Source organism: Plectropomus leopardus, chromosome 1, assembly GCF_008729295.1.
Source record: "Plectropomus leopardus isolate mb chromosome 1, YSFRI_Pleo_2.0, whole genome shotgun sequence".
NCBI lineage: Eukaryota > Metazoa > Chordata > Actinopteri > Perciformes > Serranidae > Plectropomus > Plectropomus leopardus.
Window position 1 is genome coordinate 22,979,781 of NC_056463.1, and position 109,262 is coordinate 23,089,042.

The 109,262-nt window shown below is 39.2% G+C and overlaps 2 protein-coding genes across 7 annotated transcripts; both read right to left on the bottom strand.

The window, feature by feature from the left end:
• Positions 1 to 31,119: 31,119 nt before the first annotated feature.
• On the bottom strand, positions 31,120 to 57,265 carry ppfibp2a (PPFIA binding protein 2a). 6 transcript variants are annotated; one of them, XM_042502937.1, is made up of 24 exons: positions 57,190 to 57,265; positions 55,974 to 56,215; positions 51,352 to 51,438; positions 49,475 to 49,588; positions 47,566 to 47,697; positions 44,720 to 45,016; positions 44,289 to 44,381; positions 42,353 to 42,464; positions 42,118 to 42,150; positions 41,427 to 41,488; positions 40,682 to 40,760; positions 40,399 to 40,523; positions 39,900 to 39,967; positions 39,756 to 39,816; positions 38,894 to 39,029; positions 37,592 to 37,733; positions 36,657 to 36,785; positions 36,185 to 36,335; positions 35,857 to 35,968; positions 35,479 to 35,567; positions 32,713 to 32,835; positions 32,296 to 32,421; positions 32,016 to 32,204; positions 31,120 to 31,917 (listed from the first exon to the last, which is right to left on the bottom strand). In XM_042502937.1, the coding sequence occupies exons 1-24, from the start codon at positions 57,251 to 57,253 to the stop codon at positions 31,696 to 31,698; spliced, it is 2,988 nt and encodes a 995-aa protein (XP_042358871.1). In that variant the 5' UTR covers positions 57,254 to 57,265; the 3' UTR covers positions 31,120 to 31,695. The 6 variants fall into 6 exon arrangements, with proteins under 6 accessions (XP_042358871.1, XP_042359096.1, XP_042358950.1 ...); XM_042503162.1 differs by lacking the exon at positions 44,720 to 45,016; XM_042503016.1 differs by lacking the exon at positions 42,118 to 42,150.
• Positions 57,266 to 66,494: 9,229 nt separating this feature from the next.
• On the bottom strand, positions 66,495 to 95,253 carry syt9a (synaptotagmin IXa). Its single transcript, XM_042488510.1, has 7 exons — positions 95,106 to 95,253; positions 82,900 to 83,395; positions 81,908 to 82,463; positions 70,102 to 70,222; positions 69,834 to 70,005; positions 69,511 to 69,640; positions 66,495 to 66,739 (listed from the first exon to the last, which is right to left on the bottom strand). Exons 1-7 carry the CDS (start codon positions 95,251 to 95,253, stop codon positions 66,671 to 66,673), a joined length of 1,692 nt encoding a protein of 563 aa, XP_042344444.1. The 3' UTR covers positions 66,495 to 66,670.
• Positions 95,254 to 109,262: the final 14,009 nt, after the last annotated feature.

Here is a 109,262-nt window from a genome sequence, read left to right on the forward strand (position 1 = left end):
GGCACATAGGAGAGTTCTGCAACCTCACTGCTAGATGCCACTAAATCCTACACACTGATCCTTTAACAATCAACCTGACAAAAAATGGTTAGCCAGTATTTTGTAGAATCTGGGTAATACATATTAAATTTCTAGGCTAATATAAGTATATATTTCTTATTTCAATGCCTTGTACACATGAATGACAACTTTATACAGGCACTGCATAGTACCTTTTCAGGCAGAGCAGAGAGAATAAAATAGTGTCAACTTTGGGCTTTTCAGGGAATGAAAGTTTGGGACTCCCCCCATTTTTTTTTTTACAGAAATGAGTATTTACAGTGAAGAAGCTATGGGTCTTAATGGACTGTGCTCAGTTGGCAGTTTAATTAATCAGCTATAAACCAAATGAAAATGAAAGTAAAGAATTTTGGTTGCAGTTTTACTCTTACTGATGTAAAGCACACTAACTGCGTCGGTTGAGTTTTTTGCAATTTACCTGAATGTTGAATTCAAGCAAAGGTAAAGGATGAGCTTTCTCCAAAATGCAGATTAGCGTTTGCATACCCCAAAGCTCTAAGTATCAATATATGTATTGTACAGAGTAGACAGCTGTGTCTTGTGGCAGGGCATTCTTTAACTCCCTGCAGTGTAACTGACAAAGCCATAGATTTCTCAAAGGAACCTGCTGCTTATGTGAAGGATGACAGATACATTTCGTTGAGAGACTATGCGGAAAGGATTGCTAATAAGCTTTTCCAGATCAATAAATGACTGCATGCTGCAAATTAAACTGTAAATCTCATCAGAGATGGTGAATAATACTAATGTCAAGCACAAGGTAACAAATATGTTTTTACTGCCTTTGGAGATATACTGAAAATTATAACTTCATATTTATAAAAAGAAAATGGGCCAAAGTGAAGGATTGTACAATGGCTGAAATCAGACTAAAAGAATTGTTTTAACTTGACAAAATACAGTACAGGCTTCAGGCTTATGCTGAGTATCCTTGACATACATGAGAAGTCACTTTATGTCTTGGGGCAAAGTGGAGCATGATAACAGAGCATGGCGTCTAATAGCTGGAGCATGAAAAACAGATTCTATGGCAAGCAAGAAAGCACGATGCACAAACAGAGTCTGATTAACCGAGCGTTAACCTCTGTGATATGAGCGGCACGAAGAAAACAGCAAGAGTCCTGTATCAACTTACACTCAAAGTTGTGTATTAAACTATCAGAACATGTTTTAACAAGGAGAGAGCATTGAAATCACTCTGTGTGAGCGTGTGCAGAGCAGGCTGAAGACAGCACTGACATTGTGGTTTTACTTGTTATGTAATGACTTAATTGTGGCCTTGTGACTGGAAAGGAAACAGAATGTTTTGGGGTTTTTTTTTTGGTTTCCACTATACTTTTAGTAATATTAATAGTATATTAAGTACAGATAGCATTCTGTAATTGTGACACATTGACGTTTGTGATCATGGTTTTTGTGTAATCATTCTCCACTCTTCCTAGAAATACACAATATTTCCCTTTCAAGGATTTGATGAAACTGAATCCTTTTTGGGGGAAAATTTGGAATGGCAAGCATTATATTAAAAGAAGATCATGTTCTCAAACTAGTTCTGGTACTCAAAGCTGTCCTACTTGGGAGTATCCCTTGTAGCTGTGGTCATGAGACCTCAGGAGAACGTCTCTGCCCTGTGGCTTCGCACTGACCACGAATGTGAACATGGCCGGGCAGCGACTGGTCAGAACTGTGCCTTTTGGCAAGGCTCGACCATGCTCAGTCTGGAGAATAGAGAGGTTAGCACAATTAGGTTGAAGCTTACCATGGCAGTACATATGTCATGTGTTGTCCCACTTTCTTTTTGTGGTGCTTGTGATGAAACTTCTTTTGCCTTTCCGCTCTGCGGTGTAGGTCCTGGGTCCAGAGGCCAAATCTCTGGTGGGTAGCCATAAGTCACGTCTGGGTTTAGCACATTGCTGAGGCTGGCTGAGGTTCGCTGTGGAACCACAGCCTAATTCACCCAGCACTGTGAGGAGACGGTCCGTCTACAGCCCAGAGCCATGAGCAACCAGTGGCTTTACTGTGGGGCTGCACGCCAGAGATATTATCCCCTCTCCCTTATTACTGTATCACCCCCCTCCTTCCTTTTGGCTCCTGATTGTTTAGTATTTTGTGTGTGTGTTTAATTTTCTGTTGAGTTTTGGGGCTTTGCCTTACATGTGTTTTCTGCTGTATTTTCTCAAGTTAATGTGTTATTTAATGTTCTATTTTTAAATGCACTCCAGTATCATTTATTAGCCTTCATATCTGCTCGCTATCCAGGCAGACTCGCTAAGCTGTGCTTTATCTACCGCTGTAATAAACACATGTGACAGGGTTTCGCTGCCAAATGACAAGTGAGATAAATGTGTGTGTGAACATTTCACTCAAGTGCTTTACAATACTTGAAAAGATAATCCATTTTCAAGGAGAGAGGAGTGGGTGGGAGAGTTTGGGGTTTAAACAGCACAATAATCTCCCTATATCTCCTCGTCGACACGGCACACTCTCTCCCCACCACTTACTGGAGATATGTGGATGTGATAACAGAGTAAACATACTCGGGCTGCATGTTCCAGCGCGCACACACACACACACACACACACACACACAAACACACACACACACACACAGACACAGACACACACACACACACAGACACACACACCCACACACACACACACACACACACACAAACACACACGCTCCTTTCAAATCATTCCCTGGTGCCACCGCAGCTACTTTACAAATAATGGCCCCCATGTGTGTTCAGGGCTCCAAGGCTGTGTGAGGCAGGGGGACTGGGCTCTGTGCCCAGTCTGAAACCCTGTCAAGATCACTGTAAATTTCTCCTCGTTTTCAGCAGCTGTAATTTAAGGGCCAGATGTGGAGGAGACTGAGGACAGAGTCAGATAAACAGCTTGTTGCATATTTCTTTTTCATGCATACTATTCTACATGGATATCTGTCCACTGCACACTCTTTAGTCAAAGAAAATTCTTTCATACATAGGGTTGTCTGCTATGCAGTACACAGTATGTAATATATACACTAGAATGTGACAGCTCATGTCTGCGTTTGTCTTTTTTCTTTTTAACACACAAACTGCCTGTTTTAACTAGTGTTTGTGTTTGTATGTGTGTGCATATATTTTTATTTGGCTGCAAATAGAAAAATATACAAAATAAAATAATACGCTGCTTCACACATTCACTGGGATCTAAAGCACACCCTCCTTATTTCAAAAACAGAGAGGCACAAGTTTTCACTAACTAACACTGACATACCACCTGGTGTCATAAATATCAGTACAGCGGCTCCATTACTGTATATGTGACAGTGCGTTCCCCTGCCACTAATGGTCCAAGTTTCCTCAGCTTGAAAAATTCACAGTGGCGCCCATTGAGACATTGGCAGTGTAAACAGTGGGTTGTACCAGGGAAAATGATGTTAAGTCCTTGAAAATCCACGCTAATTGGAAATATAATGGAGGATGAAGGGACACTGCTGGACTAGGTGGGAGGCCTGATGAATGTGTGTGGACTGAATATGTAGAGGAATCTCTCATGTATTTTGGCAAGGAGGGGCAGCCTACTGCTCAGGCCGTGTGAGAAAAGTCACACTTTATAAGTCTAGAGTGACCGCAGCGGGACACAGAGTGGTAGGTCACAGCGGACTGTAGATCTGACCAGGTAAACATACACATTTGAGTTTTTTTTAACTGTAACAAAGAGTAACTGTTTTGTTAACTGACTTTAAATTTACATTGTTTTATTTATTTTGCTGTTGTTTTGCTAACTGTAGATTGCACTACACTCCTTCTACTTGAATGGAACAAAGTCTTGCATTACTTTTATTTTGGAGAGTTTTTATATCAGACTGTAAAACACAGATTACCAGTTAAGACTGGGCTATTTTTTGTTGGACAATAATGCCCTGCTGTGTATGACAAGTTTTAAAATGTTATTTTCAGTAAATTCATTGTTGTATTTATTGAGTAATAAAAAAAAAAGTTAGATCAATTAAAAAAATAATAGATAGATTAATTGATTAATTGTAAAAATAATTGATAGATTTATTAATAAAAAAAATAATTGTTAGGTGCAGCCTTAATATATACAAGCATTTATTCAGCTGACAGTAAACGCGAATCAAACATAAAATTTAAACTTGGCAACAGAAATAACACATGATCACACTCATTGATTTCCCATTCATTGTTCGAAACAACAGTGCTGAGTAGAACCATATTGTGCTACCAAGAACAGCCTGTTGAGGGTTGTGATATTGTTTGGCATGATTTGATGGAAAATAAGTCAAGTGGCAACAGACAAGTAAAATGAGTCGATTAAGGTAATTCCACCGACATCAACATATAAAAATACCATTTAAAACATGGTAAACATTTAGGGTGAGGAGCTTTTAAAATCCATGCTTTCAACAATCCTTGAAGAACCCTTTGAAGAACAAGGTTCTCCAGAGGGTTCTAAGTTAAACCTCAGCCCTTCAGGGCGAACCCTCAGCAAGAAACGCGTTTCTTAGAGTGTACCTCTGTTTTAATTTAAAACCTGATCAAGATGATCACTTGCACATTTATTGTCTGAGAATGTAATACATATTCAATAGAGATTATTATGTATATCTTTACTGTAGAATGTATTTCTAATCAGGTCTTTGTCTATGTGCATTGAAGCGTGACCTATACCAGGCCCAACGTGCACATTTTAGTGCACCCCCCACCTCCTCCTTTTCATTTCATTTCATCCTGTGGTGCTGCCAGTCTCAGCTCACAGCTTCTACATACACACAAGATTAATGCTGCTTAATTAAGAGTACAAAGTGACTAATTGGGGGCGCATGTCAGAGGTATATGTGTAATTTCCACATCGGTAATGATAAGTTTGGGGAGATCCCTAGTGTCAGAACATATTTAATTGCAGCAGGGATTTATAGCATTGGTTGTTAATGCCAGGGTAATTACAGATGTAGAGAGACACGTGAAAAACACACACACACACACACACACACACACACACACACACGTAATGAACAAACACACATATACATAAGCATTTTTAAATCAAGTGTATGTCTTTAACCTTTGTGTAGCCAATATAGTCTTAAAATTTCCTAAAATGAGCACTCAGACACTCAGACTAAGTGCAATGCATTTTTGTACACGAATCATGCAAGCATTATATTCTGCCACTACTGAGTGCATTATAAAAGTAGCGAAAATTAGACATAATAAGGTAAAGGTAAACTTACGGTCAAGTCTAGTCAAGCTAGCAAGTTTCCATCATGTGTCACAACATGAAACATAAAGCTTTGTGTAAATAGCAGTTTAGAGGGAAGAAACACAAAACAGTAATTTGGGTAGAAATGAAATCATCACAGTTGCAAATGCCTTTGCATTTGGGTAAAAAGGGCTTTTGAGGTTAATGCAAATGCCTCCCCTAGTTTCACATTCCATGCGTGGAATCCATATTTAAATACGATGATATCAAGCTTGTTTTCACAAAGGTTGAGAACACCAGTGTTCATGTAAACGGATGGCGGTCTTCCACTCTTAAATGTAATGGAAAACTTGTTCTAAACCAGATTTGTGCAAACAAAATCTACGTGGAAGGAGAAAGAATCTAGTCTTTATTTTTTTTCTAGTTTTGTCTCAGTGAGTCATAATGATTCTGTCAGAGGCAATCAACTGCTGTGTCTGTTGAAACGGAGGAGCAGTCTAAATAAAACCATGGTTTTATATACCCACGCACATCCACTCAAGCAGTGTCTCCATGTCCAGTGTGTGTGTATGCTGTGCATGATACATTGTGCGCTTCACAAATCTGCGTGTGCGTTTGTGTCTGTGTTTGTGTGCATCCTGTAAAAATGGTTGCTACATTGGCCATGGCCAGACAGTCTGTGACCACACAGAGAGTAGCAGCAGGAGGTCGACACCTCCCTGGTTTACAGCCTTCTGAGGAGGGAGCCTCATTTTCTCCCGGTGCTGGCTTCACTCTTTATTTTTCTGCTTATAGTACGAGCGCTAATATTAGATCAGCCGGGACTGCAGCTCGATAGAAAATGCTTTATGCTTGTTAAAATAATTGCTCTCAGTTTTCCAACTCATAAAATTGCCTTTGTAATTCGGTGGGGAATGTATCTTCTGAGACAATCACTCTCACGCCAGAGCGATGGCAACAGTTTTAATTAGTGGCATCGAATTTCCACAGAAATGAATCCTGGGTGCTGCACAGAGCGGTAATTGTTGAGGTAATAGTCTTATTAATTCTGCCACACTTAAGGGGGCAAACAGCAACGCAACTCCAACTCCCCCCCCCACATGCACCTCTTCAGGGGCAATTTCGGCATTCCGACTTAATGGAATTCAACTCACTGAATACATGGATAATCATTTTTTGTACTCTCTTGCTGTAGTTCTCGCAGTATGGAAACATGCTGTCGGATGCCGGCAGAGACCTACTGTGCTGCTTACAAAGGCCACGGCTCTGTTAGTCCTCCTGAAAAATTCCACCTAGAATTCCTTTGTGCCACGGGGCTCCTAGCTGTACGCTGGTTGCTACAGAGGGCTTTCACAAGCATGGACCCTACTGGTGTAATCCCATAATCCTACTGCACAGGGGTCTCAGAACTGGGGTGGAAAGTGGGGTGGGGTAGTGTGCTTTAATTAAGATCTGAAAAGGAGGCAATAATGTTGATGAACAGAGGAGAGAAATTCAAGTAATGGGTGGAACTTGAGAAAAAACAGTATGTGTAAGAGCCACTGTGTGCACACTTTTACATAAGATCCCATGTGTAAAGCTTACGGTGGATATTAAGCACACAGTTAAACACTTAATGACGTACTTATTTTGTTGAGGACAGTAGCTATCTTGAAATACTGCTGATACAGAATATTTCATTTATTGCCAGGGATTAAAAAACAGTTTCTAAATTGAATGTTGGAGGCCAACACTCAACGGGTATATGCTTAATGAAAAGCCTACTCTTCAATACAAATCACCTTATTTACCTCTTCTGTCCTCTCTTGTTGTGTCTGATTTCATTTCCTTCAGTTAGTCGGCATTATTGCCTCCTCTCTTGTGCTATTGATTTTGGTGAATATGGTTATTACAACATAAAACCCTTTCAGTCTCCATCTATTCATTGCACTGTAAGAAGCAGGCTGGGAGAAAAAAAAGAGTAGTAACCAATCTCATCTCCAAATTACATTCACTTTAGCTGGAAAACATTTATTTCTGTGTAGACAATCAATATCACTTACAGAATAATTGGAATGTTATTAATCTCGCAATATTCCTGTGTGGGTGGATATTATCCTACTATGGATGTGTGGTGCTGGCAAACAGGAGAGATATGTTATTATTTGTTTAAAAGTGCTTTCAGTTTATATTTTAGTTACCCACATGCAAAATATATTCACATTGTAAAACATTTGCAGGAAAATTCATAAGTATAGGACTTTCTTCAACCCCACCTCAGTGTCTTACCATTTTGAACTTGGGTAAACTGTCACAGGCCTCTGAGGCCAGGCAACAGGAAGCACCTGGGGTGCTCTTGGAGCTGGCAGCAATACCAGAGCAACTCTAATCCAATCACAGACTGACAGCAGGGCGGCTTCAGCTCTGCCTGATGGATATTGCTCCTGTCAACACCAGGCCGCAGATCCATAGTTCTCCTGTTTTGGTTGTCTGACTGTCTCACTTGTATTTTTCAATGTACAATATTAATGTCTATGACTGCAAGCACGCACATGTTTAAATTTCAGTGTGTGTTAGGTATGCTCTCTATAATGGCTTGCTTTACAAAAGTCAAGCCCACAATGTTTAGTTTCCTGATCATTAGGTCATCCTATAGGCTCTGACCACTGGGGACTTGCAAAAAAAAGTTTTCCAATAACAATATTCTCTCATCTGGAATGACAGTATATTTTCACATTTTAAAAAGCCGTAATTTGATACCTTGAATAAGACAACACATTAGCACTGAAGATAGCTAGCTACTGACAAAGCACAGAAAATAAAAAGACATATTCCCACTTGGGTCACCCATAGTGGTACCCAACCATGCCATCTTAGCCAAATAATTCTGTAGTGGGTTTATTTTTCTATTTATTAATTTAATTTATTCATTTCAGAGCCCCACCACAGCAACACACTTGCTGTATCAGAGTAGTGGTCTTATTGAGACAAATGGATATGCTCGCCCAGACAAGCAGGAAAGCAGCGTTAGTTTACATGCTGGTAGCGAGAAGTTAATAAAAGATTAATTATAACCCCAAATTTAAAGGGATAGTTAATATCTTTTGAAGAAGGGCTGTATGAGGTACATTTCCATAGTCAGTATATTTAATACAGTAGATGGTGGTCGGCACACCCAGATTTTGGAGAAGCAAGCAGGAGTACTGCCATGGAAGCTATCCAATGTAGCCCACTTCCACGAGCAAGGGCAGCAGCAAAAAGTATTTGAGTTACCTTAAGAGGTCCCACCCAAAAAAACCAAATGATATCAGTGTGCGCTATTCTGAGAATAGTTTCACAGCTCTACATCGCCATTAGACGATGGGGAAACTGTTAATGCCTTAATTTCCAAAAACAATAATTTAATAATTTTGACTCACTGAACACGAGAGCTGCTGGTCTACAGCAGCCTCAATCAGTTAGTTTGTGTCATTGTGTCACTTTGGTGAATGCATGTGTTTAATGATGATATACAACGGTTTGGCGTTGAAGAGAGCAGTAATGACTTCATTTTACCATTGGAACAGACAGACTGACAGACAGGTAGGGCAGTGAAAATATTCTAAATAAATCTTTTACTTAAAATGATAATGACTTCTGGTGTTGGACTCTTGTTGGTAGCTAAAATAAGTGTTTTAACTGCCCCTATCTGCGGCAGTACATTACTTAGTCTCCATGTCAGTACTCCAGTCTGCTTCTCCAAACTGAGGGCCCGCTGACTGAAATCTACTATATGTAATGCCCTGACTATGAGTAAGCATCTCATAAAACTCCACCTCAAAAGATCTGAACTATCCCTTAAACCTCACACAGAGAAAGAAGTGAAATGAAAAAATATGACCACAGTAATCTCCCATTACTGTTACTCCCTTAAATATTATTTCACCTTGTTTAAAACGGCTTATTTCTTTATACTCACAGCAACACCAAATGAGACACTCATAACGAAAGAATCATACAAGGCCAAAGGCCACATGTTCATTCATACTGAAATGCCTCCCTTATCAGAGTACAATGTTGTAATCACATGACATGCACAGTTGACCCGGACAAGAGTTTTTTTTTTTACTGACTGATAAAATCTAATTACATCTCAAAGGTTCCCAAGCAGGAGCAGCAGGAGGAAACACCCCTGTTACAGTCATAATATGATGGTGTGTTGCTGTCTTCCTGTAGACGGTATGTTGCAGTTCAAGCTATTGTTATAAAAAGTGAGGGAAGAGCCACCGAAGGATTGCTTTCTCATACACAAAATATACTGATATCCAGTGACAATATTTACCATCTATGTAATCCATGTAGGACTAGCATTTTAGAATGCATACACTTAGGAAAACCTTTTTGTGCATAGAAGGCCAAAATGGACAAAAATATTAATCTGCATAACTTGAATATGACATAAAACCTAACATAAGAACGCCTCAGTGAGATAGTTTAGCTTAATTCTTGCTACAACTGCCTGATGAGTCTACAGGGTAAAGAAAAACTTTGCCTCAGCCAGGAACCCTTGTAATTAGGTGTACTGCTGGCTAGGCCTATTGTAATACAAAACTACATGACTACTTATTCTAAAGTCTTGCAAACCCACAGCTAAAAGGATAATAGCCTGGCCTTAGAGCGAAACATAGCTGAGGCACGGAATAAGAGATATTTAGTCCAATTGCTCCACTGAATGCAGAAACAAAATCAAATAGGTGTAAATTAAGAGATTGGTTAATTACACTGGCTGCGAGTGCGAACCAGTTAATAAGAGCAAGTTGAAGACTAGATGATTCCCCGGTGAGCAGGCAGGATTACCTCTGTAATCTCTTCTGTCACATATAGTGATGCCCCAAATCTCCGCTCGCTCTGAGGAGCATTCAACCCGTCAATTGAAATGAAAGAGGCCTTAACCAACACGCCTCTCCCACTCACTCGGCTGTGTAGCCTCCACTGATGGTGTGTACGCTAAAGCTGGAAGATCAGAGTCTACTGAGGTGCAGGGTGAGCCTGATTCTCATATTCCTTTAAAGTAGAGAAAGACGTGCACCCTTTTGGCCATGTGTGCGTGTGTCTGTGTGTGTGTGTGTAAGAGAGAGAGAGAGAGAGAGAGAAAGAGGGAGCAAGTATGTTCTCACTGAATAGGCTATGAGTTCCTCTTTCTTGCAACATCAATCTCAGATGTCTGCAAACTATCTTCTACCACGTTGTATGAAGTATGCAAAATGATTTAAATATTTTCACACAGAAAAAAATAACTGAAATGAAATACTACAGATAAGTCATGTTAACAGTGGACTAAGGAAATGTAATAGCTCTGGCAATATGCTAATATTCCAATCCCCAGTTGGAGTTAAGGGACTGAGGGTAGGAGCCCTGTTTCTCTTATGCATTATCATAAATCATAGTAGGCCTATTTAGTCATTCAATACCACACTGTCCCCTAGGACCGTAATCTGTTTACAGGAGCACTGCAGCTTTGCATAGTACTTTCAAATCCATACCAAATGCATTTTTAATTGGTAAATAAATGCAAAATGCATGCTAACAGGCAATTGTAGCAGTGCTCCTGAATGCTTAAATATGGTTCTAAGCATGATGTTCACATTATGGATTTTGCATCACCATGTGTTTCCAAGGTGATTTATAATCAGCCAAGCATCCAGTCTCTGTTGTAGCATAATGGAAGGTCTTGAACCGAGCTATGACTTCATCACATTTCAACATGAAAAGTGAAGATTTCACAGAGTCTCTGAAGGATATCCAACTCCTTATGTTTCTTTTTTTAAAGACCACAGTAAGTCATACAGGTTCTATTCATTATCAGCACTCACCAGGATCAACATTATCTGTGCCAGAGCATATGAATATAACAAGGTTTTTACACGATGCCATAACTCTCTCATCACAACTTTCCCAATACCGCTGCTTCGTCAGTGAAACACCACATTAAAATATGTTGTGCTAGATTCACTCCTTTGTCAGTTTTGGATGTTCATAAACAGTTTGTCAATTTACATTCGTTACAAACTTTGTGTCTTTTCAAAATGCATTTCCAAATTCACAGGAAATGTACAGTTTCTGCTCATGTAAATGCCGACAGTCTTTGTCATAATAAACTCACAGCGTAGGTAAAATACTTCATTAGTACGTTCACAAAAGTCCATGGTTTCACACAGGAAATGAACAGTGGAGTTGGTTTGACTCAACCACCTCCGCTCCTGCCTACCCAGTGCTAACTGTCTTGCTCTTATATTGCAGTAGTTGCCTGCTGCACCAAATAACAGCTGCTGCCTGGGTGCTGAATGGTTCTTCTATGCGTCAGTGTGTGCCGGTGAGGTCCACTAACAAAGAATCAGTAATTTATGAGTTAAGAGTGACAGCACGCTGACGATACAGTAGGTAGCCAGCTAAAATAATTTTGCAAAGAGCAATCATTTTGTCAGCTTCTTTCCTCTTGTATAAAGTAACCACAACATTACATGCACAATGCAGTCGGCTCGCTACTTTAAAAAAAAAAAAAAAATGTTGTGTTTAAGTGATAGCAACAGGTTTCCATATTTCAAATGGAGAGAAATTAAAAAATCAGAAGAAGGGGCACCTGGTGGCTCAGTGGATAGAGCAGGCGCCCCATGTATAGAGGCTGTGTCCTTGTTTTTTGTGGACCTTATTGTATGTGTTACCTCTCTGTTTATTTTCTGCTAAGGGACAGATGTGTCATTCAGTTGTTTTTTGTTGCACTGACTGGGTTATTTTTTTAATTTTTTTATTTTTTTAAGCAGGACCGATAACATGCTTTAAAAATGTGACTACTGTTCCAGAGCCACCCAGAGCTCAAAGGCCAAAGCACGGCACCATGTGCTGCAGCACATGATTCTGTCACAGGCCGGGGCATAAAGAGCATAAATATGTGATTGCGCAACAGTTATCACAGATGATGTTGAGGGAAAGGAAACCCAATTGCTTTCTTTTGTTCACAGATTAATCCTGAAATCACAGTATCAGTACTGACTTTAAACCTTTTCCTTTTAAATATGTGATATTTATACCAGCCATCAATCCAGTTCCCCTAAACATTACCACTTGTGGTATTTCATTCAGTGTGACATTTATCTGCATGTGTCACGTTTTGTATTTAATTCTTCTCTATTTGAGGTGATATTTGTTAAGAATGAATGCAAACAGAGGTTTTTTCAAGCTACAGTGGTCTTTTTTTAGCCAGATTTAAAATGACTATATAATTTATGAATATAATGACTTTACAGCAATCAGTTACTATTATGGCACCATAACACTATCCTGTCAATAATCCTGGACGTACTCCAAAAGGACACAGTGTCTATAAATTAGGTCCAAAGTCGAAACATTCCCTTTTATTACTTTAATTGGGGGAAAATGAAGATAGACATGTATAGCATTGCAGGAACAGGCAGTAGTTACCCTGACTTTATAGTTTAACAGCTACTTTTGTTTTATATTAAATGACGCTTATCAGGTTTACAGACAACAACCGTGCTAAACAGTATCCAAAAGTGGTTCTTTGGCTTGTAATCATAGGGGAACCTGTTTTAGTGCTATATGGCAGCCATCCTTTAATGGTGCCTTTGCTAAATAGTGCTATATATACAACTATGCACAGGTACCACCATATTGTTTCAAATTTTTAGAGCCATGAGGACCTTTGAATGATGCCAGATATTACAATTAATGATGCAGTATGCTTACAAATAACAGTTTCATTTAAAACATGAAGGATTACTAATCATGCCATTCAAAAGTTTGGCTTAAAATATTCAGAATCATGTACTTAATGCTTACTGAGAAACACAATATGTTACCTTTTCCAAACCTGGAATATTTTCATGCACATTTGGCAAAAAGGTCACTGCTTTTAGTATTGATTTTATTTTTCCCCCAGTTAACTAAACTAAACTTAACTGGGCTGACGAACTAGAGAACCATTAAAGCAGTGGTTCCCAATTTGTGGGTCGCATATCCATTTTGAATGGACCTCAAGTGACTAGTCAACATGTCAAGTTTTTTAAAAAAAAACTCACTTAATTTTGAAGTAGAGTGAATTCCTGGCTGAGAGATTTTATTTTGAAGTGCTGTTTCTATTTCTCTTTCTTTTCTTACATTATGTTTTATTTCCTTGTGTCCTAAGCATGTAGTTTACATTTTGTGAAGTAAGATTGAAAATGTGGTACTTAATCTAATGTTCGGACCTTGAACAGATGACTCTTCTAATTCTTGAGCTCAGTTTAGTTTAGTTTCCTGGGGCAGAAACCATTAGAGAAATTCAAGCCATGCCAAAGGACTGCTGTGGAATCAATATTTCTGCATTTACTATGAAAATACATTTTTATGAAACTTGGTGGATGCAGCCATCTGCATCAGATTGATAATAATATTTATTTTGCAAGAAACAAAAAACATTCATTCACTGCACATATTATAATATCATTCTTCTTTGATTTCTGCTAAGAAATGGTTTAGGAAGGAAGATGGTGGTGACATGCCATTTGTATAGCACTGGCAGTAAATCAATACAGCCAAAGATTTAAGATACTGTCCTTATCATGCTTTTATCACATCCTTATCAAAATATGAGCTCCTAGAGCCTCGTGGGGGATCAATGAACATTCCTACTGCTACTGAAACAAACACAAGGGCATCCTGAGCTGTACCCATTCTTATCTTAACAAGTAATCGCATGCTTATCATCCATTATTTCTTCATTGATCAAAATCAGATTCCTTAAAATCTGCTTCACCTCAACCACTGGAGAGTAAATCTTTCCCTTAATATCAATGACCACTCTTTAAGAAAAGGATCCTGCAGTTACACACAACTCTTATGCTCATAAAAATACGCAGCTCCAGTGTAAAACATGTTGCTTTAGAGTACATGAGTGAACTCAGTGACACTGTTTTACCAAGAAACAGTGTCTTATCTAAAGCTGTGTAAAGCTGGTGTCAGACATGAGATTCTGGTAAATGATCGACCACAGTCGATTTAACAGTGTGGTTAACCCAGTCAATACCCAGGGGGAAAACATGATGTGTTATGATAGTTTTAAAAATGCTAGCAAGCATAGGTTATGTACTGCAGTGTTATTCAGTTACAAATTCAATTGGGCAGAATTTCAAAACCTGGAAATGCAGACTCTTTCAGCAGCATATTCAAAATGTTTTGTTGTTGTTGTTGTTGTTGTTGTTGGTAACAAGAAATTTTAAACAAGTACATGACTCACCCTCTGTACCTACACGATCAGCCAAGTTAGCGATTAGCTAGCTATGAAGTATTGGGTAAAAGAGAGGCCGTTAAGGTTTAGGTAAGGGTTACATTTCATTACTTATTCAATAGCTCTGCTAACAAGCCCATGCTGCTAGCTCTCTGCACCTTCACCTTTCATGTTAGAGAGTTTGTCGGGTTGTGTTGTGTACGCAACAAACAGAATGTGTCTGCAGCTATACTCGTCTCAAAGTTATGATTGTATACCAGTCTGAACATCCTGCCTGATGGGTACTGCTCATATGTAACTAACACATCAGAAGATGTCTCACCCCTTAGCTACATCCTTACACTTTTGGGTTCTATTATCATACTGGTATTATGTGTGTTGGGCCCCTCGCCGTTGCTTTCTGGGCAGGATGTGGCCCATGGGCCCAATGTACTGTATTCAGAAGTAGTATCACATAATCACATATTTAATGCTACTGAAATAAGTATGCTGAAAACACTATTAATTAGTACACCTCTTATGTTGGTTCTCTTCCTAAGTCATGCTACCAAAGCTTATACAGTGCAATGAGGTGCTACAGCTGTAAGCACCTAAATGACATCCAGTGTAGTTGTAACAGCAAAACTAGAATAGATGCACATGAGTGGGTGTATGCCGTTCATTAGTGCTAACTGCCATTGGCTGTATAGACACAAAGATGCCTGCACAAATATCAGCGATTCAGCGACTGATTTCTTCCTCACAATCACACTTTATTTTTATGCTCATTTACTTTTCAACATAGAGAGAACAAGAGCACTTAAGAAAATACCCTGTACTGGTGTATTTGTTATTACAGATTTTACTGCAAGAGCTCCAAAGTCACATTAACCATTAAAGAGCAAATGTGTGTGTGTGTTTGTGTGTGTGTGTGTGGCAGAAAAGGGTGGTAGACAGCTTACACAGACCCAACAGCATATCACCTCGTCTGTCAATCAAGCCACAGGGGAGGTGAAGGGTAAGGAGGAGACAGGCACGCTGGCTAATCATTTTGTAATCAGGCGTCAAAACAAAACAAAAAAATGTTTATCTGATCAGCGCGGGCGGCTGCCAGAGTTGACATGGATGTTTTTTTCCTCCTGTGTCATCATGTCAGGGCTAATGGACAGTGGTAAGGAGGGGAGATAATTACTTTTGACGACGCTCCCGCTAATTTCCCATTTATATGGAGTCCCTTTTTCTCCTCTGCCATCGGCCAGGCGGGTGAGATGCTTGGCTGCTGTTTGCATCAGATCCATCACAATATCTACACCATGTCTGTGCATATCAAAACATTTGGATGCTATTGTCTCCTTTCTTAATTGTTTTTTTTAAGGTGAGGTAGGGGACAAAAAGAACATATTCACTTTACATATGATAAAAATACATTCCTTTCCATGTGTCTTGGTCCGTCAGGTTTTCTGACCTCTTTCAGCCATGACTGCTGATTTTGTAGGTTTTGAACAAGTTTTAGTTGAATTATGGTTATTTTTGGTTTTTATTTATGGTTATATTTTTTTCTCAAATGTAGGTGCCAACAGGAGATAAATAAAATACCGGAGCGTACCAAACCAACATGGCTCCTCAAGAAAGAAACAAAAGTCAAATTTATCTCCAATTCTTATTACATTTACGGACATGGTTGTTTTCTATGGTGTGTCTTTCCCATGGCAAGATATAACTGATACCGTCAACACCTCTGTCGAAATGTAGGAACATTTTAAGTCTGTGTTTATACTCTCTTTCTCAGACACACCAAACACACAGGGTTACAAAGCATTGCTTCTCAAAAAGCAAAAGTTGTCAGTTAAACATTATATTTGGCCACTGCTACCTTCGAAAGGTTGACCAACACAGTCACAGGGGTCTTGAGTTGTGACACCAGCTGTCCTACACCTAATAAAAGCTCTCTGAATGGCAGACAGGCATCAGAGAGGTTGCTGCTCTGAAGAGGGGAGGACTTTCTTTCACTGTGTGTGAGTGACACTTTGTCACCAGGCACACAGTCACAACCTCTGTCACTTTTCTTTGCTCTGGCTGTACTCATGTTGACGTCACATCTCACCGGCAATTTCTATTTCATGTGAACTCTTGAACTCTGGCCTCCTCATTTTGTCCTCAGCCTGACTTTTGGTAAAGGTTCTGTAAAACAGCCATGCTCTGTATCATGTAATAGATTCTCAATGATATATCATGTAATGATATAGAGGAGCAAAGACGTCCTGAGCAGAGAATGAAGTCATGCTACCTCTCAGTGTTGTAGTCTGAGCTTCTCTGTGGTTTGTTGCGGTTTGTTTGTTATATGGTAGTTATTGCTGATATCGGGACAGTGGCGTTAAAGGAGCGTAGCGTCCACCCTCTGGTTCCACCCTGATTACCACCATTGACTCTGTCAGCACTGTTACTGTTGTTCAGCACCATTTATGGAGATAGCACAGTTAGCTGCTTGCCACCAGCTCAGCCATCTTCATGTTGTAAAAAGTGTCTAAACAGCTCACATTCTCAAACTTTGCATATAGCCCCTTTACTGTACATTTTGCCTTATTTAAAACGTATCAGATAGATGTACAAGCTAACTGATCATCATGCAACTCATATATGGTATATGCTCAATTTTACATCTACGCTTTTATGCTCAGAGGTTAGAGTGGGTCGTCTAAAAACTCCTTTTTAGAAAATGGCTTTTAATTAGCTTTCATTCATTTGCTTATTCTCACATTTTCATTCATTGTCTTTTATGTTTGTTTCCATTTTTAGCTGCTTTGAATTTATTCTAATTTTGTTATTGCACTGCATATTTTTCCATGTCTGTAAAGCTCTTTGTAAACTTGTTCTTCAAAGGTTCTATTTAAATTATTATTATTATTATTATTATTATTATTTATTATTATTATTATTGTTAGTAATAATAATAATAATAAGAATAATGATAATATTCTTAAGTAGTATTAATTCAGTTGGCAGTTCAATCCCCTTCTCCTACTGTCGATGAGTTGTTTTACACATTTGTCAAGCTCTTTGGATAAAAGTGCTACATATATGCAGTTTAATTATAAATAACATATTAATGAAAGAAATAAAATATTGTAGGTGCTGCCTAGTATACCTCATATTTCTAAAACTACAATTATTATACAAACAGTGGATAGTGTTTGAAGAAAATTCTGAGGTTATCCCTTACAAATTTCCCTCAACTAGGTTTAAATCTAAACCCCTGACAGCTGGCTCTGAGACCCAGCGAACCCCTCCTTAAACCCTTTTACATTATTATATGTTATCCTAATGGTAGCAGTCAGCGTACTTAATACCAGTATTGGGCCTGATAAACGATGGGCCTCCTGGCTGATATATGTGGAAGGGCCAAAAGTGAAGAGGGACATTTTATTCTTGGCCATCAATCTGGCCAGGATCTGTGGGCACTAGTGGAGATGGTGGTAATTCATTTTAAAAGGGGCTCAGTGGGCTACGAGGGGCCCTAAGGGGTGGTGATGGGTCCTCGCCCTATGATTGAGATTCTGAAAGTGGAGCTGTTTTATGGGATTCTTAATTTAGAGAGGCAGGCACTGCCATAGATGCCTTGTCAGTGAAGGAAAGGGGCAAAGGGGCATTCGCGGCTGACCTCTAAGGGGGACATTAATTAACCACAAGTTGAACAGTTTCAGCTCACTATGTGTGTGCACATCTTCAGGGAAATAAGGAGTGAAAGATGCATTCAATATGCATTTTAGGATTTTCTAGACAAAAGGAAATTATCTGTTACTATGTTGAGCTACTGTGAGCCATGTAGGTGTATTCAGGGTCTTAAATGATTTATATTGGTCATCTATCTTTGATTGAATGGGAAGTGGTGACATCCATATACCTTGTAGGTCATAGATACAGTATAAATGATGATACACGACAAGCTTGTCCCCAGCGTCTCCTCACAGTCCATATAGGGAATAATAATCAATCTTTCTGCCACAGGCTCTCTGGAAAAGTAGCTGTTGTTGAAGTTAACAGCACTACCTTGATGCTCAAACAGTGAGTCCATAAGGGGTTGATTCTTTCAGGAACGGCTCTTAGAAATCAAGAGATTGATAAGCATTTAAGCATGACACCAATCAATCAGAGAGACAAATCCTGTGTGTCACTCGGTGCTGTGTGCTATTCTATGGGAGACAGGCTTTCTCCTTGCATGCAAACAATGTCCCCCAATTTGTCAGACACACAATAACAGCCCTGGCAGTCCCCATTTGCATCACTGTGTGAACAACAAATGTAATTGATCACGATATTGATTATAGTATTTGGAGAAAAGAGATGTCCCTAGAGAACAGTTGAGGCAGTTGAACAATCAGATCCTTAGATTTATCTTCTTCTTATCTTCTTTGACCTTTCTGAAGAAATCTAGAATTTCTTTAAGTAAGAAAGAGTAAACGTAATGAAGTGTCACTTGGTTTGGACTCCTGAAGAAAGATACAAATATAGAGGATATAAAAATAAAGGAGAAAGATTCTGTTCATATAATAAATGTCAAGAGTTTTATTCCACAGATGATGAACTTTAATATCTCTTGTTGTCACATTTCTTATCTTATCATACAAGCCCTAAAACAACAAGGAAACTGGTTACCAATAAACATTTTGCATTATGTAATGCAAGTAACTTCTACGACCACATGGTGCTGTAATCATGAACAAGATGACGCTATGATCACGTAAAGATCGAGACCAAAGTTAGATAGTTAGATGGAGTCAAAGATAAGAGCAAGTACAGACTCTGTCCTCTTGCACCTGCAATTTTGTTTTAAGCCCATTCTTTATTAGTAAATGACCACCCCTTATCTGATGAGTTAGATGGTTTATTCAAGAAATTGTGGAGGACATGGGTGAAATGCTCTGCTACAATTCAGCATCAGGTAGAACCAGGAGAAGATGGACTGATGGATGGACATTAGACTGGCAGCAATAGAGACAGAGCACACTTAAGTTCGTCCACACTGAATCAGAAGATAAGTCATCATTCACCATTAACTTTGTATTCGGTTAAGGTGCCTTCTTGTTAGGGCTATTAATTAACTGAATTTCAATTTCAATTACAATTTTGACTTCACTTGATTATCAAAACAAGCAAACAACCAAAAATGTCCAAATGCTTCAATGTGGTGGAATGCAAGAGGGTGAGGAACCCAGTGTTAAGTTTTTATCAGCTGCTGAACCAAAAAATTTGAACCTTCAATAAGACAAAAGAAGAAATTGGCAACAAGGCATTAGAAGGGAAAACAGTGGGCTCATGATGCCCGTGTCAAATGTGTGCAGCAAATATTGATAATTTGGCCAGAAAGACTGTAGAGGTTGGACTGGTTTGATCTTTATTAGGTTGCATGATGAGCTTTCGTGGTGATTTGATCAAAATAGTCTTAAATATCAGAAATATTTCACTTCTGGCCATTTAGTGTGATAATCTCTCTAAGATAACATTGGACATTGAGATAGGCTAACAATACTGAGTTTGACATAAGTAGAAACCTCTAAGGCTAAAAAATGAAGCTAGTGCACAAGTGCCCAAAACTGCAGTTCCTTGAGGGGCCACTTGAGGCAGGTGTTAAAGTGACTCAAACCTCATCGATCCCCATGTTAAAATGGCCAACTTAACAGCAGAAATAAACACAATAATGGTTTTGGCCTCCACAGCTAATTTCCTTAAGACGACTGAACAGGGGGTGAAACTTTGATATAACTCACCCTGTGAGAATATGATTAAGGCTGAAAGGCGTGCATAATTAAGGGCATGGCTGTTTTGGGGGACAGGTTGTTTGCAAGGTGTTGCCACAGTCTATGAGTCGGTGCACCCCTATCTGCTCTACAGTTTCACCTTCTCGTCCATATGGTCCCTTATGGCCCAAAAAATCCACATACATAAAAGTCCACATCCCAATGGATGATGTCACATTGGTTACATCAATTATTCTTATGCATTCTATGGTTTGCTAGTATAACGTTACCTCTCTTATAGAGATAAAATGCTAAAATAATCATTTTGCATACTGGAATCTAATGTTTTTAGCAAGCTACAGGCATTCTGTTAGTGCTAAGGTGTTAGTGTTGCATTTTGTGGCTCTGATGTTTTTCCCCTCTGATGGGCCTGGTTTTCAGAGTATGACATGTTGCACTCTGTCTCTTTGGACTGGACAAAGCTCTGGATGGGGGCAAAAAGAGGGAGACAGAAGAGACAGTGTCTTGCGTTCATCACATCAGTGCGGCTAATAATGTCAAAATAACTTCCGCAGTTGACTGAAGTTGTAGAGTTGAAGACACTAACCGTCTTATCCAAGAGGCCTCTTCACTTCTGCCGCCAGTCAGCAGAACAAATGATGCAGTCGCACCACTTGTTTGAGTCAGCCAGCAAACAGGGTAACTCTCTAATTGAAGATGTACATCACACTGCAACAGTTGCATATTATTAACACACAAAACAAGGGCCAATTGATCATTAGTGCATCAATATCTAGTTTGCATAAAATTATTTCCTTTAAATAGTCTGTGTTTGAGGTGACCCAGGGTTGGCTCATCAATAATGTAAATGAGCCATTAGGGCATTAAGAGGCTGTCTGTGGGAATGACAGACCACCAGGCATCAGTGAGTTAATATCCAATACAGCACTCTCTGTCACACAAGCCAAGGCTAGGCTGATTATAGACACAAATTGCACCTACCTAAAGCCTAGTCCTTTTTTTTACAGTTTAAGTTAAAGTGTTAAAGTTTAAGTGTGACAGTGGTTCACAGAAGTTGTTAAGGTCTTTGATATCAAATTACACATCTTTAATATCTTACATTCTTCAGGTTTACTTACAAACTGTTGTCTTTGTCACAGTTTCAAATAAACAAAAAAGTGATCAGAGATGATTACAAATGCAATCTACTCCTGAGGAGAATTCCCAATGAAGCAGTCAGAGCTCATCTCAGACTGTGCCCTTTGCCTCAATCCATAAGTGCTGCTGGCTGCCACCTGCAACCTTGAGACTCCCCCTCCTCCCCCCGGTCTCCCCTCCACTCTTCTCCATGTCTGCCAATAATAAGGAGCCAGATGAAGTGGCAGTGAGAGGAAATGTTTACCATGAAATTGGTTGTGTCATCTTTAGAATCTGTGATGCAAGCCGCAGAGAGGGATATCAATGCAATCCATCACACCATTGATCCTCGTAGGATAAAGGATTCAAACTCAAAGCCTAAAGGTTATTTAGACAAGAAAAGTCTGTCAGTCTGCAGCAAGTTGCTGTTTTTAGACAATGGTGCAGTAGAATAGAGTAACCCCAAGCCTAAATATACTTAAGTTTGAACTTAACAAGACAAAAACTGCAGGTATTTTTATTCAGCTTCAGTGTGTTCATGGGTGCCCCAGACAAAAGACCTGTGGGCACCGACATGCAAAAGGCCCAACCCCCCTCTTCTAGACAGGAGCAAGATACACAGACACTTTAGTGGTTTTGTTTGTTGTTGTTTTTGTCTAGTTTTGTTTCTTTTTCGGACGTTTTGTGTCTGTAGTCTTTTCGTCGCAGTGCGTCTTTTTTGGGTTTTTTAGTGTCTCTTCGTAGTCAGTTTGTGCCTCTTTGAGGCAACATTGTGGGGTTTTTTAGTCAATTTGTGTTTGTAATCAGTCATTTTTGGTCTCTTTGTAGTCAATGTTGTATTTTTTAGATCATTTTGTGTTTTCATTTTGGTAATTATTTAGTCCTTGTAATCTTTTTTGGTCTCTTTGAGGCTGTTGGGTTTTTTTAGACAATGTTGAGTCTCTTTTGTTGGTTTTGTCTCTTTGCAGTTCCTTTGCATGTCTTTGTGGTATTTTTGTGTCTTTCCTGGTCAGTACCTCTTAATTTGAATGACGTTTTGCTTGTGAAGGCTAATGGAGCCCCTTGCACTTTAGGCCCTTGAATCTGTGTCCAGTAATGCATCCATGAGTATATATATTTTTGTAGGACAAATCTCTCTATCTTCCTCTGTGCATACTTTAAATACAGGAACAGGCTGTTTCATATCTGGTGAAGTACATGGCTAAATTAAGACACACAGCAAACTCTGTTGGTATTGGTGGCAAAGAAAACATTTGTTTCCACCCCCCACTGCCAGTAGAGATGCTTGTGGAAGTCTTGGCAACTCGTGTGTGGATTGAAAATTCACTCAGTGTGTTTTAATTAAGTTCAGACATTGATCAGTGAAACAGAATAAACATTTACTCTTTATATGAAAAATAGTTGTGTATATGGTATTGGAAAAAGTTATACCATAAGTTCTTCTGTGGAAAGTATAACCTGACATGTCATTTACACTTAGACATGAATCTGTATTGGTCCACGTCAGAGTGGGAGCATAAATCAAGCCTATATTTGGGATGGTAGGATAATGATATACAGTAACAGCTAAAATAATATGATCATATGTCTCAGTGTGAGTGGGCCATATCTTTACCTGCCTTGCCACTCAGTGCCCATGCTCTGCCATCATCCCTGAATGCTAGCTCACGAGGGGGCTCGTTAGCCTACTATTACAGATGTGACAAGCACACCATAATAGCCCAATTATCCCAAAATGCCAAATTTTACTCCAAAGGAGAAGGAGTGAGTAGTGATTAATGGTGAACACTTAAGGGGAAGAGTTAGACAACGCTGTTGGATAGGAGGAAATATGTATCAGGCTGCCACCACTACAGATGCTTCCTCCCTCCTGACAACTGCAATTCATTTGAGATGCTATTAACATGCATAATTATGCTAATCAAGCAGTAATTAAGTGCCAATTCATCAGAGACCATTTTTTGTCTGTAATTTCATCAAGCATGGCTGTTGGGGTTTGTTTTTTCTTGCATATTTCTTTATACAATATTGCCCAAATGAGGCACTCTCATTTCATCTAACAGCCCCTTTGCTGTATGTTTTTGAAGTTTGTAAACAGGATGTGTTGGAGATGGGATGTAATGTATCCCATCTCTAACATTTCATTTATACAAGAGGTTCATAAAACCACAGCACATGGCGAATTCATGAATAAATGCAATGAAGGTCTTCCTGAACCTGAATGACAAAATACCCAATTATCAGTGCTTTCCAAAACAACCCGTATGATCATTCAGAAAACAGTTTATATGAATGTTTGCTGATGTGCCACCCCTTAGGTTCAAGGAAAAGTTTGACATGTTGGGAAATAGGCTTATTTGCTTTCTGGCTGAGAGTTAGATGAAAAGATTGATACCACACTCTTGTTTGTTTGTTTAATATGAAGCTTTTTTATAGTAAGCAGCCAGTGAACTTAGCAAAAAGACTGAAAGTGGGCGAAACAGCTAGCCTGGCTCTGCCGGTGCCTTAAATGCTTGCTAGTTAGCAAGTCAGGCTTGACCTGTCAATTTGTGCTTTTCAATCTTTAAAACCCCATCTGGCTTTCCTAAGGGAGTGCATTTGCTCAGTTGTCGTGGTGATGGTTTAGTTGTACTGTAGTACTTGACATCTGATATATGTGCAACACTTTCACCAAACTGCTCTGCTCCAGTATCAGCAGCGTCATCCAAAACATCAATGACATCTGCTCAGACACTTCCTATTTTAAGGCAGCAGAAGATGATTGTGCCATTGACCAACAATAACCTGGTCTAAAGTCAATAACGCGGTAGTTTCCTGCTGTTTGAAAGGCACATTATTCAGGTAGTTAGATTTGCAGGTGGTGAAAATTATGCATTATTAATGAGAGAAATATCACTTGCATTCTCTAAAATGTGAACATAGCAGAGTGCAGAGCAGAGGTGCTGAGCTACTGGCCACTACTGAAAAATGCAAAGGGCCCCAACTGACTCCAGTGCCCCATTTGCTTCAAGCCTGAAGGAATGGCACCGGGCTATGAAGCCACTTTGACAGAGTGGCCAAAACATTTAATTTCAATTTCCGGGTCTGTTACGTGATGCCATTTTGCCCAAAAAGACTTTTTCTCATAGACTTACATTTTAAAAGTAATGTATGTAAATCACCAGGTAATTGATTATTTTTAGGTACATCTACTTTGGAGTGTGAACACTTAAATGGCCTTTACTTAAATCAGTATGTGTGAAAAAACATAAACTCATTTATAGAGTTATTTTTCCAAACATTATTTATGTGAGTGAGCCTTATACCGAGCTTTTGGGAGCGGGGTTTAAGGATACGCTTGTGCACTTGCTCTATTGACCCTATGATGCAGAAGATCCAAGTAATTTAATACCTGGAAGTCAAGCTTTTTTTGCTTTTATGCGCACTGAGTGCATAAACTTACATAGGAACACGTCTATGATTTTCATTTGATGCATTTAGTCATTGCTCACATTGAATAAGACCGCGTAGTCACTGACATCTCATGTGGCTTTTCCAGCTCAATTGCTTGTGGCCAGCTTCAGATTTATCTGTGTCATCCGTTCACTCTAAATACCCTTCATTGTGATATTTCAATTGCAGTGTTACAATGTTATGAAAAAAGTACATACGTTTTGACTAACGGAAGCTTCTGCCATCTGTTCTGAATTGATTTTTTTGGAAACAATGGAAGTACATTACTTCTGGTCGGTGTGGTAAACCTGCAATGAAACAGGTATTGCAACTAATGGTTGAAAACGCAGGATATACAGCACAGTATGTATAAATACATACACCATGTCGCAGTTTTACTTAGCAACACTTCAAGGGTGTTTTTACTTTCATCACCTGTCCTCTGCTCACATGAACCTACTCGTTGAGTCTCTCTTCGTGTCCCTGTATTGGGCTTCGAAAAATAAGAATACACCAACCCACATAAAGATGTGCAGTTTGCATCCTCTAAAAGCTGTCTGAAACAAAGTATCTATTGGTTGGTACACATCTGTGAGTTTAATTCCCAAATATTTGTATCATTCACAGCGAAAACTGTCATTCTCCGTTATTTTCCATATCTCTGCCCCTGCTTCACTACACAATGCCACCATGTCCTCTTAAACTGTGTGGCACATATGAAATGTTATCCACAATGGCATTTCTCTGTCCAGTTTCACCCAGAGAGTCAGACAGGTGTTCTCATTGGACATGAAAGCCTCTGGTGATGCATGTCAGTCTTGATCACCCATGATGATGGCCTGAGGTAAGGAAACTGCTTCCATTCCTCTGACATGGGAACTCTTTTGAGTTTCAGCACTTTTGTGATAGTTTTGGCAGCCAGAGCAACCGTTCAGATATTGAGGTGGACAGTTGCAACTCCCTTTTTGTCAGTCGTATATGTTTCAATTTCAAGATCCTTTTCCTCGACTATTACAGAACTTGTCATTTTACTTCCTGTCTACCTGTGTGTGTCTCAGACTATTTGCAAATATCCCCGTTCTCTATTCCTATGCCAACAATGTGTCACTTGACCTAAAGGTTGATCTTTGTATAGAAGTCTGGGGTCCTGTTCATCCCAGTGTGTGATGTATATAATGGGTGGAAAACCACCACACTAACATAACTGAGAGCAGTAATATTTGATTAAATGTGATAAGCCAAAAAGAATCCACCTTCTGTTATATTCATTAAGAGTGACGAAGCTTGATAATGTCATATATACATGTATGCGAGCTAAAATGATTTGTCTATTAATCGATGAGCCAATAAACAGAAAATTAATCGTCAACTATATTGCTAATCGATTAATCTTTCTGTCATTTTTCAAGCAAAAATGTCAAAAAATGCCTGGTTCTAGCTAATTAAATATGAACAATTAAAAGAAACAATTTGAAGAAGTTAGTTTGGGCTTTGGGAATTTTTCACTTTTTTATTATTCTTTTTTTTTTTTTTTTTTTACATTTTATAGACAAAACAATTGGTTAATTGTGAGAATATTCAGCAGATTAATTAATAACAAAAATAATTGTTTGTTGCTGCCCTAACATGAACATCATAACTGTAACACCTATCTGTTGTGGATTTTGTTTTACGTTATATTTGATAAGAGAGACTTTAACAAATGCCCAGATGTGGACTAAATGACCAAAGTGGTGACACAATGCTCAATCTTTGGTGGGTTGAAGGACTCCTTAAATGTCTCTATAATTGTGTTATCTCTTAATGACTGATGTCTGCTCTCGCTTTTAATGAACTGGCCACATTTTTTGAGGCAATGAAAAAGCCTGTCCAGTAACTAAGCAAGAGAGGGAGCATGTTGCCCTGGCTACCAATAAATAGGCCTCTTGGCGCCAAGTGGGCTGATCATAACCAAACTCTTCTACATTAGTTCCCCAAATCACGCCCCATCACTCTTATTTTGGCCTGCCACTGTCAGGGTTTCTAAGTGGTGAGTTCAGATCGTCGGCCAATAATTGAAGGAGATTTATAGCCCCTGAATTCCAGAGTAAATGGTATAAAATAACGTCTAAACCAGATAAGGCTTTTACATGGGATGCAGTCAGCATGGAGAGCAAACAGAGAGAAACAGCCTGGCTGATGGTGGCTGGCTGTACAGGAGGAGATGGGCTCTGAGGTTTGATGGGGCAGAAGAAGGCTCATGCAGACGGCTGGCTGCTCCTTTTGACGGCGTGTCAGGGTTGGCTCGCAAGCTGCTCTGCCGCATCTGGATGATGCAGTCATCATTGTGGCAGGCCTGTCAGAACAAACTGGTGCGCTGGAGACGGATACAGCTTTAGTGGCAGGATGGGGAGTACGCAACACATGCACCACCCTAACATCGAATATGTTCCCCAAACTGGCAAGCTGGTGGCAAGTTAATGACAGGAACGACCAGTGACATCATATAAAAACATGATTACGCTCCACTAAAGACATCTGAGTGAGTCCATAGATCAAACAGACAGGGTGATGACTCAAAGCACTAACACACTGGCTTCTGGCATTACTTTAAACAGGAGCCTTGGTAACAGAATAAAAGTCTGCCTCTATAATTTTAATGGAAAATTTCACCACAAATAGAAGATACAGAATAAATAAACATTACTCTCTCTCACACATACACAGAGAAAAGATGAGACAGAAGAGAGAGGGCTCAGGCATTGCCAAGAGGGGAGTTTCTGTTGCATCACCAATGCAGTGTTTTTATTTGTGATGTATTCAAATGAATTGGCAGTCTCAGTGGGAGAATAATGTGTAATCATTAGCAAAGGGTTTGCAAATTATTTATGCTACGTAAACCATGATAATTTACTTCCACTTCTTTTTCTTATACTGCCATTAACAAGTAACTTGGAAACCAATAAATGTCACAATCGCTTTCACTTAATTAAAACAATAGGTATCATATTACAAGGTAAGATGTCAGTCATACCACAGTCTCCTGCACATAGCAATTTACTGCTAAAGTGTTATGAGAGACGGTGACACAAATAATAGCTATTAAACTGTCAGCAGTGGAGGCTGGATTACATTACTGAAATTAGCTAAGATGCAATATTATAAACAATGCCATCTTCTCTTAACATATGCGTACATACACATCGATAAACCCACATGAATACACACACAGCAGAATGGAGAACACAATTTAGATAGCAAGGTACATTTACAGCCATGTTTTATCTTTTTGAAATGCTTTAACCCTTTGAAACCTGAGCAAATTGGTTTGATTATCTTTAAAAAAAAAAACATGGGGAAATGGCAACAGGCAACTTAACAAGACATAAAAATCAGCAAAGAATTAGTAAACACATCATAAGAAAATTTCCTGAAAATAAGCAGAAAAAACAAACAAACAAGAAAATTACCTTAAAAAGTGCTGAAATTATATATATATATATATATATATATATATATATATATATATATATATATATATATATATATGTTTAATTGTTTCTTCCTGTAATATGAAATTAAATATAAAATTATTCTAATTATAAATACAGTTTTCTGGACATTTTCCCCTATTTTTTGAATAGTTTTCTAATAATCCTGCCTTCTATTTTAAAAGGTATATTTTGGCAATATTTTGCTAGCTTTTACTACTGTCTTGCAATTTGTTTGACATTTCTTGCCAAGTTGATCATTGCCTTTTCCCCCAAGTTTTTGAAAGATATCAAAACAATTTGCTCACTCAGGTTTCATAAAGGGTCTGAACACAGCACACGAAAACTTTCAAAGGGTTAATGCATGCTTGTTTGTATTTTTGAGATTGATCATTTTATTTTGCCTAATTAAAGGAATAGTTCACCCATAAATTGACCATTTTTTTAAATCAATTAGTCAAAAACTTCGTTTTTCTCAAATGCCTCCATGGAAAACAGCGAAAATATTGATTTATTTATTGATTGGGGGCCAAGTATAAGAACAGCAAAACTACATCAAAACTTCCATTTACAAACTCTCACACAACTCGAGCAGTATAATCCAGTCATTTATTCAGCATGTGTTTTTGCTTAAAAACAAAACAAAAAAAACCCTTTGTATTGGAGTCTGGCTTTTAGGAGAGCAGAGATAAGTTTCAGTGAGACTGTAGCGAAAATACATCAGCAATGAGCAATACCTGGATTATGCTGCACGAGTTCTGCAAGAGTTTGTAAGCAGATGTTTTAATGCAATTTTTGCTGTTGTTAACTTTGGTCCCTAATCACATACATCAGTATGTTTGCAGGTTTCCATGGAGGCATGCCACAAACTCAAAGATTTCTGTATGAAAACACTATAACATGGCATGACTGATATACAAATGGTCATTTTGCGGGTGACGTTTCCCTTGAAGAGTCCAGAATTGCTTTTAATATTTAGTTGCTAATCCTGGACTGTCCATCATCCACCTGGCCAATGCACAAATGACACAGAGCTCTCATTTGTACCACAGTGAACTGAGCCCAGTATTCTTCTTGTCATGTCCTTTGTGCTGGCATGACACCATGTTCCAGTTTGTCCAGCTCATAGAGTAATTACAAATGTAGTTATGCACTCTCACTACACATAAAGGAAAAAAACACTAAGGCAAAATGACAAACAAGTTAACCCTCAGTGGTGCACCTCAGTGAGTCAACTGTGAAGGTTCAGCACTGGTAGCTTTTTATGGCACACGACATATCCACAGGCAACACTGACATCTGCTGGTTTAAAATGAGGATTTTCTTTACCTTAAACATTTACTAAATGTGCATATGCTGTCTTTCATCATAAGTGTCATACACTTCCCCGTCACTAAAAAACATTTTTGTAGTACTCTTACCTCCACTGTATTCAGCTGTCACATTTGCAAATCCCACTATTCCAGTCCTCATTCCTAATGTCCTCTGTTTTCCATTTAACACGGATCAATTAAGTTGCGTTGCACACTTATCAGCAGGACTAATTTATTTATGAACCTGTCATTTGTAATCATTGATCCGGATGTTTACCGTTAGGGAACTAATGATATGCAGAGGTAAAAGATTCCCTAATTATTGTGTTTTGTCTAATTGAGGCTGTGTGTTTCTGCAGGAGGGTTCAGAGGGGAGCTGACTGCGGCCCTGCCTGCCACACTAACAGACGCGCCTGCAGAATCTGAGTAGATTTATTTATTTAGACTTCATTTCATTACAGCACTTAGGCTGTGTAAAATGCAATACTCTGACCAAAACTGGTTCTGTCTCATTTAGCAAGCACAGTAACTGCAAAAAAAACTACAACACACTGGGAGTGGATAAAGTGAACGTTGGTTAAAAGCATGCAAATAGCAAACTAGAGGCAAATTTAGCTCCAGTCAAGGCAATCGTCTTAACGTCTTATTACGTGTTTGAGCCACAGTATTTTAATAAATGCCATATCAACACCACTCTACTCTGCTTGAAATGGCGATTTAGGGTTCTTCCTTCACTCCAGTCAAAAGAATTAGATATTAACCCTTTGAAACCTGGAGCAACATTGCTTCTCATGTTCTGCTTTCAGAGGCCTTTCAAAGGCATAGTTGACATCAAAATGAAGGTGGTCCGGGAAAAGGAGGCAGAAGTAGCTGTAAGGAAGTAGGGAAGGGGCCACCGGCCCACATCTGTTCAAAGTACCAGATTGCTGTATCATGACTAGTTATTGTTTACCAATAAAATTGTCAAAATTAGTTTCCTCACACTTGAACAAAAATTGAAAAAATACAAAAATGCATAGACATAGTATTCACTCTCTACTATGTTTTATCAAGATTTTCATTTTTTCTGACATACTAGACTTAAAATAGTGAGAGCTGTATATTGTATATTGTATTTTATGTTTCATATTATAAACTCAAACCACAAAACATCTTTTTGGGTTTAACAACATTCACAGCACAGCTGTCTATAACTGCCTCAGTTTAAATGAAAGCTCTTAATATTCACGAGAGTATGGTGTATTTTTGCATTTTTGTTTTTTGACCAACAGTGGGCAGTCTTTGATCAACTCATGTCGAGATCTGAGCGCCATCCTGAGGAGATGTCTCATTCACTACATGAAATTTACTGCAACAATGCCAATCATTTTCAGAAATTAAAAATTCTCTAAACATAAACTTGAAAACATCATTTTCTCATATTAGTCTTGTATACTGTAACTGAGCTAAAATTTAAATATGATTCGTGTGAGCATGTAAACAGCAGATGGCAACAAAAGCATCTGCTTTGATTATCCAAAAAAATTACAATAAGACAGCTGACCTCATGTTTATTTTATTATTGCATATTCACAATGTTCTTATGAAACAGGGTTTGAGTTGCAGAATTTTAAGTTATACAAAATCAGATGGTGCAGAGGAGTAAGTCTACTGTCAAAAAAATGAAATGATTTAATTTGGGGATTTTATTTGTCAGTCAAAGAGAATGAATGAGAGACATCGTTGAAGTAGTCAATCCAAATATATAACAAGAACAGGTTGTCAGTATTCTAACTAAATCTCCAGATGTTTAGATACAAAATAGTCAGTAAAATGCATTGTTTTAAAGCAAAAGTATAAGCTTTGGAATCCATCTGTGTAAGGAATGCAGAGAGCAGCTTTCATAAAACACAATATCACCATTCATCACCATTTTAGATGAATTTTGCTAAAGCAACATCTGGTTACAAATACATTAACAACAATTAACATCACCTGTTTAACACAGCATCTTTGCAGCCCATCCAGCAAATCACAACATGGAGTCATCTTGGGTACATTTCTGCATCCAAATTTCCACTGTTTCACAAAGTCACTTAGTGAGTGAGAGGAAAGCGTGCTGTATTTTTTGAAAAATTATTGTTTTGGGCTATTCGCCTGAGCTTTTACGCCCGTGTGCTCCCGCCTCTCAGCCTGTCTGTCCAAGGTGGGGCTGAGGCTCCTGAGTGCAGCAGAAGGTAAGCGAGAAACCCCGTTCACTGTGAGCGCTCCACTGTCTATTGGGCAGATATAGTCTGCAGATTCATCAAGTCTCCTCTTTCTGAGGTGACTGAATTGGGTGAAGCCCAGCTTCTTTGGCTGAAAACACACAAAAAGTTAACCCCATAAATAAATCATTTAGATTTTTTCTGTTGCAACAACGACAGAACATTTTGATTCTTAGATCATGCTGTTACCTTTACTTTCGCCGTGGTAGTGAGAGGTACATGGCCTGTGGCGTTGCCATATTCTCGCTTCTCCTGCGTGGCCTGATGCCCCACCAGGGCAGAGAAGGCGGTGGCAAGGTGGCGGCGGAGCAAAGTCTTCTGTGGAGGAATATTTAACAGCAGGGCCAAAGTCTCAGAGCTGAAGCGTGGCTCTAGGATCTATGGAAGAGCGTAGTGACAGCAGGAATATATTTAGGTCTCCAGGCGTGTAATACCAGTGTGACTTGTAGACAAAAGGTCCAGTACTTACAATCAGCCCACCATGGACGCCACTGCCCCGTAGATTAGGAGCATACTCTGCAAGATCCACTGCCCTCAGCCACTCCATCACGCGATGGTTAGACCACTGCACCACCTCTGACGGAGAGGGCTGTTTCTGAAGAAGGTAAATATATATATAAATTAACTGGAATTATACCTCTTTTATCTGATTCTTAAATGTTTGGCCCTTCTTCTAAATATGTGGGCAGAGTGAAGCTTAAACAGAACCAGGACTTTGGAAACAAAATGCTCTGTTTGGATTCATTTCATGTTTGTCTGTCGCCATCTTGTGGACAACAGTTGTTATGACAGCTGCTCACCATCTAACATTAACAAAGACAACTACTTTATACAGTTTAGCCTGGCACAATCCACAAGTTGAGCTCTAGTTTTTCTCGTAGCTTACCTCTTCCCCCGGCCTACGTCGAAGACAGTTGGGGTTGAACTTGTTGGCATGGAGAACATGGATGGCACATTTAATACTGAGATGATGAAGCTGGCTGGTGACCTTCAGAGTCAAGAGGTCATTCTGAGTGAAAAGCAAAAGAAAGTCAGTGAACGTTATGAAAATTATACAAATTCATGACATTGTTTTATTTTATGTTTAATTCTGGAATTTAAAGGTCCAGTCTTTAGGGTTTAAGGGGGATATATTGATAGAAAGTGAATATAATAAGAGGATGATTTTCTTTAGTGTATAATGTTCTGAAAGTAAGAATTGTGTTTTTTATTTATTTTTATTGCTTTAAAGTATTAGCCGTTTATATCTATAAGTGAAAGTTAAGAGGTTTTGAAGTGGGGCTGTGTAAGACGCTCATGTAGGCTATAGTTATCGTAGGCCTATCACATACAGTAGACAGGGCATGCACCCCAAAGCTCAGCATAATACTGTGGGTTCATATCAACACTTTACAATTTTCGCCACTTTAACCCTTGCAAACCTGGATCTACATCAGTTTTCTTGTGCCACGTTCAGACTCCCTTTTTATAACCCATAAGACCCTTTGAAAACCCTTTGATGTCTTTTGAAAACATAGGGCAAAAAAGGCACTGACCAACTTGGCAAGGAATTTCCCATAAATTGCAGGAAATTTTACCTAAAAATTTATTTGAAAAAAAATGCTGAGTTATTAGAAAATACTACAGAAAGTTTGGGAAAATGTCCAGACAGCTATATTTATATATAATAATTACATATCTAACATTATATTACAAAAAACTGTATATAAACCAATACATATATTTTTAAAATATACATTTTTTCAGCACTTTTTTCTTGTTTGCCTTTGCAATCTTTTTACCTTTTTACTTTTTTTGTGCCAATTTTGGGGCCATGTCTTGTTATGTAACATGTTGTATTCTATGTCTTTAAAAGAAATCAAAACAATTTGCTTAAGTTTCAAAGGGTTAATAAAACCTGCCTACAAATGATCGCTGCTTTACCTCGCGGTCACACAGCCCTTTCTTTTGGCGCTACATTTTTCAACCGCATAACAACCGTATCCCTACGCAGACGCCCACCTGAGCCGTGCACGGTATTAGGCCGCCGATCAGCTGTTTGAGTCAAACTTTCGGCGGGTTATCGATGAAAAAACAAATACAAGAGTGATAAAGAGGGCGACGACGACATGGCTACTATCGCGGAGACGAGGGGACACTTACACACCGGAGTACGAGAGAAAACGTTTTAAAAGGAGATTGAACAGGCCGAAAATGTGACATAAAAGGGAAATGCGTGGAGGCTTTGTGTGCCAGCAGAAGCTAACTGTGGACTGTAAACACACAACCTCAGGATCCGACTGAGTATCAACGTGCCAGCACCTCACACTTCACTGGTTGTTTGGTGAGTCGTTTCATACGTTTGTATCTTGATGTTTGGGTACAGCGGTGCTCTCCTGTGTATCTGTGGTTTATTTGGATGTGGTTTTATTATCCTCATGAAAGAAATAGTAAATGCAAACGCAGAGTTATCTCAGTCTTGCAGGTAAAGTGTTGATATATGTGTCAAGTGTAACTTTATTTGAACAGCCCAGAAAAAAAACACTAGCATGCAAAATCTTCAGAAATGTGACGTTTAGTTAGCACTTTCTGACAGGCAGCAGGATAATAGCGTGCACGGCTCAGGGGTCCTCTGCAGGAAGACGGAAGTTGTGCGGTTGATGTTAACCCCTGAGCTGGGCTTTACGGTGCGCCGATATCCAGCTTCTACTATCACTTTTACAGCCCCCCGGGGTGACGAGCATTGTCATAAGGACATTTTTTTAAAACGTGAAACCGCTTTATTCAGTGTTTTTACCGGTTTAAATCACCTGATGCCTTTGTTTTGAAAAGGGGTCGGCCTGGCTGATTATTGGGGCCAAGATTTGTAATTTTGCCCATTATCTGAATCGATATTTTATTTTAATGATTGCTGATAAAATTGATAAATTAAAAAGTGCAAAGAAAGCGTTAGGCATGAGAGGAACTTTTACTTTGTAGAACCTCAGAGAGATATTTTTATTTATTCATTTTTTGCTTGAATTTTCACTTGACTTTATACAAAATGTTGCTGGGAACTTGCTGTAGCCTATATGATGTTGAAGTTTTGATTAAATGTTTGCTAAAGGCATTTAAACAAAGTTTTGTGTTGGAGCTTGTTATATTCCAAATTCTAAATATTGACAGAAAGATTTTCATTGTCATTGTAAATGCACATCTATTCCAAATATTGATTGTCGGTCTCATTAACTACTAATAATCCTTATTGGTATTGGCCCTGAAAATCCAATGTCGGTCAACCCCTCCAGTTTTGAATTGGAGGAGATCTGCGGATGATTCTGCTCGAGTAAAAACCTCCTGAAGGTCAGCACACATTAGGTGCTGGGTAGCAGCCTGTCTGCAATGAGCCCAACAGCATCAGTGAAACACTGATTTGTAACATGCAAGTGATTAATTCAGTGTTATTACTGGATTTAATCATCTTGTCTAGTTTGTTTTGGAGAGGAGCGGAGAAGAGAAGGAATTCTAACTGGGAGTTCAGGCTTGGCACACAAAATGAGTTTCAGTGTGCTGAAACCTACAATTCTCACTACTAGATGGCACTAAATCCTACACACTGCTCCTTTAAATGAATATATTTACAGCCCTGTGCTTTAATAGATGGCGTTACAGTACATGCGGGGTTAAGTCTTACCACTGTGAGGTATTGTATCATTCGACCATCCACTCGGGCTTCATGGAAATTGTCTTTATACTGAGGCAAACCGATGTCATCCAACCAACCTAAATGGGTGAAAATCAGACATTAACTCAATTCACTGTCTAAACTTTTGCGTGCTGAATCATCAGCTGTCTAAACATATTTACTAAAACTGCTCACTTAAAATAGCCTGCAGTTCCTGGTTTCGAATGCTGGCTATATTTGCATTTTTTATAATACATTTACATCTCACACTGTACATGTCTTTGTTTGGTTCGGTTCACCAGAGGTCTCATTGTCTGTTCGTAGATCATATTCAAATGAGAACACGCAGCTCGAGAAGTAAAATATTCCATGTAGAAAGAGTCTTACGAGTGACCCAGATGTAGTCCAGCTCTGACGATTTCTCTATAACTTTAGTGGTGAATGCCTTCAGAGCGAGCTGTAGCTTCTTCCTGTGCAGTGGATTCTTCATGCCCATCTCCTGGGGTCAGAAAGGATGTTGTTAGAAACAAACTAAATTTTGTGGTATAATCAGTGGTTTACCCACACACCATGCAGCTTGGTGTAGCCTAATAAAACTTCCAGTTTATCTGTGAATATTTTTTCTGCTACAATCTCATGGTTAGATCGGTAAATGCACGACAATTGAGTTTTGAATTCAAGATATTTCCAGTTTATTTTAAAGTGGCATTCATACCTTTTCAAAGTCCTGGGGTGTGGCAGACAGCAGAGTCTGTCCATTTTCAACCCACTGCCTGGTGAGATTGACGTACTGGCCTAGTCCATAGTCCTCTAGCCAGCCACACACCTGCTCCTTGGTCCACTGGCTGAATGGAATATTCATATCACTGAAATTTAAAACAAAGAAGCACAAATCAGATTATTTTTTATAAATGTATTGCAAAAGTATTTAAAATCATCTCCTTATTTCATAAATCACACAATACATTTAAAACAGAATTTGTTACACTGAGGCCTTTCCAAAAGCCCTCAAGACACTTTCTTTTGGTATTGAAGGATATGGTGGAAGTGAGTGATGAGGCAGGAATACCACACAAGATTATAAAAAACAGCAAAGCATAACAGCGACCAAGCTGATACAAAACCCTTAAACGCCTAGAAAAGGAGTTCTGTACTGCCAGGTCAGGCAGAGGCACACTGAACTTTACCGTGCAGAGTTAAAAGATTCGGGGGTCCTGGTCAGTCTGGGTCCTGCTGTTGCACGCAGTCCTCCTCTTTTAAACTGACCGCCATCTGGATCCGCTGCCTGGAGCCCTCCAGACTGGGTTCTTCGAAGTCTGTATGTGCGAGGGTAAACAGTAAAATGATTATAGATGTGACAAAAGTGGTACATTTATATGTTGTTGTTGATAATTATAAACAATAAGATGCAAGATAAAGGTGAAATCAGAAATACTTATAAAACTTAAAGTCAGTTACAGTAATCCTTATTCAGCATCTGATATTTGTGTGTAATTGTGTAATTTCAGTTATTGTATAGTGTTTACTTGGCAAGTATAATAGTAGGGCAAGTGAAGTAGTAGAAGACAGTTTAATATATGCATAACCTATTTATTAATGAAAAAAATCTTTCTATATTTTCCTCTCTTTATGTTACAAAGACCTATATATTTTAATTATAAGGCTGTCAAATAATAATTTTATTATATTGTGATTAATCGCAGATTTTGATGGTTAATCTCAATTAATCATTTTTTATTATTGATATGTTTTCAGTGCTTAGTTTTTTTTAAAACAGTGTGACGTGATTGGCACCACTGGACTCCGCAGGTCATATACTTTCATAACCAGCGTTACAACTCAGCCCAGTACAGCCTCTTAAAAACAGGAATGTCGGTAAAGCGATTTAAAAAAAAATAAAAATGGACCTTAATCATGCGATTAATCGTATTAACGCTGATGATGCTAATATTACGCGCAATTGAAAATATTCTATCTAAACCATGTTATTTAGACTTGCTGTACATAATCATACATAAACTTCATTAAGGTCTATTTAATGTTTAAGTTCCTTTTTTTTTGCCCTGTACTGTAATTTGTGTTGGCGCATTGTTGATGTATCACTGTATTTCCCCAAACTCACTTTCCCCAGAGTCTCTTAAAGCTCCTGTTATTCTTCATGTATTCTGGTGAGCCCACAGCTCGTTGGCCCGCCTGTGTGTTTGCTCCCGAATGAACGGGGGAATTATCGCTTGAAGTGCTGTCATCAACTTTCTCCGGCTTTCCTGTAAGAGGTTACAAAAACCACAGTTAGTGTAATACTACCAAGTACTAATATGGTTCAAACTGTGTGAAAGGCTACTTAGATGCAACATGTCATAGATGCATTTGATTGGTGAAAAAAAGGCAGTTTACTTGTGATAATTAGAGCAGACATAAACTCCCTGTAATCTTGCCAAAAACAAAAAAAACCCATAAACAATGGGGACGATTAAACAATCTAAATTAAAAGTTTACTGTTGTTTAGGCATTGTTAAGGACGAAATCTTGCTGGCTGAGTAAAAAGCAGTAAGTGCAGTTTTTTTTCTTTTCTTGCATACCAAACAGAACACTAAGAGCTAAGTAGTGCATGTGTGGCCGCCTCTTTTTATAGTACTTCTCTCAGCAGAGGGAGCACAGGTTACAGTTGAGTTAAGCAAATAATTCATCGGTTAATGCCCCATGAAAAAATAAAGGGTTTGAGCTAAATATTACAAGGTGTGATGTGTATGATACGGGCTGCAGTCAGAACGCAGCAGGGTGGGGCTTAAGTTAAAACTGGTCAGTGAAGCTGAGGCAGGGTGGAGCTGGGATGAATGTGGTCAATCAGAGCAGGAGAGAGGGTGTGTTCGCTAAGGGAAGTCTATCCCATGATCCATCTGCTCTGTCAGTAGCCCCTGCAATTAGATGTGATCAAAGGTACAGTGGTCGTCTGGTCAAAGGAGAGTGGTTTGCTCCAAATATGAAAACTGCCGTTGCTCATGGGAATTGCTGGCCTCGTGACCATTTCACATAAGAAAGAAGTCTGAACCTGCGTCAGGGGTTATTACTGCAAACTATCCAAGGCTGTAGCCAAGAAATCAATATTGGGTGGAGGGACCAAATCTGCAAGGGTGTGGTTGCGGTACCATAATGTGAAAATATATTTCCTACTATATTTTTATCATGCTACTCCTTTCCTGTGTGTCATAAGCAAGTACAGCTATACAGTATATTGTGCAATACGCATACAGCTTAACATAAATGATTGACTCATTACTCAGACTTCATGGGGGATACCTGACAAATATAGTTATGTAGATAGATATTCACGTGAGTTTTCTATGTCCCTGTGTACTGGGCACGGCAACACAGCTTGGACAAACCACACGTAAAACAGCAGTACAGCTCATATGTGTGCATTTACTTTGGCTGGAGTCTCCATCTTCGCTCCCATCTGGAGACCTCTGACTGTGGATTTCACTGCTGTCTCTGCTCTCATTCTGCTCTGAAAGAGAGGAATTCACCGGCAGCGTCTGACTTCTGGTGTCATCCAGACCACTCTGGGAAACCACACAGATACAAATAGAAGAGACAGTAACTATAAATAAATGTACCAATTTTCTTGCTATTTTAATGGGAGTTTAAACATAGAAGAGTTGGCTACTCTAAAAGTAAGATAACCCTCAGAAAGCAGTCAAAATCGAACAGAATTTTATCCATAAGGTTAAGCATTGTCCAAAAAAAAATATTGTGTATAATGTAAAAGCCATCACATTTTTCAATAACCAAATTGTAATTTAACTACTACAGAATTGTGTGGTACTTTGCAAATTGTCCTACAAAACATGACAACAACTCACACAACAAGTTAACAAATTACATATACTGAAAAAATACTTTTTTAAGGAAAATACATGTTTAGGAAACAACATTTTCATTAGGTGAATGCAAAAATAATTATTTTGATTATAAGTTTAAGTAATAATAATAATAAAAAAATAATAATAATAACCATTTCTGGTGGCGACTCGCGAAGGTAGCAACATTGAATAAACCTGTTGACTAATTCCGCCAATCCCAAAAATGTACAAAACCCTGTACTTAACAAATGCGCAAATTTTAAGTTCTCTCATGTACCAATATATCTTGTAAATGTATCTTGTAAATACTGTAGGAAAATAGATAAATAAAAAAGCAAAAGAAGCATTCTGGGTTGATTATGATCTACATTAAAGAAGAAATGACAAATTATTGGCCTGTTAGGCTAAATGTTGATCACAAAATACCTTTTGTAAAGGTCCATTTGGCAGATCATTCAAGCTACTTGATAAAGTATGTGGTTCTGTTCTGAGAAGATAAAAGTACAATAATTTTAGAAATTATACTTAGAAATATTGGAGATGTCCACTGATGAAAAGCTGCATCACTACCTGGAATCACTGTCCTTCTGCGCTGATGAAGTAGATGTTTGCTGGGAGGAAGAACTGCTTATGGAAACCTGTGATGAGTAAAGAAAATAAAATTAAAATTATGTCCATACAAACAAAACACTTAAACAAGATGCTGTTTGCACTAGCGTTGTTAAAAATATCTATTTATGGTTACCTATCAATTATGCATGTTTGAAACCGTTTCAGTACTCATTTTCATTGATACAAAACCAGCTGCACTTTCAAACTCTCGCTTATTGTTGATATTTACTACAGTCATTCTGCTGTTCTCTGCTACTAACCAAGAAAAGAAAAGCCATTGTTTTCATGGTATAGTCTTATTATATTTATCTTTTGACATTTTTTAAAACAATTTTATGCCTTCAATGTCAATTTTTCATCTTTTGGTTTCGAAAATGGTACTGAAATTCAGTATTTTTCAGGGTATTATTTCAAAGTTAGAAACTCTAGCAGTGTGACAAGATAAGTTTGCACTCACTTCAGACTTTACATCCTCAGATTTTGTACTGGCAGAGTCAGCATTCTTCATCAGTACATGCTCCTCTTCCTCACTGCTGCTCGATGGAGTCCTGCCATTTGACAATGAACGAACAGCAGATGGAGCTACAGTAACAAAGAGAAACAAATACCTTTTCCGTAACTCAAGCAGTGTACAAAACTGTTCGAAAGGGAAGTGTGGAAGCTTTTACTCTTCTTAAAATTGTTGCTAATGTAATGCAGATGACACAAGGGAAGGACAAATGAGCGAATAAGCTGTTTACCTTGCCTTGTGGTGTGAGTGACTTCTCTGAATTGCTTGCACTGATTCAGGAGCAGAGTGAGCTCCTCAATGCGTCGGTCCTGAAGAAAACAGAGGAAACCCATTTAAGATGTTTATCTAAGGTTAGGAAACACACATATGGACCATCGGCTTCACTCAACTACTGACCGAAATGCCACACAAACGTCCCACTTTCACCATATGGCCTTTACATCAAAGTAGTGAATAGGGAGGGTTTGACACAGGCCTGGCTGGAAATCTTAGTTGTGGTAACCAGCTGCGTGCAGTGTGTGTTTTTTGAAGTGGTGCCCATGCCTGGTTTTGTCATGGTTCTCTTAATGCAGCGCGCTCCAAAATTAGGCTTGGCAGGTCGAGGCCTACTTAAGTGTGGCTTTGCCTGAAATGGCCCGCCTTGGGGTGTGTGGACGTGTGTGTCTTCAGTAGTACGCCACATGTAGGCCCGTGTCTGTGAGTCTTTAAAGTCCAAGATTCTCTGGGAGGGAGAAGACAAAAGCCCCTCTGTGCTATAAATGGTCGGAGGGCGGCGCCTCGGAGAAATGACAACATCTAAAAACAGTTACCTTCTAACCTTTTAAACAGCATGATGATAGCAATTCTTTATGCAGGCTGGTGAGACACTTTACATTGTAGTAAACTGATGACAACACACACACACATTGCTCTGTGCTGCATAATCACATCCAGCTGTGTTGACCAGAAGGCCAAGGTTTCCACTGGTAACTTACCTTTTCATCATTGGCAGCCACCAGTGACTTCATTCCACTCCTCAGCCTCTGCAGCTCCTGGTCTATAAAGAGAAACCCCACACTGATCATTAATCTGTATCGGCAGCTGCCCATGCCTCATAAATTAGCGTCTTGTATGGACACGTAGTGACGCATGGTTATTTTGAAAGAAAGAAAAGGCAAAATACATGCTAGCATGTTGTAGATTTATTCCTCACCAGAGTGCCATCCAAACCATGTATATTTAGATTCCCCCAAGCCCTTTTTTAATCTACCATTCATAGCTTTAGCCATGTCAGCGTTTACATATTTGGGCCCACAGTCCGTGGACACTTCCTTTGTAACCACTGCAGGCACACAGGCAGCATTGCTGGTGAGTGACAGTGATTATACCGGGCGAGTGCCCCAGAGATGTGTTTATCTATGACAGACAAAATTAAGAACAAACAAGACTTTATGCTCTCAGGAATCCATGACAGCATAAATGGAATGACAGAGCCAAAGGGAGGATAGATAGTGCATCGAGTAATTTTTGGAAACCAGTTGGTGATTGTCAGCGTTGCCCCTCAGAGCACAAGGAAACAAAAGATAATAAAATAAAGAGGCATGTCTGGAGTAAGGAAATAAATGAAAGATCAAAGTTAGACATGGCCCGGGGGTTTAAAATGATTTTCATTAGGTTCAGGCTTACATTTGGTGTTTAGCCTCTTCCTGTACATCTCCTCTGAGAGAGACAGAGAGACAGAGACCCATGATGAGACAGTTTATAAAGGGCCGAGAGACTTTTCCCACAGCTGTTACTGTGAGTTAATGTATGCAAAAAAGCAGCCGTTACCATGTCACCTCTTAGGCTGGGTAACTTTGTCACAATGACAGGCTGCTGTTGGCAGGTCGGTGGAGGGCTCAAGGCTGGGTGCTTTGCTTACCTCTCTCCGAGCTCTCGGGGGATAGAGAGGGTCTGGCCAGCAGCTGAGTGTGCAAGCTCTCGATCTCAGCGTTCTTACTGAGCAGGAGCTGCTGAAGGCTGCTGATCTCTGCCTGGAGGTGCCACACAGTGAGAGGAAACTTAGCAGAATGCATGCATGCAATTCTGTGCACTGTATGTGCCAACACATGTCATGATAAAACATCTTTCCTATTGACAAAAACAAGACATTTACATGCAGTGAGTGCACGTGCCCCCACTTGAAACACAAATATCTCACCACTATACATAAAACACCCACAACAAAGCACAGCAATCCTTTTTGAGTATAAAGGGGCCAAATATTGGGCCACTTCTGTTTGGAGTTCATAGGTTGTTTTGAAGTAGGTTGCAGATAAAGAAAAAACAGATGGCAGTAAGTTAAGGTTCAGGCTGTTCTCTGTGCCAGTGTGTTCTGTTTGTGTGTTGTGTAGAAAAAAAGGAAGGTGAAAAAATAACCTTTTTGCCTCATTTACTCCCCATCTCACTTTATCAAAACACTGATCCCTACTGGTTTGTTTAAAAAGCTAGAGTTAGATACATAAACACACACATAAAGATATTTTTATATAGTCCAGTATCTGCCATATCAACATCTGTAGCCAATTATTCCAGTGTGCACGCACGTTTTCCGAGCTTGATTCCAAAAACATATTTGCCTAGCGATTTGCTACCAGAAGCTAAAGCTCAAGAAGTAAAGTGAAATGTAATACATGTTCATTTTACAATTCTAGGTAAACATCCAGGTACTGTAAAGATTCAAATGGGACAGGGCTTAACAATGAGGATTGCCTAATTGCCCAGGGCAAGTAAAATCCCATGGCAGGCTAGTAAATCTAGTAACTCACTTGCCCAATTGGGCAGGCGGTTAAAAAGAATTGAGCACTTTGTTTTTCTGTAGCTGATAATGGGAGTAGCCAAAGAGTGAGCCGTCTCACTTTCTTCTGTTAGGGGTTGAACATGCGCCATACAAATCAGGCACTCCTGCGAAAATGGCGACAGGTTTAGTTTGAATTTCAGTTATCCTGGAAACAGGAGTATAGCTGGGTGGCATTGGAGGATGTGGGTGAAACCTTTGCTATGTATTGCGCAGTTTTCCATAAGTTTGAGTGCAAGGTGAATAACTTCATTGGCATATGAAGTTTCTGTTATTTTATAGCTGCTAAACTATAAACTATAACTAAAACAATATGTGTAGGGGCAAGTAACAATTAATTCTGGCTAAGTAGATTTCCGACCCACTTGACTGATCTAACAAGTGAAGAAACAACATTGGCGTCGAACCTTGCAGATGGTAATACAGTTTTTACATACACAAGCAACAAACCAGGTGTACCTTATTTGAGAACTACTGAAAGTATTGAAGTATGTGGATAATTCCAACCTTTAAAAAATGTCAGGCAACATTTATATGATGAAGTAGTAAATTCAAACAACTGTTTGAGTGGGCAGCTCAGTAAAATATATCTAATACAAAGACACAGGCAGATATTGTACCGGAAGGGGAAGACCACAAGAAAGACTGAGCAAGAGATGATGAAACAATGGGAAAGATAATGATTTTATCAAAAGGGCAAGAGCAAGTAAAATTTCTCAAGAAAGTCTGTGAAGTTAGTGCCATGGGATCATGCCAACATATACAAGTAGGGCAATAAAAAGGGGACTAAGCCATCATTAAATCTATGTCTACAGGACTTTAAAATAGAAGGTGAAATCGTTCTCAGACTTCTTAAGAAAACATAGGTGAATGTGCAAGACAGAATGACTCACTTAACTGGAAGGAACATCTGGTTTGGACAGCATTTAGGAAAGTTGAGCGGACAGTTAGCAGTGGAATTTGGGCACTGATGGTGTACTGCAAAGTCTAGACGCCATGAAAAATCAGAACTTTCTTTTACCTTTGTTACTTTGAGTTTCTTCTCGTACTGTATCTTCTGATCCTCCAAGTGCTCCACTTTGTCCTTGAGAATCCTGAGCTCTTTCAGTAAGACCTAAAACAGAACGTATGGGAGGAGTTAGCTGAAATATTTAGGTGATGTTAGTAAATCTGCACGTTGTTCTTTCATAAAGCGCAATGTTAAATATTACACAACTTGCACTCTATTAGTTGTGACACATACTTGTGCATAACTGATAAATGCAATTTTTCAGATCGAGTTGCACAATAACATTAATTGCTGCTTTAGTGAGCACAGGAACATTTGGTGCTGCACAGGATTTTTAGTGAGTGCTTGTGTCATTTGCATCTGAAGCTGAGGATTACACACACTTAGTGAGACAACCCATGCTGCACATAACATTACAAGTCATGCAGGCAGGCTGTGCCTACACTTTCTTCTCCGAAGTGGTTCTGGTGCTCTGCATCTGAGCTACCCTCTTCCAGACCGCATGTGTTCCCATCAGGCCCATTTGGAACCTCCTCTAGTTTGTGTGTCACCCCTGAGGATCTGTCACAGGACGGCCCGGGATTTGAGCCCTCGCCCTCAGTGGACTCAGTGGGGCAGGCCACTGGAGAGCTGCCATCAGCTGGGATTTCTAAGGCCTTTTTCTCCTGGATCTTGGTATTGATCTCCTTCTGAAACCTGCACATCTGCTCCTGCAGCTCACTAATGAAATTCACTACAGTCTGACAGATGCAGTGGGGGAAAAGAATTGAGAGAAATACTCAGAAAGAGAAGAGGAAATACTGTAAAGTAGGTGTTTATGTAGTTGTTTGTGTGTGAATACATCGTTTTAGGAGTGATCTTTCAAATCAGTTTTTCCTCATGACTACATAATGTGATATTTTAAATCCAGAGAAAGTGTAGATTTGGTCTTGAGCCTGAACACATAGTGGCCCAGAGAAACAAACACATTCTCATCCCAACTCGTCAAATATTCCCTCTTTGACAGTGGACCTAGACGTCAAAATATGACACACCCAGGTACCCTTCTGTCAGTTTTAAACGTTGAGGTACAGCATATCAATTAACGCCTGTTCCATTGAGTCTTTTCAAAATAAACTTCAATTCAGGTTTACTTCCTTAGGTTTAGGCAACAAAAGCACGTGGTTAGGTTTACAAAAAACATCATGGTTTGGCTTAAAATAAGTACAGTTGTTATTAACATCATGTAATGTCAGGTGACACGTGTCACCACTGTAGCATGCTATAGACACTAGCACATTAACTCCACTGACTTTGGTTTCACATGGGAAATAAACAGCGGGCTCCCAGGTGAAAGTCCAGAGTTTGTTTGACCCATTCACCTCCCCACCTCCCCCACCCCTCCGCAGACTTGTTGCCGGTTAAACTGCTGCCAGTCAGTGCGTTGCATATTGCTGTTAAGGGTGCCTCTGTGTGTCAGTGTCTTAACACTGATATCCACTGACAAAGCAACAGTTTTTGAGGAGTTGGGTTGTTGTCTGCTGCATCAACAATTGCCATCACCCAGTACATATCATTGCGAAAGTTGCCTCTTCGCATCGGTGTCTTACACAGACATCACTGAAAATATGCAGCATTTAATGAGTTGGGAGTGAGGACGGGCTGGAGAAAGACAGATCCTCGACTGGTGCCCATAAACAGACATGTAATCTCATCTGGTCTAAACATATTATTTTTTGTTTGTTCATGAGCCTGAATCGTTGCCTTGACCATAAATCTATTAACACTTTACTGTTCCATACTCAAGAGTTCAGGCATATTCAGTTTAGGTTCTCTGCATTGATAAATCACAAAAGGGGTGAGCAGGTTTGCTACCCTTTAGAGGTGATCTGTGCCCATGTTCCTTCAAAAAGAGTGTAAACAGCAGCCAAGCTATGCCCGGACTGTGGACAGAGGAAGTCTCACTTGGGGTCCAGTACAGCGGATATGACAGATGATATGGAGTGCCTGCGTGGCTAAATTTAACTGTGAGCTTACTGGCTCCACAGCAAGGAGGCTTCCACTTTGTGTGTGTGTGTGTGTGCATGCATGTGTGAACATGTAAATGTGTGGACATGTTTGTGTAGTAGAGGCAGCACGTGGGAGGCCAGTAAATAGCATTTTTTTCCCTTTTCTCCTTAAGTCTAAGCAGCTGTTGTAGGGAAAGTTGTACACACGACGAAAGCAGGATTAAGAAGTGTTGAAACATTGCTGTCTACGAAGTCACACATACAGTATGCCATTTCTTTTTATGAAGAAATACCAAAACCAAATCCATATAAACACTTGAGCATAATTAAGTATATCTTTTTCATGAATACAGTTCAGATGTTTTTGGGAGCATGCTTCCAGTTAGGAAGAGGGTTCTCTTTTTCAGAATGGCCAAGTCAACCTTTACCCACCACCGAGAACAAAATTCTCTGAGCTGAAGCCTACACACACTCATATTTGGCCCGCAATCCATCATGCCAGCTTTGCTATGCAGAAACTCTTTTAACCTGCGTACACAAAGGCTCTTTGACCAGCAGTGTTTTGACAGTAACTACATATATTATAGTATCCTGCCTGCTGCTTTCCCTGCTTCCCCTTTCTCAAATTTATATGGTCAATGAATGCCCAGGAAGTCTGCTGGTAACCTAACACATTGCTCTTAAGCAAATACATGATTCACTTTGAACTGACAAAAAATTTAAACCCTTTCGGAGACCTTTTTTTCCTGTGGACTTTGCCCAGGAACAACTAGCCATGGTTTGGGCAAATGTTCCCCTCCATCCGTCCAGAAAGTGTTTATGATCTTCCATAAAATCAGCAGCTGACTTCAAGGTTAGATCCATCAGAACACAAGACAGATTTTTGTGTGTACCCTCGTCATTCCTGGCAGAGTTAGGCTCAAATTTCCGAGGACTAAAGTGAAACAGAAGTTGCTGAGGATTTTGGCTAAACTAATTCCTCCTTGTAAACAGTCCTCAGTGAACAAACTGGAAGAACGTTTGGTTATGAGGCATTCACATTAAGCAAATTTGCTAATTACAGAAGTATCATCAGAGTGAAATGATTCCCTCAAACTAAGTACATCGTGCCACTAATTAAAGAAAAGCAAGTAAATCAAGTCCAACTGGCACTGCTCAACAGGGCAATCTTGTTTTGATGAATATATATTAGCTTTAAACACATTCTTACAAACAAAACAAACATACCTACAGGCTGTATTATAAATTAAAAATACAATACCATAAGAAAAAGGCAGAATTGGCTCAGAGAAAACCCCTACCTCCGCTTTGTGCTGCCTTTCAGCCCCATGGCCCTGTTTTCCCTCCATGTCTGCCAGCTTTAATTTCAGGTAGGAAACCTCCCCCATAAGATTCAGCTTCTGGCTTTCCAGTGACGTCCTATGCAGGAGCTCCTGTCATCAACAACACACAGCAAGCGCATGAGGCAACACAACAGACACACAGGTACATACAAACATACATGAATACATAATCCTTTAAATGACACGCGGCACTCAATACTTACTGAACAAAGACGGCATTAAGTATGAGGCACAGCAAGCTTCCACTGCTGTAATGACGGTCCCCTCAGACAAACCCACTGGTTTCAGACGCTGTTTGAGTGGCTAAATATACACAACCCATGACCACTATTTATAATGCCTATTTCACAGCTCTCTCAAAGTACACACACAGCAGAGGGGGAGAGAGAGTGAGAGAGAACGATACCAGAAGCATGCAAAACATTCATAGAAACAACATTAAAATAACTTTGACAGGTGCATTTTCCTGTCACTTTGAACTGCTGCCAATCAAACCTGGTGCTGTGGGAGACTATGGGTCAGCTGTAGTTCTGTGACTATCTCTTCTGAATGGCTGTCAGCCTTGAGAGTTAAGCCACTACTATGCGGGCAGATGTATTACTAATTTAGTTGATGTCAAGCAGGTGCTAAATCACTTAAAGTCCAGAATTGAGCATCGGAGGCAGGCAAACAGTACATATGGATACATCCATTTAAAACTCCGGCTTTGGAAAAATATCTGGGCTTCTTCTCGAGTATACACATGGAAAATATTAGAGCTTTGTCACCAGGAAGAGATTTACGGCTCACGTCCAAAGCCTCATAATGACCATGTCTCCAAGAAACCAGCCCTGGCTGCCCTTTGATACACTGCACACAAACAGCACTGAGCGTAGAAGTAGACACCGAGAGCTTTAAGTTTTACAACTCATCAGATAGTTAAAAGACACATTCCTGGCGCTCAGTACATTTGTCAGAATAGGTTGAAGCAGTCTAGTTTAGTGGAAATTTCGCAAGAGCAGCAAGTGTAAAGTACATTGATTTCTGTGTACCTGGTTCATCTTATTCCACGGTCTGACTGCAGCAAAAGAAGAGTAAGTGTGTTTCCCTCATGGATGCAATGGTTTCAAATGTCTTGTAGTTTTAGACGATTTCAGTTTCATGCATCCATTCCATTCAGTGTCCTCTGTGGTGTTTAGCCGTCTCTTGTAGAGCAAACAACTGAAAGTTGCACACACACACACACACACACACACACACACATACACACACACACACACACACTTCGAACTCTCAAAGAAGCACCACCCCTGTTCTTTTTCCCTCCCATCTCTCCACCTTTTTCAGCTGTTCCTCACTTACTCATTTGTCCCTCTCTCCTTTCCTCTGTCTCTCTCTTTCTCTCTCCTTCTGTCTCTCTCTGTGTGTGTGTGTGTGTGTGTGTGTGTGTGTGTTTGCGCACGTGTGCATGTAGGGTCCTTGTTGTTTCACATTGGGGGTGTGGCCAATGCTGTAATCACCTGCCCAGACAGACCAGTCTGGCCCTGCATAAACACTTTGAGACACTGCCGTGGAATGAGTCGGAGTGTCCCAAATATTTTGGTTGTCAAGGTAATCTGCAGCCAGAAACAGTGGAATCTGAGCTAGGAATTCACTCTCAGGAATGTGAAGTTTATGAGAAAATATCTGCAGAAGAATCCTCTTTAAAAGAAAGATAGATAGTCTGGGACCCTGTCACATGTTATTTAACGGAAAAACAACATTGATATAAAAACTCTGGATGTAATGGAAGTCAGAGTTTCCTGATTTTGGTCCAGTATACATCAAGCATTTTGGTTTTTGGTATTGACAAAGTCCATTGTAAGTTGTTTTGGCACAAGGTCAGTACCTGCTGTAGCATCTCCTCTGTGGAGTTGAGTTTGTGCTGATGCTCCACTAAAGAACTCTGTAGATCGCTGATCTTGGCTCCTTGAGCTTCCACCTGGTCTGTCAGCACACTCACCTGTGTGTAGTTTTGTATGAGGACAGAAAGTTAGTTAGATGAGTCTTTTTTAAACCAAAACTTAACAATCAAACTGTTTTGCCATCATTTAGTTTCACCCTTTCTAACATTATTCCAGTCCGGGCTCAGCAATATTCTGTAGGCCTTAGATACTCTCTCACAGTACACATTAATATCAGCAATTTATATTTAATTGCTGTGTTCAATGAAATGTCTACATCTGCGCCAGATCAAACAGGGCAGTCGTTTCCTTTGAAAAGAAATGAATGATCCTTTGTGCCTCAGTAGAGTGCTTGCAACACTTCAGTGGCTCTGGCAATGTCAGCAGAACGCAGGTTAAATGTAAATCCGCAGAGAAACTATTAAGGCCACATAATAGCTAATCACATGCTTAAAAGGCTGGATGGACCAGCCAAGTGGAACGGATTTTCTAAAGGAATGTTTTATGTGGAGCCTCAAGAAACAAACAGGGCACCTGCTCTCACACACACCTACACGCTACAGCACACGGTGGTGCTAGCCTCAACCTGTCTGAGAGAAGCACTTGTTCAGCACTCCTCGTAACTACACACACCTACACACATGCATATGCAGACAAAGACATCACACAAAACAAGACATTCTGGTGTTGTAACAGCATGAAACCCAGATTTATAACTGTTGCTACACCCATGCAAAGGAAATACAGCTATTACGCAACGTTTACAGCACAATACCGTGATCTACCTTTGCCCTCGTCTCTTTCCTCTGGCGCTGTTATGCGATATGGGCACTGTTTAAAAGTAATTCCTACAGTGTGGTGTCATATGTTCTCTTTTGTTTAAGCACACTAATATCCAGTGGAATTAATTCACCTTTGAAATGGATGTCCAGGCAAGCTTTAGGTTCAGGCCTGTTTGTTGCTGGAGGCATTACGTTTTTGAGTTGTCCATACCATTCTCGTGAATATGATATCTCAAGAACGCCGTGAGAGAATTCCTTCAAATTTGGCACAAACATTCACTTGGACTCAACAATGAACTCATCATATTTTGGTGGTCATTGGTCAAAGTCTTTCTGGCCTTGTGTCTGTCTCATTCATGTGAATGCAATATCTCAAAAAAAGGCATGAGGGAATTTCCTTAAGTTTGGTTTTGAGAAAATTCCTTCAAATTTGGTACAAACATCCACTTGGACTCAACAATTAACCTGTTAGATTTTAGTAGTCATAAGTAAAAGGGTAGCGTCACTGTGAACTGGTTTGTGACAGTCTTGTTTTGAATGTGATATCTCATGAGGGCCTGACGGGAATTTCCTCAAATCTGGTACAAATGTTCATTTAACTCAGTAATGAGCTGATTAGAATTTGGTGGTCAAATGTCCAGGCCACTGTGAGCTTGTGTCTGTCTCGTTCTTATAAATTTGATATCTCAAGATGGACTTAAGGGAATTTATATTTAGTGACACTAATCTTGGGCATCCACCTTGAAACTGTGGTGATGGTATAGATCCTCTCTGCTGCTGGGTTGAAGATGTGTGTGAATCATCCACGTTCTGTAATATCTCACTTTTTTGCAGCAGCAACTATATTTGAAGTATTGTCTATTGTCATGGCGACATATGAGTCTGGACAGACATGGCTGTGAACTGTAACTATAACCTGGCTGGTTCTCGGAGGTATACAACTGTGAGGCAGTACTTCTAGTTTAAGTTTGTCTAAATCTTACACACAGAGAGACCAACAGAGATCTATTGTTTTGTATGTTAGGAGTGACTAATCTCACCTGCAGAATCAGTGACTCTTTGTCTCCCTCCAGACGTGATAAGCGCTCCTGGTAGGACTCACTATTGCCAGGGGAATGGAGGTTTACCTTCAAAATAAAAGTCAGCTATTAAATTCAGTAAATAGACTGTTAATATAGGACAGTTGCCCAGTGGGTGGGATTTGTTTTTCTTCAGTGAGGTCGCAGCATTGGACACATTCAGGCAAAGCTCTAGTCACAAACTTTGTTGTGTCAGTGGGTCATGAGTGGAAATGTCTGTAAGTGGTTTGCAGGTCCTAATCCAGCATTAAAAATGTGAACATTTTATACTGGCTGATTAGTGGAAAAAACATTTGAGTGAAGGCTGATCGGGGCTGCTTGTGTAGTCAGGGATATTTCAGAGCCATCAGTGTGCAAGGGAAGCAAAGTGCAACCAAATGGGCTCAAATTTCTCCAAAATCCAGGCTTTCAGCCACAATCATGGAAACATTATGTAGACCAGCGCTCAGCGCTCAGCGTTCCCGAGCCAACGAGTGGTTTGCAATAATTTTGAAATACCTTTAAACCTTTAATATGCTCTTTGCATCAGACTTTAAAATACACTAAATACATGTGTTACAGCTACATAACAGTACAGTATGCATACATTAAGTAAAGTTACATATATTCTTTGACTTAACTGTTTGTGATCGATAACATTTTTGTCCCGCACAGTCCCTCCTCTCGTCCCCTCAGTATTTTTCATGGTTCAGTTTTTGTGGCCAATAGTCTCTGGCTTACTTTAAATTGTGAACAGCTCTCATATGTTCTTGCTTTGTGCTTCATTGTTTTTAAAGTGTTTTCAAGCCAACTTTAAAAAAATAAATACAAAGCTAGATCCAACTCCTCCTTTTTACAAACAGTGATCCAAACTTTCTTTTATTTCCAAAATCTTGGGAAACGCACAAGTGCTCACAACACTATATATATCTGAATAATCTCCAGTGGGGATTATGTCCAAAAAGCAGCACTGATCTTTGAGTTAAACTAAATCACTATATGCATACACTGTATTGCGATTCAATCCAAAATAATAGCCAACACATCCTCTGAGAAACGTCACAGTTGTAATTGTTGTTTACTTAAAAGTGTGAAATATTTCAAAAATTTAGTATTGTCACATTTGATCAGCGCTGCCTAGTTTGACAGTTTGACCACATTTCAAAGCTAAATATGACCAAATTATGTAATTAAAAAATGTTACCAGCTGCAGCTTTAACCAAAGACATAATACATATCCAAAAAATGTCATGAAGATTAGTCATATCTCTGGTTTCTGGAAAAAATTAAAAACTACTTTTCCTATGTAAGTTAATAGCTGACACGTCCTTGATACATTATGCATCCATGGCTCAAAATTGTACATAATAATGATTGACAAGTACATGCATGAAAATGCTTCCTCTATGGATTTAACATTCAGTAAGAATTATAAGCTAATGGAGGCAGTGAGGACTAATGCCTTCTTAATGGCAGCAAGATGGTATGTGCTGTCCAAAGATTCCCTATAGGTTACAGTGGCAGGAAATGATCTCAGCGGACATGCATATCCATTTATCTTCCACCTCAAACACTTTAACCCTATGACCAGTTTGCAGGATGTGTTCAGCATGTCATCCACGATGATCCATTCAAAGACATTTTAGCTATTGTGTCAAAATGTTTTATTTCAGCTTGAATGAACGATTCGTCAGTGGTCTGGAGAGTTAACTCGCACCTCTGCAAGAGCCTTACTGCTCTGTTGACTAAAATCAAAAATGTTGTTTAAGACAGAGAAAACAAACCATGCACAATGTGTGTAATCAAATAAAAGGTGATATTCCCTGATGGTCCCTGAAATCCTTAAACGTTTGTAGGAAAAAAAAATCAAGGCCTCAAAGGTTTTTGAAAAGTGATGTAAATTAGGGCTGGGGTGACGCGTCGACGTAATCGACAGCGTGCATCATGAGAATGTGAGTTGGCAGAGCATGTTGTTTCGGCGCTGCGGTTGTCAGGTGCATCTCAGCTGCGTGTCAGCTGCAGCACATCTAGAGAAGCGGTGGCTTGCCGGTTTTCACGCGTTACGCTCGCGTTTGTTGACTCGATACCACTTAATACTGCAGTTTAAAGTCTCTCTCTGTCACAGAGATGAGGAAAAACAAAGATGTTTGTTTTACCTCAACTACCTTGCTTCCCTTTCAAAACAAAAGCTATCTGACTGTGTCTCTGTGGACAGAATGCCATCATGCTGATACAATGCATTTTATTTTTTGAAACATTTATAGCATGGGGTTGTCAGCTGTACAGGAGCTTGTATAACTTCATAAATGAGGAATATGTGTTTATAAATATGAAAATACAGCACTCACATCAGTAGGCAGCTCTGTGCCTGAAGGCCCAGTTAAGGCTGGACTATTTTAATGCAGAAAGAATGGACTAGTTATAATTATTTCTGTTAGAGAAAAGTTCTAGTGTTATTCAAATTGCACTAATTTTACTGTTTTTAATGTTAAGTTGGACTCCAAGATTTGAGGTTTGTTACTGTTACAAAGAGTAACTGTTCTGTTAAGTGACTTGAATTTGACATTGTTTTATTTGTTTTGCTGTTGGATTACTAAATGTAGATTGCACTTCATTCCGTTTACTTAAATGGAACAAGCTCTTGCATTAATTTTATTTTGGAGAGACTTCATATCAGACTGTAAAACACAGATTACCAGTTAGGACTGGGCTATTTTTTGTTGGAGAATAATGCCCTGCAGTGCAGACAAGTTTTAAAATGTTATTTTTGGTAAATTTGTTGTCATATTAATTGGGTAATAAAAAAATAATAGTTAGATCAATAAAAAAACATTGATAGATTAATAGATAAAAATAATCATTAGGTGTAGGTCTAATGTAAATAGACATGGCTCAATGAAAGTGCTTGAATTTATATGTATTCTGCAGATGTAGAAATGGCAGTGCATTTCATATCGTCTGCCATCACTGTAATGCAGCACAATGGAGAAGTGTTCACACAGTTTGTGTGAGTTTTTGTCAATCCTGATAATTATCTGTGTTGTAACGGTAATTAACCTTAATCTGTGTCTCCAACAATGCCGTGTTGGCTCCTTGAATTTAGAGTACAGTGGGCCTGGAAAATCATTGAACGGTCCTTAAAATCTGACGTTTAAAATGGTGTGGGAACCCTTCAAAAGTGAGCTGCTTCTTTTTCCTTTAGAGAGCATGTGTTGCATATTCTGCAGCACACCTCTTCGACTCACAATCTAAAAACGTCTTTCTCCCAAATCATCTACCATGGCAGCTATAATTATGTTGTAAAAGCAACAACACTGCAAGACCAAAACAAACAACCAAGATCCTTTGTGCAAGTTCTGGTGCAGTGCAAAGGTCTGAAGAGCAAACATGCAAGTAGAGAATGTCTTACCTTCTTCAGCCAGGCAAAATGTCTGTAGAAGTCAATATCATACTCCATTCTGCAGGCCCATTGTATTGTAGGTCTGGCTCTTAGATACTAACAGAATTGAGCCGATGCTATTATGCATCAAGGAGGATGAACAGATACCAAAGTCCACAGACAAAGCAGTGGCTCTTAACTGTGCTGTACCCTCAATCTCCCTGATCCCAACTCCTTTTACAGACCCTCCATACTGCAGTTGTAGAGAGAGCAGAGAGGACCTTGGTCCGTGTGGTTTGGATTCTGAGCAGCCTGAGACTTTTAGAGCTGAGGCGAATAACTCAAGCTATGCCAGTTGGCTGTACTCCCTTTCTTTCTTCTCCTCCCTTTTTTTCTACCTCTTTCTTTCTAACTCCCCCTTTTTGTTTTCTCCTGTTCTCAAGCACACTCAAACCACTTTAGTATTTCTGCTGCATTTCTGCTGCACCTTATGATCTCTCATCTTTGTCTGTCCTCTCTGTCTTCCTCCCCGTACCTCTCTCTGTCTGTCTCTAACCCGTCTTGCTCCGTCTGAAGTACCTCTCGGTCGAGCTAATTTTGTGGGGCTTCCTAAAGGGGCACAGGGGAGAGGAAACATTCTGCAGCACATGCTTGTCAGATGTTGTGCAGAGCAAGAAGTCAGTAAAGACGAGGCAGGAGGAGGAGGAGGAGAAGGAGACTTAGGGGGAGCATGAGCGTTAAGTTGATAATATTATAGTGAACTTGAGTAGAGGACAAATATTAGTGGTAACCTGGACTAGACATACAAACAACTGTTGCAGAAAAGAGAGGACAGGAGTAATCCAGGGGTATAAGAATGAAGGAAATGAGGGAGTGAAAGGGGGAGCAACTGCTTGTACTTGAAACAGGAGCTCTGGATCTCATTACTGGTGCAGTTTGCAATGAATCCTTCTTTCAGCTCTCTACGTCTTTGCAGTCAGGAAAAAAGCTCTCCAGATGTTGATGACCACGATCAAAGACCTAATAAAACCTGTGGACTCGTGGAGTAGTGTACTATAGTAGTATGTCTTTGCACTGTGCTCTTATCCTTTCTCATACAGTTGGTTTTCTATATCAGTTTTGGATTCATATTTGATGTAGGATTTGCATGTTACATAATGCTGTTCTAGTTTATCATTCATCCCTGTTTGAGTGTTCAGAGGCCATCAGATGATGCAGCACTCACCTCATCTCTCTTCAGCCATTTTAGTATAATGTGTGCTGTTTCAGTGGAGACTTGTTTCCTGAGAGAGTCCTGTTCTTCCTCACTCCGCTGCCCCTCCAACACCACCCTGAGGGCCTCAGTCAGCTGGAGAGCCTTGAGGGAGGGGACCGTGGCTGGGGCGAGGGATGAGGTGCACTCTGAGGTTTGGCAGTCCTGGCCATCTAAACGCATCAGAGCACTGAATAGCCCTTCACCCATTTTGCCTAGAGGAAAGAACAACAGAAAAATAGCAGAGAAAATTTGATTACAGCATCCTCGTTTCTTGGGCATGAGTGTTCAACAGATTTGAGAGGTGACCGGTAGGCTGCAGTACATTAAGAATAGTTCCTGAATTGGCCTCTTGGGGATGCTAGTGTGCTCCAGTGTGGCTCACTGGATGTAAACAGCATCAAATGGCTGTGCACTGTGGGATCTGAAATCCACAAATTATAAGTTCAGCTTGAAGGTTACTATAATCATCATGTCTAAGCTGCAGAAAGTACTTTATAGTCTTTGAAGTTGAATCAAAGGTACAGTGATGCAGTCGGGACACAATGGGGACATTATTTTTTAATGTTTAATGTTCAGTGATATAGTGTGTGACGTGTAGTTATTAGTCATCATCTGTGTACTTATGGTTGCACTGTTAACATAATAGAACATTGTCTTCTGACCCTGTACAAACACACTAACAGACTGCTGAGGTTGTGACAAACCGCGCTGACTAAAATGTATCACCTCTGCTAGAAAATAGCAGAAGACACTGGAAAGGAACTTGTGCAATTAGTGCAAAGGGAGTTTTAAAAGCTCAAGGAGAAGCACTAAAAATACAAAAGCATCAAACTGAGTGAGTGCCTGATCGCAGAATATAAAAAAAGAAAGATTACAGAGAAGAACTCATCTGTCGGGGAAAATTATTATGTATTTTCTACACCATCATAGAATCAAAAACTTGCTTTCTTCTATTTCAGTCAAACCTCTCCAACAGAAAAAAACAGATCTCTCGCTCTCAGCAAATGCTTTACTTATATTCTTTTCTTTTGTAGCTCTTGTTTGAAACTTATCTGTCACAATTTTAAAAGTTTTCTTTCCTGTGTACTGTATATGTGAAAATCACGTGGGCAGCACCGGCAATATGGAGGCCTGAAATTACAAACTGAGCAGTCCCAAGGTCTGATAATGAAACAAAAACTCTTACCAGCGATAATGTCATCCATTTGCTCCAAGGCAGCCTCCAACATGTGGCTGGCATTTGACGCCATGGCAACAAACTGTCTTACAAAGCAGCACTACTAGATCCTTTTTAACTGGTACGAAGAAGAGAGTGTGAACTGGTGGAATGAAAGGGAGTAAGACAGAGAAAGACAGAGCGTCGCAGACTACTCCCCTTTTTTGTTGCGCTTAGATCTTTTTACAGCAAAGCTACACACAACAACACAACACACTACAACAGCTGTCCTGACATCTGAGTGGCTTCCAAGTAAATAACCTCCTGAATGTGGCTTTTGGGTTTTAACTCCCCTCTCATTTTGTGGCCAGAGCCATACCCATTGTCAGCGCTGTCATCCACATCAGGCCAAAGCTCATATTTAGAATGGTTTGTTTCTTTGTTTCTTAAAGTGTTCATAGTTTGTTTGTATACACTTTCACTAAACATCAGCTACAAGCGTGAAAGTATTTGACCGGTTGGTGAAAAAAAAAAAAAAAAGTGGAAGAAACAACTATATATTTAGCTAAAAACCAACAGTTTTGGTGGAGCCTCAGAGGTCACATCAGCACATTGGACCATAGTAACCAGATTTTGATTGATGTTGATGACAGAGGATACACTGTATAATGATAAGCAGTGCACAATGAGGCTGGAAAAAGCAGCGGCTGACTGAACAGTTGCACCCAGAAGAGCTTGGTAATATTTCATTCATTCATTCAGTGTTTTGACTCAATATACTGACTTTAAATATGCTATCATATTTGATGTAAGACCACATCAGCTTGATAAGCTAGTAAAACAATGATGTGTGTTTCATTAATCATACGTCTTTGTTATGAAGAAAAAGCTTTCTTTGGGGCAGAGATCACCTGTCACCTGAAGGGAACATTAATCTGTGGAGATAAAAAGCCAAACAATGTAATTTGTCATTGATACTAATACATAAACTGCATTTCATTTAGCTTGTGTCCATGTTGGTTCGAACGGCATTGCACCAAAGACAAAAAAAAATCCACATCCAGTTGTGCAAACAAGAAAATAATGCATGCTATCTGATAAGAAATTACAAAATGTTGCAGTCAGATTTAAGGCTCCTTTGTTGTAATACCTTAATAACCTCTAAAAACAAACTTTATTTTAACACTGTAAGTACTAATACATTATCTTTTCTACATATTTCACTGTGAAACCTAAAGAGTGCAAAGTAAAATTGTTTTTGCATTTAATGATCATCTCTCTTTTGGAGTGTAACTGCACAAGTGCCACTAAGATTATATCTGATCTTATTTAGTCTGAGTAATTCACTTGACTGGTTTGACTGGTTGGGCAGCCCCCTTAACCTTGCTATCTCTTTATTGATATGTGTGAAATTGGGCTATGTAAATAACATTGGCGTGACCTGTCACCTAAACTTTTATATTGTGTTTTGGTCCCTAAATTGTGCTTAGATTTGCAGAGAATGGCCAACAGGGTGCATCACAAATCAAGAAAAATAACATATCTTCATACAAAAATCTCTATATGAAAAGCACAAAGAAAAAAATAGAAATGTACTGTAGGTTTTCAGTTTTGGTGTGTAGGTTGTTCGTCTGTTGGTGCTATGGGTTAGGGTACACCTTTCAAATGTTAAAAAAAAGAAGAAAAAAACTTAAATAGAAAGTCTGCAAGCGCTTTTATTTTTCTCAAGATATTAAAAACATATTCTCTTTTAATGTTAGGTCTTTCTTGATAATGTGTATGTATTTGAATAAATATTGCACAGCATATGTTCTCAAACATATTATCTTAAACAATAATTTAGCAGTTGCTCATTATCTTGGCTAACCACATGTGAAAGTACACTAAACCGTTTTTTTTTTCTTTTCTATTCACACTGCTGTGCTACTTCGTCTTTGAATTCCCAGAGCACATGTTAAATTTCAGAAGGTCAGCGCCCAGCCTTGTGGTCTATACAGGGTCAGGCCCCGGTCCACATCCAGAGATGGGACAGAGAAGGAAAGAATAGAAATATATGTCAGTATTTCTAATATCATTGGCCAGGAAACATATTTGTACTCTTCCACTGTGAGACAGATAGTCCTTGTGAACCTGTTCCTTAAAGAAAAGACTTCAAATTAAATTTAAAAATCCCTTATCACCTCACCAAATAATTAAAATCTTTGTTTTCTATTAGTGATAGATAACAGTATCAGTGAGTGAGCCTTGAAGTCAGTCCTGCCATAATATAAAACAAGTTAGAGCAAACTTATTTCTAATATTCTACATCAGTAAAACACGCTTGTATTTGGTAAATGGTTGATATTGTTGTCACGTGCTGTTAATATTATTTAAGTTCATTCAACATTTTATGTTTAGTTTGAACAGTGTATTCTAGATGGTTTACGCGAGGGTTATATGTTTGGATTTGCTATTATTCTTTCAGTGAATACAGAATAAATTATAGAATACAGGAATGTGCTTTTGTTTTGCAACGTATGATGGTGCTGCAAGACACTTTTTAGCGCACATAGGTAGAAAAAGTTCAGGATGACGTCATGTTAGAAAGATGCAGAGAAGTTTGTAAAACCTTGGGTTCAAACAAGCTTTTGATCTTAGTATTGCACATGTGTGTTTGACCGTATAATGTTTCGAGTGATGATGTGTATCAACACATAATTAGTGTCGTTTAAGTAGGAGTAGAACATTACTTTGATAATGAACCAAGCTGAGCTGTAACGCTGGATACGAATCCCTGCCTGGTTTACTCCAGACTGTCATTTAACCAGCCTCAAGGATTGTGGGTACACTGGGTTTTCACAAGAAAGCTGGTTTTAGTCCATAATTGAGATAATTCACAGAATGTGTATAAGGTATAAAAGTATACACTATGTGTATAAGGTGTAAAAAATACTTAACAGAAAGAAGGGAAATGCCACTATTTCTGATATAAATGCTTTTCTACAAAAGCATGTGCTTCATGTTCTCTTCTTGATGATAATTTAGTATACACTTAGTATTGCTGCCTGTTTTATTTTTAATTCCCCTTATAGGCTCTAGTTTGTTTGTGCTTTGGCATCTCAGAATTCTTTATGTCATGCCAACAAAGCAAACAGACAAACAAACAGAAACTAAATCTCCATTTGTGTGTCAGTGAATGCCAGACAGAGATCCGTGAGGGAGATAGATTTATACCTGAGGTAATGTGGTGATTATTTCAGTTTTTGGAAATGCAGATAATATGGGCTGAGTTGTAAATGTTTGTTCCAGTTCTCAATCGAACGGTGACTTTATTTCATGCTCTATTCTTGATTTACCACAGTTTGTAGTGTAGTGCTGTAACTTTTCATTCCCCCCTAAGGCCATTAGCTAAACTATAAAAAAATTTTTTAAAATGTTTTGACACAAACATCAATATTTATATGTAATTTAGATGATATCTCCTCTCGTTATTAACCAATTGTAGGCTAGGTGCAATGGCAGAAAATGACAGCATACCTACAGTCCTGCATGTTTACTGTGTAGTTCTGTGGATACTTATCAGTGGAGACTCTGACCTTGGTCTCACCAGTATGCTCACACTAATGTAGTTTCCGCAGAGAGGAGAATCGATCGTGTTGAAGATGAGCTACCCAGCCATGGTCAGTTTAAGGATTGCCCTGAGCAGATCCTGTCCCAGCTGATGGGACCAATTATTGAACCAAAGGGGGAGATGGAGGAGGGAAATGCACAGCTCAGAGAGGTTACACTGGTGCCTTGTTTATATCCCATCACAGCTGCACAACACCAACATCACTGCAAGACAGTAGAACATGGAAAAGGACGAGGATGAGACATTCAGTTTTCTCTTACTATCTTTTCAATCGTTTTGCTCTTCATCCATTCTCCTTGTTTCATCTTTGTCTCTCCTAGTTAATTAACCTCAGTTACAGATGTAATTTACAGTTGATAGTTAATCCCATTATTAAGAATTGACCCTGAACCTTTGCTGTACAAATCTCATTTTTATTTCTTTCTTATCAGTTTTACAGATTTTTAAAAAGGCTGAGTTAAAACAGTAGCTTTGAATTCTGCATACTTTAATCAAGAATGTAATTAAATTCTGTAATATGTTTTTTTTTTTTTAATGAGACTCTGATTTATTTATGTGTTCCCCTGAATGCTGAAGTCTGCAATATACAAAGTTAACAGAAACTGCTTTTTCTGTAGTTTCCAGACACACATTTTCATCCCAACTCGTCACATGCTGCTCCGTCAGTGACCTTACGTGTCTCGTTCAGAATGAGAACGGGCTGTTTCTACAGCAGTTGCATTAACAGTATCAGTTCAGTCTTGACATCTAGCAGCACTACTGGAGACACAAGGCACTTCCAGCTCAGAAACATTTACGCTGTATGTAATAAAAGCCTTGAGTGTGACGCAGGGACAAGAATCTGCACCTTAAAGTTAATTTTTTTCAAAGTGCCCCCCACCCCCACCCAGACACGTTTTAAAGTACGTGAAAATACTGATACTGATGCTAATCTTTATTAACCATTGTTTTTACATATAATAGTAAAAAAAGAAGAAAAACAACTCTAAAATGCAGATTTCGTCTTTCTCTCTAATTGAGAAATTCTGGGTCTGGCCTCCGCCCGTCCAACCACCACTGCTTGGGGTAGGTTTCACTTCTTTCTGCTTTTTTCCAGCTCTGCTTGCGCTAGTTTTCAGTGAAAGAGCAGCGTGCATCAAGATGGCTATTATTAGAGAAAACACTGGAGAGTTCAGCTACACATGTTTGAGCCTCAGTCAGACTCAGACTTTGACGAGCAGTCTGCTGTGCGCCAAAATCAGCATCTAGTAAATGTGTCAGAATTGTAAGTGTAGTTTGCATTTTTTATTTGTTTATGTTGTTTGTTAGCTTGGTGGACTAACTGGCAAAGGCTGACACTGTGTGCTGTAGTTGTGAAACATACAGTATCTGCTAAAATGGGGTATATGGTAGATAGTGTGAGGAAGCTTCAAGGTCTAGTTTGCATGTCTCCTTATTGGTTTGTCACCGTTGGGAAAAGAAAGTGTTGTTTAGCATGTTACATTTGGTGTTGTTGTTATTGTCCCCCAGAGACCAGAGGACCCCGAGCAACTGCTTCTGTCACTTTATGGGTAGAGGTATAGCTCTGGCAGGAAGTTACTACTCCAGTGCATAAAGAGGCCACATTCTGCAGTTTTAAAACAGTCGGTATATCATTGCTGCCCAACCTGTTGTACAGCAGTTGACACACAATAAAGTGTTTGATGCAAAGCATCCCAAATATGCCTGTGTGCCGCCCCCACCTTGAGACAGATAAGAAAAAATAGTGCTACCTTATACTTAAATAGCTACCCATAACTCTAGCATTTTAAAAAAAACAAGTTACTCTTCTAGTCCATGGGTGTCTTAGGATTTTGTAGGTGGTATTGCTGCTGCCCATAGGGTTGATTTGGCATATTTGCTGATCACATTGTGGATATTTAGTGCACAAACATGCAGAGATCTTTTAAGTTACTTCATAGTCCCAGAGTTATGAGTCAGCTTCCTTCTACAGTGAAAGAGGCTCCTAGGTTTAAAAAAGTGAGTTTTAAAAACTGAGAATCAAAGTAATAACAACCACACTAATTTTATTCACAAGACAACTGCTAATAGTTGCTGCACATAAGACCTCATACTTCTAAACTGTCGTACTTTTTTGCCTCTGTGCTGTCGAGTACATGGCAGACAGATAATTACAGAATAAGATTATATGTGAAAAGAGCGCCTCTACCCTTCCTTGTAACCATCCACCTGGCTGGTTGGAATTTGTACTGCCTACTAGAAATGTGTCATACACAGCACCCACTAACAAGACCTTAACAAGCAACCCACACACCCCTGTCTCTGCGATGACAGCCCACACCCACCCTGTCTTTTTCTCTCTCTTAGATGATTTTCCATCATGATACACACACAGGGTGAGGTATAATGAGGGGCAGAGTGAGTGGACAAGGTCATTGTATCAGCCAGATAGAAGCAGCTGGAGGATAGTTGACTTGAAGGCACCTTGGGCGACCACTGACACTCATACTAAGCAGAGCTGCGTTTTTCATCTGAAGCCTCATAGCTTCAAACATCCATGGATAGCAGCCTCCATGGAAACCCTCGTAAGATAACATCTTTATATGAGAGTGACAGTTGGAACAGCACAGTAGTCAGGTAGTTAAACTCACAAGAAAATGGCATTTTGTTTGTTTAGCTTATAGTTATATGACGCACATCTTGAATACAACTAAAATCTTAGGAAAAGAAAAAGATTTTTTGAGGGAGTGTCAGCTGGGGCTGAAGCCAACACAGCGAGTGCCAAAAATTATAGTTCCTCTAATGGCCACTTGAGGCCGGCTTCAATAGCGGGTCAATTCCCATAGAAACCCATCTTAAAATGCCCAGTTTTACAGCAGAAATAAACGTGTTTACAGCCAGGTTTAAAATAAATAAATAAATAAAATGTTGGCATCTATAACTAATTTCCTCAAAGGGGGTACAATTTTGCATAACTAGTGTAAATACATTTTATTAAGGCTTAAAGTTAATTACAGGTGGCCCCATATATGGTCATTGTGGGTTCCAAAACACCAAGATGGCATCAGTTGAAATGCCAAATTCGAGACTGTAAAATGACCGTTCACAAACCAATGAGTGACATTACGGGAACGTTGACCATTATTTTTACAGTCTATGGTGTCGAACCGTGTTGTCAAATTGAGAAGTTGCATATTTAATATGATGAGAGGTTAGGCATATTGGAATACTGCTCAGGTTTTTGGCGTTGTCCAGATTAAACAGTTAGCCCTAAATAGTGGACAAAATTGCCATTCACTAAAGAGAAATTTCAGTGGGTGAATACATGCCTGTGATTGGTGGAGAGTCTTACCTATAGAGTCCAGTAGAGGGCAGAACCTGTGTAAGACAGAACAGGATTGTGCTGTGACCTGAAGATATTTGTATTTAACACAGCAATGCATCTAAACTTTTTGTTCACTTTATTCATCGCTCAATAGGCAAAATGAAGCAAACTATTTAACTGATTACACGTTTTAAGTTACATGGCGTGGTACATTCTGTTTATGCAGAGATACAGAAGATTAAAATGATGTAGCATGCGATGAAATTGGTGAAATTGGCATGCTACTTTAATATTCATGAAGTACAAGGCATTATCAGATTCAGTTGCTTAATCAGCTTCAGCTCTTATTTCCTGTCCTGGGTGTTATAAGATAGCAAGACAGACTGTTCCTTTTGCTCCGCTCACCCCCCCCCCACCCCCCATCTGAAAATACTGCTTTTAACCTAGAAAAGGTCCAAGACTTTAGTGTTCATTCATGTATCGGCTTCATCATCATCATCATCATTATTTATTTCTAACCTCTTACAGGCCGGGGGGATACTTTTGAGTTACTCAATACTTTTTGAGTAACTTAAACATTGTAGGCCTACTTAACTTTCCCTGAACTCAAAACACTGTAATAGGAACACCCACAACTATGCATACACGCTGTGAATCCCCCCACCCAGGCTGTAAACATGTTCATTTTTCCTGTAAATTTTGGCATTTTAACATAGGAGTCTATTAGGATTAACTCACTCCTGGAGCCAGCCTCAAGTGGCCATTTTTCCACAGTTTGCCATTTGTTGATGTGCCTTTACTTGGTCCCTCTATAAATATTTTATTTACTGTTATATTCCCTTTCATCATTTTACTAGCTCTTTTTACTGGGTCTTTACCTTACATGTTAATACAGCAACACAAATGTGGTAACAAAGGGAAAAACTGATTCTGACAAGAATTTGTTAAACATACATTTCACACATTACACAAAAATGCATATCACAATTTTAAAGCATATAGCATGTCTGTTTTTTAATATTTTGATGAAAAGGCAATGTAAAAGCAAATGGCGTATTTTACAGTAGGCTCTCTTCCTTCTGGGGGTTTTGAAAATGCAATTGCTCTGAGGGTTGTGCTTACTGCAGCTTTGAATTATCCATTAAAACAGCATATACAGTAATGTATGCAGCTTCAAGGATATAATCTGTGCATGTAAGAATCAATGAAAGACATTTTATCCCAGTAACAAAATTTTATTGTAGCTTTTACTCACCACCAGGGCTGTTCTCTCACCAACACACAGGGCAAATAGAACAGCCAAATGTTACAGGTACAGACTTTGAGAAAGGAGTAACAGGAGTATCTGCTACTAAATTAATACACTCCCGGATGCAAAAAGATGATATCAAACTTACAATCACTTCCTGATTAGGTGCAAAACAAAGGCACGCACTGTACTCATCCATCAGTATCTGAAGCTTCATTTTGAATCCAGCAGTCTATCGCTCACCAACAACTTTCCAAATTAGTAGCAACACATTTGAGTGCTTCCAATCCAGTGCATAGTCTAAAATTAAACTGATTGCTCACTGCAAAAGGGGGCCATTGCAAATGTGTGCTGTGATAATGTATCTTCTTTTTTTCCCCAGCTGCTTCAGAGTAGTAATTTGGCAAAGGTTCATTTTAGAGTTGTGCCTTCAGACATTCATAATCTGCTCACACAAAGCGCCTTTCTTGCCTGTTTCTGAAATCCACTCAGCTGTTTTTTATGGATTGCACTTCTAATGACACTTATCTTACACTGTAATAGAACTGACATGCTACGAATCATATGACAACTTTAACAATATAATTCAGACTCTAATTCAGTTTTAATTTTTGTATTTTTTTGTTTCACTGATTTTCTAGTTGTCCACCATGTGGAATTAAACTCAGACCCTATTTTTTCTTATATTTCCTGAAATTAAGAAAAAAAATGCACACAAGAATTGAACTGGCAGAGATCAACAATGGTTGTTTTGTTGATGGAATAATATTTATTGATAACATTTAACATATTTTTCTTACATATACTTTGTCTAGAAATCAACTGTCACTGCACATCAACTGACAGAACAACACGTTGTATTCCCAAAAGCAGAAACCGAAACAAACAAATGAGGAGAAGATATCCCACCAAACCATGACCTCATGCACCAAATCACCACCAAATAAAAAAAAGCAGTATGGCAGTTTAACTGGTTGTAAGTGAGTTGTGGCAATACAGGCTCACTTCATTAAAACAAGTAACAAGACTATGTAGAAAACAGTAACTACTGTATAAACCCAGGAATAGCACAGACTTAAAATGTCTGCAAATATGCCTGTTGTTTTTCTTACGGAACATTATATAAAAGAAAACATCCATCTTTGCGATCATTCAACATGCAACTGGTCCAACTGAGCAGAGCTCAAGACAGTTTGTGTCTCTCTTTTCCACAGTAGTTATTCTGTGTCTGCCTCCTTCATTTAGAACCGTGTGTGTGCGGCACTCAGCAGCACCACTGTCCAAAGGTAGAGCCAAGGCTTCAGGTTGATTGGTGCTTTTATGCGTGTTGCTTTAGTGTTGCTCAAGGCTACGGAGAAGGAGGTGTCTTCAGAGAATTACAGGATCCTCCCTGGCTACTGCCTGTGGTTCCCTGGTACTGTAGGAAGAGTCCAGCAGAAACAATACAACAGTGGTTAGAGCTGTGCAATGCATGTGCAAAAAAACCCAAAACAACAACAAAAAAAAAATCCTTTGTCACATTGTCATATAAACAGATGCACAGTCATATCAATAAAACCAAAGCCAAATTTTTTGAAATCCCAGCTTTTTATCTCCAAGCCTCCAAACAGCTACCAACCACCTACAGAGTTATGAATTGGACAGTAAAACAAACAGTGGATGCCTCCCATTTTATTTTTAATTTTTGTCAAGTCAGTTTATTTATGTAGTCACTCAGTTTTATTGGAATAGACTGCACTGCTGTGACTGTTTTACTTGCCAACTGCATGCAACAAGATAAAAGATTTTCCAGAGAAAGCGGCTTAGTTGGCAAACAAACATGTAGATAGATCTGAATTTGAAACCTATTGGCATGTTAGGGCCCCAGCACTTTATAGATTTGGGAGTGGTGTGACAGAGAGGGGTTTGAAGTCAAAAATACAACAACTTCGACTGAAAAGGAATTGGAAGGAAGTAAATAATAAATGGGGTTTCTTCAGGCTAAGTACTACAAACTTTAATAGCCCCCAAAAGAAACAAAAGCTCAATTTCTCACTGTCTCTTTGTGTCTTGCAAAGCACAAACCTTTGATGTGCAAAAAAATATACACAATAAAGCCATTTTTGCACAGGTCAGAGATGTCATCCTTCAACTTCAAAACGTCCTCCTCTCCGCTGTCTGAATATCAGCTCTGTATCTCTCTTAGCTCCTTGCCTCATCCACTCTTTTGCAAATCTCAAGGTTTTTTTAAATTATGTATTTTTTTCCAAGGGTAAATATTTGGGTAATTGCATGTATTTTAGTTATCACATATTAAAAAGCCTGAACTGCCTACAGAGAGCTGAGTGGCTTTCTTCTGGCACCACATGTACCTCCACATGCCTGTGGCTGAATCATGTCAGAGCTACTTTGTCTCCCGCACTAGTTTCCCACTCCACTGTCTAAAGAAAAAAAGAAGTAAAAGATTACGAATAAGTGAACTAGCACACATTCAAAGACAAGGGATCTGTCCTCTGTAGCGACACGTCAGTAAATTACAAAGATAAGTTAAAATCTTGAACCGTCTTTTTGGTCTAAAATAAGTACAAAAACCTTTACCTTTCATTTAGTTTTGTAGCGGGAACGGCATTCTTTTCACTGAAGCTTGTTATAAAAGTATTTCACTGCTGGAAAGATGGTCTTTACATAGAGCTGGGCTGCCCATGCAGTAGAAAGAGGCAAGTCATTTTTAAATTGGTGCCACATGATCAGAGAAAATAGAGAAAAAGGACTGTGGCGTCCACTTCTGCTCAAAAACCTACAACTCCCAGAATGCACTGCACCGCACCAGACCAAGAAAAGCTCCCACTGGTGGGTGACATTATGCAAGCTGGGCCATTTCAACACCAGAAATATAATGGCAGCTGTCTGGTGATAAATGATCTTGACTTACAGTTAAACAGTAAACCAAAATATGTTTCTTAAAACATCTGAGGAGAGAAAAAGGCAATGCATTAACAGTTTCCTGGTTCATATTTGATCAGCACTGGGTAGTTTTACTGTTACCTCCGTTTTTGAGAGAATCTTATATTGTTATATTTAATCACTACTGCCTAGTTTTACACTTTGGTCTGGGTTTGAGAGAGCTCTTGATCTGCTTCTATACTCCTTTATATTCTGAGTTTTAATATATTCTGAATTATAATCTGTAGTTCGACCAGTTGGACAACAGCCCTGGAACCAGAAAAAATCCAAAATGCTGAGTAGGAAGAATGGCCATGATAATTCAGTTAATTTACACATACTACCCACATATTCGGGATACAATTCTACAAAGTTTCCTTTTTGATCAGATATATAATGTTTTTATCAACTGTGTCGTTAAAAAAAGGCCTCTATCAAAAAAATAAGATTTTTACTTTTTACTTCACTGTTCAGCAGCTTGCAGTTATTTCCATTGAAGCTGGCTAAATATCTTTTCACAGCCTCGTTGTAACAACACACTACTATATCAGTGAATACTAATGACTCCACTCTGCCTTAATGACTGAGCAGTGTTAAGCTTATTCACTTATTCATTTACACTTGCCGCAGTTTTTCATCCAGGAGGCCTCAACAGCCTTGCAGTGAAATCGTTTGTGTTGCTAATACATTTTTTACCATAACAGCGTGTTTTCATAAATGTCAGTAATCCATTCATTTGCCTTCAGTAATCTTCTTGTTCCTTTACTGTCAATTTTAACCATGCAACATGCAAAATTTGTTGGCAGCTTACTATTATATATTTGTATATATTCTGTTTTGTTTCCTCTCCTAAATCTCCATACTACAACTATGCAATTTCTCCAAATAAATCTTAGCCGTATCTTATATTGTCTCCTGGAAATCTGCATTTTGCAAGCACATTGCTTTTTGTAACAAAATCTGCCCCCAAAAGCAAAGAAATTCTTAACATAAAATTTCCATTTTACAGTAAGTGTATCTTGACGGGAACAATTGATTTAATTAGACAAAGATCTGAGGGTCTGTTAATAACAGATAATGCCAATCTACCGAATTGAATTTCATCTGTTCATTTTTACACTTAATATGTGGTTGGTAACAGCATGTTCCTGCCTTAAAGCTAAAACCTCTATGTGTTAGAGCAGTATTGACAGTGTTAGTAGAAAGTTGTGTTTTTCAAGAGCAGAAATGTCCTCATGTTTAAACTGTCACCTCAAGTCACCTCACCTCAACGAGAGGATGCCAGTGGGCGACAGGTTTTCGGGGATATGTGAGCATTTCACTCCAGTGGCCTCGACCGAGGTTGTCTGCATCGTTGCCAACTCGGCACACTCCGATGACCTCATTATGGCCTACACTGTAGGTACCAGAGGGAAAGAGAGGAGAAACAAATGTGATCACGACCTACCAGTGCATTCCAAAAATAATGATGCATTGCATCTTCAGTGTGAAACTGTCAAAAAAAAAATGTTTGGCAGAAATAAACAGAGTTTACAAAATCTTTAGAAATGCAAAATACTGTAAGACTTATATAAGGCCTTCTTCCTAACCGGTCATAGTCCATCACTGCAATCAAAAGGCTGATCTGCTCTATATTTTCTGGAGGGACATCAAAGACAATGGCCTCATTGTAGACCGGATTCAGAGTGTTCCTCTTTGTCGATGTCTTCCTCTTTTTCAGTCTGCGACCGTCACACATTAGTGAAACCTTCACGTAAGGATCTATGAAAGCGAGGAAAACAAAATGGGAAGACAGTCATTTTCATTCAGGATATCAGTGAGACTCTGTAGCTACAGACAGTATTAGTTTTTAATTACCAGATGCACCAGTGATATCCATGGCCTTGAGATTGCGAGCCTTTATCATGGTAATGGTCAATCTGCCCGCTGTAGGCAAGTAACAGAGTGAAAACATCAGATCCCCAAGGTCCACATTATCCTGAAAGAAAAGACACACAAAGCACATTTAATCCCCTGATATTAAATAATATCTTGCTCTTGTTGTATATTTAATGCAAATATCTGTTACTTTTTTATTGGTGAAGCAAGTTGACAGTCACTCTTTAAGGGTTCAGTGTGGTAGTTTTAGGGGATTTAGGGCATCTAGTGCTGAGCATTGCAGATTGCAACCAGCTGAGACTGCTCCTGTTTTAGAATTCCTTCAGTGCTCATTGTTCAAGATCTTTTTACCGGGAGCTGAATTATCTGCAGAGGTCTGTTCTCTCCAAAACAACAAATCTAGTGATATAAACAGGTAAAAACACTAAATAAAACAGTTTCACTTTACAAATTAGTCATTCTCTGACACTGTATGGCATGTCAGAGAAGGATGGCTTGGCCACCACATGCTAATGTATGCTCAACTTATCTCTCTGATTACATAAGATCCAAGTATTTTTATATAGAGCCAGAATATCCGCAGAGGTCTTTTCCTCCCCAAAACAAATGGATCCAGTGATTTAAAAAACACAGAATAAAGCAGTATCATGTCTTTCTTCTTTTTTTTTTGTGGCTGATGTGAAAACACAAATGGCCCTCTCAGGAGCCAGTGCTTGGTTTGCCTGTTCTGGTCTACTGTAGAAACATGGCATTGAACATGGTGATCTCCATAAAAAAGGCCCCTCTCCCTATGTGGACATACTCATAGCTAACGGCTCATTCTTAAGTAACGAAAACACAGCAACTCGTCTTTTCAGCTGATTATACACGAAAGGAAATACACCTGTTATTTTAAATTCCATTTCTACCAATATACCCCTAAATCCTACACACTGGACCTTTAAATAATATTACTGACAATGTTTCTGCCGCTTTTCAAATTTGTAACAGAAAGGGAAGAATAATGGCATGGTCATCTGACATTTGGTTGTGGAGTTGAAACATCTCTCTCTACTTTTCTCTGTCACACTGCTCAAATAAAAGTCTCCCACATTTCCCCCGGCATGGAGACTTCTGTTGAGCTGTGGAGAGGCTGAAGCTCACTTAACACTTGCTCTTAAAATAACTCCACCAAAGAAGCGAGAACCAGGAAAGCACACAAACGTGTCTGGTGGAGACAACTCCTCCTACAGTAGGATCTCTCGCTGATCTGCTGGTTTGTTGTGTAGATTGTGTTGGTATTTCGAATCAGGTGTCATCTGCTATTAACTTTCAGTGTAATCATTCTTAAAGGGAAACTCAGTGAGTTTAATTAGTGTGTGAACATAAAACCTGTGAGCTGAGAGTCTGTGGTGTCACGTTGCTGCTCAGAGCTGCTCCATTAACTGTGATTGAGATAACAAGATAATGGCATCTAATTTCTCATATTTATTGGGAGATGAAAGTAGATTGAAATGAGGTTCAAATTGTTATTAAAATCCTAAACTAGGGGGAACAAGTAGGAACATTTTTGTAGATAATTTCAATCAAGCTTTCACTTTTCTAAAATAGTCCCTTTTGTATGTTATACAATATTATACAACCTTTGCAGTTATCTTTAGAGCTGTGCAGTCTAGCCAGGTGTTAGTTAGCAACAATGTGGGTGTGAAATGCTAAGGGGGGTTAATTAGTTTAAAATGTAATTTTTTTTTTTGAAATGTTTAAAATGTAAATATTTGTTTAATCTTTTGCACAATATAAGATACAGTGTGATAATATGCACAATAACTTATAAGTCTTTGGGCTTAGCAGAGTCTTAGGAAGTTTAATTAAACCGTAATTTCATTATGAAAATAGGTCAGGATAAAAAAGAGATTATATTGAAGTCCTCTCTCTTTCTGACAAACTGTCTTTTTCACTCATGCACATTCTACACTGCACACAGCCCTTTCTCCCATTTTCTGCCATTTGTCAGCACTGCAAAGCATGAATGTCCTTTACTGTGATATGGTACTTGTGTATGTGTGTGTGTAAATATTTTAAGACTTCCCCTCCTGAGACCTAAGTCGCCTTGTATCTTTTACGATAGTCTTTCGTTACAATCAGGATCAAGTATTCAACGAGGCTATGGTTTAAGGCATTTTAATTTGCATGATGGATTAACTGACAATCCCTCCAGTAAAAAACATCCCTGAAGGATCCTGTGGGCTTTGCACGCTTCATGGTCCATGGTCTTTGTGCACACTCGAGATACAGGTGGAAAGAGTGAGATTAGGGCTGTGCTGCATGTGCTCCAGAATCCCCGTCAAGCAACAAATGGCATTTTGAAACCTGCAGGTCCAATGCACGCTGCAAACCTCAGATAATCAGGCTGTATACTTAATTTCACAATTTCCACTTGTTTATGTCTAAGCACATAGAAAGCCAAAACCGTCAATCAAAATGATAAATATAACCAAAGAAACCAAAAATAAACCATATTTATACAAGTTACCTCCGACCAAGTAATTTGATTGGACAAGAGTCCCATGAGTGCTGATAACAAGTACAACAGCACTGCAGCTTTTAATGTATTAGTCTTTACAGGTGTTCTAAGCCATTACATCAACCTTTAATTAGCCTATAGAAATGGTCGCTATAACAAAGGTGAACATATTTCCACAAATAACATTTGAGTTAAAGTGTAAAGGTCATCATGAGAAGACGAAGGGAAGGAAAGAAGATCTGATACTTCACTACAAATCTCCTGTTGTGCTGAGATGACATTAGTGCTAGCACGATGTCAGATTTTTACAGCATGATTGCCGTGGCCAGAAGAGTTCACAATAACAATATAGTTGCAAAATTCAGTGCAAAAATTCTTTAAATTTGTTAAATGTGCATTTTGTCTCTTTTTTGGCTAATAAATTGCACTTAAATTACGAGTGTGGGGAGGTGGGAAGATACTCTGTGACCATAACTGCACCAAATCGAACATGAAGAGCAATTACACTTAATGGATAGTTAAAAAGCACCCAGATGGTGTTGGAGGAGGGACATAAAGCTAGAACGGGAAGAAACAGAAATGATTTAATGGGCACACGATTATTTACAGAATATTATCATATGTGTAGTACATATGATTTCATTTTTAAATATCACAAGGATATCGCAGTAGATGTTGCATAACTATTGTCTCATCAAGCCATTAACTCATCGGAGTCAGGCATACCACTCAAGCGACTGTCAACAACAGACTCATACAGATTAATGTACATGATTGTGATTATCTTTGGCATTTGTCCTGCCGTATGCCGCTGACCGAATCACAGCTGTGCTTGTATTCAGTGCAACAGCACTCCCTCTTGTGTGATATTCCTTAATTATTTCCATTTTTAAATGATTAAAAAAAAAAAACATGCTCCTCCATCAATCTGTTTCCATTACAGAGCTAAACAAGTCAAATCTGGCAATGAAACAAACCATATGGCCAGTCCCACTCCCAGTCACGATTTAATGATAATGATAATCATATCAATTAAGTAAATGAATTTGTACAGTGATTATGACAAATTTGCTCTACTGCATTGGATACAAAGCGTCTGTGCTAGTGTCCAAAGATGATTAGCCCATTTATGAGGGTATATGTGTGGGGCATCTGTCCAAATGTCTGAGAACAAGCATTTGTGCAAGTGTAAGAGTGTGTGCTCTGTAAGTGTGTGTGTGTGTGTGTGTGTGTGTGTGTGTGTGTGTGTGTGTGTGTGTGTGTGTGTGTGTGTGTGTGTGCATGAGCTCAGTAGTGTGAAACTGAAAAAAAAAAAAAACTAAACAGTGTGACAATGGAGCTCTCCAGATACTGTGAATGTCTGGTCCCCATCGCCACCTGTCACATACCATTCAGTTCCATCTAGGTAACATTGATTAACAATCCATAATAAAGGGCAGAAGCTTCAGCACCAGCCCACAAAACAACCTTAAGTTGAAGGTCTACAAAGAAATATCAATACTTCTGTCAATATCAGTGTTTTCCCTCATGTTCCTATCTGACATACTGACAGAGTAAATATCTCTGTCATTTTCACACTCACCAGTTGTCCATTTTTCTACTGCAAATGCAGTCTCCAGATACTGCATATACTATGTTGTGGTAAAGAAATGAAGATCTGCTTAGAACTGATAGATACACTGTTCATTTCTAATCAAGGATAAATTAGGTTAACATACATTAACACTGACTTGATGCTTGTGGCACGTTTGTAAATTGTTATCTCTATTTGATTTTGAGTTCTTTGTCATACTCAGCGTTAAACATTATGTCCGTTTTATTAATTATTTTACTATAGGCTTAAGCTTTCAAGATAAGGGCAAATGTCAGTGCACATCCCTGTGACCTGTTCCATAATGGCTTTTCCCTGTAACAAACGCTGTTTGTGTGTCCACTCTAACTGTAGACGAGCAAACGCATGTACTTGCTCATTCAGTCTGTGCAAATGCGTTCCTCATGGCACTGATTGCACAGAGTGTAGGATCATGAATTAAAGGTATAGTGTGTGGGATTTAGTGGCATTTTGCTGTGAGGCTGCAACATTGTAACTAAGTGAAATTTCTCCCATGTCCCAAGAGTGTAGGAGAACCACTGTGGCTAAGGCAAAAACATGAAAATGTGAAATGACCTATCTAGAGCCAGTGTTTGGTTTGTCCATTCTGGGCTACTGTAGAAACAATATGGCGAACTCCATGGAGGAGGACCCACTCCTAATGAAGCTTGTTAATAAAAACACAAAACAACAATTCTTAGTTTCAGGTGATACACTAATGAAAACACAGTTATGAATATTATTTTCATATTCTGCCAATATAACCCTCTAAATCATACACACTGAACTTTAAAGGCCTTTCCACAACAAGTCCATATTTTTTGTATCGGAATACATTTTTGTTCTTGTTATTGCGAAAATTCACACATTTGCTCCCATTCTTCTCTCCTCTGCATGGTACCTCTCAGGCTGTAGTCCGCGATGACCTGAGTCATGAAATGATGATGTGCAGCTATTCAGTTGCGCTCTGCTGTAAGCATCATCATCGCTGTTGTGTATTTCTGAATAGGCTGTCTCTTTGTCGTGGAGGATTGAAAGAAGGATATTGCTTCAATTTTCCTCTTCTTTTTCTTGCTGGCTCCCTGTCCACCTCTGCCCTGTTCAATTTTCCTCACTGTCACTTGGTCAACAATAAAGGCTTTCCATGGATGAATAAAAATAATAATAACCATAACTGAACCTGTTCTGACAACTTTGATGATGGATGAAAGTTTCTCAGTGTGTAATTATGACCCGCACAATGTAAAGTCATATTTATTTTTAAACGTGCAACAGATGACAATGTTGAAAAGTACAGACTTGTGCCAAAAAGGCTCTTACTTGCAGTTAGACATGACCATTAAAATGTGGACATCACCCTCCCTCTGTAGGGGGTATCTATCTTTCCGACCGCAGTGCTGCAGTTTACAAGAAACTAGTGTACTTTATCAGGTTGTGCAGATATGACTTTTTGCATGAGTACATGGCATTTTTATTTTGCTTTTCCACATCCTTTGTACACTGTGTTGTCTTTAAAGACTCATATAAAAAAGGCTGAACTGAGCCGAGTTTAATTGGCGCTATTGTCAATAAAAATCAATCAAAGTAAGACAACTGCACCTAATTAAACCTAACTAGTTAGCCCTTTTCCAAAGATTTGATACCAGGATCTTAATGCAGATGTCTTCAGACTCTTTCTGGTTGTTAGAACCTCCTCCATGTTTTATGTGCACTGTACTGTCAGGCCATAGTGATTATCAACACCACACAAATTCAAATGAATATACTTCCCACATTGACGTCCACTATTTATATACTGCTACTTATTTTTGTCACTTTTACGCACTCAAAACCCAGTTAGACTTTGTTTATGTCATTAAAGTGGGACACAGCTGCTGACTTTTTGGATGCCAAGTGTGGTTATGATTGCCGTATGTATATGCCTTGTGCTGTGTGAGGGGCTGAGCAACTACATTTACCTTTTAGTGCAAAAAGATTGGCAGAGCAAAGACTGTTGGATGGATCCATTTACCCTGCTTTTGGTTTTAGTATTCAAAAGCTGCACAAATGTAACAGCTGAGTAAAGCTAAAGGATACTCTCTGTGTGTGTGTGTGTGTGTGTGTGTGTGTGTGTGTGTGTGTGTGTGTGTGTGTTTGCGAGACAGAGAGGCAGAAAGATTCTGGTCATCACTATTTTTAGAGGGCATGAGTAGGAAGCTGTTAATGGTCTTGAACACACCATACAAGCTGATATTTGCTGCAATCAGTAGCCTTAGGAACTTTAATCAGGCAAAATCAAGAACATTATGCAACACCAGTGATCATTGTGTTGAAAAGATCATGACCAAAATGGCATTTTAAGCTGATGTATTCAAAAGTCTTTCATACCAGACAACTCACCTCACTCCACTACTGGAACAATTTTTCCCTGCTTACTTTTGCAACTAGAAAAACCACAAAGCTGTAACTATATATTTTTATGACTATGGAAATTATTTAAGAAATTCAAAGTGCAGAATTCATAAACTGTTAATGATCTTCAAAAACAAAAACACATACACTGACACATAATGTCATTCCTAGCTTTTTGGCATTGCAAAACAGCCCAAAAATCTTTACTGAAGTGTCTGCTTCTTCGTTATTAGCTGCCTGGCAGACCACTTCTGCTTTTATTGTTTTGCTTCTCGTCAGGCATCTGCCATCATCTGAGACTGCTGTGCAGCTGCCTTCTTTTGTTTGGATCTTCAGATATTATTTTTTTCTGGGTCAGTTTGGAGTTCTCCCCTCATAATTGAGCAGAGATATGAGTCTGACGAAAGGCGGAGCATCCACCAGCATAAGTCCAACCCCAGTTTCAAGCTACATGATCACCTTGTAATGCAAAGAAATCATTACAACTGTCAAGTAGTGCACAGCTTTTTCAGTAATCATAACTGACTGACGTATTCACAGTCTACTCCTGCTACAAATGCTATTACTCAATAGCATGGGGGTTATCAGTGGTATTTAGCTTCATAGATATGAGTGAGAAGGGGCCTGATACAGTTCAGACGACCTAACCATCTCATTAAATATCAGTTTTCATCAGTTCATCAGTTTATTGACTTTTTGAGATTTTGAAAGTTCAAGTGCTTTGAAGGGTCTCAGGAGGATTATGACTTCTCCTCCAGCACCTCCTCAAACCAATGCGATGTCTTTTTCCAGGCTGAGGGCTTGTTTTCTTTCTTTTCAAGCTTTTCCTCAGAGTGATGGTCTGGTAGGGTCTAGATCTCTTCAACCATCTTTTGGACCAGAATGTCCTTCTCGGACATCCGGTTCTCCTGCTCTTTGAAAAACTCTTCTTTCTCAGAGGTGTTTTTCTTGAGGGTCGGGATATCTTCAACCATATTTTAGACCAGAGTGTCCTTCTCAGACATCTGGTTCTCCTGCTCTTTGAAAAACATAACTTTCACACACATGCTTTTGTCGAGGGTCGGGATCTCTTCGACCATCTGTTGGACCAGAGTGTCTTTCACGGAAATCTGTTCCGGCTTTTCTTTGAAAAACTCCTCTTTCTCAGAGGCGTTTTTCTTGAGGGTCTGGATCTCTTTGACCATCTGTTGGACCACTATCCTTCTCGAACATGTGATCCTCCTGCTCTTTGAACAACTTCTCCCTCTCAGAGAGGTTATTCTGTAGGGTCTGAATCTTCTCATGCGTTTGCTACTTGGCGGCCTCAAGGTCCTCTGACACCCTTTCAGCTTTGGACTGAACCTCATTGTCCAGCAGTTTCTGAAGGCTGTCACTCCTTTCTTTTTCAGCCTTGAGCTCAGCTTCATGGCTCATGTTGTTTTGATGTGAAGCTTTCAGCTGTTCAAGCTCTTGCTGAAGAGCTTCATTTTTATCTTTTTCAGCCTGGAGCTCAGCTGAAAACTTCTCTTGGCTGATCATGTAAGTCACTTTGAGGTCCTCAAATTCTTTTTGCAGCACCTTCTTCTGCTTTGTTTTGATGGTGTTGCACACCTCAGTGGCGAGTCTCATGGTGTTCATGGTCTCTGGGTCACTGAGCCTCTTCAGCCTCTCCAGTTCATTGCGGGTGTCGTTTTCTTTGTTTATTAACATTTCTTTGAGGCTCTTTTGGCGGGCCAGCTCTTGCTTGGTGTCTTCCAGTTCTTTGCTGAGCTGCAGCCTCATATTGTACTCCCAGCAGCACTTGGCGTGCTCTTGCTCTAATAAATAACTCAGCTGACTCACTTGGTCTTGCTGGGAAGGGCCCTGGGGCCTCCTGTTGTTTCTCCTCTGCTCCATGGTTTGCTGGTAGAAATGTCTTGTGTTAATGTAGTCTGTCACTTAAGAACAGCTCTGTCTCTATCTGTGATGTCTCAGTAATCATCACAGAAATCTTGTGCTCTCTCACAATGGTGTGTCTCTCTCGAAAGGCCAACTGATACTGACTCAAGACTCAACGGGTTCTGACTTATACTGACCACATAGCGCAATGTAAATGTGATGTAATCAATTCCATTCAGTTTTATTTATTTATTTATTTATTATTATTTATTTTTTGAATTAATTTTATTTATTTTATTGCCAAAGCTAAATTACAAATTTTTGAATAATTTTATTTTAACACATGAAGACTATACAGATAATCACAAAATAAATACACTTTGAAAACACAGTCTTTTACAGCTGTAATCAGAGTCTTTAACATTTTTCAGGTCAGGGACTCTACTATGTATTTAGTAGTATTTATTTATATGAACATGAAGCACTTTGTGTTGTTGGGTTTTTTTTGTACCCATTTTGAAAAGTGCTGTGTACATCAAATTTCACTTTTTGCCAACTTATTCTACAAAGGTAATGGCATATGTCAGTAAACATATTTATTTGTTTTCACTAACTAAACCACATAGTTTTGGCACCTAAAATCTAACAAAACTGAATAAGGACGCTAATAAAACGGTGATAATGGGCTGTTAAAGGCCTTCTGAACCTATTAGCAGAAGTGCTCTGTTAGCTAATTCTAGATGATTATACTGCTGTTATACAAATTCACCACGTTCAAAACATGTTCAACAGATGCCTTCAAGATGCATTTCGGCTCTTGTAAAGCAGGACTACCATCTGGCATAAAAATTCATACACAAAAAAATTGACACACAGTGGAGCAGTTATTCTGAATGAATGATAATGAATATGAAAATTAAATGAAGCAGCTCTCTTGCACTACGCTAGAGACTAAAGCAGAAAACACAATAGCAAGGTTCAAGGTTTTAACAGGTTTCTTTCTCGGCTAAATTACATACATCACATCACTAAAGTGGCTATATTTAGCCTGGATTCACAGATGGATAAGTAAGGCACACAAATTCACGTTACTAAGGTACATGGCTGAAACTGAAATGGCCGCAGTACAAACCATTTATGTACATATGCGGGGAAGGACAGAGCAGCAGGAGACAAGCCTTGACACCGGTAGAGGTAGATGATGCTTTTCTTGTTACCGTGAGAGACAGACATACACAGCTGCACAGTGATATGGTTCCATGCTGGATTATATGCTGTAGAACTGACTCTGCATTATGCTAAATTGTACCAGGTAATTGCCATTTTAGTTCAGCAACAGTCAAAGTGTTGTATTAAAAAAAAAATACAGTATACTACAACAACAAGGCTCGGTTGATATTTCTGAACATACTGACATTGCTGAAAATAGGTCCAACAGGACAACAAACTAGCCGTTACATAGATTGTTAACAAAATCCACGTCAGTCAAACTTATTTGAAAGACAAAACAAATGTGATTTATGATCCATTGTAAACAACTACTGCCATTTACAGACTGACTGATATTTGTTACCCAGCTGGACCTGTTTTTTGCTACGTTGCCATGTTTCAACTTGGATCTCAGAAACGACTTTGGTGAGTGAAAGGTTATCATAACGGATATAACCAAGGACCGGTGACTTAGGAATGTAACCCCTGCTGTACAAACACCTGCGCCTCATTGATCTTGCTTCTCTGACCTCCATGGTATGGAATGAATTGTCTACAGCAATCAATGGCAAGGAGTCTCATAAATGCCACTTAAGCATGCCATGAAGAAAGGGATCAATTGCGCATTACAGCTGGATGAGCTCACACACTGAGATGCCTGTCCATGAAACAGTCACTGCAAGCACATACACGTAATTCCAGACATATTTTGCTATTAAACAATGGATTAATACATTTTAACTATACAAGGCATCACTAACGGTAAACAGTCAAGAACATAATGAGCTCTTACTTGTATAGACGGTGATAAAAGCATTGCAAAAGTGGCACTGATGACCTCATACTCTCTCACACATACATTTATACTTCTACCCCGTGAGGACCTTTGCTGAAAGAACGTATTACCTAGCTCCAAAATGTTATCACTTTGCAAAAATGTCTTCACTTCCCTGAGCTTCAAATCCAAATTGTCCCCACTAAGACTGACATGCAAGAACACATGCACAAGTGCATGCATGCACGCACGCACGCACGCACACACACACCCTCAATGCAGTAACATGGTGAGGGGGCTCAAAATCTCATTGACCTAAGGCAGCCTCACCCTGTATTTCATTTCCATATGTTTAAAAAGGGTTGACCTCAGAAGAGAGCACTGAATTTAGATCAGTAGTGGTAGATACAGTTAATGTGTGTCAGAATGAAAATGTCTCTCTGTCCTTCACCTGTATCATCTAGCTGTAATGTGTACAGTAATAATGGGTACAAAAGGGAAGGGTTTTCATTTACCACTTATCTCTTATAAAAGTAATATCTGCATCTGCAGATTTTCTTCATTTTGAATTACTGCTCCTGAGTATTTCTTAAAGGTCCAGCATGTAGGATTTAAGGGCATCTATTTGCAGATACAGTATACAATATTGAAAAACTGTTTTTATGTGTTTATGATCACCTGAAAATCATTGTGTTTTAGTTACCTTAGAATAAGTTGATTATATTTACATACGTAACGGGTCCTCTCCCAAAGTCCCACATGTTGTTCTACAGTAGCCCAGAAAGGACAAACCAAAAACTGGCTTTAAATAGGGCCATTGACATTTTTGCATTTTTGCATTTTTGCATTTGCCCTGTAGTTCTCCTACACCTTAGCCTACAGGAGAAGATTCAGTTCTGCTCCCCCACCTCTTCCTTAAACCAAAGTCAACATTTCAAAAAATGTTACAAATTGCTCTACAAAGACTGAAAAGAAGCAAATGTGTAGAACTTGTTTTGTATTAGTACAGATGCCTGAGATCTGCTGCTGGTATTGGCCAGTCTGTAAAATACTGCAGGGGAACTGTGGCTGGTATTGAATGCATACTTTACTCACTGCTACAATACTCTCCATCTCAGCAGCAGCAGGGAGTGACATAAAATCCTCCTCTTCAAAGTGAGACCTAATGACCCAACCTGCCAACTAATTCTCCTCTCGTTTATTTGGAGCTGACAGCGCAGTGAGCTTAAAAACCAGTCAACTTTATTTTACACTTTATACTGTCAGTGACGGACACACTGTGATGAAATGAAGGCTTCAAACTTGAGCAAATACGTAGCTCTCAATAAAGTTGAAGCAAATCTGTCAAACCTGATAAAACACCTTTTGCCATTTTGTGGTAATAATAAAAAGTTAAATATAACATGGCATATCTAAGTGAGGATGACATCTTTTTGAACATAATTAAGTGCTGACTCACCGAGGAGACGTACTGGATTTCCCGGCAGAGTTTCGTCTCCCTGGGGAAATCTGCCAGATCCAGGAAGTTGTCCACGACCACCTGACCAATAATGTCATGCCGTGAAAACCGGTCGAAGTCATAGACGCTGAAGTGCAGCTTACGCGTGGGAAGCTCAGAGTATGCCACGGGAAACAGGAAGACCTCATCAAACACAGGATTCAGGGTCTTGCGGTGCACCTTGGTCTGGTGCTTGGTCTTACGATCAGGGAGCAGGTAGATCTTCACATAAGGGTCAGAGGTACCAGAGAAGTCCTTGGCTGGGAGGTCCTCCGCTTTGTGGATCTTAACTATTAACTGTTCCAGATCACAGTCAAATTTGAGGATAAAATGGAGGCGCCCACAGCCTCCACCTCTGCGACTGCCTTCATCTCCCTCAAGGGAGCGCTGTTTGTAGAGCTCAGGTTTGAGGCGACCCAGGCCCAGCCCCATTCCAGTGAGGGAGTCCTGCCTCTGGAACTGCGCCACGTTGAAGTCTGGGTTAGACAGGTTCATATGTCGGCGAATGGACCCTTGTCTGTGGGCAGAAGACAATAACAAACATAACCATGCAGCATATACGGACTGACTCACATTTACTTCCATACTGGACGATTCTGCACCTCACAATTTACACCCAATGCCAACGGTGCGTGCCAATGCTTACTTTTTTATTGACCCAAACAGAGTTTTTTAGTTGATAACCCTGATCATACCTTAACCATAATTTTATTGCCTTGACAACAATCTTTTCATAACCTTAAATAAATTGGAATTAAAAAGATATTAAAATAAGCAACAATTTAAGAAACATTGGCATTAAACATCAATAAACTTTGGCTCTGGACAAGGTTTTGCAATATATGTGACGTTTTCTCTCTGTTAGTGGTGTTGACAGCCACGAGCACTGATCAGTTCAACAACCAATTATGTTAAAGCTGGTTGGACGCAAAGGTCAAAAAACTTATACTGACCCAATTTCAGACATCAAGTGACCGGAGGGCGGTGGTTCAGTGGTCTGTCTCTGCATACGAGGGTTGGTGTGAACCCCATTTTCCCGGCTTTTACTCTGGGCGTCCAGAGGGATGTCTGGAGATGTGTGACTGATCTTCATAGCTGCCTCTGGTGTGGCCATGACCACAGGTGGTGGTGATAAGGGGGTCACTGGAGCCTCCACTGACACCACAGATGCCATAGGTGTGGGCTCTCTAGTGATGGAGCAGTGTGACGACTCACGGCGGTTGTGTGTCGGGGGGTCCACTGCTGTGTAAACTGGCTGCCTGGGTGCAGGCTGGGATGGCAGAGGGTTCATGGTGGGGTTGAGGTGCCCATGGGCCTCCTTGGTGGTGGGGGAGAGCCCACGCTCCCTCCATGGTATCCAGCAGAGTTTCCAGGAGACAAACAGGGAGACCCCAAACAGGGCCAAGCCACAGGCGGTCACCACCAGTGACAACAGACTCACCGATATATCTGGGAAGGTGTAAAGAGAGACAGAAAATAAGGATCTGACAATCAATTTATTTTGCTTTCGGCTTGGTTGCAAAGATGTACCTTAACCCTTTCATCATTGGTGCCATGCCACTGTTCCAACTGCCCAAATTTCCAAAGCCCCATTAGTCCAAAAATGTTCCATTGGACCAAAGTCTATTTCTCTGACAGACAGTTAAACAAGTGCATATGCTTCCATTTCCCATTTCTCCTAAAATACATGCTCCCTGTTCCTACTTTCAGTATCACAGCTGCATTTGAGCCACTGATCTCAGATGTTTTTACCAGGCCTTTGTGGCATTTGAGCCACAGCTAGCAGGTGTTTTTAGTGATTCTTTGTGGCATTTGCCAGTGGTGTTTGGCAACCAAACCTGGATGTTGTTCATGGACCCATCTCCTGCTTTTCCCGCGACTTTTGTGCCACTAAACCTGTATGTTTTAACCTAAAACAATGATTTTCTAACCGCAAGTGGGTTTTGTGCTTAAACCTAACCACACATTCACAATAGCATTGTTGAGAAATGTACAGTTGTAACATGTTAGCTACAAAATAATGCACAAATGAATCCATGGTACAATGCAAACTTTTGGGGGGTTGTCTAAATGCAGGTTGTGTGTATTTTCAGAGAAACAGGTCCTCTGAGCAATGACTGCTTGTTTTTTTGGGATGACAAGCTTTCAAAGAAATAGGCTTTCAGCCCAATGGGTCCAATGGCTATGACAATTACAGTCATGTGTATGCGATATGAAACTATTTTCCCAATCACCTGTGACACCTATGTCAAATCATCCTTCTCAGCACTATGTGACAAAAAACTTTTAATCTTGTTATAACCATGGAGTTTCCGGCTTTTTTTTCTCCTCGTCTTTTCTTTATTATTATTCCTGTGACAGACAATCCTCAACAAGATTAATTAGGATTAACTACAGTTATTTAATTATCCTCTGGAGCCTCGTATCTGCCCCCAAGTAAAGTGTGCCCCATGCTGTAATTTCCAGGCCTTTGCTGATAACAGAGGAAGAATAGTGTGTTAAAACCAAAGCAGCATTAAATGCCTGCTCATACATTCTCATTTTAATACTGTAATACTGTCAGTTGTTGAGATGTTCTTTTATTCACAACTATTTAAAATGTTTACAACAGTTTTGGAAAAGATTGATTTAAAGTAAGCTGAATTTACAACCTCTTTATACTGAGTCTGTTGGTACAACTGTTTTTTTAATGGACAAATAAATGAACACAAAGTATAAATTGCCATCTTGTCAGCTTCAACACGGACAGGTGGAAACCAGCTTATTTAATTTGTCAAGTACAAATCCACATCACCATTAACACACACACACACACACACACACACAGAGAGAGAGAGAGAGAGAAATTCATGTTGAGACAGCCTTTGAATTCCTCATATTTAGAAGAAAAAATGATATTGTGTCAAACACTTTCCTGCCTACTTTCTTACACTCAGTGTTGATTTAAGCTCTGCAGACTTACTTTGTCTTCCGCTAAAAACAGTGAACAGTTATAGAAAGCACATGGCCGAAAATTGAAGGTGTCTGTGTGAAGATAACAGTTTGGTGAAAAAAATTATTGTTTCTGTTTTTACCAGACCCACCAAGTCTTCTGCAGTAGTGATTTTAGAACCAGACATCTTCTGACAAAAATGCAAAGGCAGCTATCATGCACAACCTAAATGTATGTTAATGTCTTTGTGGGCAGGAGCAGCAGCAGTGGCTGTGGGAGTATAAAAGCTTTACAGGAGTATCACACCAGTTTGCAGTCTGTCAAGTAAGAGTTTATGGTTTTCAAGTATGACACTGAATATTCCTGCAGTGCATTTGTTTACACCAGCAAAGGGTGTGCGAGTCACCATGGAAAGGGAGGTGAGGCGTGAACAACGAGAGCCATCAAGGGCTTTCTGAATCATCTCTGTTCTCAAGCAGTGGGTGACTTTTCCCTAAAGAATTCTTTTTTGAAACATAAATCATAGAAACTGCTGCAACGCAACAGCACTGAGGTAAAATCTATGAGTCAGTGTAATAACACAAATTTTATTAACCTTTTTAATAGTATATCATCTTAGAGGAAATACATAATGTAGTGATTTATGTTTAATCCTTGTGTTTTGTTGAAATTGTCTTCACGTCCTTGTTGTTTGAATTCCCACAGGCCCTCACTGCTGTGTGTGTAAAAGCAATAACAAACAATTCCAAAATCTTTTTTTTCTTCTTCTGACCTAATTTAATAAGTTGGAAAACACTGAAATATAGCAACAGAATTTAACTTTTCAATATTGGACTTGTGAAACGTTATTAGTTTAAAGTTATACTCAATCTCCTTTGCTATATTTGTGTTTTTTGGTGCTGTGTCCACTGTTTTTCGAAGCATTTTCTTGGATGTGTGCTGTTTATGGTCCTGATCTCACCTGCAAACTGTTCCTTAGAACAGTCCCAAGTAAAGCAAAATAAGAAGAAAATAGGAAACTACAGACGGAGGGCAGTGTCTCCGCAAATAAATACAATGCCACACTTTGGTCGTGGGACATAAGTGATTATTTAGTCTACACAGTGTTTTCACTTTTAAAATCACATTTATGAGCAATTCTAATAAGATAAATTAATTAAAGTAAAATTACTGAATTAAAGTCATGAAGTATCAAGTTGATAAAAATGTTAAGTATATTTTTGAGAGGTCAGATGGCCCCTGGGGTTAAGGTGCACTTAACCATTTTAGATAAGTAAATTCAACATATAGATTTTTGAATTAAAAGCTTTACTTTACCGTTACCAAAAAGAAATTGCTTCCTGATTTTTGCCAGAAAACTACTGTAAGTCATCTGCAATGTGTTTTACTGTTAACAATTGCATAAAATGTTTCTAGATATTGCCAAATGCTTGATGCGATGCATTAAATGTTTTATGTCTCAGTATTCTGAAGCAGTCCGCAACAGTGTTTTTACAAACTGCTCATATCAGCAAATAGACTTCATCAGAAGAGTTCAGGTCAGAATATAGGTCACATTATAATAAGGTAGGAGAGCGTCTCTGAGATTAATTTTTTAAAGCCTTGTGTAATTATCAAAGGCATACTATATGTTGTGCCCCCTCACTCTCTGTGCTCCTACACATGCTTGAGTTTTGATTAGGTAAAAAAAAAAATGATTAAAGTGTCTCTTCAGGCACTGATTAAAGCACTATAAACTCATCTTTGTTAATCAAAATTACATATTCAGAAGTTATTTTCCCCATGCCTTATAATGGCTTATGTAACTGTACACCTTGGCCTCATGTAGTAAGCGTGGATCTATGAATATGCAAATTGGTCCCAACCTCTTTCTCCACCAGTCATTTGCCTGCAGCTAGAGCGCAAGTGTTCACCCTCAACTGCTCATCACTATCTACGACATTAGAAACACTGCGGTAATAGATTACATGCGTTCAGCTAGACTACATTATAAAACAGCTAGTATTATGTCGCTAATTTTAGATAAATCTGTTCCCAGTTGTCAAGCTACACCTGGCTTCTTCTCTGATACCCTTTGTTTTACTGAAGTGCTTTGGTTTGTTTCTTTGCTATGTGACATATGAAACTCAAGCTGACTGAATCTGTGTTTTTAAGACTCATTTACAGTTTTAAGGCAAAAATACTCAGCCATGGTGTTGACCGCTTATTTCATCCATTATATGTATTGAATCATACAAAAACACCATATGGAAATATTAACAAGGTTAAAAATGTGATTTTCTTTGGAAGGAATCCTAAAGTGCTGATTACTGTTGTCACTCAACAGCAGGGCCCTGTGTCCACCAAGGTGTTTTTTTTCTAGCTGAAAACATCAGGTCATGAAAATCCCAGCTGGGAGAGCACTTTGGTGGCACAGTGGTATTTTGGCTAAGAAATTTCGTTTACGTTGGTTGCTATGATACATAATATCTGTTCAAGTGAACAAGCATAAGGTAGAGTACTTGCTTTGGATATGACATGAGGGTTGAAGTATGCAGGGAGAGATGAGTGTTTGTTGGGTTCATAAGAACAAACATAGGCTTTATGCTTTATACTGATAGACTTCTCTCTCCATTGTTGTTGTTCAGTATTTGTTTGTCAGATGTGACAGTTTGTCGTCACAGTAGGCCGTTAGTCCATCCTCCACTGTGACTGGACAGCTGAAGTGAGAGTAACAAGCGTTGTGTTTTTACCCAGAGTTGAGCATTTTTCAGCTCTCTGCCCTGAAAAAAACATTCACGCTCATCACGCTGCTGGGGTTTGTAGCAGGACCTAAATACAGAGCTTTCCCATTGCACATCATTAAAAAAAAATAAGCTGACCTTGGAAAAAAAAACAATTTGGTGGACACGGCTGTCCATACCAACAACAACAACTATAACTACAACAATAAAAATGTAGTTTTAAAAAATGCTCTTACACAAAAAGGTGCTGAAGTCCACAACTATGACGACAACAACAGTGGTGAACAACATCGTTGGGATTACTTTCAGAGCGATTTAAAAAAAAAAAAGCTTGGCTGAGGAATGCTACTTCACATGTGTAGATTTCAAAAACAGATGCTCTTTGGATACAAGGACAAAAATTACCAAAAAAGGAGAGAGAGGTTAGACTTTCTTTTTTCTTTTTCTTTGTCTTACCTCTCACTCATTTGTCACTTTCAGAGTGATTTGATGAAGATCAGAAACACTGCAGCTAATCCATATCCATCGTAATTTACAGGGTGTCATGTTCAACATGGCAGATGACTCAATGTTGAGGTTCAAAACACATATGCATTTGAAAAAGCAAAGTCTTTATAAAGACAAAGTCAAAAAGAGGGACATTTAGGATGTTATCGCGCTCATCCTCAGAATCAGAGTGGTGTCTCGTTATTATCATCGATGTAGATGAGGAGACAGTTATTTTCTTCTGGTGTTCTTTTCGTTTCCCTGCACAATGTACAGCAGTTAAAGGTCAACAGTATCTATTCCCCCTAAGCTGCCAATACAGCTGGAGAGCACAGTGCATGCTTGGCACCACAGTCTACAGAAAATGATATCATTAATCAGTATGGATGCTCACATTGTTATTGTTATAGCTATTGTTTTTTGTGTGGACAGCCCTTAACTGTTATCTTTGTCAAAACAGGGTATTCACCTGAGGGATATGGTGTCTTAACATTAGACCATAATTAAATCTAATCTTAAGCAGTTCTTTTCACATACATCTGTGGAGGATATAATACAACAGATAGTTGCTTTGTAATTAACAGATTGTGACAGCATGGTGAAACCAGCATTATAAATATTGTTCTGAACCCTAATGAGCTTTGATAATATCCTGGGCCATTTGGTCATCAAAAGCAAAGGACACATCTATTGTCACATCTACTGCCTATTGCAATTTCAGTATGTTGTTTGTCTTTTTTTTTTTTTTTTTACCTAGTTTTGCCCTCTTCTAGTCTTAATGGATAGGTCCACCAATCACTTCTGCTTCACTACAGTGGAGAATGTGGGGAATATACCATCCACACAAGTTCAGCCAAAGCTAATATAATGCCTCAGCAGTCCGCGTTACAATAATTAAACAAGAATCTTCCAAAGTTATGGTCAGATATATTCACGATTCAGAATAGCCTCACGTCAGCAACCCAACTCATAGCTGAGACCAATACTTCTACAGCTTAGGGCTCATAAGGTCAAATGCTCATTTATGATTATTGTTAGGGTTGCACAAAATTTTCTTTAATAGATCATTAAGTGAAAATGATGTTAGTTATGTCACTGATTGATTATTTTTCTATATTTTCCTATGATGCTACATAATGCTAACAAATCAAAGTGAATAGTAACTACCCTTTTCTAAGATAATATAATGTTGTTTTACTATAATGTTAAGATTCATGTGCAGGAGTGAACTGTTGCAACAACTTTTGATGAGTTTGAAGCTGGGAGATACAGACATTTGCACCATAATTTAAGTTACTTTAAAAAAACAAAAACATATTAAAAATCCTGCCCTGTGATGGTGCATGCATTGTTCATCTACAGAACTGACTCTGTTATGGTGGTACATCATGGTAGTTATAGTTTTTTTTTTTTTAATTATTCTTATTTTTTGGGCTTTTTTGCCTTTATTTGACAGGACAGCACTAGAGTGAAAGGGGAAAAGAGCCAGGATGACATGCAGCAAAGGGCAAAAGAGTTGGAATCGAATCCACAGCTGCTGCAGCAAGGACATAGGCTTTGATCACAGGGCACCCACTCTATGAGGTGAGCTACAGTGCGCCCCGATTTAGTATATTTTGGACACTTTGTTTTGTGTACTGTGTCTAATATTGCACTAATGAACTGCCAACTCTGTGTAGCTGCTGTAATGTTTACTGTCATTTACTGTATAAAAATCTTCATTTTCTGTGCTCCTGCACAGTGTGTTATTTTTAATAGCACCAGTCTGCTGTATCATCCTAACCATGTCTATTATTGGCTGATCCTCGTTCTGTGCGAGGGCAGTGATACAGACTTGTGCCCAGTTTATGTGCTGACTGTGCAACCGTTGCCAACAGTAATATAGCAAAGGAATTTTATTGATGTCAGTGCTGATGAAGAGTTATATGGATTAAAAAAAATAACTCAACAGAAAAGTGATAAGTGTTTAATCAGTGTAATTACTCTGATCATAGTAATAAGTAAAATGATCCCATTTTAATTTAGAGGCACTAATGATTGTTTGTTACTACCATCACATTGTTTGGCACAGCGTACCACTTTATCAGGCAAAAAACTCCAGGATTGCAAAGAAATGCATGTTGATATAATTTAAAGAAACATAGCAATCATAATTAACATAACTAGCGTCATTAACAGAATAATGAAAGCAAATTGGTGTATTTTTCATGTGAGCTTACAAACTCACTACGTATATCTTCAGTGATGAGCTGACTTTATGAAGCAATTGAAAAATTAAGTTAAACAACGAGGGCTTGAAAAGATAGCAATGAATTATTTTTTCCTATTAATATGGTGCATGTATTGTCAGGTAATACCTGACAATAGCTTGGTGGCTTACTTCACTGTTTCACACTTAAACCAAAAGCATGACTTTTACTTGGCAATATGGGGGCAATATTACCATTACATCTTGTGGAGCTGTTGCTTTACCCTTACTGAAGCATGTCGAATTTGTTACAAGTAAACATTTTACATTGCCTGTATCCAGACCTTCAAATCTGCGCACTCCATGGATTTTGAGTTGACTGATCCGTCTGGCATCATTACATGAAACAACAGTTTCTCTGCTAAAATAAAAAATGGCCAATGAACATTGCGGGGGGACTTGATTCACAAGAAGGCCTAACGCCATTGTCAAACTGTTGTCAAATGCTGTCAAGCGTTGCACCAGAACTAATGAGCAGCAGCATCAACAATGGCAAGAATTATAGTCAAGATAGAAGCTGCCATCCAGGCTCTTTTAAACCGACATGTGCTCTCTACATCGCCTGACATTATCATTTGTACTCACTCTGCTCTTAAAATTCCACCAAAACAGGTATGGTTGCGGGACGATGCATTAGTCTGGACTTAATATGACATATATGTGAGGAGGATATGTTGGTCTCTAGTGATTGGTTAGAAAAATCTGATTCCCCTCCACCACAGAAATAGCTTAGAGTGGACGCAATGTCAAACTGACAATGAAAATGGTGTGTAATGAGTTGACAATTCGGTCTGATATCAGGCAACTGTTTACAGTCATGGTATTCAATCCTCTTGTCTTTTTTTCCATCTCTAATTCTAGTGCTCTCTATCCACATTTTCAGCTGAAAGAGTTTGTGGTTTTGAATTAAGCTGTTTGGCATTTCAACGTTTCCTGAAACATCTCATATCTTTGCACTTACAGAACTGTTTGCTATTTCAGTTTGTGTTTGGAGTCTTTGATGATGCTTCATCTGATTGATATCACAGACACAGAATTTCTCCCTGAGAGAAAAACACATGTTTAAAAAAGAGGAACAAAATCACAGAACATCTTGCAACCAGGAATTATCTTGAACTGAATCATGCCTGGCAAGCTCTATCTGATGTCGAGCTAAGACTTGAAACATTTACTAAGGAATGCTGTAAAACTTTGTTAGATAAGAGTTGATGTTTAGTTACGCCATAAAAATTCACATTAGTCACATGTAAAATAGACTATGTGTCAGTCTTCGTTTGGTCAAAACAAATCTCAAAAGACTTTGGCAGCAATAGCTTTGCATTACCTATCATCCAAATCATACAGCACTGCTTAATACTGGACTGGTTCTGTGTGTGTGGGCGCTGCCATAAGACTTCGCACAGGAACTCAGACAAACTGTCCTTTCTCTGCTCTGAGATTCTGTGAATACTAGAGTATGTGTGATTTGGGAGAATTATGTGGAGAAATTGAGGGACTTGCCATCTGAGGACACTAAGTCCATAGTCAGCTTGGCAGTCCGCCTGCAGAGTGCTGCCTGGCTGAGAAGAATCTATCGACATCTGGAAGGGTTCAGAGACTGCATCACAACAAAGAGGCTGGACCAGTGCTAGAGCTCAGGACCTTCAAAGGTGCAATGGTGTAGGAGGAAAGCAAGTGCTGAAAAAGCAATATATGAACCTCTACCTCCTGCAATGTTATTTGTCTCAAATGTACCTACCTGTGAGAAAAGACTGCATTTATAGTTATTTGAAATTGCTTGATTTTTCCTTTGAAGCAGTTATTATCAACATATCTGTAATACACAACATAGAATTTCACACGTGTGAGTGATTCTGATTGGTTGTCCTCAGGGCCCTGACCACTGCTGGTTTCTAGCCTCACAGAATGTTAGTTGAATTGACCTGATAGTAATGCTTCTGATTCTACTTTGACAGCCATTATTAAATGTTGTGCACGTTTCGCCAAGTCTTAGATTAAGTGATGCATACCACCCTCATCAGCAGCTAAGCTTAATAATTATAACATTAAATTCAATATCTTTAAACCAATATGTCAAAATGACAGGTTTTACTTATGTTCACAATCACATCATATAGGGCGGATAGATTCCCATGTTGTTGACTTGCAACTGCACTGTGGCAATATAATTGAATGTAAGCGCACCTTGAATGATGCACTTCGATCTTTTGAAGATCTAAGCTTTCAGTGAAATTAAAATTTGCCAGTGGGTGTTAATGGGTAACTTGGATATGTTTTAATCTGGACCCCATTTCCCATGTTCCCAAGGTTGTATTGAGCAACAAAGCTACATCTGGCAGCAGCTAAACAAACTGCAGTGTATCACCGGGGGCGATTATGCACACTCAGTTTATGTCCACTAAAAGTGCTTGTTTTTGCAACTGTCAGGCTCAGGTTGTTATTCTATGAGTCTTACAACATTATAGAAAGAGACTTACCCTTTTGTGTAAGATCTTTTTTGTTTCACTAGAAACGGCCCTAAAATCGCCATCGCCGAGCTCACCAGACTCCATAAATCGTAATTTTATCATCACAAAAAAAAATTATAGTTTAATAAGTCTGGTGGGTTTGCAGATAGCGATATGGGGCTGTTTCTGCTCAAACAAACGGATCTTACGCCTTAATAAAAAGGTCCATCTCTGTAGGATCCTTTTCCATAATGTTGTCAGATATTTATAATAATAATCTGAGCCTATCAGTGGCAAAAACAAGCACTTTTAGTGGACGTAAATTGACAGGGCATAATTGCCCCATGTGGTTACTGTACAGCCTGTTTTGCAGCTGCTGGCCACAGCTCTGTTGCTCAATACTGGACAGATCTGAAAACTTGTTGATCCTATTAGTCACTTAGACACAAAAACATGGGAAAATAGAGTCGATATTGAAAAATACTGATTGGTTGGTTGATTGATTGGCTGATTTAACAGTTTACAACAACTGGTGACAAAGGTAGCTCTGAATGCAACCTAAATCTTAGTAAGGAACAGTGACTTCCTGGAGTGTTATCACTGCTGTGAGGTTGCTAGGCAACCAGCAGAGATTTAGGAAAGTCTGATCAGGAAACAATTCTGCACATAACTTCCCGCAAAACAACAGGTTATTATTTTTACACCTTGGACAGAGCTAGGCAAGCTGTTTCCCCCAGTTTCCAGTCTCTGTGCTAAGCGCGGCTACCAGCTCCGGCTTTTTATTTCACGGATAATTATGATATGTATCTAAACAACAATGCAGAAGGGATGGATGTATTGATTCATCCTTACACTGTTTTGTAATTGCATAATTGATGATCACTCTGATTATCTTTCTACTGCCAGGCACATCAGACAAAGATGGTCACAAATAGGCCTTCATCTCTTACATCTGACTTTTAGCAGTGTGGCTTTCTCAAGTTGGAAAGTCTGCATTTTGTTTTATGTCCACAATGTCTAAGAACAGAAGACCTACCCTTAACAAAGACACTGAATCCCATTCAGCCTGTCCTATACTCTTGGCCAAAGGCTGCTGAAGTTTTGATCTTTTATCTACTTCCTTTGTCATTCTTTTATGGGTGCTGCAATCATGCTTTGTAACACGTGTCAGCTGGAACTGAAATTAAATCTTCACTTCGGCATCTACTTGCAATTCCACTTCTCACACTGTAAGTGCCATGGAAAAGAGGAGACAGGATGGGCCTATGTGATGAATGAGGGAGGGAGGAGAGAGCTGGGAGATTAGGGAATAGAGCAAATCAGGAGGAAATGAGGAAGGAAAGGGGCTGATGATAAAGGTACAGAGTGGGACAGAAACAGGAAAGGAGTGGGAATTCAGACAGGGTTTCTGTGTGGTGAAGGATGATTAATGATAATACAAACTAATAGAAGCAGAATGAATAGGGTAGGTATGTGGAGGACTGCAGTCACTGTGCTTTCTCGCCCTTTTACATTATCTCCGTTATTTTCTGTCTCCTCTGCACACACGCACCGACACACTCACATGCACGCTTGCCATCCCGACGTAGACTGTTAGCCTAGGTGTTAGTAATGATGACACGTGACTCTGTGGTCACGTTAATTCCTCAGATGTGAGTGAATGTCCGCTTAGGTGCTCAAAACTACGTCCTATTTGTGCAATAGACTCACACGTATAGCTTATTTTAAGTTTAGTGCATAAATTGAGTTAATGTTTCACGCTGTCTGCGTGCTTTAGATGAGATGAAGAATTAAATTTAATTTAGAATTAAAACTTTCAAAGAAGTAAGATGCAGTCGATTGTGTGCCACCATAACTGCTGCCGGCGAGCGCAGGTAAGCGGAACTTATCCAGGGAGGAAGCCAATACATGCAGCTCTGTAGCCTATCACTCCGTGACTAACCATATCACTGCCGGTCTCTGTGCACGTGTCAAGAATGACCTGAACCAATACCACAAATTCTGAAAAATATCAGTCTCACGTTTAGAAAGATGAACTGAATATTTTAGATCTCGAATTTGGCTGTAAGTGAAAAGGAAAGGCTGTCACCGTGCAAGTGCATTGCAAGAAAAAAAAAAAGATTGGGTAATTAATAATGTTAGGGGAAATGGTGCAGACCGAATTCTGAAACAAAGGGTTTTGGTTGTGAAAGCCCTCTAAACAATAGCTTGGACCACCCAGTGAGTTTTAGGTGCAGAATGTCCAATGAAAAAGTCACATGCGCGTTCACCTCAGTTCAGTTAAATGCAAACCGTTGAATGAAGCGTGCAAATGATGCCTCACCTGAATCCGTATAGCGTGGCCTGGCGAGGTCTCGGAAATAGTAGATAAAATCCAGGCAGTGTTCGTTCTGCACTTCCCCCTTCGAACAAAGATCTGACAGGAGTTCAAGTGCCTTTTGACAAATCTCGTCATCTCTGTCTCCAGGCATTTCCCACCAGCATCCTTATAAATGAAGGGTCTCTTATAGGCACCACCACCACCACCAAACCACTCCGCCCGCCTGACAGTCACTTATTCCACGCTGCTCGGCACGGTTTCTGGACTCAACCACGCATCTAGCGGCACGCCTACCTACACGATGGATGGAGTCGACGGAGACGCTCTGTGAGAGAAAGAACGAAAAAGTCCAAGTGATCCAGAGAGCAAGAAGCGTTTCCCACGTGTGGAAGACAGAGAGTTTTTATGTAACATTCAGACAAACGGTCTCTTCACACTGCTGCTCTGGTTGAAAGCCACCGGTTGAATCCACGCATCGCCACTGCGGCGCCGTGCGCTGTCCGGGGTGCTGAAATGTGTGCGCGCTTTAGAGCCGGACTCTCACTACAGTGAATCTTTGCAGCAGGCGGTCCGTTGTCCTCCAATGTTTTTTCAAGCGGTAACAAGCTCAGGAAAAGTTGAGCAGCATCTTACTATAAGGAGAAAAAGCTGGATTTGAGAGCGGCACAACCTGTAGGCTGGAGCGAAAGCCGCTAAGGCGGACATGGTGTGGTTGTGCCTGAACGTGGCCAATCAGAGGATGACATGTTTTTTTGTCCCGTTTTGTAAAATGAGTCTCTTTTTTAGCGACACAAAGCGTAATATCACTGAAAAGCTACGTATATAGCATTGTATGTGCAAGTTTTGAGCAAATTAACTCAAAAGATACCGCACCATTAAAACCAAATGGAATTGCTGTCACTCCCCAGATGAGAGATGTGATTTTTTTTTTTTTTCAGTAAGATTCACGTTGCGGTCCTACCAAGACAGCCGCAGCTTCTGCAATGACATCCACGATTTGTCTTGCCATACCCTGAACTAATTACAAATTAGGAACAGGCGCATGCACGAAGAGAGAGAGAGAGAGTGAGTGAAAGGGGGGGTATTTATTTTCCTGTCTTTTTTATCGTTCCTAATCGTTTCTGGACTGCTCAGGGCATAATTATAATCAACAACTCCATATATTCCTCATGGGACAATCAATGTCAATATTTCAAAGCGCGTGCATTGTTGTGCTGTCATTCCTGTTCTGCATTTACTCAACCGATCAGTAAGAAGTCTTTCTGAAGGCACACAGTCAATTTCACCTTCACTGAGTTCATTTCAGTGATTGACAAGCCCAGTAATTACGGTATAGACTCAGTGTGGTTTCAGGCTGCATAACATTACACTTGAGTAGAAAAAGTAATAGCCTGAGTGCGCGCACCACACCACAAGTGAAACACTCTGAGACGTGCACCATACAAAGACATATGCTGTAGGCTATCTTATAATGTTAACTGAGAAATCATCTTTTGTATGATATAAAACGGCCCTTTGATGTAATTGAGATGTATAGAAATCATTAATATATGGTTACTAAAAGAAAGTTCAAAGAGGATGCCAGTGGAGGAAACAGTGAAACAGCATTTTCTAGAGTAAATATTCTTTATTAATATATCACAGCTTCAAGATCTCCCACATTTTATAATAAATTCAAGAGAAAAACAGAAGAAGAGATACAAAGGAAAGGAGTTTTAAAATGACAGATAAATTGGGATGCTGTGTTTGTGATTTTCATGCTTGTTCCACCAAACAAAAAGCCCAGCAGCCATCTCCCATCAAAGATAAAGAGTTCTTTTAATGAGCTGTGCCCCATGTGCATTTATCTCTTTGCTCTGCTGTCTTACAAATGGCGTATTGTGCTCTCCTACCTTGTAATAATGAGAGCCTAGCAGGGATCCAAAAGACTTTATCTCTGTGTAAAGGAGCATGTGTATGTGGTAAGCATGCCATCTATGTAAAATACAGGCCCTCTTGCCCTGCTTCGAACAGTGAAGGAGGTGAAAATGTTGTAAGTGGAGAGACAAGTAGGTGAAGGTGGTTATAATGTGTGTGTGAGTGTGTGTGTGTGTGTGTTTTCCATTCAAAAAAATCTTCACACAGCAGTAAGTCAGCTTTCTTGGTGTCCATGGCAACAGTAAAAGACAGAAGGCACTCTTCACCCATTTCTTCTCCTCAACTCTTGCTCCACCAGCCACTCTCTTCCACACCATCCATTAATGCTTCAGGCTTTTTTTTTCACTCATCTTTCTCCTCGTGTTTTATTTCGTAATCATTTTTCTCCTCTCTACTTCTTCTGTCTTCTTTAATCGTAAACTGCTTCCTAATATTTTTTATCTTCCATCAGTTTCTCTATCTCTCCATGTTTCTTTCCGTGGGTCTGTAACTCATTTTGTGTTGCTCATGGACTAATGGAATTTTTCAGAATCAGAATCAGAATTGGGTTTTATTGCCAAGTACATTTACATGTACAAGGAATTTGAATTGGTGATTGGTGCAAAAACAGTTAATATAAAGGAAGAATAATAATAAAAAAGGTAAGTTTTAAAGAAAACAAGACTTAAGATAAAAATATCGAAGCAATAAAAAATAAAATTTAAAATGAAAAAAAATAATATAAAGAACAGAAAATGTATGTACAGTATGCCAGTTGGTGGCTCAACAGAACAACATTGGGGCAGTGCCCTCACAGTTGAAAACAGGACAATATGAAGAATGTGTGCAGACACTGCATGGACTGCATCTTCGTAAGTTCTCCACCAGCTCAGTGTGGACTGCTGCTTGTCTCACTTCATTAATACCCCTTTTTTACCGACATGCAACTGGTTCTGTTAGAGTTTTGGGTTTGTAACAGCAGTGTGTGTCACCTTTGTGAGGCATCACAAATGAGGCAACAATTTATGCAATGAAGGACTTGATCAAAATAGTGCTGGCTCTGGACTTGATAAAAGGACTTTTTACATGTTTACACATAAATGTGCAGTTACCTTTCCACTATATTGAGGAACAGAGGCACCAGATTGCTGCCAACATCCTCTTCTCAGGTTTATGGTTATGTTGATGCCCACGGGTTTTGCGTGCTCTCAATCGTGTTTTTGCTTTTTCATTTGGTAAGAGATTTGTTTATAACAGTTTGTGTGTGGAGAGGACTTTTTTGAACAAAGGATGGAAAAACCCTGTTTACAAAAATACCCGTGTCCCTGTACACTAGGCCTCATAGACAAACAGCCCTCTCTTGGGATTAGATGCTTGTGCTCCAATCATGTCTTTAATGAGCTAAAATTGCTGAGACATCATCCAGTTGTCAACATCTGTCAGACATGCAGACACCTGCAAAGCCACCTTTAAGAGGGAGAGGAAAACAAGTGTGCATATGGATGGAAAAACATGTGACATTATTACATCACCAAGAGATCCTGTGTAGAAATGGCGGAGTCCCACCAGTAAACCTTTGGGGACACCAGGGTGTGAGGAACACAAAAGTGCTTCTTTCAACATCACTTGTTAGAAGCCACTGATGATGGAGGATTGAAACCATTGCCATGCTGATACCCATTAATGCTAGCACAGAGAGAAAAATCTGATTGTTCAGTATGCCAAAGGCAGCAGTGATATCAGTCAGTATCAGGACTGAAAACGGGCCAGCTGCGCTGGCAGAGTGAAGTACGTCTGTGATTGGCTGTTTTTGTGAGTTTGCTGCTTTGAACAATGATTGGTTTGGACTCTTGAAGCTGTGTTTGGATTTTCAAGCCTCAAGACACAAGTGTGTACACGCACATGCATATGATGCACAACACAAAGTATGCAGTTTGTTAATATGACCCAAAATCTTCATTTGTAAGGACTCAATTGATTTTCTGATTCTTATTAATTATTCTGCACTAGTTTGAGTTCGGGAGGAAGAAAGCAATATGCATACATAATTTAAAAAATGATTTATATATTTGTGATTAATAAGATGTGATATGTTTGTTTATTGCATACCATTACAGTTGGGATTTTACTGAACAGGCTTTGTTTAAATAGAGTTTGGTGACCTTTTTTCCATTATGTATTAGTGTTCATTTAAATGCAAATGGGCCAGTCCCCTCAGCATATTCCTACATAAATTCTGATTGATTTCATTGGGATGAAACCTGGGACCTTTGGTAATGAGATGTATTTATTGTTTTATGGATCTCTCTTTCATTCCATGTTTCCTGTGGACACAGAAATGGGAGTTTCTCCCTCTGGCTTTGTAATGCTGAGCAGATAATCTCAAGAAAACTATGGCTTGCCTCTGCTGCTGCAGAATTCAGTTCATCGTTTTATGGCTTTGGTGCCTTGGTGATGATGATCTCCTAAACATGTGTTTCACACTTAGTGAATCCTTGTGATTGAGATATTAAATTGTTAGGTTTTGATATGTTTACACATGAAGGGTCATTATCACTCAAAAACTAAAACAGTCTATTCCATTTGCAATTATCTTGTCAGAGAATGTATGAATAGCATTAATTTTTAGGATACAAATTTGGACATCTTTGAAGTATAGTGGATCACAATAGTGAAAGGCGTAGATGGAGTTTTCTGAACGTTCGGTGTAAGTGCAGACATGAGAGGAAGAATAGGAAGCACTGCTTTGACAAATGGATCCATCAGCCACAGGCAGTCGAAAATATATATGTGACTAGATGAGTGTTGAAGAGATTCATTACTCATTATTTTCCACAAAATCTCACATCTGCTGCCCAAGCCTCTCAGCATTCTTTGAATCAAACAAAGTGTGCTTCGTAGAGGGGCTGTGCAGAGAGGAGGAGGAGGAGGAGGAGGAGGAGGAGGAGGGTGGGATAGAATTTTCTCTCATCTCAATTGCTCTTTCTCTGCCTCTATTTTTCTCTGTGGCTAAAAGAGAGAGGCCTTGAGGGTCTCAAAAAACAAAAGGCACAAAGGCAAAGCCAATTCAAGATATTTTGGTGTGTTTTCGTGTGTGTGTGTGTGTGTGTGTGTGAGAGAGAGAGGGAGAGAGAGAGAGAGATGTGCTGCATGCTGTATATGAAGAACAGAATAATGTAGGGTGTTAGTGTGAGGGGGGAGGGGTGAAGAAAACTGTAAGTAAGAGAAAGAAATACACTGAGGCAATACACAGAGACACATTCCCTATAAAGCCAACAGAGGTTTCTCAGGCTGGGGTTTGTTGCCAATCATGCATCATCCATAGATAACAGCACTGCTCCAAGTACTTGAAATTTAAGAACTAAAAAAGCTACATTTGGATGCACTGTAAATATACAGTTTTTGAGTAGCTGTAGTTTACAGGTTTAAAATTTAGGGCTAGTTTTGTTGATTTCAAGCTAAACGATGTGCCTGGGACATGTGTTATAATGATGCTCGTTACCAGGAGAGGAGAAACACGTTTCTTCCCTGTTCCAAAACAAATATCAAACCCTGAGAAGTGCAGCGTTACTCACCTAGCTAGCTCGCTGCTAGAGGTATAGCCGACTGAATGTACACACATGCTGCTTTTGCTTTTTAATGATTATTATAGTTAATCCCATTTTGTACATTTTGTATATGTATTCTGTGAATGATTTTGTACTGGTATAGCTGCAGGTTTGTATTTGATATCATGCCAAAAATATTTTAATTTTTTTTCTTTCCATTAGTGGTTTGAGGGAGAGATGTTAAGATCAGTGTTCCAGCTATGTGTTGTTACTGAAGCGTCTGCACTTAATAAGAATCTATAAAGTTTTGAAGCTAATTTATTTAGATCTGTCAGTTGAATAATATAGTTAACAGTTTTTGGAGGTTCAAGTGGGTTATGAGATATGTTCATTTTGGTATGGAGTATGGATTTTAGTTGTAGGTATTCAAGAAACTGATGTTTTGTTATTCCATGTTTCTGGAGGAGATCTTTAAAGTCTATGAACTGATTGTTGTGGAAGAGACGGTGAAGGTGTGCGATACCTTTTTGTTCCCATGTGCGATAGTGAAGTGGGGTGCCGTGGAGTTTGAGGTCAGGGTTGTGACAAATAGGGGTGTGTTTACAGGGCGTTGGAGAGGAATTAAACAGCTTCATGACTTTCCACCAGGCTGTCAGAGTGGAGATGGCGGTACTTTTAAAGCATGGGTGTTGTTTGATAGATGTGTTGAGGAAGAGTAGATGTGACAGAAAGATGTTTTTGCAGTATAGTTGTTCTAAGTCTATCCAGGGTGCATTTTGGGTTATTATGTGGCTCCATTCAATAAGATATTGTATTTGGTTTAACAGGTAATAGAAGAGAAAGTTTGGGGCATCTAGACCGCCTTGGGCTTTGTTTTTTTGTAAAGTGGACAGTTTGATTCTTGCTTTTTTGTTCTTCCAGTAGAAATGTGTGGTGATTGAGTCGATAGAAACGAACCATTGACTGTTGGTGGGATAGGCAGCATAGAGAAGAAGTAATTGATGTGAGGAACTATTTTCATTTTTACAGTTGCTATTTGTCCTAGAAGTGAGAGCGGTAAGTTCATCCAGAGGCCGAGGTCATTTTCTGCTGTTTTTAACAATGGTATGTAGTTAAGATCAAATAACTCTGACAGCCTGGTGGAAATGTCAGTGCCCAAGTATTTAGTGTTACTAGCACGAAGCAGAAGTGAAGAGTTATGTCGTGCAGAATCCCATGCATCATCTGAGAGAGGGAGTATAGTGGACTTGTTCCAGCTTATTGTGTAATTTGAGATTTTAGAGCAGGTGTTGAGGTTAAATATTTCATGTAACAAGGATTCCTGTAAGTACAATAAAATGTCATCTGCGTAAAGGCTTATTTTATGTTGGATGTTTGTGCTATGAACTCTTTTAATGTTTTGGTTTTGACGTAAAGCTGCAGCAAGAGGTTCTATGAAGATTGCAAATATTGACTGAGAGTGTGGGCATCCTTGCCTGGTACCGATGTGAAGTGTGACACCATCTGATATGATCCCATTTGTGGTGACTGTGGCTTTAGGTGTGGTGTATAGTGTTGTTATCCAGTGAATGAACGACTCCCCGAAAATGAATCTGTGTAATGTGTTGAATAAGAAAGTCCACTTAACTTAACTGGTTAATGATGTTAAATAATCTTCGTGCAATATCTGAAGCATGTATTTTTTTTAATGAAGCCTGTCTGACCGTGATGTATTAAAGTGGAGATGACTGTTTTTACTCTGACGGCTTTGGTGATGATTTTTAAGTCAGTGTTCATAAGTAATAAGGGGCAGTTACTAATAGGTTGGGTTGGATCTTTACTGGGTTTTAGTAGAACTGATGTAACGGATGTATTCATGTGTGAAGGGATTTGTGATGTTTTTTGTATTTTTGTTGTTAGCCTGTAAAATAGTGGGGATAGTATGTGCCAAAAGTTGTTATGGAATTAGGAGGGAGGCCATCTGATCTGGGTGATTTATTGTTTGGCATTTGGAGTAGGGCTGTGTGAAGTTCATCTGATGTTAGTGGTGCATCAAGGATGTCTGCTTCTTGTTTAAATAATATGGTTAAATTCAGGTTATTAAAGAAAGATTCGATTTACTTGTTGGGACTGTACAGACGGGGAAAAAAGGTGCAAATGTTTTAGTCCATGTTGGACTTTTACAACTTGGGCTGTGAACCGCTGATTGAAATATGTTGAAATTAAATTCTGGAGAGAGGATCATCGTGGTCCTTTTAAAAACCTCAGGACTTTGGTAACAGTACATTATACATTATCTCCTCTCTTAGTTGTAGAATCCCATGTCTGCACAGTTGGGCTGACTGAATAATAACAATAATAATAATACCTCTTATTTATTGAGCACTTTCCAAGGCATTCAAAGACACTTTGCATAAGTCAAAAATTATCATAAAATAGAGTACACTAAAATACATACTAAAATACACACATTATTCACACACATCTGAGGCAGACTAACAGAGGAAGTTTGTTTACTTTTCATAACAACATAAAGTCAGTTGCTTCATGGCACTTTTTCTTATATATAAACCAAAATTCTGATGAAGCCATAAGGGTGTGAATAGGTCACACATGCATGTCGGCATGATGCAGGAAAAAAAGGACTTTTATCCAAGCAGACTTGTGAGACACCAGATGAAGCAGCACTTGGCTCAACTGTTAGTCTGGTTTACAGTTTATGTGTGGGCAGTATCGGACAAACACAGCTCAGTCAAATCAGAAGGAAAGTACAACATGCAATAACAAAAGCAGATAATAGGCTTGATAATTAGAATGGCTCAAACACCAGGCATCTTAGATGATGTGACAGGCCCCTCTGGAAACAGACGCCTGTATATAGCTACAGGAAATGTAATGAGCCAATGAGGGACAGCTGTGCAGGCAGGTAGCAGGTCACAGGGGTAATCTGTTGATGGAAGCAGGTGTGTAAGAGCAGGATGTTCACCACAGGGGCCTGGTGAGCATGTGAGGTAGGACCAAGGTAATGCAAAATAACACATGAAACAGACATATAGGCAAAAGCAGAGTATGCAGGAGTCAAAGTGACAGGTAGATATTTTAACAGATTGATTGGTATCATACCAGCTCTGTTTGCCACCCACTCACCTTATCAAAATATACATACATATGTATACTTGTTACAGCTGGCCTGTTTACTCCAGAAGCAATGTTCAAGCAAAGCCCTTGGCACATATCTATTTCTTCCTCATAATTATCATACTTAGAGTATGCTCAAAATACTTTTAGCTCTCACCTACAAGACAACACTTTGCATTGACAAGAAAGAAAACACAGGACTCGCAATTTCCTATAACTGATACCACATGGAGAGATAAACAGGAAGGACCCCAGGTGAGCCGACAAATGTTTTATAACAGTGATGGATGTCCAGAGGGACGAGCAGAGCAACACACAATCTAGCTGTGATGGAAGCAGAGGACAGAATGTAACAGGAACTGTAGAGTGCACCGTCATATTTAATTACAACTTCAACTTAAATTACACTGATAAAGTTTATCAGCATCCCCAGTGTTTTCTCTCCTACTTGTGTAGATTTAATACCCTGTGCTTTATAATTATTCCCTGACTGAGGCCAATGTATTAAATGTGCAATGGCTTATCCATTAAGTGAGGCGAAATGGTACAGTTATGGCAAAACATTGCTCACTCTCATAGTGTGATCATGGTTTTTCCGTTTTTATTATTATTTTTATTATTATTATTGTACTGCTTTTTCATGCAGCTAAAGCATTCATTCAGTTGCACTTCAGTATGAGTAGGTATAAATGTCTCAGGGCATTTTTCATTGGTAGTGAATGATCTACTTAATTTCGCTGATTAAAACACAAGTTTCTTATTTGCATTGAAAACTACAAAGGTATAATGTTCAGAAATTGTCCCTTACTGTTTGTAAATAGCATAGCGGTTGAAAGTAAAAGTGAAATCCAACGTCAGATTTAGTGTCGCTTGCTATATTTGTGTTTTTGGCGCTGTGTCCACAATTTTACTAACTTCCATTTGGCTGTTCACAGTCTGGCAGCTGGTCTCTACCTTTTAATAAAGACCCTGCCTCACCAGCATACTGTGCACAGAGACGTACTGAACACAGCAAAACAAGAAGAAAATGAGAAAATACACACAGAGGTCAGGGTCTCTGCGGATATTCACAATCACAGTCAGGCTGTTAGTGGGTCATTAATAATGATAAAAAGGGATTGCTTTTGTTCAAGTCTATACATTGTGTTTGTTTGTTTGTTTGTTTGTTCGTTTGTTTTTAAGAAAATCCTGCATACTAGAAAAAAAATTCCAAGATGTAAACTGCTTTTCATGTTAGACAATCTTATTAATAAGTCGTTGTATTTACAAATCAAAGAAACATACTTTTCTTTTGGTGTCGACCCCATGATTTTAACTGCTTTTGCGCCAGTGTAAAACATGCTCTATTCCCCTGTGACCCTGAGGAGGATAAAATGGTTGTGCATACTAATTATCATGCTTACATCAAACTGATCAGCATGTAAAAATCAGATTAGACTTGGAGATTTCTGTGAGTGGTATAATGATCTCTGTAATCATCACTGTATGGCTGGTTGCTTTACAAGGATAACCCCATTAATACTGTATCCTTAACAAAAGAGCCTTCAATAGGATTGTACATCCAAATAGACTATCCCTTGGCATTGTTGCTGAGCTAAGACAAAAAGTCTCTGTTTCTCCCTTGGTTTTTGCAGCTTGTAAGGGCTGCAGAGAGAGAAAGACAGAAATACATATAATGCTGAGCTCAGCTTCTTCCAGCCAATAGCCTACTGTTTGCTGTTAATTATCCAACTTACTTGTGCAGGCCACAAAGACATACATTTCTCTCTAAAAATAAGAGCCGCTACAAGATATCATACTGCACTGTGCCACATTAAGACAGTTGGAGCATCGAAAGTGAGCGAATCCTGTCAAACATAAGCATGTGATGTTATTAGCTTTTGTCAAGGAGAATTGGCAAAGCAGTTTCAGAAGCAGAGCACAGTAATTAAGTATTTTTCCATATAAAATATACTTCTCAGACATTTTGCGTTAGTGAACCGGTAGACTAAAATAATCAAGTAGGGCTGTCACACATTTATTAATGCATTGATTGCGATGCGATTAAGGTCCGTTCTTTTTTTTTAAATCGCATTAATTGCCAGCCGATATTTTTTAATTAATGATTATTGCAAATATTTTAATACTAATTAAAATGTCATGAAACTTTGCATGGTCATAATGTTTGACATGACAGATTCACTGCAGGGGCACTTTGATGGTCTCTGGCACATAAACTTTTTATCCCACAGGACTGTTCAGTAATGATGCAGCCAGTACACTGTGACACCTGCTGCTACAGTTGCAATGCAGCCAATAGTGCACTAATGGCACATGGAAAATGCAGAGTTGTCAAACAGGCAACGAGATGTCAAAGTAGCACCTACCACACCGCTGAATCATTTTCCACAACTTCTACAGCTTTGTGCCATTATGATTACAACAGTCAGACCTGCATATTCCCAAGTGTGAAACAAATTGGCCATTTAAATGAAATATACAAATGCAGTCCTCTGAATATGATAAGTGGGGGTGAAGGGAAGGTCTGCTAATTAAAAAATACTCAGTTAATTTCATGCCATGAAAGCATCAACTTTGAAAGGTTCAGTCTTAAATGAATGGAAGAATGGCCATAAACCTCTCTGTGAGCCAGAATGCAAAATAATGTGTGAATGATGCTAAAAATAACCTCAGAGGCACATGCTATTCTCTGTAAGCAGAGAGAATTGGATTAGATAGAATTAGATATTGGATATTAGATATTTCTCTCTTTCCATCTTGCTTTTTGAATTCCATTAAGTGCTCGTGGTGCACAAAATCTACGCTCTCCTAGATTTTTATCATTTAGTCAATTTTGACATATACTGTAGGATAATTGTGTGGTATCAGGTCTGCTGTGATAACTCGACAGCATGTAGATTTATGTATTTCAGCTCAATAAGATGGTGAATAATAGATTTTATTTGAAATTAGATGCTTTTGTTAAGCAGTCTGTGTGTGTGTGTGTCTGTGTGTGTGTGGACTGCAGTTACTGTATGTTTCTTTAACTGTGAGAGAACAGAAGCCAGCTATTTTCACAGTTAACTGCATGACATAAAACATAAACCCCAAAGGTGTTATAAATATTTTACCATATCAAGACACAAGACATAAAGAAGGACTTGCAAATGAAAAACTTAATCGTATGGAAAGCCTGACTTCTGTCTGCTGCTGTGGTCGAAACTTTTTCTTTAAGCATAGTTTACATCTAATATAGCCAGGAATACAGACCTTACCAAATCTCTACAGCTGCATTGTGGGTGGTATTTTTACTGCATTTCCCTGTAGGATGACATGAGATTAGCTCATAAATATCAGGGAAGATTGGGGTTTTCTTTCCCTCAGCACTGATTTGTTGTACTATTTGTACAGCAGGCAGTTTCTTATAATTAGGGAAAACTTTCCCAAGATTCTCAAGACAGTGACGAGAGTTAAGAATGTCCACCCACAATTATTAACAATCTACAGTTGTCAGACAATACTAACAAGTGAGAGAGCTGACACCTGAGTGTTAAGGCCAAAACACACTTTTGATAACCAAACATTCACGGATTGATAACCAAACATTCACGGGGAAAGGGAGCTAATTTGGTTGAATTTAGATAAAGCTATTGGCAAAACATGAGATCCTTTTGATGCCACATAATTAGTCCATAAACTCATGAGTGCTTTACATTAAAATGTAATATAACACAACAGCCATTTTAAATATGTTATAACCTCAGAGGTCTACAAAATGACAACTCAGCAGCACCAGAAACCATCATCTCAAAAAATTATCATGTAGCCAGAAACAAATCTATACTGGGAAAATAAGAACAATACCATCAGCAGCCACAGCTCATGTAACATGTGGCCCACATGCCAGAGGAAAATTTTGGCAGCCTTACATATGTGCATTTAATACATATTAAAGCAACTTTTGTAAAGTGACGTTATATATTTATTGAAAGATTGTCACTTGTGATTTGGAAAGTCATTGCTGTGTTTCCAGCAGCTTTTTAATCAACAAACGTATGTTTTGTAGCAACCTGTCACTTCATTTCTAGCAGCCTCTAGGTGTTATTGTTTTCCAAGACATTGCTGCTTTTCTTGCCAAGATAGTGGCATGAAAAGTGATTGTATTTTACTGAAAAGTTACTGCTTTTATTGCTGTGATAGTGAGATGACAAGCGGTTGTTTTTCGCTGAGACATTGCTGCTTTTCTTGCCATGATTGTCTCCCTCAAATGGGGTATTTAAAACCAAAACAAGATCTTTTCCCAACCATAATCAATAGGTTTTTGTGCCTAAACCACTACATAATACCTTGCAAATGTAATGTATCTGTGGTTTGCGAAAAAGTACCATGCTTACATTTTTTGTGGAGATTGGGCTGCTTCACTCGTCCAATTGAGGCCTCCCTGTTGTCAAAATAAGAGTTATCGTAGAACTCTTTTCTAAATGGTTAGTCCCTAAAAGTGTACAGCCAGCACAGCATCTTGTCTGATATCATAAAACATCTACAGATGAACTTAATCCATTGTGGTTGAGGCAGGAAATACTGTGTTGAGGAATAGCAGTTAATCTGTGAGGATCAATCCCTACATAAGAAAGAGTAGCAAAGTGATCTGAACCAAAAAAGTTGTTGTTGAGCCACCTTATAAAGTTACTAGAAAGATGTTTTGGGTTTTTCCAGAACACGAGCAAAATGATATTACTTAGGGACTGAGGGAGACTCATTCTGCCCGTCCATCATCTCCACCTGTGTGATTGGCAGACTGCAAGCTGCTCAGGGAACGAGAGGTGTTGCTCTGCTAGACTGCGCGTTGCCTCAGGAGGGAGCCTCCCAGAGAGAGGTTAACACCTGCTAAACCTGCTGAGGCTTGTGGGAGGACGCTCCTATAAAAAGGATTTGGTTGGGAAAGAAGAAGATAAATGCACGCACAGCTTTCAGCTCTAGTTGACATGTCTACTGTTCTGGGCAAAGATAAATGAAATTGGCATTCGTATGAAATCAAGACAGTCTGAAAAATTGTCGACCTCTCTGTTTATCTTTGTTATGCTGTAAGATGTCGATGTTATTCAGGGTATTTGACTTACCACCTCAAGTACAGGTTTAAGCTGTAAACCTCAGAACAGAGAAATAAGCCTAGAATTGATGCCAGGCAACTTGCTCTTTTAATAGATCTCCTGGGCCTAGTCCACAATATATCTCTGTAATCACCAGCACTTAAACTGCTGTACAGCATTACAGTGTAAAATCTGGACCTCCAATTTTCATTTAACACCTGTTGATTGTAGAATGTGTATTGCATAATAACATGAACAACAGTGCACATTATTTTGCCCTAGCATTCGTGCTGGGTGGTTTATATTGCTGTTTTTTGCACAGCCCCAGAGCTTACAAATAGAATTTGTTGGCAATCCATTTAATATAGATTTGAAAGGATGGGACCATTTTGCAATGCTTAGTCGCTCTTTTTAATTTAGCCAAAAAGCACTGGGGAATGTCTTTGCTCTGCTAATCACTATTACAATTTACTTCACTTGGAAAGCACAAAACTGCTAGTCACATACTCTGCAGATGCTCCATTTTTGGT

Excerpts from the sequence above, each read along its gene's own strand:
- ppfibp2a (XM_042502937.1), bottom strand. The coding sequence starts at position 57,253 with ATGGCGTCAAATGCCAGCCACATGTTGGAGGCTGCCTTGGAGCAAATG. Across the intron at positions 40,524-40,681 it reads CACTCACACCACAAGGCAAG|CTCCATCTGCTGTTCGTTCA; the intron begins GTAAACAGCTTA and ends TTGTTACTGTAG. Across the intron at positions 39,030-39,755 it reads CAAATGGACCTTTACAAAAG|AGTGGTCTGGATGACACCAG; the intron begins GTATTTTGTGAT and ends GTGGTTTCCCAG.
- syt9a (XM_042488510.1), bottom strand. The coding sequence starts at position 95,253 with ATGCCTGGAGACAGAGATGACGAGATTTGTCAAAAGGCACTTGAACTC. Across the intron at positions 82,464-82,899 it reads CACTTGATGTCTGAAATTGG|ACAAGGGTCCATTCGCCGAC; the intron begins GTCAGTATAAGT and ends TTCTGCCCACAG. Across the intron at positions 70,006-70,101 it reads GGATATCACTGGTGCATCTG|ATCCTTACGTGAAGGTTTCA; the intron begins GTAATTAAAAAC and ends TCGCTTTCATAG.